General features: G+C 50.6%; 3 protein-coding genes across 10 annotated transcripts; 2 read left to right on the forward strand and 1 right to left on the reverse strand.

The window, feature by feature from the left end:
• Positions 1-5694: 5694 nt before the first annotated feature.
• Positions 5695-22748, forward strand: FAM89A (family with sequence similarity 89 member A). Its single transcript, XM_028531332.2, has 2 exons — positions 5695-6011; positions 21640-22748. The coding sequence occupies exons 1-2, from the start codon at positions 5724-5726 to the stop codon at positions 21901-21903; spliced, it is 552 nt and encodes a 183-aa protein (XP_028387133.1). The 5' UTR covers positions 5695-5723; the 3' UTR covers positions 21904-22748.
• A 4152-nt stretch (positions 22749-26900) lies between these two features.
• On the reverse strand, positions 26901-39799 carry ARV1 (ARV1 homolog, fatty acid homeostasis modulator). 3 transcript variants are annotated; one of them, XM_036016044.1, is made up of 6 exons: positions 39533-39799; positions 37945-38064; positions 35814-35967; positions 34215-34439; positions 33259-33441; positions 26901-27248 (listed from the first exon to the last, which is right to left on the reverse strand). In XM_036016044.1, exons 1-5 carry the CDS (start codon positions 39737-39739, stop codon positions 33299-33301), a joined length of 849 nt encoding a protein of 282 aa, XP_035871937.1. In that variant the 5' UTR covers positions 39740-39799; the 3' UTR covers positions 26901-27248; positions 33259-33298. The 3 variants fall into 3 exon arrangements, with proteins under 3 accessions (XP_035871937.1, XP_035871938.1, XP_035871936.1); XM_036016045.1 differs by lacking the exon at positions 26901-27248 and adding an exon at positions 30997-31563; XM_036016043.1 differs by lacking the exon at positions 26901-27248 and adding an exon at positions 32607-32883.
• A 165-nt stretch (positions 39800-39964) lies between these two features.
• On the forward strand, positions 39965-104010 carry TTC13 (tetratricopeptide repeat domain 13). 6 transcript variants are annotated; one of them, XM_028531443.2, is made up of 23 exons: positions 39966-40293; positions 53809-53903; positions 57125-57200; positions 60298-60368; positions 68985-69050; positions 70603-70695; positions 73269-73385; positions 74329-74439; positions 80020-80102; positions 81729-81870; positions 82121-82295; positions 83750-83906; positions 87864-87994; positions 89142-89274; positions 89880-89972; positions 92377-92460; positions 93224-93308; positions 95539-95648; positions 97945-98080; positions 98985-99064; positions 101309-101387; positions 101534-101613; positions 103104-104010. In XM_028531443.2, the coding sequence occupies exons 1-23, from the start codon at positions 40014-40016 to the stop codon at positions 103216-103218; spliced, it is 2592 nt and encodes an 863-aa protein (XP_028387244.1). In that variant the 5' UTR covers positions 39966-40013; the 3' UTR covers positions 103219-104010. The 6 variants fall into 6 exon arrangements, with proteins under 6 accessions (XP_035872086.1, XP_028387244.1, XP_035872083.1 ...); XM_036016190.1 differs by having other exon boundaries at positions 95542-95648; XM_036016193.1 differs by lacking the exon at positions 70603-70695 and having other exon boundaries at positions 39965-40293; positions 95542-95648.
• The last annotated feature ends 463 nt before the right edge of the window (positions 104011-104473 follow it).

The following is a 104473-nucleotide window of genomic DNA, read 5'->3' on the forward strand; positions in this document are numbered from 1 at the left end:
GGTCCACCCCACCCGGACTCTGTGGCTCCCTCAGCTTCCACCACCTGCCCTACTCCGGTCATCATCCTCATTCTTCCTCATTCATTCTTCACCTCCAAGGTGTCACTCACTTTGGCCCATGTCCTAGAAGGCCTGTCTCTTTAACTCCTTAAAGACCCAGAGAAGTCCAACCCCCCTCTCCAAGGCCTTTCTCTTTTGATGGTTCCCATTGGAGTCTATTCAGGTACTTCTATTATTCAATGATGCTTTTCATTGTTTTTAACTCTTTTGCACATGTATATCTGAGCTGTAAGTCCCCGAGGGTTCAGTGCTGTCTAATACAAGTATAATGGGAGCCACAAATGCAAGCCTCATGTGATTATACATTTCTTAGTACTCTTATGAAGAATAAAGAGGTAAAATTAATTTTAATAATATATTTTATTTAACAAAATGCATCCAAAATATTATTATTTTAACATGCAATCAACATAAACAATTGCTTACGAGATATCTCAATTCTTTATTTCATGCTGTTTGGCATCCGATGTGTATTTTATACCTACAGTGCATCTCAGTTTGCACTGGCCACATGTCAAGCGCTTAGTAGGCCTGTGGGGCTAGTGGCTATCACACTGGACAGCTGACTTTTAAGCACTCTTAGCCCTTGAAATCCCACGCAGTTGAGTGACGGTATAAATGTACACAAGGAATGTGAGTCGACAAACTGTTGCCACACTGGAGGGGGGTCTCTGGCACAAGTTCCTGCCCTTGACCCTGTGCTGTTCATCATCATTTACCCATGGCGTGGGTCCCGCCGTGGTTAGGAGGACCACTCTGCAAGGTACGTACTGTTGGTCATACTGTGATGTGCACTTAAACGTTTGTGAAGAGGTGGATATTGCATGTTATGCTTTTTATCATAGTTAAAGAAATATTCGCTCTGAGTCAGAGACACCTTAATTTCAGATCTCAGCTCTACAGCTGTGACGTGTGAATGTGAGCAAGTTAACTTTCTTCTCTTAACTCTGGTTTCATCATCCATAAATGGGGATAATTGCACCAACCTTAAAGAATGTTATGAAGAGTAAGTGAGATACTGCTTGTAAAATGCCCCCATACACAGGTATATTAGACCCTTAAAAATATTAGGTTTAATAACAATTATTATCACCATAAATGGTATACTTATTAATTTAGCAGATGAGATAATTCTGAGAAAGATAGCTATTAAGTTAAAGAATCAAGCTTAAAACCTTTTTCCCAGATAGGATCCAACAGGTTGGATAAAGCAAGATGAAACTTAATAGATATAAGTCAAAGTAAAGTATCCCATTTAGGTTTAAAAAATCCAGCTACACAAAAATAAGCTTTCAGCTTAACTGTAGCACATACCAAAAAAGGCATTTAATTATTCACTAAATGTAGTTAGGAATAAAATTGCAATTGTACATTTCATTTCATATTTAATGCAAAATGCAAATAGTACAATAGGGTACAAGGTTAACATTCTCCCTCTCCCTTCTCCACTCCCTAGAAGTAAAGAGCCACTACCTCACACATCTTTCCAGAAATGTCTGGGGCCGAAACAAATGTGTATTTGTTCATCTCGACACTTACAGGGATCGCCTGTCATTCTCTCATGCAACTTCCCTGAAGAGGGTTAAAACTAAACTTGGACTATCGAAGTTCAATATCATTCAGAAGTGTGCTGTGTGAGCTCCCAACTTCAACTTGATTTTAAGCTTCAGAAACAAGGAGGAAAGCAGTAAGGTGGAGGGAACAGGCCAAGGCCACGGAGAACCTGCCAACGACATCTGGAATCTTTCGCTTCCTTGTGAGCACTCCCTTTAAAGAAAAGGACTGATGAGCTGCGTGGAGGAGAGAGATGAGGCGCAGAGAGATTCAAAACTGCAGCCTCACCCTGGCTGGCGTAGCTCAGTGGATTGAGCACGGGCTGCAAACCAAAGTGTCGCAGGTTCGATTCCCAGTCAGGGCACATGCCTGCGTTGCAGGCCATGACCCCCAGCAACCACACATTGATGTCTCTCTCTCTCTCTCTCTCTTTTTCCCTCCCTTCCCTCTCTAAAAATAATAAATAAATAAAAATCTAAACAAAACATAAAAACCCCCGCAGCCTCACAGATTGGCTGTTGGACCTGCAGATGTGGAACCGGAAGAGGGGCGGTATCAGAGCAATAGCTGTTTCTTGGGGAGGAAGAACAGCCAGTCGCAGGACTTAGGAGAACAGTGTTTAACCAGGGTCCTGACAGTTAAAAATGCTATCTAAAAGAGGCATTTTTTAAAAACCGAAAAGGCCTTTTAACTAAATAAGGACTGCTGTGGAGATAAGTGAGAGAACACATGGAAAAGGGATTTTTTTAAATGAGAAGCCACCCTGGCGGACAATGCTTCCAAAAAATTAGAAAGTTCTGAAATTTGCATGGCAGGCTGTACCAAGTGTGACCCTCCAATTACTTCAGATGTTTCAGGAGAAGCTGGTACCTCATTAACAAAAATAATTACCATGTTCTTAAAAGTATTTCCTTCATTATCTCAAAGTAACTTATTTATATCCTTGAACCTGGCTCATTGCCTGGCATAAAATAGATTAAATGGGTAGGAAAAAAAGGAGGGAGGGAGGAAGATATGAATGAGCGATAATAATCCAAGCATTTTTTCCCTCCTCGTAAAACTATTTTCCCTCCTACCAGCTTGCCCATTAATTTCCGTCTCTTCTCGCCTTTTTTCCCACACAGATACTTCTCAAATTCTCTACCCCACTTCCCCGTCTCCTTTTCCACCTGATTTATTGCTGAAATCCTTGTGTTCTTTCTTTCTCCTCTCCCAAAGGGCACTGTCTGGTCTCGTCAAGCCTCCTCAGCTAGGTGCCTCCTCTTGCTCTTGAGGAAATAAAGCTTGCGGCAGATTCTTCTCAAATGTTTTAATTTATTTACTGCGTTTCCTAGGTCTTCGCGTTGTTCCAGAAAGCACATACCAAGTGGGCAGGGATGAGAGGTGGGATGCAGATGTAGCTGGACCAGTGGAAGGATGAAGATGAGAACGCCTCTCCGTGAGTCCTTGAAAGGTCATAAGTTCACAGCCATGAAAACATTGCTTTAGCCCTGAATGGTGTGGCTCAGTGGGTTGAGAGCCGGCCTGCGAACCAAAGGGTTGTAAGTTTGATTCCCAGTCAGGGCACATGCCTGGGTAGCAACCCAGGTCCCCCATAGGGGGTGTGCGAGAGGCAACCACACATTGATGTTTCTTTCCCTCTCTTTCTCCCTCACTTCCCCTCTTTCTAAAAATAAATAAGTAAAAAAAAATTTTTTTTAAAAAGCATTGCTTTAGATCCACCAAGTGTCATCAGATGTCTGAGACTTTGAGGTCTGGGCTCCAAGGTTCAGGTTCCCGACCTTGACCTACAAAGTCTAAGAAGAGGTGTGAGTTAATGAATAGAGCACTGAATTAGAAGTCTGTATTTTCTGACTTCCAAGAGCCTGTGAACAACAAAACAAAACTGAAGAGATAAGGAAAAATTAAACAACAAAAAAAGACTGACTTAGCTACATAGGGAATAGTTGGGCCTCCTTCTGGTTTGAGGTCATAATATTATTGTTTCAAAATTGAATGAAAGCCAAACACATATTTTCACAAGTTACTTATTGCTTCATGCCTGTTGCCAGCAGGAGCCTTCAGAGACACCTTGGACTGGCCTTTCAGAAAGCAGGCGCTGCCACTCCCTGTGGGTTACAGCATCTGTGAGGCTTTTGCATAATGATGTTTTGGGTTTACATAATTAGAGTCTTAGCCAGTACTACAGAAATTCTGTAGAAATTTCCATGCACACCGGCTTGTGATTTGTTGATGTAAAGGGGACTGTTTAGGTACGTTCCCCTCATGGATTATCTCCCAGAATGCAGAGCCTGCCTTTACAATTGTGTGGTTGGTGTCATTTAAACTGTCCCTCACTGTCTTTCCTTTACATCATTCATGATCCTCTCTAGTGTGTGCTTTAAAATGATTTCAGTGTCTTGATCCTTTCAAATGATTTTTTCCTCATTGCATCAGGGATAATAGGGCCTGCAATTGCCTAATATCTCGTAACCTCTGCAGGACAGTCAGCGACAATTACATTAATTCACGCCAGGGTGTGAACGGGAGAGCAGAATGCTTCCGTCCCCTCCTCTGCCTTACTCCCACACCAGCAAATTTGTCACTCTCCCGAGACGCCCACTGTTTGAATAGGCGAAAGAATGAATACCTGAAATCCGGAAATGTGACTAGGTGATTAGTGGAAGGCCAGGCACCGTGATGATGTGGAGAACCCTGGGCAGTGGGTGGGGTGCGAAACCTCCCTGATGCCCTCAACTCACACTCCCTGAGCTGGGGCCTTTCGTTGTCAGTCCCACCCAGTTGCAAGGGGCCAGCGGGGGCATCTGCCAATGTTAAAAACGTGGGCTCTGAGGGGCTGCAGATGAGAGGGGGCAAGCCCCCCAAAATGCAGGGCTTTTTACATCGGTTGTCTGAAGCGCTCAGAACACTTTGTAATTTATGATCCTGTTGCATAAACTTAGAATGACTGAATCCGTTTAATAATGAAAACTCACAACCAGTGGGCACTGCGTTATCCACTCTGTGTATTGGTGTCTCATCGGCAGTGGGGCTGTGCCTGCAAATCGGTGCTTGCTTCCTCGACCCCTTCCTTGACCTTTATCTGGTCTGGTCGTCACTGTCGATTTTATTGTTCCGAGAAGGGGGAAAGCCGTTTCCCTTTCTGTTCGCTGCCTCTGAGGTGTGAGTCATGAATGTTATTTTTGCCTGAGCGGATGGATACTTTCGGAGATTTAATCCTTTCCTCTGCTTTCCTAACATTTCCATTTAGAAGTACTCATGCGTTCGCGGCCAGGTTGAAAGATGTGTTTGTTTTGAAGTCCCAAAGTGGACCTGGCGCTGATCTTGGCTTCTGGCCCTGGACGTGCCGCTGGTGGAGAAGGACCACACGCCTAAGCGAATGAGCCACTTGCTGGGGTCTGGCTGCTCTGGTCCTGGCGGGGGCGTGTCTGGATGCTGCCCAGGCGGGGAGGCGGGGGTCCTGCGGCCAAGACTTCGATCCCCCGGGCCCCACCGGGTGGGTCCTGGCCTCGGGGACGGTGACCGCGGGCGGGATCGCCAGCAGTGGCCCGACTATCTCCCCGACGTCCTGCCGGCCACGAGCGGGAGCCTCTGTACCCCCACCCCCAGCACCAGCCAGCCTCATCCAGCGCATTTGAAATAGGGTCCCCGTCGGTCACTGTGAGCAGCTTTGGGGGCTGTTTGGGGAACCCGCCTGGCCAGGAGTGGGGCAGCCGGGGCAGGGACCGGTCCCGGAGGTGCGTGGGCAGGTGTGGGGGGCGTCCCCTGAGAGGCTAAAGGTGAGCGAGGGCGGACACAGCGCGGAGGCGCACAGGCGACCCGGGCAGGCGCCGGGGCGGGGGTGTGGCGGAGGGTAAGGGGCGGAGTAGGAGACAGCCAGGCTCGCGGCGGAAAACAGGTGGGGGCGGGGCTGGGGCACGTGGGCGGGGCTGGAAGTAAGCCGGACGCCTGGGCTCCAGGGGGCTAGCGCGCGGGCGGGCACGCCGGCCGGGGCGGGGCGGGGCGGGGCGGGGCGGGAAGTGGGTGGGGCGCCGGCGGGAAGGGGGCGTGGCCGCGGGGGAGCCAGGGCTGGGGCGGCTGCGGCGCGGGCGCGTGGCCGGGCCAGCGCGATGAGCGGGGCCGGAGCTGCGCCCGAGGCTGCGGGCGCGGCGCGGGGGCTGCGGGTGGACGGGCTGCCCCCGCTGCCCAAGAGCCTGAGCGGGCTGCTGCACTCGGCGTCCGGCGGCGGCGCGGCGGGGGGCTGGCGGCACCTGGAGCGGCTGTACGCCCAGAAGTCGCGCATCCAGGACGAGCTGAGCCGTGGCGGCGCGGGGGGCGGCGGCGGCGCCCGGAGCTCGGCGCTGCCCACCAAGCCGCCCAACCTGGACGCCGCGCTGGCCCTGCTCCGCAAGGAGATGGTAAGAGGGCTCCGCGGGCCGCGTGGGGGGCGAGTTCGCGGGACCGGAGCCTGCTCCGGAAGTCCCCGCGCCCACCCGCCCCTCAATGTTTATTTTGCCCCGGGAGTCGGCGCGGAAGACGGGCACTGCCCTCTGAGCTTCCCCTTTTACTTGCTCTCTCTGTGCCCGCGATGGGACCATCGCCCGGGGAGGGTCCCCACTCTCACAGGGCAGCTTTCAGAGACCCGCCGCCGCTGTCCCGCGGGCTCGGAAACTGCGGTGGCGGGAGGCGCCTTTGTCACCCCTCGCAGAGGGCAGCCGACTTCCCGCGTCGGGGAAGGGCTGCGGCTGCGACTGCGCCCGCGGGGTTGAGAGCGGTGTGCGATCGTGCTTTCCTGCCCTGGGGAGGACAGCTTTGTCCGAGCGAGTGTAGACGACAGCTTGCAACAGCCCTCTCCCCTCCCCCGCACCCCAGGCGGCGCCAGCAGAATCCGATTACCGCGAGGGGGGCGGCCGCAGATGGTGCTGAAGGCGAAGGCGCCCCTAACCGCTCTCGGCGCCGGGCAGCTGTGCCCTCCCGTCTGGGGGAGGCCCCTGCGGGTCGTCGGGTTGTGTCTGGGCTGCAGACGCAGTTTCCCTCAGCCCTTGAGAAGTCCGGGACGTGTTTGTGGATCAGGACACGCGACTTAGGGTGACGCCAAAAGCGGGGCAAGGGCTTGGATGTAGGTGTCACTGAGCCTTTCCCCAGTTTTCTCCTCCTGGCTGCCCCCCCCGTTTCAGAGTCTGCCCAATTCTCCCATCTAGTGCGGGTCCTTTCCCTGTCCTAGTACAGGTAAATAAAGGCATTCTTTAGTTAGGAAGTCTAATATATGAAAGCTGCTCCCCCCCATGAATTAGTTTGCAAACATTTATCATATGACTCCTTTAAATATGCATCTAGATATTGCTTAGAGAAATTCAATGTATGCATCCTTTTTTTTTTTTAAGAGGAGCATATCTGTTCTGGAAACTGAGACTTGAATCTAGAAAAGCAGGCTTCACACTTTTAAATCAATCAGATACTGTCTTCTCACTCTGCATCTGGCAGTGAAGTGATTCCAGCCTTCTCTGAGAAGATGCTTTAAGCTTCTTATAAAACCACTTCAATGCCAAACAACTGTTTTTTATTTATTAAGAGACATGCATAGAAACCAGGGCTGCATTTGAATTAGATAAACCCATGCCTGGTATGGTGACGGTCTGAACTTGGATGTAGGATAAATGTGAGGCTGACATGGGAAGGGGACCCCTCCCCGCCCCTGAAGTTTCATACTGGGACTGAGAGAGGAAAGCGTCGGGGCCACTCCTGCAGTCAGTCACACTTTCCGGTTTATAAACATGCTCTGGAGCCTCGCTGGGGTGGCCTGGGAGTCAGCCTGCCATGCCCCAGAGTACTTTTCCAGGTCCCTCTGGGGCGACTCAAGTACAGCCCGACCTGATCAGTGTGCCCTGGGCCGGAGCTCTCCCTAGCCTAGCAGCCTGTTCACAGCCCAAGGAAAATAAACAGCCAGGATGTGTCTGTTTTGTATTCAGCTAAGATAAAGAGAAGACAGGGCTACAGGCCTTGACAGGTCCCTTCAGAGAAGTGTCACAAGGTCACTGAAAGTACTGAGGTCTTTGGAGAGATTTACTAACTTAGGGCTGTGAGGGCTGAGGTCTGAGCGGTCACCTTCAGCTGAGGCTCCCATTGGGGGGGATTTGTGAGATAAGAGCTGGGAGTTCATTCCTGAATTATTTGCAGAATGGTGTGTGTTGATCTATGTAATTTGAATGCCTGAGCTCAAGTCTGTGTCAAGGGATGCAACTAGCATTCATAGCAGAATGTGGTTAATCCCTGTTTTCTGCAGCACAGAGAGGGGCCTGGCTTGCAGCCGAGGGCACATGGAGGCCTCAGAAGGCCACGGAGTTTTAACAAGGGAAAAGGCCATAGGGTAGCAACCAGGAACTGAGTGCTGCCCTGGGAACCGCGTGGGGAGGCACGGTAACACTGTGCTCTCCAGGGGCTGGGACCACGGGCCAAGGGTGACAGAAAGCCTCAGGTAGCCAGGCAAGGGTTGGAGCAGGAGACTGGTGCGGAGTTGGAGTTTGGGGAATGAGTTGGATGGGAGGGTGCAGAAGGGAGTATGAGATGCTACAGGTGTGCGGGGAGGAAGTGAGAGCCTCCAGCAGGGTGGGGACCTGCAAATGTGGAACAAGAACCTTATATAAGGAGACACGTCTCTGAAGCAGAACCTGTCGGAATTGCTGGTTAAGTACTAGGGTGCGGGAAGGTGATGCAAAGGAATCAGAAGTGACTCCAGCCTTTTGTGGAAAGTTCAGCAAAGCAAAACAATTCAAAATTACAGTCCTCGCCCCTAGAGATAATCACTGTTCATATTTTGGGGATACTTCCTGTGGGAGCACAAGGTCAATGCCATCTGTACCCATACATCATCTCGTAACTTCTCCATCAGATAGACCCTCAGAGTCTATTTTATAGTGTTTTAAAAAGTTACTCAAAATTTAGGTGCCGCCCCTGTGGTCATAAATTCAGCCAGCTGTGTCCCGCTCCTGGGCCTGTGTAATGTTGCATTATGCTGCCTGCATGCGTGTATCTGCATACATCCACACGCACAGATCACGCCATGCATTCTGGTTTGCTTTTTGGGAGCACAGGCTACAAACATTTTCCAGGTCAAGATATATAATGTCTTCGGTCACTTCATAGGATCCCATTAGATAGCAGTGATAACCTTGATGATCTGTCACAGGGAAGGTGGGGTTTGTCACAGCATCAGGGGAGTTGGGAGGAGTGGCTGCTTTGGGGGGAAGGTAGTTTGCCGTGACATCAGTGGGTGAGTGTTTGAAACGCTTGAGAATGCGGAGCTGGAGGCAGGAGCAGGTATTTAGGTTTGGAGAGAATCGATCACGGGATGGTGAGCGGGATCTGGGGGAAGCTGGTGTCCAGGGCTGCGAGGGCAGGGGGGCCTGTGTGGGCAGAGGTCTGTCCCATGATCGGTGACGCCCTGCCCTGCTCTGAAAGTCGTGGTTTCCACTCCAACTTTCAGCACTTCCTGTCCCGGGGACCCCTCCTCTGAAATCATGTATGGCCCTGAGGCCCTCTCCCCTCCCCCGTTGGGCCCATGTAGAAAGCTGTGATGGTCACTCAGGTGGTTATTATGCCAGAGACCAGAAACGGTCTATTCAAATAAGCAGCTGAGTTGGTTGGATTTTTTAAACATCAGAGACTATTCTTAGATCACATTCAGCAGATGCTTACTGAGTGTATGGCAGGTGTAAAGGGCTGTGGAGGACTCGAAGAGGACCAGGAGCCATCTGGACGCTAAGGAGTGTAGCCCATCTGGCCGACAGACGGGGCCACCTTTGCACTGATATGGTTGCTGTAGCTTAGAGCATGTCTCAGTTTCTGACCACAGACTCCGGGTGGGTTGTGGAAACTCAGTAGCTCTTGCAAAAGGAGAGTCTTGGTGCAGGGCTGGACGGATACAGAGACGGACTAGGATGGGGCTGCTGGGGAACCCAGGAGGTCTGGTGCTGTTGTCTCCCTGCCCCCATTCCTCCCTTCTTCCCCCCATTCCTTCCTTCCTTCCTTCCTTCCTTCCTTCCTTCCTTCCTTCCTTCCTGTCCTCACCTGGGAACACACTTAGAAAGAGAGGAAGGGAGGGAGAGCGAGCGAAGGAGGGAAACCTCCTAGTGAGAGACAAACACCAATTGGTTTTCTCTCCCAGCTGCCATAACCGGGACCAAACCTGTGATCTTTTTTTCATTTACTGGAGTACACTCTGACCAACTGAACTACACCGGTGAGGGGCCTGCCATTTCATTTTTGCTACGTTTTGGAACGTGGCTTTTAACGGTGTCACCACTGTCAGTTTCGGTCACACATCTTAGTTCCAGTTTGTACATACTGTGACGAAGGATGCCAGTGTGCCCAGCTCCAGTGGCCTGGCCAGTCTGGGCCAGCTTATCATGCCTGCCTGAGGTCAGGATCACGTGGGAGGCTGGGGATTCTCCAAAGAAAGGACAGTTTGCAGATATGGAGGAGGGGCGTGCTGGGCAGCCAAATACTAGGTATTCACTACATATCTCTTTGTATATAAGAATCCTTTGTCCACAAGACCACAGTGTTTGAAAGATTTTGACCTGCTAAGCTGCTAGGCTCTTGGTTGGTAGTTCAAATCCCTGCACGGGGCTGAAGGGGACCCTTGACTCTGTCAGTCAGGTGCCTGGCCCACACCTTTCGTCACACAGATGTCTGCTGGGCCGCCCACCGCTCTGTGAGGTTAGTGCATATAGAGCTTATGCACCCAGAAGAGTCCCACAGAAGTGCAGAGGCCAAAAGAGAGCCTCAGACTTAGGGGCAGGACACCTTCATGGGGCAGCATCCCTGGGGACCCTTGGGTTCCCCTCCCCAGATCAGCAGCACCAGGTTCTAACAGCTCTGACGTGGAACCTCTTTGCCTCCGTTTGTTTATTCTTCAAACCATCGAACAGTTGACTTGGTCACCTACCTGCGCACAAGTGGGAAGTCATTCACAGGGACCTTTTGAGTTCCTGAACTGCAGTGGTTTGGGCGAAGAATTCAGTGTCAGGGAAAATGTGTGATGCCTGAGACCAGCTACACTGACCTTCCCCGCATTTGAGTGGGTAACGGAAGGCCTGGCGGGCTTGCGCAGTGAACTCTCTTCCCAGGGCCGAGCATTAGCTTGGGCAGCGCACATCCCAGCGGAGCTCAGCTCTTGTCCTACATGTGAAACCAGGGTCTTAGCGAGGAGGCTGCAGTCTTCCAAAGGGTCAAGGTAAAGGTCTGGCCTCAAGTCGCCTGTGGAATGCCATCTGGCAGGAGGGCCTTATCTCCCATTCTTGGTGGGTGTGGAGCAGAGGAGCCTCGGGCTGTCCGATGGATGGCCTTTAGTGCTGCCTTCCACCCGCATTGTTCATGCATTCTTCATCCTGGCGTTACCCAGAGGATGGCCCTCCAGCCTGGGCGTGCCCCAGGCTGCTTGCTTAAATGCAGATTCCTGAGCTCCTTCTCATCCCTACAGGGTCAGAATCTGGGAGGGTCTGTGTTTCTTGTGGGCCCTTTAAGAGTCACAACGCTTATGAACCAGGTATCAAGGGCTTGAATTTTGTTATATAACTATGTGATATAATTTTGGCAACTCACTTCACTACTTTAGGCTCCAGATCCCCTACTGGAAAATAAGAATTAACTGCCATGAAGTATCCTTTTGGGTAGCAATAGGATTCTTTTGCCCTCATGCCTTTCTGGATCTTTGTGGCACCTGCAGAAGTGCGCTCTGTCATAAAATCACGTGGGCACAGGAGCAGTACCTACCTACCGCGCCATGCATGGTGTCCCCGAGGTCATGTGCACAGCCATACTTGGTTGTAAACCCACTTCATGCAAAGAACTGGGAGCAGACTAGGAAGAGGGGTGCAAGTTTGCTGCTGGACCCCGTTCACCAACAATTACGCTGTCTGCAACAGTTGTTAAAATTTTTAGGCCATGGTCCTGTCTGGTGTCGCTCAGTGGATTGAGCATGGGCTGCGAACCAAAGGGTTGCCAGTTCGATTCCCGGTCAGGGCACATGTCTGAGTTACAAGCCATGTCCCCCGTGGGGGCCACGTTAGAGGCAACCACACACTGATGTTTCTCTCCCTCTCTTTCTCCCTCTCTTCCCCTCTTTCTAAAAATAAATAAAGTTAAATTAAAAACCTTTAAAAAAAGTTGCACCCATTTAAAAGAAATTTTTTTAGGCCATAATTATCCTGTACAACACTTGTCCCCATCCAAGTATCCTCACCAAAAAGAAAAAAACTAACTAAGTCTCTTTGATAGCTTGTGCCCGTGAGAACCATGTGTGTCTGTGGGGCGGGGTGGGCAGGAAGGGCCAGCGGTGGGGTCACTGGTCCTTTGATGTTCTCTCTCAGTGAGGTTCTGCTTATACTACCAAGATTTCAGGGTATAAAGGACTGAAAGGTGTTTTTTTCCTACCACTTAATATTTACCTAACTATTCTTGTACCTTTTTGCAGAAACCATAAACTAATATTGCTCCTAATTCAGAAGCACCTTCCAAACGGCACAGCCCCCACCCCGCTTTGGTTGGAGATGTGTGTCTATAAATGTGAGCATCAAATGCCCGGTCCTTGGCACGTCGGACACCTCTTCACTCACAGGGGGTCTCGAACAAGCCGGTGCCCAGACATGTTTGCATGTGGACGGCATCAGTGCCCCACCCCCCTGGCTCCGCATTGCTGTAGATCTTCGAGGCTAGGTGGGCAAGGCTGCCCCCCCGGGTGGGCTGGAGAAGAGGGCTGTGGCCCTGGCGCACTCCCCTCCCACCAAGCAGCAGCTGGAAGCTTCGTGGTTTAGCTTCTGGAAGGCCCACCTAACTACACACACACACACACACACACACACACACACACACACACTCACTTCAGGCCCCGGCTGGAACAGCGCGAGCTTTCACGGCGCTGTGCAGGAAGGCCTGCAGACGGACCGCGGGCTCCGTGAACAGGAAGCCAGCCTGGGGACTGGCTGGGTCAGATACTCGCCCCTCTCGCCCAGGTTCCTTCTCCGGAGCCTTGGCCTCCTAGTCACCCCCTTCCTTGCCCACATGTTCCAGATGTTTCCAAGTGATAAGTCGGCAGAGCTCGCTGGGTTGCTCCTTCTCTCCTGTGGCTCGGTCCTTCGCAGACACTTAACACAGATGTTTATTTTTCGCCAAGAACTCGGGAGGCAGGAAAACTCTTGGCCTTCCGTAGGGTCCTACAGACATTTTTAAAGACGTTGGGGGCCTTTTCAGTTTTTATGAGCACTTTCTGTGCGCTTCCTTGACTGGCCCTCAGAGCCCTGGGCTGGCCTAGTTTCGCAGGCGTGAGAATCCTGTCTTTAAGGAGTGGGGAGGGAGGCGCTGTCCTTGACGGGGGTTGGGGGCTGGGGAAGGGAGGCCTCTGTCCTCTGGCCAGTGCTGTCCACGGGAGGGGCGGCCCCAGCCCGGAGAGGCCTGGCTGCGGAAGGTCACCCAAATGCGCCTGGAGACTAAGAACGTGAAGAGAGGCTGTTTTATTAGGTTGTTGACTGTACTTAGAATTGGAGATAAAATAGCCAAGTTCAACACAGTTAAGAGAGAAATGAGCAGCTGTTTAACATCCGTTAATACCACAGATATGCAAGTCGAAACAATAAGGTGTCATGTTTGACCTCAAGGAGCAGCAGAGATTTAAATGAATGATCACAATGGAGGTGAGGCTTTGGGGAGATAAACAGGGTGGACACCAGCCACTTTCTGTAGCTTTTTTTGTCGGTTCTCTGAAAAGCATTAGGTGTTGACCTGAAGTTTTCTATGTGTTGTCCACGAAGCTGGTTTTCTGATTTTAGCTTCAGACTTTCTTAACTGCACCTCCTCTTGTAGCAAGGGAATTTCGGTTAATTGGATGTCATTCAAGAAAATGACAGAATACAAGCTGACCTTCCAACGGCTCCCTTCGGGGTCTGTAATTACGTGGTGGTCATACTGACAAATGTAACTTATAAAATATTAAGTAGGAAATGTATCACTCTTTGGAAGAGCTGCATAATTCAGTGAATCAATTTTCCACACTTCTCTTATCACTAATGCTTGATAGTGCAGTCCTGCTTGATGAACAGGTCCATCCAAAGTGCAAGACTGGTGGATTTTAGTGCAAGAGAGTGTGACAAGTTGGTGGTTCCACACTGCAGCCAACTGAAGGGGAGCGTCGAAGAAGAATCACCGCAATTATCCAAAGGCTGTTAAAGCGCTCCGTTCTTTCCCAGTGACACCTCGGTGTGAGGCCAGATTTTCTTCATTTTCTTCAACCAAAGCAACACGCCACAAAGGATCAAATGCAGAAGCAGATAAGCCAGACATGAAAATGATTTACAAAATGTTATTGTTCATAAAAAAACGTTATTACATGAACATGTAATGGGTATATTATTGTTTTTAAACGGATTAATAATCAAATCTCTCAGTTTAAATTCCTCACAAGGTGGATATTAATAGTTATAAACAGGAGCTCTGGGATCCTCAGTATTTTAAGAGTAAAAAGAGGTCCCAAGGCAAAACATTCGAAGACTGCTGCTGTAGAACATGGAATTAGGGAGCACCGGCTCATAGAATTACAAACCACTGAATTTTTAATGTATTTGAATGTGACGTTTATATAATCAGGAAAAAAGTAAAAGGATGTGCAAAGACATTTCTCGAAGAAAATGGTCGACTGCTTTTCTTCCTGTGTGCCTGGGCCAGCACAAGAGGAAATGGGCTGACTTGGTGCAAACACTAGTTTGGGTTGGGAATAAACAAGGATGTCCGCACGGGAACTGCTCAGTCGCGGAACGGGCTCTCTGCAAGGACGCCGGCTGGCTTACGGGAACACCCAGCTCAGACCGCCTTACCTGGGGGAGGGATTTCTGGGAGGAGTAGGGGTAGTGGGCTGAGCTACGGCTCTGGATTCAGTGGTCTGTGTTGTGCTTCTGAGTCCCCGCGGCTCTTCCGAGTCTAGTCCTCAGCCTGGTGAGTCTGAAGCATCTGCAGGAGCCCTGACTGGTGTGGCTCATTTGGCTGGAGCGTCATCTCCTACACCAAAAGGCTGTGGGGCTTGATCCCCGACTGGGGAGCCTGTGAGAGGCAAGCACTTGATATTTCTCTCTTACCTCTCTCTCAAAGCAATGAAAAAATGTCTTCTGGCAAGGAAATCAATCAGTCAATCATTTACAGGAGATGCAGCTGGTCAAATAGCAAAATGCACTTCTGCCCAGGGGAGGAGAAGGTTCACAGCAGACAGAGCCACATCCCATGGGGGAGCTGGGAGGCCCTACAGGGGTCTGTCTGTCAAGCTTGGGAGCCGAGTTAGGAGAGCTCATAGCCCTTTCCCTACGAGAAGTCTTTCTCTTTGCTTTTCCTTTTCTAAACAGTATGCAGGTCAGCAGCCTGCTGTCAACACATCCTTTATTCAGAAATCAGGTTACGATTCATTAGGCCGCTGCTTGCTTTATTACATTCCAGTCCTGCGGATATGCAGTAGACACCCTGATTAGATTTGGGGCGTTCGCCCAGTCTCGTCTGAGATACATTTACAAGTGTCCGTATGTGATTGTTCAGTCATCACATTTAAAAAAAAAAAAGGTAACTTTAAAAGTTCTCTCATCATTAAGTGGACGCATATCCATAGCAGAAAATGTAGACGATTCAGAAAAGCCCAAAATAAAAATCACCCGTGAACTCAGCAGCTTGCTCTGCCGGGGCTGGCAGTGTGGCACCCTCCTTCCCATGCGGGCTGCAGGCAGTGCTGCCCAGTGGTCAGAGCCGTGCTGCCGGCACCACGGCGGTGTCCTGCAGACCCAGCCCGGCGCCCTGCTCTGCTGCCTTTCAGTGCTTAATTTCTTCACCTTGACAGAATCAACGCCTACCGCCCAGAACCGGGCTGGGGATCTGTTGCACACTTGTGTACAGTTCCGATTGTCCACTCTACAGTCAGTCCCTAGGGTGAGCTAGGTACTGATTAAAAGCTATGCAGCATTTGAAGGCTTTTGACAGATTTTGCCAATCCGTTCTCCACAAAGGTTTTCCAAGCATGCAGTTTAACTAGTAGTGTCCACCCATTTTATTATACCTTTTTATTATAACTAATTTTTATTTTTATTTTTTAAGTTGTTATCAGTTATTTATTTATTTTTTAAAAAGGGTAAGGGAAGGAGAAAGAAAGGGAGAGAGACATCAATGTGTGGTTGCCTCATGTGTGCCCCCTACTGGGGACCTGGCCTGCAACCCAGGCATGTGCCCTGACTAGGAATCGAACCAGCGACCCTTTGGTTCACAGGCTGGCTCTCAGTCCTCTGAGCCGCAGCAGCCAGAGCTATTATAATTTCTAAATGTAAGAGTATCGTGCTTGTTGGGAAAAAACAATCAGGCAGTGCAAAAGGCTGTAAGTACCCAACTGCGCTTTCCAGAAGTAAGTTCTGCAAACCAGCACGTCCCCTCCCAGTCGAAAGCTTGCAGACGTGTGTGCATAAACGCACGAAGTGGGGCCCTGCTGCACAGCACATACTGTTCTGCGACTCGACCAGTAGACCTGGGCTTCTGCTCTACTCGGGCACCTACGGAACTCCTCGCGCTTACAAATGACTGCCTGGTTTATCGTGCGCCGCTACCGTAATTTTCCACACTCCCGTCACCCGTTATGTGTGTACCTAAACTTTCAGATAAGAAACTTTCTCTGCGTCTGTCCCTCTATTTCAGGACCCCGTACTATAGTTTCTGATTCTACGGCTTAACGTCCCCCGTCCCGTGTGAGCTGGGCTGCTTCTCATCTCAGGTCGAGGAATTGTAGCGACAGGAGGTGGTGGGCTGGTGGTGGGCCGGGGTTTCACTTCCCAGCTGGCCCCAGTGTGACTTCCTGAGGCTCCCCCATCCCAGTGCCCGGACCTGCCTCCCGGCCAGCTGCCCCCTGGAGCCTGCTCAGCGCGGAGCCAGGCTCAAGGAGCCGCTTCCTTCAGGTTTTGTTTCCTGCTCATTGCTGTGTTTGGGAGGAAGCTGCTTTTGTTTATGTCTCTTAAACGTACTAGTGATTTACCCTGACTTTTACTTTTCGTTTCTTAAACAAAACAGACGTTTTCTTTAATACAATTGTTTTTATTTCTAAAAAACTAGCCAAAAGTTTTTCATGATACTGTTTGGAGTCAACAAAAAATTTTCCCTTTAAAGGTTCCTTTCATCTCCTAAGGCTTTTTTCCTCATGGTAACATTTCTTCTATTACAATATTTTAAAAGTTAGGAAGAAATCCTCCCTGCCCTCACCCCCACCTCTGCCAAAGGCGTGCAGGGACTGAGTGACCCGAAACCCCATGGGGAGCCACCGCCCCCGCCCAAGGTGTGTTTCTGCAGCTGCCAGCCCACTGTGAACTTCGGAAACCCTTTCCGAGGGTGGTTTGGGACTGTTCGGCCCCATTGTTGATGTGGTGGGCTCTCGTGCACCTGAGTGCCGTAGGCGGGTGCAGCGGGGCCTGCAGGAAAGAGGAGAAGGAGCTCAGGAAGGAAGCAGGAAGCCTGGACGGAGGGAGGCTGGAATCCCGCTGGCAGCTTAGAGCCACAGAAATGAGAGGAGATGAACGTGCTGTTCTCGCCTGAAGGTCTGGAGTGAAGGGCTGCACATCTTCGCATTCTGGATTTTTCTTAAATGAGCCCACCTGGATTTTTCTTTTAGGGTGTGCCTTCAAAAAAGAGCTGTGTTTTCTGCATCCAGCTGTGGATTAGGAGATGGGCCGCCCCTTGGGGACATGTGGGGACCCATCACTGAGACCATAGGCTCCCTGGGCTGGTGGTGGGCTGGGGGAGGTGGGAAGGTAGTGGGTTGACTCCCAACTTTGTTTTTCAAAGGATGAGAAGTTTTTTCGTGGGGGATCTAATCACGTCCTGAGATGTAATTGCAGCTCAGTTCTCTTGGACGACCCTTCTGTCCCCTCCCACATCCCCAGACCCTCGCGCCTCGGTGTCCAGACGCTGACTTGGGGGCTGGCCGTCTCGGGTCTCTCCTGGCACACACAGCTCGCCTCTTGCCAGCACCCGGGGAGGAAACTCGGGTTTGTGTCTTCTGCTCCCGCCAGGCAAGAGGTGTGTTGTCAATGATGTGGTTAAAACTGTGTGGTCTGAGGCTTACCTTGGGCACTTGGGGGTGCTTCGGGCACAGAGGGCTGCCTGCTCAGCCCGCTGCCTCTGAGCCTGCCCGTGGGATGTAGCTCAGGGCCTGCCGATCCAGCCTGACCCCACTGCCAGCTGCTTCTGCAGCCGGAGGTTCCCCGGGAGGGTGGCTTGGGTGCTTCCCCTGCCCGTCTGCCCTGCCGGGCTCTTGCTGGGTGCCAGGGGGCCCCAAGCGGAGTCGTGTCTCCGCACTACAGGTGTGTCCCTGATTAGGGGAGAGAAGACTCACTCACGAGTGAGCTGTGGTATGAGGCAGAGAACGGTGAGTGCTCCGGGACAGGCAGAGACGGCGAGGGAAAAGTGAGGGGCGTCTGCGGCTGAGCCCCTCAAAGCCTCAGAACGGAGGGGTGGCTGGCGTTGGGCTGGGGGAGCAAGGAGGCTCTAACAGGTGCGGTGGGGACAGGTGGGGGACAGACTGGGCGAGGGCGCCTCAACCAGACCCACTACGTGAGGTGCAGGGAGGCGAGCACAGATTATGGAATGCCACCTACGGATTTCCAGCGTCCCTGTAGAAAGCTCAAGGGCGAGTGTTTGAACACCCACAGCTGAGGCAGAGGTGGCCTGCGTGGAAGCTGGGTTTGTTCATGTAGTTACTTGCCTCGCGTCCTTGTAGCTCATTCGGAGGGTTTCTGGTAAACTCGAGAAAGCGTGGCGCCTGAAGAAAGCAGAGGAGCTGGGTCGTGTGTGGGCATGCACGCGTGTGTGAGTGTGTTTGGAACCCTGTTCAGTCGGTCTGAGTGCTCGGCGCCTGCTGGGTTGGGTGAGAGGTGTGTGTTCCAGACCGACCTTGTTCCCGGGCGGGCGGGCGGGTCAGACCTCTGTTTCTAGGCCAGCGTTCCGCCCGATGACACGGCAGCTTTGTGAGTCATCGGCCGCCGCAGTGGGGAGGGTTCAGCACCGCTCCCCACTCTGGCCCGGTGGGTGTCCTGCCAGGCCTGGGGCCCCTCGGAAACGGCACCTGCTTAAGGGAAGAGCCTTGGGACTGTGGGTCTTGGGGCGGTCCTGTGTTGTGGGCAGCCAGAGCCTCCGAAACCCAGCGAGGGTGCCGAGCCCAGGCCCCAGGGAGGTGAAGGTCACATCGGGTCCAAAGGTGTGTTGCTTGCTGCCGCTTCTCTCTTGTTCCGTCGCGCAGCCCCAGCGTGGGGGACTGTCATGGGTCGCCCAGGCAACCCCCGGGGGCCAGAGTGGCTCAGGAGGAGGGTCTCGAGGGTTCCAGATGAGTCTTTTATTACTTTTGGAGCAGATGTTGGTGAGACTCCGGGAGGGTGTGACTTATGTTATTCAAGTTTCTGTTCCTTGTATTGAGTCCTAGAAAAGACGGGCTGAGTCAGAATCTCGTGGCTTGGTTTTTGTTTTCAAATCCGGATACTGTGGAGGACTCTTGGAAAGTTGGAGGGAGTCCAGAAGAAAAGTCTAGATGGCTGATGGACCAGAACGTCCTCGCAAGCAGCAGAAGGACCCGAGGACGTTAGCTGGAGAAGCCAGGTAGTTTTCTCAGGGGGCAGAGGGAGAAGAGGGACGTTACCTTCAAGAAAGGAAAGAGAGAAATTACGTTTGTGTGTGAGGCGGTCACACCTGGTGTCAGGCCTCCATAGAGCCTACGGGTGGCCGATTGTGACTTTGTGTGAAGAGTAATTACGTCTGTTTGAAGATGAATGAGCTGGTTGGAAGGTCTCCTTTTGGGTCCGCTGGATGTCAGAGTGGAAGAGAGTAACAAAAAGAACAGCAGCAGCCAGGGCGGCAGCAGCTGTTGCACTGACTCTTAGGGGTTGATCGGTCCGGCCGGGGGTGGGGGGTGGGGGCGGCAGAGCCAGCCTCTGAGCTCAGGCAGGCAGACCCCGGAGCCTGCCTTCTTGGTGCTCCTCCCGCCTCGTCGGCCTGAAACCCAGTGCTTCTGGGGGAGAAAATGTGAGTGGCCCAGGAAGGGTGTCCGTGTCCACACTGGTTCTTCGTTGGAACTGGGCATCAGAATCGTCTGGGTAATTTTTAATCACAAATGTTGGGGACCCACTTTCCCAACGCTCACACTCTGATCAGGAACGGGAGCGATGGTGTCCGACCTGGGATGTGGCATGTGGCAGCCTGGGCCGATACCACTTTGGAGGCCTGTGGCTGTGGGTTCAGGGTGTGCCTTCGATAGCAGGGGGCCATGGGGCCAGGTGTGTCCTCTGAGACCAGCTCGGGAAACCCCCAGATGCCTGCTGTTCATTTAGAGCGAAGACTTGTTGGTTTGCTACACTTAGTCACGCAGTGTTTGAGCTCGCTGTAGGCTAGCTGAATCCCTCTTGTTGTGAGCAGGTTGAGGGCAGGGGCCTGTGCAAAGCCATTGAAGGTGGCAGAGCTGGGCCTGGAGGCCACATCCTTGACTCGTGGGGCGGTCTTCTCCTAAGAACAGCTCCTCGTAGGAGTTCTAGGGTAGGAAGAATTCTAGAATAATGGGGAATCTCTATGGAAACAACAGAACTTGTCCCTCTTTCTGGAAGTCTTCTACTGAGCACCTTAGCAAAATAGGCTACGTTCACGTGATCTGGTTCCTTCTCTATGGCCCATTCAGAGGATCCACATGGAGGGGTAGGCAGTGTGTGCTCGGGGACTCACAGTGAGGGAATGGGGTGAAGAAGAGCCTGGAGCTTAACACCCTCTCTTGTCACAGGGTGAAGGTTTCTTTCCAGGCCCCGGCTTCCCTCTGTGGAAGTCGGACGGGCTTGCCTGGAAGAGCCCTTTGCTGGGGAACTGTAAGGACTGGTCCTCCACCACCGCTCTCTTTTCCGGTGTCTGCGTGCCCCCCCCCTTTAGTGCTTCCTTGGGGCACAGAGACGGGTCATGACTGATCGGTACAGTGAATGGCTGTTCTGTTTAATCCTCCCGGTAGGCCTGTAAGAGGAGTTACTTTCCTGTTTCGTCATCACCAAGGCCCAGAGGGGGTCCCCGGCTTGCCCAAGGGCCACGGCGAGAAGGCGGCCTCCCGGCCTGTTGTTGAGAGTTTCTCCCTGGCAGCGTTGCTCAGGGGTCCCAGACTTACTGAACCCGCCTTTCGCACAGGGGAGTGTCAGCTGGGCCGGTCGGAGCTGGGCTTCCCTGGGGATTTTAACCCTTCCCTTGGGGGTGGATAGAAACGATGCATTTTCTGTCCTGACTGTGCTCTTCTGCGGGGTGGGCTGTGGGGAGGGAGGAGCTTGCAGGTCATCACTATGTGACTGTCAGATATTCCTTGTTCTGTCACCGCTTGTTGTGAAAAGAGTTCCCAGGAGACTTGTGGAGGCCCCGTCCTGCTGGGCTTGGTCAGTCGCTTGCCCTGGGGTCGGTCCCACCACCCTCTTGGGGGAGGGCGGTCCCTGTCGGGAGGTCAGGAGGAGAGGCAGTCAGACCCCTTCCCCTGAGGGCCTGGAGGCCAAGCTGGTCAGAGCGCGGGGGCTCCTGGGGGTAGTGCGTGGCACTGACCGCTGAGCCGCTGTCACTGGCCAGGGGGCTGTGTGGCCCCAGGGGGCTGACAGCGACTGTCACAGCAGAGTCTTTGCTGAACCCCGTATCATGAGGACAGGACACCTGTGTCTCAGCCTCCGAAGCGAAACCAGCCGGGGCCCCGACTGTGCAATGCCGTCGCCTCGCAGGGTGTGCTGGGGAGACCCCGCCGCAGGCTGTGGCCCGTGCCCATGGGAGTGACCCTTTGCCAACACGCGAGTCGTGTCTGAGGCGTGGGCATCGCACAGAGGAGGCTGCCTCAGCGCCGGCACCACAGAGCACCTGCCCGCAGGACGCTCTGTCGGAGCCACCGGCCGTGCGGGAGGGGTGTGCTGGCTCCAGCAGGCTGGGGCGAGCGTCCCACTGAACCAGAACTCCCTGCTGACCTCTTCTTTTTCCTCCCGCCCCTCCCTCAAGGTCGGCCTCCGGCAGCTGGACATGTCCCTGCTCTGCCAGCTGTACAGCCTCCACGAGTCCATCCAGGAGTACAAGGGGGCGTGCCAGGCGGCTGCCAGCGCCGACGGCAGCTACGCCCTGGAGAACGGCTTCTTCGACGAGGAGGAAGAGGATTTCCAGGAGCAGAACTCGCCCGGCGATGGGCGGGAACGAGGCCCCCCAAGGGACCTGTCGCTGCCCACCTCCACCCTCTCCAGCGGGGACTGGATTCTGGAGTCCATCTAGACTCTAGATTCTGGGAGGCTTCCGGAGGGAGGTGACTTCCAGACACACTGTCGGCATTTGCTTCTCTTGCGGGAGGCGCCCTGCCCCCCTAGAGGCCGGTCCCCGGGCCTGTGGGACCAGTGTGGCTGGTGTGCTGGCAGGGAGCTCCGCGCGCGCTGGTGGCAGTGCGATTGGATGGCCGAGGTTCTGCAGTGCCGTGGGCACCCTGGCACCCAGGCTGTGCTGCCGAGACTCAGGACGAGACCAGGGGGTCCCAGAGAAGGTCCTCGCGGTGTCTCCTGCCAGACGACTTCCAGCTGGACCCTTCCCGACAGGCGGCGGACGGTCTGTGCCCTCCGCCGCGGGTTCGCCTCCAGCTCGCCGTGCATCGACACTAACGTCTCACTCGTTCCGCCTCAGCACCGCGGGCAGCCCTTTCTGCTGTTTCGTGAGGTTTTCGAGCCTCTTGGTTGAGCTTTTATTTATTTCTAAGCTGCACTACTAACTGTCCGGGTGACTCAGTGGAAGCTTTTTACTGAAAAAGCAAACATATCAGGTCACGCCAATCCGCTGCATTCTCTGGTCAACGCTTGTCTCGCTCTTGCCCATCAGCTTCAGGGGGAAGGAGGAGAGTGCGGAGCTGTGTCGAGCGGGGCGGCGGGCAAGCTCCTGCTTCGTGTCCCGTGTCGGGTGGCAAACGCTTTTCATTTAAAACGTTCTGAATGGTAACTAGTACGGCAGAGAGGGAACCCCTTCCTCACTCAGAGCAGCGGTCACTCACCTTAAGCCTTAATGTATTTATTAAAACCCTTTATGAACACTTTCTACTTTGTAGGCCAAACACCAGGATAAAATGTTGAACTCTCTTGTCTGTGGTCGTGTTTCTTTTGGTCTGAACTCGGAGTCATCCACTTTCAGAGCTTGAATGCATTGAATCGAATCAGATACAGAAAGTTACATACGGCGTGTGAAGAATTTGAAAGAAGAATTTGTATTTATTCCCCTGCTGGCTTCTTGGAAGGGCTGGGTCTGCAGTGCACCGGTTACAGGGGGGTCTCGGGGCTGTTCGGTTTTTTGGATACTCTAGACCCCTCACTCCTTTGTCTTGGTGCAATCATTGCTTACTAGCGCCTCTGTGGGGTGAAGGAGGGGGAGTAAAACTCATCCTCACGAAAGGGCTTGTTGACAGGCTGTTGTGGACACGACCCCGTGCCAGGAACAGGGGTGAGGTGCAGAGAAGGAAGCTCCTTCCTGCTTGCTTCCTGTGTTGAAAGGGGCAGCTAAGGGAGGGATGGCTTCAGCTGGTGACCTACTGTTCAGAGGGGAAGAGAAGCTGAAACTGCCAGACGCGAGGGGAAGTCTGTTCCTCCGAGGCTGGGCCCCTGCGTAACCTGAGCTGAACTTGAGGTCAGCTGTCCTCAACCCTGACCACGGTGGAATCACTTCAGGGTCCTTTAGGGGAATACTGAGCCCCGTTCCGATTTCCGTGGGAAGGAATGGGGCCTGGGCATGTGTGTGGGTTTCAGGTCTGGTCGAGATCTGGGGTTCCAGGCGTGGTCCGTGGAGTGTGCAGCCCTGGGAATGTGGTGGAGAGGCGCCGTCTTCCGCCCACCCGGCTGCCAGGTCGGGCCTCATGTCAACAAGATGCGCCGGTGAGAGCTGTGCACCAAGTTCAGGAAGCGCGGCTGTGTGTCAGCCCAGCGCCAGCTCTGCTACTGCAGTGCCCCCCAGCACGACAGAACTGCCTGGCCGGCTCCTGGTGGCCCCCGGTCCCCATTCCCCCGGCACGGCCACAAGTCCCAGGCCTCAGAGACCAGGCTCACCATCGCCAGGTACGAGCTCACCGCTGGCTCGGGCTGGGGGTCCCTCTGGTTCAGAGTGTGTGCTCCCCCACCCTGTCTGCTGCCTCTGGCTCTTCTGGAACGGCCGTGGTTCACAGAGAGCGCCTCCTCCCGCTGCTGTGGGATATTCTGTCGGAGTCGGAAGCAGAGGGGGCAAAGGCGTGAGGGGCCTGGCCCTTACTGCCAGGAAGGTGAACACAGGCCTTCTCCCAGGGAGAACCACCACAGCTGTCAGTGCTCCATCAGAGGGGGTACACAGGACCCGGCACAAGCAATGCCCCCCACCCTTTTCATCACAAGATCATATGCGTGTCATTCTGTAACATGACGACATCCCGCTCAAGTACGCCATGTGACATTTTAGGTGAGATGTTCAAATTGCTGTCCACCTCGTGCGAGACATTCACATGCCCTACCAACCACAGGCAAGCAGGCCTTTACTTCTGCTGGACCCACTATAAAAATCACCCCAAACTTTCTCTTACTCCAGACGTGTTGTAAATACCACTTGGCAAGGAATATTAAAGCTCACCAGATCATACAGTGTTTTCGGATCCACACTCCGTGCAAAGGCCCCACGGAGGACTGGAGAACAAATTCAGCGGGTGCCCCTCACTGCTGCCTGGCAGAAACCGTCACCTGTCAGTTCGGAGTGGGGCTGTCCTGCTCCTCAGTGGCCAGCAGGGTGCGGTAGACAGTAAGGTGTCCAGCGTTGGCTGGTGCAGGGTAGAGAAACTGCTCTACTCTGTCCGGCAACAGACAAGGTAGTTTTGGAAAAGCTCCGTTAGCCTTCCAGCAATCACTTAACCCACCCAGCTCCTTGCTTTCATTCCTAATCCAGAGCGATGTCATTCACTCAAACCACATTTATTTCGCTCTTTCCTGGGTCCCTTTGAGCCAGGCACGGAGAACACAGGACGAGTCACATGAAGAACACAGGCAGGTGGGACAGTTCCCCGAGCACCTAACAGGTGAGGTCACTGTCACCACCCGGGAGGAAACGTGGGCCGCGGCGGCCTCGAAGGGGGCTCAGCAGGTCCTTGGGGGCGCTGGCGGAGACAGCCTCTGAGCTGGCCCGAAGGGGAAGTTCTCCGTGGGGCAGAAAATGCCAGAGACGAAACCTCCACAGGCTGCTGTGTGTAGTGCCATGTGCGTTCCAAAACCGTTTTCATTTCTGCAATAAAACGCAGGTTAAGCGGTCTGCCCAAGGTCGTGGCCGAGGGAGAGCAGAGCTAGATGGAGGCTCCGTGCGGTTGGTGCTCTGTCTGCGTGGAAGGCACAGCGGTGCCGGGGAGATGTCAGGTCCACCGCACGGGGCTCCACTATTAAATCGCTTGTTGTGTGGTGATTTTCAGCGGGGTCTCGGTCTGACTCCTACGTGCGCCGGCCCGGCTTCGCTCAGAGCCTGTGCTCACACACATCCGCCCAGCGTAAGGGAGACGGGAGGCTCTATGGCCACCAATGCCGCTTCGGGCGAGCTGGCTGTTCGGTTTCATCTGTTCGCTCAAAGACAAGTCACTGGTCGTAATGCCCAAGCACACCCCGTCTTCTCGTCCCCCTGAGAGGCTGCACTCTCAGTTCAGAGATTCGTGTCTGAGCCCGTCCATTATGTCGGAAGGTGACATTGGAGTTGCACCTGAAGGACAGCTGACACCTGCCTGCTAGATCACAGTTTCCTGGGTGAAAACGCTAGGTGGTGTGGGGTCCTCGGGACCACCTGGGGTGGGCTGTGGAGAAAGTGTCTTCGGCCTGCCTTTTGCCCCTGTTCCAGCCAGATGTGGTGAGAGCACATGACCTTTCTCCTCGCTTCACTGGCCACCGGTCAGCTGAGGACAGGCCCCCAGACACCCAGTTTCCCGTCTGGTTCTCCCGACCCGCGGAGGGACTAGCACAAGCAAGGCGAGTGCCTCCGGAAAGCTGAGTGAAACCTCTGCTAAATACAGCAACAAAGCCGTCTTAGGGAAACTAAAGCACGAGGCGATCGTGAGGCAGAATTATAGCCCTGGAGGGGCAGATGCCTGGGGCAGGAGAGGACGGGGCAGCACCAACAGGGTAATTACTTCGGCCAACCGCAGGCAGAAGGACCCCTCTCCCTGCTTCCCACTTCATCTCCGAGACAAGAAGCTTTAGTGGAAGTAAGGGATGGGTGGGAACGGGGCCCAGGGACTCGGAAACCACTGTTACCGGGATGACCGATGCTGGTGGGAGGAGCACTTGCATTAGACACAGACTGGGCGGCCCTGGCCGGGTGGCTCAGCTGGTTGGAGTGCTGTCCTGTGCACCAAAAGGTTGCTGGTTCGATTCCCAGTTGGGCGGCTGGGTATGGGAGGCAACTGATCAATGTTTCTCTCTTCCTCTCTCTCTTTAAAATCAAAACATACCCTCCGGTGAGGATGAAAGAAATAGACGTGGTGAAAGCCGCAGTCACCACAGAGCCTGAGAAAATGCCCCAATTCCCTCGAGAGGGAGCAGCTCTGTTCTGGGATGTTGGGGGAGAACGAGCACCTTACCCTTCAGCCCCTTTCTTTCTCCTCCTGCCGGGATGACAAGATGTCAGAGTGGGGCTCGGGAAGGAGGAGTGAAAGAGACCATTTAAGACGGTTTCTAGGACACCATCGGGGATGGAGACGGGGAAGCTCCTGTGAGATTCCCGAGTGCAGCACCGAGGTAGGAAAGGCGCGGGGATCTGAGGTCGGAGGGCACGCTGCTGATGGAGCCCACGGTAAGAGGTGCCTGGGGAATCAGACGACCTGGTTGGGGGTGAGGAGGCTGCTTCCCACCTGGCTCAGCTTGCAGTTATTGTTTCTCGCCAGCATGGGGCAGCCAGCAGCACCCCCGTGGGGCACTGGACCGCCGTGGGCTGGTCCGCATTGGCCTTCCTGGCAGAAATACCAGGGAAGACAGGTTCCTCTCAGCGCACCTGCGATCATCATGCCCCCCACGGCTTCTCTCAAGGAGTTCCTATCAGACATACCCTAATGACTGTCGTTGACCGTGAACCTGCACAAGCTCGGCGCGCAGACCACAGCATTTCCACTGTGCGGAGAGCTCTGTTGGAGGAGGCCCGGCAGGAGACCTGGAAGCTGACCCAACGGCCCCTGCTGCCGACGCAGACCGGAAGCACACCCCACAGGGCGGGAGGCACACCAGGTGCCTGCTTGCGCAGTGACCGCCCTGAAATGGGTCGATGGGACTTACATATCACCTTTGTTCCGAAAACTATTTCAGGCCGCTTTGTAAAAATGCACACAATGCAGCAAGTCGCAGTCTTTTCTAAAAGTGGGTTTAGAAATCAGCACGAAGGGAATACAAGGGCAGGACAGGAGGGAAGGTAAAACTGGGTGCAAAACCAGCCCAAGGAGCCCCTGCTGGGAGACAGGCAAGGGCTGTTGGCTGGCAGAATATAAATGAGGCTTTCTGACCTTGAAGTCCAGTGAAGGGCAGGGACAGGTGATGAATGCCCAGTTCTAAGGCAGCTGTTGGCCTTGGCATTTCCCTGCCCACGGTGTCCCAGCAAGGCGATTCCTGGAAAACACGGGAAGAGTTAGAACAGCATTCTTTGCAGGTCGCAAGGAAGTGTGAAGGGTTTCACGGAATCCGCGCCCAGCTGATGCGGGACCTCCGTCACTCACAGCCGGTCACGGCGTGTGCTCCAACAGCCCCGAGGGCAGGTGACTGTGTCGCAAGGGACTTTTCAGAGAGCTCTTTGTACTGCCCTGGAGTCTGCCTCCCCGGGACTTTTCACGGCGTGTCCTGCTCAAGTTTGGGAGGCTGTGTGTCTGTGTGTGTGTTGAGGGGCTGCTATCAGCCAGGTGACTTTGGGGGTAGGTGGAAAAATGCACCCCCCCTGCCCTGTCCTGGCCGCCAAGATATCTTGGACAAAGATATAATCTCTGGAGTTTGTAAATGTTACCTTATTTTGAAAGCAAGACTGTCACAGATGTGATTATAGTAGGAATCTCAAGATCACCAGCTTATCCTGGGTCGTCCAGCTGGGACCTAACTGCCAGCCCGGATGTCCATGAGGTGGCACTGTGAAGGTGGGCGAGAGACTGATGTGGCCCCGGCCAAGGAATGGCGGCCACCACCGGAAGCCGGAAGAGGCCTGGGGCGGATTCCACTCGCGCCTCTGAAGGGTGCGTGGCCCTGCCGACACCTTGACTTTGGCCCAGGGAAAGGGATGGGACTTCTGCCCTCCAGAACTGGGAGAGACTAAATTTGTTGTTGTTTTAATTTATTTATTTTCAGAGAGGGAAGGGAGGGAGATAGAGAGAGAGAGAAACATCAATGTGCGGTTGCTGGGGGTTATAGCCTGCAACCCAAGCATGTGCCCTGGCTGGGAATCGAACCTGCAATGCTTTGGTTCGCAGCCCAAGCTCAATCCACTGAGCTACGCCAGCCAGGGCTCTAAATTTGTTGTTTCAAACCAAGCTTGTGACCATGTGTTACAGCATCCATGGGAAACTAACACAGATTCCTAGGTGCCTTTATGTTCTCCCCCCTTAGCTCTGTGTCTGTGCCGTGACAGGACGTCATCGATCGATCTGCTGGCCGAACACGCTGACCCTCTCGGCATCCAGGCCTCGGGATACCCGTCCCGTTGGCTCTCAGAGTCGATGTTAGTCCACAGGGATCTTCTAGGACTTAGTGAGTTAACGATGACAAAGCCCTTCAACCCGGGACTGGCACAAAGTTACAGTATGCATAGATCTTTGTTAAATAGGAATAAATAAACTGAATCCTGTTTTGGGTACTGAGCTTCTTGCTTGTGTGATGCTTTTCCTCGGGGGGCTCATCAGGATCCAGAGACCATGTTAAATTCAGTCTTGGGTTAAGAACATGTCCCTTTAGACTGTGTCCCTGGTTTTGTAACGGAAGGACGCGGTCAGACCTCGTGGTGAATACCGGAAAGACGCAACACAACTCCAACACAACTCCGAAGGGTCGCAGCTTCCCCCAGAGGGGAGAATGGAACCCACTGTGCATGTTCCTCCTCCGCTGGGTCCCTCGGAGACAAAGGACTGATATTTGAACCTGGTTTTAGTCCGTTAAGTTCCCTATTTACTTACAGTTCTCCTGTCCTTTACACCTAACTGTACTTGAAGAACAGGAAATTACTCCCTTTCTTTACACGGGAAAATAGACCCAAGGACCCCACCGCCACTAGACCAGGAGTAGAGGCCAGGGTTTTAGTCCCGATTCTGTCCCTCTATGGTCCTGTGACCTTGAGCAAATCCCTTGATTCTAAGCTTCCGTTTCTCCATTTAAGACAGATTTAAAAATAGTTTAAAATTTTTTAGTCATTTTTGGTCTCATTTTAAAAATCTAAAAATATTCTTTTTTTGGCTCATGTGTACACCATGATGTTTTCCTCCAAATTTAGCTCAAAGGGCCTCAAAGGCTCTGACGGAGAGGCTTCCGACAAAAGGCCACTTGTCCGCCTCCTGGGCCCCGCTCACGTCCCTGCAGTGCACTCGGAAGCCGAGTCCTTCTGGTTCCGGGCTCTGCTGCCAGCGCGGGCTGTCAGGGTGGCCCCTGTGTGACCTGGCCGATGGCTGAGTGCACGTGCCTCTCAGGAGAAGTGGGGACGTCAGAAAGGGATTTAATTGCTATGCCTTCGAGTGGATTTTCATATAAACACCTTTTCCCCTTGTCATTGTTAGACAACATCTTGGTTTGGGGGCAGAGGGGTGGCTTGGAAAACAGATATTGTTCAAAGCATTACCATCGCCACCACCTACCTTACAATGTCCCCCCCGTGTAATGGAGCAGTTCTGCGGTCTCAGAAACATAAACTTGTTTGAAAAGGGCAACGCTTAAGAACTATAAAATGTAGGTGGTGGCCATGTGTGTTTTCCCTGTACGACCCTTTCGACGTTTATACCTGAAGTGTTTCGTCTGTGTTGAGAATGCAGGGCCTCAGCCAGCAGAGAGGAGGAGCTGCAGGGATGGGCGGGCAGTGGGAGAAGGGGCCACTTTTCCCACAGACTGCCTGGCCACCGGACGGCATCTCCCTGCTCTCGCCCTTCCTGTTCTCGCTCCCAGGAGGGAGGAGAGAACATGCTGAACGGAGTCGAGGATCAGAGCTGGGCCAGACGAGCTCACCACTGCTCACCAACACCTCGCTGCCACCGAGGAAAGAGGTATCTAACACTCGACTTAAAAAAGCGAACAGACAGCTCTGTGGTGATCGGGAAAGGCTGGGGATGCACGGAGCGTGCACTTATACGTGGGCGATGTGTTTCTCTTCACTAGTCTGAGTTGAGGACCAGAGATTTGAGAGCTATGACTCATGCAGGACATTTTATGTCATTTTGTCGACTCCTTGCTTTTCCTTTCGGTTGAATGCCTGTGAACCAGCGTCCCCGCTTGCACCTTTTCAGGCACAGGCTGCGTCTGGTGGTCAGCACCCCGTGGCCGTTCTGGGGTGTCAGCCCAACTGGACGTGCTCTGTTTTCGCTTTGTCCTCGGGGTAAATGACCGCTCATGAGGCCCTTCATAATCTGACCTTTACATGAATTCCCAGTACCTTTCCATGGATGCCTACTGCCCACATTTCCCGCTCGTGCTATCAACGCTCAGTTCCCTGCATATGCGCGATGCTCCGCCCGCTAGGACTCTGTGCACACTGCCAGGGACGCTGGGGAAGTCCCTTTCCTGTCCCCCACTTCTTGGGACCCCTTCTCAGCTCCTAAGACTGGAGCAGGTGTCCCTGCTGTGTATTTCCCCAGGACCCCGCACTTGCCTTTCACAGCCCTTATCACGCTGGACTGCCGTTAGCTACTCGAGTTTCTAAACATGTGTCTTACTCACCACCGTATTCACAGTGTCTGACGCCCATACGGTAGGTGCTCGGTGGTTTCTGTCTAATGCGTAAGTAAATGATGAGGAAAGGAACTAGTGAGTGAAACAGGGCGAGAGAAAAGGGGGAAGGTCATGTTGATTTATGTAAAAATAGCTTCATTGAGATATAATTCACCCTTGTACACTATACAACTGAGTTATTTTTAGTTATTTATTTCTGGACCAGCCAAATTGAAAGGTAACATAGTTACAGGGAAAGATACTGAATTGAAAACATTTTTTAAGTTTTGGTCAGTTTATTCTGACTTTATTAAAAGTTCTATTGTTATAAGAATACAAAATATTATTGTAAATATATTATTTAAAGGCAGTAACTTAACATTTAAATTAAAAGATATAAAGATGCCATAGGCATGAAACACACATTTTTAAAAAAAATGTTTAGAGACAGTGAGGATGGGGGAGGAAAAGAGAAAGGGAGAGAAATATTGATCTGAATTGTTTCACTTCTTCATGCCTTCTTTGGTTGATTCTCACATGTGCTCTGAATGGAGGTCGAACCCGTGACCTTGGTGTATCGGGACGATGCTCTAACCAGCTGAGAGCTACCTGGCCAGGGCTGAAGCACAGATTTTTACTGTGAATCATGAATGCATGTTCCTCTCTTCATTTCAACGCTTACCTGGAGTGATCTGTAATGTACAAATCCTCGCTTGTTGCACACAACATCCCTTGTGTCTGTGTGAGAGTTTCTGTGTGGGCCTGGGAGTATCTGTATGTGGTTAGGCTGTTTCCTGTACGCAGGGGTGAGGGGTAGGTCGGGGTTTCGGATGCTATTAGCATCGCCTTCTTTTTCAGGAAGTACATCAAAATTTTACTCAACAGGAATTAGGAGCTTGGTTGTATCTGACTTCTCTTCTTCAGACGCAGCTGGTCATGCCACAGACAGTAAAGAACAAGCTGTGGGTGATGACAGGGGTCTGCGGAACGGCCCCGTCTGCTGGAACCACCCACCACGTACTCACTGGGCCGGGCCCTGCACGATGGGGGACACAGGGGGGCCTCAGCCATGGTTTCTCTTGGCACCAAGAGACCTGGGGGAGTCCGGGGGCATCAGGCATGAACATGTGGACGCGAACAGCGTCTGGCACAACAGGGCTGACGTGGCGGAGGACAACGGCTTCCGAGTGGCTGTTACAGATGGTGACCCTGTGTTCCTGACCAGAAATCATGACGGGGGCACAGCATCTGCCCCGGGACAGTCTCGGGAGATCCAGGACCCGCAATTGCTGAGGACGCTGGCCCTGGGTGTCGGCCAACGAAGGGGCTTGGGGAAGGTCTTCCTTCCGCAGAGGAGCCAAGACGACAGACTGCGCCTGGGTAGGCGGAGAAGAGGCCACGCCGGCCCGGGGAATGTGTAGCTTGTCCCTGAGAGGAGGGGACTGCAGTGGAGGACAAGGGCAGGGACGGGTCTGCGGAGAAGAGCCACATTAATCAGGACCAGATTAAGGAGTGCCGCACGGAAGCTTGGACGGAACTATAGTTCCTCGGGAAGAGACAAGGATTTCCTGTATCAGCCCCAGAAATGGCAGGAAGTGTCGGGGGGGGGGGGGGCGGTGGGCAGCAGAGAGGAGCTCTGCGGAGACGTGCGTGTTACCAGGAAGGGCCGAGGCCCAGAGGTCGTGGTGAGTGATGACGAGGGATGAGCTGGCGTCTGAGTGATGGGGGACCAGGGACACTGTCAGAGGAAAGCTAAGGGGAAAGGGCTCTGCATAGAGGCAGAGTGGACAGGGGTGAGGACGGCCTGGAGCCGTCCACGAGGACCACGTGGCAGGCGAGGAAGGGGCGGTGGAGCACTGCCTCAGCCTGCCCTCACAGGGCTCCGTGTCCTTCTGCCTCTGGGCGCCAGGACCCAGGGGTCTGCCCAGGCCGCAGGGAGGGGGATGTGAGCAGGATGGAGAGAGCCGGGGAGGACGAGGATGCTGAGTGCAGCTCCGAGACCACCGCAGGGAGGGCCGGGGCAGGCAGGATGCCCCGTCAGAGAAGTTCTGGGCTGAAGAAGGAAGCTCGAAGAATTCGTAACAGTCTCCTTTCTCAGCAAAGTGGCGGCAGACCCAGGAATAAGGCGTGTGGGGGAGACTTCAGGCCGCTTGCTGGGAGGTTCACTAGAGGTGACCATGAGACAGAGTCCAGCAGAGGGAGGGTCTCTGCCTACGCAGGCAGGGCCTGAGCAAGCGACAGCCACCATGATTTATGGAGAAAACAGATGGCGAGACTCACCAAACGGCTCTACCAAGTCATGAGTCTGATAGAAGGGCAAGAAGCCGGCGGACTTCAAGGGGCTCAGCAACTGCCTCTAGGTTGCAGTGTGGATAAGAGGGAGGTGAACTAAGTCAGAAGCAGAAATCAGGGTTGCAGGACTAGACGTCTAATGGACACACAGAGCAGGGATGCTGGCAGGGAGGGAGCGGATGGCTGGGAAGGGCAGAAGAAGCTGTCAGCGGGGCAGACTCCGGAGTCTGGGACCCCTGGGGAGTGAGTCGGGGCGGAGGAGTCAGAGGAGTCGTGAGAATGGGCTCCAGGTGCGGGGAAGACATAGATGTGGGTGTCACTGAGCATGACAAAAGGGAAGGACCCTGTGAGACATGCACTAATGTCCTGGAGGCCAGGGGATGCTTGTGGAAGGGCCCTGGTTGTCCACAATGACATCTGTCTCACTTGAGAAGGGTACCTATCTGAACGCACGCACGCTCGGGCGCTTCGGTCCCTCTTCAGAAGTCTTGCGCCTTATAGATGGCGCAGTCACTCCCGAGGTCCCACTCCATCCTCCTGAAGAAGTAGACCATGGTGCTCTCCATCAGTAAGCCGCACAGGATGGCGCAGAGGGACAGCTTGCGGGTGCTGTTTAGTGTCACTGGAGGAGAAGAGGCAGCTGGTAAGGTCTTCGGAGCTTAAGTCTGTGACATTGACATTGTTAAGTGATATGTAAATTAAGTGGTAGGAATGGGGTTGCTTTGTAAAGCTGTTTTTAGAAAATCTCTATTTGTCCTTACTGAACTGTGCGGCAACCTCCTCCCACCTTCCCCACTGCACACCTTTGGAGAGAACCAAAGTGTCTGCACGTAACACAGACACTCCCGGAGTCGAGGCGGATTCCCATTACCATGAAGAGAAAAGACGAAATATAGATTCTAAGGTCATAAAGAGAATAGCGGAAAAACCCAGTACTCCTAGTTTTACAGCTGACTGGACAACAGCATTATGATAGAAAGTATCAGCTAACAGCCCATTTACAGTGGCGCTTCTCCCAAGGTGTGGGAAAACGCAGGCACACGGGGGCCCCTCTCTCCCCTGGTGCAGTGGCACCCACCCTGGCTTGGCGACGCCGACCACGTGAATTTGGACGAGCCGTTGATAAAGCCGAGGTGACAATGGCTGTCCTGCTAACTCCACAGGACAGAGATGATGCATATGAAAACATTTGAAAACGACATAGTAGCATGTGGTTAAACTGAGCAAATACGAAACATGCCATGTATAAAGCACTGCAGAAATGTCAGGCATTGTCGCTGTTCTGCGGAGACTGACAGTGGTTAACTGATTACATAAAACCTGTGATCTGGAACGAAGGCTACAAGCGTTCACGTGTGTGGAGAGCCGAGAGGACAGAGTAAAGCAGGAACGCACCTCTGATCGCCTGGAAGTTCGAGGTGAGGACGAAGACTTTAATGAACCTCAGGCACAGCAGTGTGTACTCATGCTCCCAGATGACCGCGGGGATCAGCAAGAGCTTTCCGTAGCTCGACAACAGTAAGGCTTTCAGCAGCAAGACAAAGTTGGGTTTCTTTTTGGTTGTGACGGATCGTTCTATCCACAGGAAGGTAAAAATGCCAATTAAAAAGGCAGCTTGTTCTAAGAAGGAAATGGGAAATAAAAATAAGAATGTCCCTATCCAAAAATACCACAGCCCCATCAAAACGAAGAGACCACAACCCAAGATGCAATGTGTCAGCTGGCTTCATTCAACGCTTCATCTAGATCCAATTTTTTCTCTTCCTCCTCCTTTTTTTTTTTTTTCCTTTTGTGTCAAATCCTTCTAGTATAATTTCAGAAATACATTTCAACTACTCCTTCATGAAGTATTTCACCATCCACTGAAGAAAAGGTAACTCCGCCCGGACTGCAATCATCAATTTTCTGAAGTTCCTTCTGGAAGTGGGATTCTGCTGGACCATCCTGAGTGCCTGACCCCTACTTCCCCACAGGGGAGAATGAACAGAGGAGGGAGGGTTTTCAATCTAAAAGATGGGCCCATCCTCGGAGTTACAAAGGAAGACATTTCCCTTGTTCATTCTTCCACTATGTATCGAATGCTCTGTCACCTGCACTGAAAGCTTCCCTTCGTGATTTTAGCCAACTTTGAGTGCAATTCCTTATCCTTCCAGGAAGTATTCACACACAGAGGTCATAAAGCAGTGTACTTTTAGAAATTTTATGAAGCTTTGCTTTAAAGCTTAACATTATATTAGGTTCTAGTTCCTGGCTAATGTGATATGTTTAAGGATATGTTTAGTATTACTGTGTACGTTTGGGAATTCTGAGCATACAGATGAATCTTAAAACCTCGGAGCTGGACGAGAGGACCAAGGGAGTGACAGCAGATAGAGAAAAAAAAGGAGGACAAAAGGGGACACGTGGTCCAGAAAGATGACACTGGAGTGGATGACAATGGTTCCTAATCACAGAATGTTAGAAGCAGAGAGGCATGGAAACCAGTAAGTAATAAAATAGTCACAGAAATGAATGCAACGCCATTCTGACCTGAGTCACAAGTTCAAGTTCTGAAGCACAGCAATTCCTGAACGTACGACTTCTCCTTACATTGCATTAGTACATGACACTGGGTAATACCTGGCAATTACCAATCTGTCTTAGTAACAATGGGGCCCAGGTCATTTTCAAACTGGGAAATTATATTTAAATTTAAGGATTTTATCAACAGTATTATGTCTCAGAGTATTTTATGAAACTCTTTAAACTGATAATATCCATCTGATGGATAAAGACCATTTACTCTGATGGTATTTCCATACCACAGGTGTGGTAACAAATAAAAAGTAAGAAAGCAGAAATTTGAACAAACTCACTTAGTAGGTTAGTGGTAGAACTGAAAATTAAGTCTCAAGCCCTATACTAAATAGCTCCTCTTACCATGCATCTTACTTTGAATCACAGGAACAAGTGCCAGTTAACTAAGAACAGAGAAAGCAGGGCTGATGGTCCTACCTAGAGAAGCAATTGCAAACATTCTGTAGAAATCCCACTCCTTAGCATATCTGATGAAGTCATCGGGATCAGTGTTCTGGCTTGAATCTTGAAGCTGCCACCACCTCAGATAGGCTTCACAAAGCAAACAAAATATGCAGAGTTTTCCGTGCATCTGGTAGTCAAAAAGACAGTGCCATTCAATTAGGTAAACAAGAATTAATTGTACTGAATACCAATAGGTACAGACACAGTATGTACAGTATTTGTGGTTTTGAAAAATGTCATATGTAGCTAGCCCTGGCTGGTGTGGCTCAGTGGTTGAGTGCCGGCCTGCAAATCAAAGGGTCGCCGGTTCGATTCCCAGTCAGGGCACATGCCTGGGTTGCAGGCCAGATACCCAGTAGGGGGCACGCAAGAGGCAACCACACATTGATGTTTCTCTCCCTGTTTCTCCCTCCCTTCCCCTCTCTAAAAAATAAACCAAATCTTAAAAAGAAAAGAAAAATGTCCTACCTAGTAGTTTTTCAAATTCTGAAATTCCCATTGAGGTGCGTATTTGTATTCAGTCTGTAAGCTAGTGGTTCTTAATTAACAATGTCTTCACCAGAATCACATGCAGAGATTTTTTCAAATACTAATAATGTCTCGGCCCCAGTCCCGACTCAGAGTCTTTGGGAGTACATTCTAGACATGCATACTTTGAAACAGTTCTGGAGGGAGGGGGGGATTTCAATGTGCACCCCTAGTTAAGAATCATGGCTTTAAATAGAAGTGCACCCCTCATTAAATTTTCAGCATTTGTCTTATAGACACAAACAAGCATGGGATTTATGTTACTTGTGGGTAGGAGGAAGTAGTGAAAAGAAGATTTAATCTGAAGATTCAATGATACTGCATAAGAAACTGTTAGTCTGACTGTGGATTTTTAAAAAAAATGCTCCTACGCTGGACGAGTCTAAAATAATATATTGGAAGACAGCAAGTGAAAGGTGCAAATCAGCTGGAAATTCTAAAGGGTGTAAAATTTTAGCATAACACAAATGACTAGGCAACAAGAATTTTTTTTTTCTGTTTCTCTCTGGGCTGAACTTTATTATGACAGACTGGAACCGGTGCGTGCAAGCCCACGCAGCTGGGACTGGGGCTCCAGCTGATGCCCTGGCTCTCCTGGCTCTCCTGGCTGCGCTGTGGAACCGCCTAGGGGCTGGGCAGGATATGGACACCTGGACCCCATCCCCAGAGACCCTGATTTCCTTGGTTTGGGGTGGGGCTCTGACTTGGGAGGATTAACCATGGCCCCCTCCCTCCCTCCCAGTCATTCCGATATGTAGCGAAGTTCGAGAATCAGTGCTCTAGTAGTTTAAAAACTGCCCTGGTTTCTTAACTTGGGGAGGGCCACAGGAATGAATAAGTTTCACTGTTACTGTCCACGTTGGGGTTGCCCAAACTTAGGGTGGCCAGATTTAGCAAGTGAAAATACAGAACACCCAATTGTGAGTTTCAGATAAACAACAAATTTTTTTATATGTATGTTCCATGCAATATTTGGGACATATACTAAAAATTACTTATCTGATTTGCAAATTTAATTGGGTGTCCTGTATTTTATCTGTGAGTCCAACCAAACTTTTAAAGATTTCACAATTCAATACATTAAATAATACTTTGATAAATCCAACTTTATAAATTAGGACTTCTCTGATTAAGTTCAGTGTTGTTATTCACCTCATGCATTCCTTCAAGAGTAGAGTATAAAATGCAGTAAGTTATATTTTAAAATATCTTTCTTTGAACGCTTGATTATTTCTTACAGGTGTAATTCTCTCCATACCTGGACATATTTAGCTTTATTGTTAAAAATAATTGGTGTCTGTTTCAAAAGGTATCCTATGAGAAGGCAATTCAGATTACGGTTTGTCAGTTTATCAAAGACCACATTCTTAAACAGTCACTAAACACAGCGTACTTTAAAAAAAATCAGTGCTTAGTTTTAGAAATTTCTACACATTGTCAAATAAAAACCCACCCTCATTAGGATTTCTTTTTTAGTGAGCTGTTTTTTAATTCTGTTCAAGATGAGTATTATGCTTCTAAAATGCAAAAGCATCATCAAGTAAAATTAGGAAAGAACAAAATGATCACAACTCACGTTGATTTTCGTGTTGAAAAGAATATGCCTGTAGGCCTGTGCTTTGCACAAAACAGCATTAATCAGAATGATAACAGGATCATACTCGATGTATTTGTCTACGGGTTTCTGGCAGGATTTCTGAAACAATGCAAAATAACATTAGAACAAGCAAATTCACACATTCTGAAATCTTAAAGGACTTCAAAACAGCAGTGTCTTTTGGACTCGTATGGTATTTTACTTAACCTTCTATTCAGATACAAACTGTTCATCTGTTCAAGACTTGGTTTCAGAATATAATCTTCTAGACTAGAAATAGTAATCTTTTAATCTCATATTAAGCTAAAAAGATATTGGATTTAAGATGGATTTTAGCAGAAAAGTATCCCAGAAAAATTGTACTCTCAACTTGTAGGAACTGTTTAAAGTACAATGTAGTTTCCTTGATAAATTGTTGCCTGTTGGCCAGAAGGCCCCCAGCTTTGTGGTTCTTGAAACATGGTTTGGAGAAAAGGGTTCAGAAAAGTAACCCTGCACCCAGAGCTTCCGAGAGCTACAAGTGGGTAAAGAATGTGGCACAGGGCCAGCAACGCTGGGATGGCAGACAGCAAGAGAAGCCCGTTTTTCCTCCGATAACACTGAGAATACGTCTCTACTACAGGAGACACACTGGAGAGGGCTGGGCTCCGTGGACAGAGCTGGGTTGTACAGCCGGGTTCTAGGTTATCCAAACGAAGGCTTCCTGGGCTCAGCAAATCCTATCAAACGTGTGTGTTGTGGATACATTTAACCAGGGCTGACATTTTTCCAAGCCAGGGGAAACCACTTATGAGAGGAACAAATTGAGGGTGCGTGCACCTGAGTGATTATACCAACTGACAATAAATAGGTACACATTCACACTTTGTCTACTCCCTTGTATATAGCTACAGGGCTATTTTCACACTGATCACCAGGAGACCGGAAACAGGACAAGAACTTACTGACCACCTCTTATGGGACAGGTTCTTTGCTAATGCCTCCAATTTTGTGACTTTTTAAACATAAGGTTACTCTCTATAAATAGACTATGAACACCTTGAGAGCAGAATTTTACTTATTTTTGTTTTTTGTATTCCATCATCTACATAGTGCTTTGGACACAATACTGTACATTCAATAATCACAATGGACAAAACCTGAAAAAAAGGTATTTCATGAGAATTTAATATGGATTATGGCGTGTAAGAATGGTAACATTTGTCCACCAAGGGGAGAATATCTAAAAATAAAATAGCTTTGGTGTGAACCCAAATGTCAACCTAATCCGATGTTTCGATTTCTCTGCACAACACCCACATCCATCTCCGCCCGCGGATCCGTTCACCGGGTTAGGTCTCACCAGCAAACAGGACCGACAGGAGAAAGGTAGTGAATTCTGTATCACTACAGGTGTTCATGTGAAGGTTTGACAGGCCTAGGACGGGTCTGCCACGCATCCATTTGAAGACTGGATTAGAAGACCCTGAAACTCGATTTTTATCATCCTAAAAAGCTGGGATAGATTGGTCCCCAAATCTCGCCACGCCAGGTTCTTTCCAAGGACACCCCACATCTGGCAACTCACGCAGATGGTTATCTTCAGCACGCCGTGGTTATAGTCTCGGTACAACTCCTTGGCCTCTTGGTTGCATTCAATACACCTGTACTGACAGGTGGACGAGGTTGCGGCAGCAGGAGTCGCTGACACCTCTTTGGTGTTCCCCTTTCTCGCTGTCACCCCCTCCCGATTCCCCTTGCGGGGCCGTAGCCCACCCCGCCCACCAGTGTCCATTTCCACGCCACTGAGGCCCAGAACTTCCGATTCAGTGTTGGAGAGGACGTCAGACGCCAGACCGGAAAGTCTGCGCCGCCCGGTGCTTGCTGGAATTCGTAGTCCCAATACCGAAAAGGGCCCCGAGGCTGGGCCAGCAAGGACTACAACTCCCAAGAGGCAATGCCGTTTTTCTGTCTCCGCCCCTTTTCCACGGCCCACCTGTCAGCCGCGGGTTAAGTCTGAGAGGCCGCTGCGCGCGGCGAGGGCCGTGGCACATGCGCTTTAAGGAAAGATGGCACCTGCCGGCTGCTGTTGCTGCTGCTACTGCTGCTGCTGCTGTTGGGGCGGCGCTGTGGCCGCCGCGGGCGCAGCTCGGCGCGTCCTGGTGCTGCTGCTGCTGGGGGTCCTGCCCTCGGGGCCGCAGCTGGGCGCCCTGGCCACTGAGCACTACACGCCGCTGTCCTTGCTCAAGCAGGAGCTGCAGCACCGGCAGCAGCAGGAGGCCCCGACGGGCGGCGGCTGCAGCCCGCATACTGGGGACTGGGGGGACCAGTACTCGGCCGAGTGCGGCGGTGAGTGGGCAGTGGCGGCGGCGGGCGGGAGTCCCGGTCGCTGCGGGGCCGGCGGGGCCGCTGGGGCTGCGGGCCCTGGGGCCGACGTGCGGGCCGCCCGGACTTCTCCAACCCCGGCCGCTGCGTGTGCTCCTGCGCGAGCCGGCTCCGCGAGGTGCCCCGCCGCTCGCACGCTCGCCGCTGCGCGCCCCCCTCCCATAGCCGCCCTGGGGAAGGCGGTGAGTAAAGAGCTGGCAGCGTGCTCTCGGGGCCAGGGTGGCCTTCCCAGAGTTCTAGCAGTTGTTGAAAGGGTGGTGGAGGAGTTGGCAGCAGCAGGGGCAGACCCCGTTCCAACCCGGCCCCCGCGGCTGCCGTGGGAACGATGGAGGCGCTGAGGGACAGCAGAGGATGCGCCCGGAGCAGGGATACTTGGCCTCTGCTAAGCCTGGAAATCCGGTTTCCTGGCTTCCCGGGCTGATTGATGGCTTGTATTAAATACAGCCTCTGAAAATTGCATCCCTGGAAGAAAGAAGGGAACGAAAGAGCAAGCCCGTTTTATCTGCTCGCTGATACCTTGTTTCTGGTTAAGATTGACCTGCGACCTGCCAGGTGTTTCCCAGAAGGTAAAAAAGGGCCCCGCAGGCCTTGAGTCTCGAATAAGTGCCAGAGCTGTGTGCGTGGTGGAACTGGCCAGCTCATTCACTGGGCGCTGCTGGCCTCAGTTTAGTAAGTCACGACAGACGCATCGGGGGCAAAATACGTGTGTATGTTTCTGTTTTGAAGTTCTGTAGTGGGAGTTTTCACCCACTCGCTTTGCTTTTAAAAGGTCTGAGTCCACCTAACTCACTTTTATGAAGTTCCTTTTATGGCCCTGCAGCAGTGTTCTGGAGCATTGTGCACCTGGACGAGAAGAAGAGTACTTTTTAGTTGAGATGAGATGTCAGGATTAGCACACTCTGTCTGATTTCCTTTTAGCACAGCCTGACTTCCTTGAGGAAGTCTCACTCACGGAGAGTTATGTGACTTATTGTGTAGCAGGGCCAGCATTGTATAGTGGAAAAAGAATGGCTTTCACTTGGGTCACTTTCAGTGTCTTTCAACAAGTTAATTGCCTGTCTTTGCCAAAGTGCCTCCTCTGTAGATTGAAGACACTATTACCTAATTACTGGCTTCTCTTTTCTTCCCAAGAGTTCTGTGAGGAAAATGAGGAGTAGCAAACACAGATTGAGTGCTTGCTGTGTGCCCCATTCTGTCGTTTAGAGCTTGAGGTCGATTAGCCTCTGCTCTTAGCCTATCAGAACACCCGTAACTACCTCACTGAATGGTAGCTCCTTGTCTCAGATCAAATCCGGGTCCAGTGAAGTCATCACTTTGCTGAGGTCCCACGGCCATGACAGGAGAAGCCCAGGTGGTCAGGCTCCAGATAAAACTCTGTCTGAACGCTAAGTGGCTGTAGCCAGGAAAGCACATCTGTAGTCTTTACTGGCACATGGTATGTATTCTATACGTCTTCGTTTGCCCTTCCCTCCTATAGTCATGTGATGCTCACTGGCTGCAGGAGACCCAGATGCTAGGCCATGGAAGACACAAATCACTTTACATTGTGAAAGCAATTGATATTATTGGCCCAAGGTGGGTCATTTCGCTCTGTGGCATCAGGCTTATGCCAGTGGTGTGCCAACTCTGACCTGTGTTGTGGTCTCCCCGCAAATGAAGACAGATGTCAGTTATCACAGACCGGGCACTGGGAAAAAGCATCCTGCCCATTCTCCAGTCCCCTCGCATGTGGAGACCATGCCCTAATGTTCTCTGCGTCAGAGGAAGAACACTGCACCATGAGGCTCTAAGCATAATTTATTTTAGTGCTTCCACTTTCTTTTTATCTCTCCCATGTAGTAACTCCTTCTCTTAGCTTGGACTTTAAAATGTGCCTTTGCAGTGAGTGGCCCGAGTCTTTCAGACAGCTTACCTGGCTGACAGGAATGGCCCGTGACCACTGGCAGGTGCGGAAGTGGCTTTGCCACTGTTGTCGTCAGCCTCCATGAATAGTTTCTAGAGTCACCTGCTTGTGCTGCTTGGACCTCCAACTGTTTTCCTTGGCTTTACTGGCTGTAGTGTGTGAGCATGTGCTGGAGACTCCTGGAACATCTCGTTTCTCCCTCCTTATCCTGGACAAACAGGGAGAAGCTGGACCCCTGATGCCTGCTGTAGCCCCTCTCTGTTCTAAGAACAGAAATAGGAACAAAGTCAGGATTTACAACTACCCGCCCACCTGGGATCAACACAAGGGTCCAGGTTAGTGCCAGGGTCCAGAACTACTCGGTTCTTCAGCATCAGACAGACCTGACCTCACAACCACTGTCATGCCATTGGCACTTGCTGGCCCATGTGCCCACAGGCCTGCCTTTGTCCACCGGTCCCTGTCCAGAGGGCAGACACGGTAGCACAGCCACTTTCAGAAGCCTTCGCATGGCTTCGGATTCAGTGGGGAGAGTCGATGCCTGCTTGGGTCTAAACCTGAGCACTGCCGCTGGGCTGTGTACGTCTTGTCTGAAGATAGAGCCCCGGTGATTGTGGGGCCAGAAACAACAGCTGGTGGGAGCCCATCTGAGTAGTGCACTGGCCGTGGCCGCGTTGTGCGGACCGCCAGCAAGTGGGGCCCAGGCCCAGGGGGCAGCTGGACGTCATTGGGCCGAGCCCCACAGAGGTCCAGCTGCAGAGACAGCGAGTGTGGATGGTGGCCGTGCCGTGGTCTGGCTGCTCCCCAGGCCCCCTGCTTGGTGTCCTCCGGCACATTTTAACACTGCCTTTCATTTACAAAGCACATATAACCACGAACTTCTGTCTCTCTGTCTTCCTATGGTTCAAAATAACTTTACTCTTAAAAGAAATAAAAGAACACTGTCATGTACATATTTTCCAAATAAAAATAAATTTTCCTTGTTACTTTTGCCCTGTTATTAGTTTGGAATTGAGGGAAGAAATAATGAACAGATGTTTTCGACTTGTAAACACTATGTACATTCTTATTTAATCCACACAACTCTGAAGTAGGTATGTTTTTATCCCCGTTTTATCTGAGAGGAATCTGAGGCAAAGAGAAGTTAGGAGAGGTTGTGCGGTGGAGTAGGGCCAGGATTTGAACCTGGCCTCCCAACTGTGACTTATCTCTGTAGTATTTGCATATTAGTAACGTTTCTTACTGACTTTAGTATAAAGTCCTACACCCTGATGCCTTGTTTGTTGAAGGTCATATTCTTAAATAACATCTAGAACTTCATATTTACATATATGAAAGACTGCTTCACTGACCCTGATATTTTGACTTCTGGAGGTAGACTGGACCCGTTCTGTCACTGAAAGGCTGCTGTGTGCATGAGATGCCACCCAGTGTTCCAAGGCCTTGGGGACACAGCACAGCTGGCTGAGGTCCTGCAGTGCAGCCTGTGCTCTGGTCCGGGGAGAAGGTGCTTCCAGGCCTGGTGATTAGTGACCCTGAAGAATAGAGAGCATTGTGGGGTGTTGCTTTGAGAGGTGGTCAGGGAAGGCCGGCGGTGAGGTGACACGGGCAGGGACTTGGGGACAGTGAGATTCAGAGAGATCTTAGCAGAATCTGAATTTACACGCTGATGTTACAGAGCTGATATATGAATGTCGAATTGTTTCTACAACAACAGCAAAAACTTCTGCTTTTCTTTGAAAAGTATTCATAAGAACAGTGAATTTTTGTGATTATTTTTTCTTTTCACTGCCTCCTTGAGACTTTTTTGGTCTGTTCCTGTGAGGTAGTCTTGTACTTTGCTGTAGTTTTCAAATAACCACCTTGTAACTGGTTATTCATGCCTAAAACCTCAATCAAGTCCAGTAATTTACAACCTGAAGTCATTTTCTTTAGTTCGTTGAAATTAATGACCCCAGATTTGAGTTCATTTCCCCATAGTTCTTCATGGGGGAAAGAGCGTTAATGTCTCTCTGCCTAATTGGGGAGTTATCTCTAGGAAAATAAGGAAGTAACTAGCAATCTAGCTCTGTGTTTGTGACAGTCATTAAGACTTTAAAGATTGTCAATATTTGGTATCTTAATTGAGGAGTCAGGCATTTAAATACCATATTTTGCCATGTATAATGTGCACTTTTTGGCCCAAATTTTTGAGGGAAAAAGAAGGATGCATATCATACATAGGTAGTATTAAATTAATAAAAGTTCAAAGAAAAGATTTTTTTTTCCTGAAAGTTTGGGCCAAAAACGTGGGTGCACGTTATACACGGCAAAATCTGGTAAAGGAAATCGGTCTGATTGCTCACAGCATTTAAATCACTGCCATGCCTTAGAGGTGAGAAGGAACCCATAAAGGGGAACTTTTACAATAAGATCTGTTTCCGTTTTTGTCCCGGCGACAGGAAGTTAACCAAATTTTACGCTCAGTCGTGGCAACTGTGGTAACCCTTCCTGGTAGTATTATTTTCTCAATCTTTTTTTGCCTTGGCCCTGATTTTCTGTTTGTTATCACACATGGTTTTGTGACAGATCTCTTCTAATCTCTTTAAAGGCACACACGAGCAGGTTTGCCTGTGTACGGCTGAGACGCGGGCCGATGCAGAGGTTCAGATGGTGTTCTCTTGCCCAGCTCTGGCCTGAGGGTGTCTGCCTTTCTTTGCTAACCGAGCATTTCAGCAAGTCCTACGGTTGGGGAGTTGCTTTCTGTCGCATGAGCCTGAGAAGATGCTAGTCCGTGGTATTTGCACACTCATTAGCTTTTTTTAAAAAAGATTTTATTTATTTTTAGAGACCGAAGGGAGGGGGAGAGAGAGAGAGAGAAACATCAATGTGCAGTTGCTGGGGGCCGTGGCCTGCAACCCAGGCATGTGCCCTGACTGGGAATTGAACCTGCGACGCTTTGGTTCGCAGCCCACGCTCAATCCACTGAGCTATGCCGGCCAGGGCTGAAGTAGTAGAATTTTAATACTCTTCATTTTGGATTAATCCCTTCCGCCATTTTTCTTGTTATTTTTTTTATTTTTACTGTTTATTGAAATATGACATATGCAGGAAAAATGCATGTATTACAAGTACATAGCTGCATGAATTTTCACAAACTGAACAACTTGTGTAACTGGGAAAAAAAACCCAAATCAGTAAGTGACACCTGCTCTTAAGCCCGCTAATACAGTCCCATTCCATGGTACTCTTAAGTTTGTTGAAAGACTCGCTGTGGCTTCATTTCTGGTTCAGGAACCAGCACGGTGCAGCGGACTTAATGCCACCCAGGGCTGGCGTGCTTTACTGAGACTCAGGGCTCCTGGGTCGATGGTCCCTCCTCTGCTCAGTGCCTCCTCTGCACGAAGGGTGTCTCTCGTGACTTTCCTCCCATGTTGGGATGTTCCGAGTGCCTGTGTTCCCTTGTCACTAATGCCTTCACATCACTGCCTGACTCTGCATCAGCTTTCCTGGTAGTCACTTGACAGTATGGGTTTGTGAGAAAGTCTTCAGCTCTTAAAGGTACATGCCCCTTCGAGCACCTGATACGTCATGCATGTGGTGTAGAACCCCAGGCTCAGTGACAGCCTCGTGGGTTCACCGACCAGATGCCCAGTTTGTGGCCCACGGCAGCCTCCATCCTGTTCTATTCTCGCGCTAGTGCCCCTTGATTTGCTCCCATCCCTCTTTTCCCTTCCGTGCGGCTGACCAGCTCCTTTTCTTTCGTTTTATATGTTCTTTACCTGTGTTAATACTTTTTTGAGGGTTAATGCAGCTTTGATCAGGTTACTTCATGCTTTGTAGAAATGCCATCCTGTCTCTTTAAGGTGGCTTTGCAGATGTTGTTCTAGTGGATGGTGTGTTGACTTTATGATCTGATTCTCAGTCGCCAGCCTCTATCTTCGGGTTGGTTTTTGATAACTTACACATCTCAGGTGCCAAATAATATTTTATTAGGATAAAAGGAGCATATACAGTCTTCGGAGGAGACTTTTTCCTGTTGTTACATTCTAAAGGAAATTTACCACTGGGACCATGGGGCCATGTAATGTTCAATGGCTGTCTTACAAATGTAGAAACTGATAAAAAGCAAAAGGCACTCCCGGTCGATGCTACATAGTAGCTGGTTGGCCTACAGGGAGCTCCTCCAGCCAGAATAACGCTGTCTGCTCCTCCCAGGTTATTCTACAACTGAGACTAGAATTGGCAAGAAATATCTGGCACCTGGCTTCCAAGTCCTGGTCTGTCCCTAGGAAAAGTTCAGTCACCCTTGTTTCCAGGTGAGCTCGGCACACTGTCTATTGCAGTGAGAATGAGGTAGCCGAGTGATGAGCACAGCCCAGCAGCTGTTGGATTCTTGTAAAACGTTTTCCTTCAGGGATTGGCCATGGATTTGCTGTTTGCAAGCTTTCAGTCAGTTTCATTTGCGGACTCGAACGTGTGACAAATACATGCAGCTTCCAGTGCCACCTTCTCGTCTCACTAGAAGGTAATGCCCTCCTCTGGTTTGAGAAAGAGCTGTAAGAAAGAACTTCCACTTACCCCCCTCCCCCCCTGCCCTGGCATCAGCCGGCCTGTAGCTCTTGCCTGCAGTGCACTCTCCTTGTGCGTGGGGTATCACTCCCTCTCGTCTCCCGTCCGCATCCATGTGGTTGCCATGGCCCCCATCTCAAAGAAACAAGCAATGAAGACAGGACCAGTGTCTTTCCAGCCACTGCCTCGTCTCTCTGCTTCCTGTTGCAGCCGAGACGTGTATACGCTCCGCCTCCATGTCTCCAGGGCTCTCTGGAACCTTCCACCCTCAGCCCTGCTGGGGAGGAAACATTTCTCCTCTACCCTTCCAGGGTCTTCTGGCCCGTCTAAGAATTACATTGACACGGGGCAGATGAACAGGAGAAAAACACAATTTAATTTTGTCCATATGGGAGCCCCCTACAGATAGAAGCCCACCGGTGGGGGCTTTTATATGCCATCCTCAGCTAAGGAGAATGGGGGCGGGGCCTGGGGCTCGAGAGGGAAGGAAGACAGTCCACAGGGAGATGGGAGGAGCAAATATTTGGTAAACCAGTGTTTGCCGTGCCTTGCAGAGACAGAGGGACATGAGGGACTCACAGGTCTTGCTAAGTTTCTCCTCAGGTCACAGCTCTTGGCTCATACTCTCCGTCCCCGTCTCTGATAATGGCTCTCCCCCTGCTGCCACAGGCCCTCTGTCAAAATTCTGGGCAGCTCGGGGAGCGGTAAAGGGAAACTTCCTCAGTCTTCTGTTCGCTGTGTCTGCACCCACACTGCCCTTCTCCAAGTCAGCTGTGTGTGAGGTGTGGCGGGAAGGGGCTGGGTGGCACTGCTCCGCGTAAACAGTTTGTTACCAGCGCCCGGCATGGGCAGAGGGTGCGGTGGCAAGTGCACCCTGGACCTTGACTGATGTGGCGTCCCCAGGTGCAGATGTGGCAAGTCTCAGCTTCAGTGTTGATTCATTTGTGCCCTTGAACATGTCTGTTAATATTGAACTTGCGTCCCCACGTGTCCGTGGAGCCTAAGGTTCTGATGATGATTGAATTCATATCGACAGCTCTTATCTCGGTCTGCAATTTCCTAACAGCGTGCGAGGCAGCTTCCAGTCCAGCTCACGAGTGCTGGACTTGAACTCACAGGCGGCTCTTCCCTCAGAAGCCATTCCGCCTCTCGAGCTTGCAGTTCCAGGTCCTGGCACCAGTCCCCTCCCGGCTGCACACCCCAGAAGCCGGTGCCTTTTCCCACTCGCCAAGCCGGACTTCTCTTAAAGCCCTGTCGTTCTTACTTCACGTGTCTCTTCAGACTGTGACCTCCCATTTCAACCGAGTGGCCTCTGCCTTCGTTTGGACTCTGCCCATTTTTTAACTGGCCACAGCTGCCCACCGGCCTCTCTGCTCCGGTCCCCAGTCCCCTCCTCACACACCTGCCAGCGATCCTGCTGAAGCCCGCTATGGCTTCTCCATAGTCAAGAAGAAAGGGGAAAAATAAACTGGATACTCAGCTTGAGAAACAAGTGGAGGAATCAGGGAAACGGGAAGGATTAAATAGAACTTACACAGAAAAAAATGAGTGAGAAGCAGGTCAACAACAGAACTGGTAAATAGATCCGAGAGTTGGTTCTTTAAGAAGAACACACTAGATAAACCTGCGAAGGCTAACGCCCATGAGAGAGCAGGTGCGAATGCGCCCGGCGAATGACGGGACATGTGCACGGCCGAGGCCCCTGGGATGGGAGAGGGCTGTGCAGACAGCCCTGCTGATGCGGTTAAGACGGGGCGATGCGGAAGCGTCCAGGAAGACGCTGCAGGTGGAAAGGACCGGGTTCTGCCGTGTGTCCTGAGACCGGCCCGCAGCAGTCACCACTGCATTTTACTTGTGTGACCTGAGCGAGGAGGGGGGCCGAGGCTTTTGATAACTTCAGGGAAGATCTGTTCCGTTTGCACACAGCTCTTTGGGTGGTTATTGCAGCACAGCTCGAGCCGTAGTGAGTTAAATATTTTTATATTGAAGAACAAATTTAATCTCCTGTTCCAGGCAACTTTAACTACAATTCTTACAAAGTTTTTTTTTTAATAATGGAAAAACACTGATGCCAGAACTTAATACACTTGGAGCGGTGGGGGCGGGGGGAGAAGAAAGCTATAACATGGCTATAAAAACCCTAAATAAAGTGTTTGTAAACTGAAGCCAGCAATCAATGGAAAGAATAATTTGCCTTGATCAATTAGTTTATTCCGGAAGTGCAGAGATGGTTCAACTTTTTTTTTAAAGATTTTATTTATTTACTTTTAGAAAGGGAAGGGAGGGAGAGAGAGAGAGAGAGAAACATCAATGTGCGGTTGCTGGGGGTCATGGCCTGCAACCCATGCATGTACCCTGACTGGGAATCGAACCTGCGACACTTTGGTTCACAGCCCACGCTCAGTCCACTGAGCTACACCAGCCAGGGCCTGGTTCAACTTTTTAAAAAGTCAAATCAATCCCTTTAATCGGTCTGAGGAAAAAAATCATATGATTATCTTAAAGAAATACCCGAAAGCACTTGATAAAGTCAGCCAGCTTCCCCGATTTGAAATTTTCAGTAAAACAAAGAATAGGAGAATCTTTCCTTTGCATGGTAAAACACACCAAACTTAACCCATAGCCACATACAGAAGCTTCCCACTGGGTGTTTATACAGATGTTCAGTGAAGAAGTTTTGTCATCAAAAGCTGAGGAAATTATGGGTCATTAAATAAAATATTAATGTCAGGGATACTCAGGAGTGCCTTTTGTCACTAGTATTACTGAGCCCTTTTTTGGAGGTCTTATCCAGTACAATAAGATGCCAAATGAGTATAAATATTTAAAATACTTTGATATAATTGCATGTAGATGGTATAATTATTCACTGAGTAAATGGAGCCATTAATAGAGCTGTTGAGTCCAATAATGTGGGCAGATGAAATATTCAGCTCTAGTCGGTTAAGAAGACACAAGATGTGCAGGGTTCTCATCCCCACCGGGACCACTCTCCCAAGCCCTGCCAGCCTCCCACCCCCCACCCCTCCCCCGACCTTCACCGATACATCATCCTCAACTGTGCCGGGGGCTGCCGTCGCCAGTTCACGGCACAGACCCCAGAACCAGGCTGCCTGGGCTCAAGTCCCACCTCCACTGCTCTGCCCGCGCAGAATCTCGGCAAGTGACTTCGTCTCTCCACCTCCTTTTCCTTGACTTTAAAGTGGGAATTGGAAGGGTGCCCGTCTGATACGAGGTGCACCCATATCAGTGTTGGCTGATGTTGTTGTCCTCAGGACTCCCCCTCCCCCTTCCCCTGCACCACGCAGGCCACTTTGGAGTATGCTCTGACTCATAGCTCTTACGCCTCTGTGATCTTACATCCTTTGTGTGACTCTGATTATTGTCCTCTCCGCCACACCGAGCTGTAATCCCTGGGTACAAGGACAGGGGGTGCTTCTGGGTTCGACAGTCACTGGGGCTCGAGCAGTGACAGGAACAGAAGACGTGCCCAACAAATACGTATCAGTTCAGTGATGATCGAGCAGTTTCTAAAATCACAACAAACTCGAATCTTTACATCCTGTATAAAAGTGACAAAGTTTCAAATGGGTTCATAAAAGACTGGACTAGATAGATTAAATTTTGTAAAGAAGTCAAGGATTCCTCTCCATCTACAATTTTAATATATTTTCCAGTAAAAGTCAGAGGGATATGATTTTTGTTTTGGAACCTTAACAAAATGGCTAAAGTTTACCTGAAGGAAGAATGTTTATCCAAGTAGAGAAGAAATTTTTGAAAAAAAATTGAGGCTTTGCTTTACGTTTGATATACGAGTGTGTGTGTACTGTAAGGTCACAGAAATTGAAACAGTCTGACACTGAAGTCAGAATAAAAGCCAGAATAAACGCCGTGGTAAGGGGCCAGAAGGTCTAGAGACAGCAATAAAACCCATGTTTTTCTTTGTAGAGAATTGAAATTTTATTTAAAAATATTAAAAGTGATATATAATCTCCCCACTGTAAATACTGTAGAAGAAAATGTAATCATCCGTCAAAACGTTTACATTATATTGTTAAATCGAAAGGGCAGGTTACAAAACAATGTGTCTCAGCTCTTACAACCTGCTGATGATAAGAGTAATAGACGTATGTTTCCTTATTTAAATCTCACACCCCATCGGTGAGCTGGATAGTGCTATTGGTTCTGTTCTGCAAATAAACTGAAGATTCGAGAGGCTGAGTCAGTGGCCACGAGCTAATAAGAAGTGCAGAGAGAAGGAACTCAGACCCAGGCCGCCTGATTTCAGAATTATCACCATAATTTGGTCTCTTAATTAGACACCAAAACTCTCCCCATGGGTCTCAAAGCATGTAGGCATTCTGAACGACTGTTATTTATGTTTTGGGTTTTTCTATATTTTCTACAGTGAACAAGAATTACTGTAACATTTAAATGTTCATGCAGAGACGGACAGTTGCCTCTCAGCTGTTGCAGAAGTTGGATATAATCTCAGAGATTCCTTTAAAAAAAGTCTGGGAACGCACCCCAGTGACTCTATTGCAAAGCTGGCATTCAAAATGGTAATTTGATAAGTTGGTGCTGGGATAACTGGCTACTTGGGAAACAATTAAGGAATTCTCTGTATCTTACGCCGGAGTAGATTCAGAGGACTTAAAGACGAGCAAAGGATTTAAGCGATTTACAAAAGAGGAGATACAAAGGGCCTACACACCAACAGTTTGCTCTTACTAGTACTATTTTAAGGCTGGGAAGACGAAGAAGAGCCAGCACTCTGCTAGAGGGAAATAGACCCTCTCAGACACTGCCGGTGGGGCTGGAATTACCACCGCATCCTGGGAGGGAAAGGGAGCAACACCTATGAGAGGTTTTAACATTGTTCAGACCCTTTGTCTCAGAAACGGTATTTGTTACAATTTAATCCCATTGCCTGATTGGATACATTTGCAACAGCGTAGGTCAAGGATGCTCATTGAAACCCTTATATTAAGGAAAAAGGAAAGGGCATCTTAATTTCCCAGTGATAGGAATGAGGTTAAGTTCCATGCAGCGAAATGCTATGCATCCCCTTAAAATTCTATAGATCATTTATTTATTGAAACCAAAGTGAATTCCACAAAGCAGAGGGATTATTGGAATAGAATAAGGCACTGTCAATTCAATGCTTAGCACTGTGCTTAGCATATGGCGGGGGGGGGGGGGGTCTCAAATGTCAGCTTTTTTACAGGAGAAACAGGTCGTAAGTGAACGGACTTCCAGAATGTCTCGCTCAAGTCACTACCCTTCAGTGCCTACCAACAGCCATGACGTTTTCACTGCTGCCAGACTGAAGCCTCTCTCTTGTGTCCGGGACTTTCTCAGTCTGGCCGCTCGCCTGCCAGCCTCACTTTCTGTTTTTCGGCACCAGCTGCCGCCTGCAGCCAGGGTGGTCTGCTCACTGCCCCTCCACGGTTTTCTCGCTGTTGCACTTGCGTGCACTTCCCTCGTCCCACCTGGCACGTCCACTCCCTCTCGGTGGCCCAGTCTGACCTCCTGCCCCCCTCAGCCCTGCTTGTCCTGGTGAACCGAACATTCCGGCTGCAGCGACAGCTCACCCGTCAGGGCTCCTCCGGCACGTCCTGCCCTCATTCCTGTTGCTAAGACGTGCACACGTGAGAATTGGGCTAACCTGGCTCACATGGTTCCTCGGGCGTATCTGATGCTCATTTATGACTACTGAGTTAGAGCCTATCTTTTCAAACAGTCTTATGGAGGCAAACTTCACATAACATAAAGTTAATTGTTTTTAAGCGGGCAACTTAGTGGCATTTAGTACCTTCACAGCGGTGTGCAGTCACCCCCAAACGTTCTTATCACTCCAGAGTAAACCACCTATCCATCAACAGGTGTCCCCTCATTTCCTCCTTCAGCCACCGGTGTGCCTCCTGTCTGGACCTGCTCGTCCTGTGTATTGCATATTTGTGGAATCGTGCGGTGTTGGACCCCTTGTGTCTGGCTTCTTTCACTTGATTTTTGTCTGGAGGTTCTCCCCTGCTGTAATATGCATCAGCACTTCATTCTTTTTTTAAGGCTGAATAGCATTCCAGCGCGTGTGCATATTCCACTCTACAGTTCATCCGTGCGTTGCCTGTGGGCGGACGTTTGGGCTGCCGTGAGCAGTGCTGCCGTGAACGTGCATGAACATATTCTTGTTTGGATTCTGCTGCCGTTCTTTTGGGTATTTACCTGGGACCAGAGTGACGGGCTCGTGTCTCCTTCTGCGTTGCACTTTTTGAGAAACTATCAGACTGGTCTGAGGTGGCCGTACCGTTGCTCATCCCCATCGGCAATGCACAAGGGCTCTGATTTCTCTTATCCTCGCCAACAATGTAGATTTTTCATTCAAAAAAAAATTGTAGCCATCCTAGTGGGTGTGAAATGGTCCCTCCGTGTCTGATTTGCATTCCCTGATTGACGATGATGTACAGCATCTTCTTGTGAAGGTAGTAGCCATTTGTATGGATTTGGAAAACTGCCTATTCAAGTCCTTTGACCATTTTCTGGTTGGGTTGTCTTTTTTATTGTTGAATTTTAGGAGTATTTTGTATGTTGTGATACTAGACCCTTAGTGCCTATCTTTTAACATTAGATTCCCCAGGCTGGCTACATTCTCCCGTTCGTGATTTTTTTTTTAGCCCTTGATAAACGCCGCAGCTAGAGACGGCTGATGAAGGGGTCTCCGCAGCTGTACTGGTGGCACGTGTGCAGTGAGACTGGCGTTGGACTGGTGCTGTTTTTGCCCTGCGGCCCTTAGATAAGCTCCGGCCTGTCTAACCTCGTTTCAGCCTCCAGTAGGTCTCAGGGGCTTCAAGCATTTCCAGAACAGCTGGGAGGGCCATCGTGAATGATGTGCATAGTTGTTATCGAGGCGGAATATACACACTTGTCCTGATTCTGGTTTTGAGGATCCTTAGTATTCCAGTTCCTAGTTGATCACCTACGAGCCACAAATCTGACACAAGTAACAAGGAACGTTTGCTTTTCAGAGCCATCCTTCCTGAGCTTCCACGACTCGGACTGCGAGGCCCGAGGATCGCCGCCCTGCGACTCGCTGCTGTCCCTCAACACCGAGAAGATCCTGGTACGCAGCTCCTGTCCACGCCCTGTGGTTCACGGTGCTGGTCCCGAGGGGTGGAGGCCGCCCTGCTTCTCCGCTAGCAGTCAGCCCAGTGGTTCTACGTGCGTAAGATAGAGACCGGCCATCTGGCATTTGATCGCACTGACTCATCTCGACTCTGAACCGTGTGGTCGGTCACGCTGGACCTGGAACATTTCACTGTTGAGTTCTAGGAATAGAAGGGGGTCATGAGCCTTATTTCCAGGAGCCTTAGGTACTTGTAAGTGCAGTTTAATCTTATTAAACAGCCCTCGGCTGTGTGGATGTCTTACATGTCTATAGTTTTATCAGTACCAGCCAAACGGTGCAGGAGACCTCTCCACTCGGGGCGAGTGCCTGGTACCGGCACCGGCACCAGCTCCGTCTGCGTGTGTCTGTCCACGCTGGCACGCGTGCTCCTCTGGCCTCGCTGCCTGCAGGGGCAGGTTCTGCTCATTGTTCACACTCAGAGCTACGAGGCCAAGTCACTCTTTCAGTGCCCAGGTCGACGGATTTTTCTCCGGGCCTTTCCCTTCAACATCCATGTTGATCATTGTTGTCTTCTTTCATTTATAAAGTTCCACTTCAAGATACCCTTTCTTTTCCAAGCAAAGCTTTGCCTTTTCCTGTAAGAACTACTGAAAACAGGTAGGAGTTGCAGACTAGAGAATGATCAACTCATTCTGCCTAACTCATTGGGTAGCCATCAGATCGACATACGGAACAACTGCGGAATTAGACTTGTCCAAGACTAGACTGGGCTGTCTTGTAAAGTAGTGAGTTGGCCGTCACGGCAAATGATTATTGGGGATTAGCTAATCCCCACCTTGGACCGACGATCAGGTTCTTAGAATTGAGGGAGCTTCTGACTGACAGCAGTTCGAGCATTTTCTACCAGGTGCATTTCCAGTTTAAGACAGCACTCGCTAGTAACCCAGGGAGAAAGGCCATTGATCTTGGCCTTTCGTTTTCCTTCCCTAAGTTAAAAATACAGATGTTACATGACTCATTCCTTCCTTCATTCTCCGGATATTTATTTTGCACCTGTTCTGTGGCAGGCGTCATGCTAAGCAAATCAGGAAATACAGCAGCGAGCCAGACAGCCTTGGTGCCTGTACTTGGGACTCTTGCAGTCGCTCACCAAGTAATTGTACAAATTAACACGAGAGCACAACTGTGTGAATCACACGAAGGAAAAGCACAGGATCGACATACTCTCCTTAGAACAGGGATCAGGCGAGCCAGCTTCGAGGGGCTGAAGTGTTGGCTGGGGCCTGCAGGCTGATTGGAGTTAGCCCACCGGTGACGTGGGTCCTCATCATGGCCCCACACCTCTCTGTCCACAGGGGCCCCTGCAGGTGCGGTGCTGGACAGGGGAAAGGCTAAGGCTCCTTCTGATCAGGAAACGAGTTTGTCCATACTGCACACGCCCTGCCCGCTTCTGCTACAGATTTTACTTCTAATGTAATAAAAAGTTTTCAATCAGAATTGCTCCTCAGTGTACTCTTGGTGGTGCCTGGTAAGTGATTTCCTCCCTTAATGGGGTTTCATTTCTGTTCTCTTCCCATCTCTTTATGCAGAAAACCTTGACAAATGGTAGATTCTCACAGAACGCTGCGTGAAATTAATAAGACTTGTTAAATATTAAAATAATTATTTATAGCCTCCTTTTCTTGGCTCTCGGCAATTTATTAAGCAGAAAGATCTCTTGCATGTGTGTGCTCAGCCTTCATCTGACGAAGAGGAAGGACTCACGTCTGGTCACGTGTGGACATAGACACAGCACCGTGATATTGTCTCGTCGTGTCAGACGTGCCGCTTCCTGAGGCCTTACGTGGTTCCCACGTGCAGACGCTCCCAGCTAAAGAGCAAACCAAGGGAGAACTCGTTGAGCTTCCCTCTGGTTGTCAAGGCTTTGCTGCAGGAAGTAAAGCGTGAAACCTCCCGCAGTGGTAGATTTCTCAGGTGTTTCATTCTGTCTGGGGTCCTGAGGCAAAGTGAGAGATGTAACTCGGGCAGCGATGTTCTGACCTTTTTGCTGGTGTTGTCACCAGAGGTAGCTCGTTGTTGATCTGTTCCACGGGCAGACCGGACACTGCTGTGTGTCCGAACGTCCAGAGTGTCAGGGAATGCGGGTGGACGTACCTTGTTGCTTTGTGGTCTGAGTCAGCGAAGCCCGAGAGCACGGCTCATCGTGGCTAATGAATCCCAGTCGTACAATAGGCCTGGGTCAGAAGAGGATCCAGGTGCAATTATTTGGTTGTCATATGTGGAATGTGGGTTCAAAAGAAGAAGAAGTCAAATGATTGTGATGTCACTGGGTTCCAGTTACAGGGTTCTGCACAAGTGCCCGATTGTCTTAGCTTTCCCTGCCTGTGTGTGTGTGCACAACTTTTAATCTCGCCTTAGAAGTTGTGTTACTGTGAGCCCTGCAGGCTAAGCGTACCCCAGCTTAGCGTCAACAGCCAAGTCTTCTGGGGAGCCAGCGGCTGTTTGTTGGACACGATTTGTCTCTGAAACAGGGTAGCGCCCTTGCTTTGACTGGTGGATGAATCCTCTAGGTGAAATTCATTTCCTGAGCTGACTTCTACATGAGACAGTGTGTTTCCCCCGGGCCCCACTGTTGCTTTAGCTGTCCTGGCACGCACGCGTGTGTCTGCGTGGGCTCTTCAGGGGCGAATCTCCTGAGTGTGGGGAGGGCTGGGTTCATCACATGCTGGGTGTCATTCAACAGAATGTCTTGTTTCTTGGACTCACACTTTGTGGGTCCTTTTATGGTGTCATCTCTGTACAGCTTGTAGCTCTTGCTTCTAAAGTGTGGCCAGGGCTTAAAAAGCAGTCTTCTGTTATCAAGGCGCATTGAAGAACTGATCGCTAGGATGTGATGTTCTGCAGCGCAGCTGAAGTCATTAAATAGTCCGTGAACATGTGGAGGGGGCTTTGAGGCGGCCAGCAAGGTGAACCCCTGTGGAGGAGAAGGGTGCTGGTTCCCAGAAACGGAACCACTGATAATCGGGGAGGAAGTGTGTGAGTTATACACAGACAGTGGTACGCAACTGATATATTTAAAGTGGAATTTTATTGCTTCCATGTAAATTAAATGGGGCTTTAATTTTTCAAAAGAGAGGTTTGTGTTGTATTTTTTTTCTTCATTTGTGATAAGCTAAAATGTCTTGTGTCTTTTTTTTTTTTTTTTTTAATTCCAGAGCCAGGCCAAGACTATTGCGGAACAGAAGAGATTCCCATTTGCCACTGATAACGACAGCACCAATGAGGAGCTAGGTGAGGCTCGAGTGGGGGGAGTTCCTGCCTCGCACTTGCCATCAGATGCGGAGCAGGCAGGTGGGATGGTGAGGCGGAGGGAGCCCAGAGACCGGCCCAGATGGGCTGAGCTCGTGTGAGTGGTTGGATCCTGTGTGGGCTCGTGGATCACATCATGAAATAAAAGGTCTGGATGGAACGATCGGGAAGGACTGTTCCAGCTCTGTGTTTCCAGGGAAATTAATAAGCATGGTAATGAGTTCTTGGGAGCTCCCATTCACTAAGAGGTTAACTGTGTGCTGTCATCAAATACGAACAACGGAGTGAAAGCAGGAGAGAACTGTGCCGACTTTCATCCTCCGTGTCATAGAATAGCTGGGTCTAGGTTGATCTTACTCAGGAGGACAGTCACTGGGGGAAGAACCTGGGGGTGGAAAAGTGGAGTTTGCCCAGACCTGCAGGCGGGCCATGCGGTTGGCTTGCCCGTGCTTTAAGACAGGCTGGTTTCTCCTGTGTCTGATACGCCTTTGGGTGTGTCTCCACCTTGCCCGGTCAGCTCACACGCGGAGTGGGAACCAAATGGTGTAGGGGACCGCTCACACGCGGAGGAGTAGGAACAAAATCGCGTACGGACCGAACAGTGCAGCTGGTCAGACTTCACAGGAGCACGTGCTCACTCCAGGCGCCTACAGAAAAGTTTTCCTAATCATCACACCTAATCATGTATCCTTTCCTCGGCCATACACATTTGATATGAGGACTGAGCGCTTCTTGTCTTAGCCCCTTCCCTCTGTCGGTGCAGATGATGGAGAGTTCGCTGCTCTGAAAGTAGTCATCACTTTTGGGGATATTCTTTGAGCAGGCTTTGATAACTAAGTCCCTTAAGGCATCAGATGTGGCCTCATCTGAAGTCCTCGGATTCTGTTCAGCCTCATATTTATTTATTCCGTAATAAATGATGGCCTCGTCTGTGTTAGGCCTGTTCTGTGCTCTAAGAACAGCCCTAGTGGACCCTGGCACCATACAAACCCTGAGCTGGCCTAGGAGCTTTGTATGTACCACAGTATTTTTTTTCCTTGGAGAAATGACTTCTGTCAACATGCTTGTTGCCAGGACACGTAGAATTGTCAGTTAGTAACAATTTCTGTGAGAATTCCAGCCATCCCAGGTTTTTTTCTTTACGTCTCCTTTGGACTCCATAAGAAAACTTAGATTCTAATAGTTGTGTGCTTACATTTGTATAAGATTTGCATTTTTTTAATGGATACTTTTGAGATTTTTTTTTCCAAACATGTTCACTTTTAGATGGAAACATTTGAGAGCTTCATTTGGGTTTATTCGAGTGGAATTCGACACTCAGACATGGACAACTTAAACATGTCGCTAAGTACAGTGTTCATTCCATAAAACCATTCGCTTTTATGGGTGGCTTCCTCATTGTTCATTCAGCAGCTATTTACTGATTATGGAAAGATAGGTAGGAGATTCCCAAAATTCAGATGTGAAAGGAATCTTAAGGAATTTTGTACACTCTTGTTAAGCAAGGCCCAGCTGGTAATGAAAAGTAACTGAGGTCCCCCCACCCCCAGCCCCCACTCACTTGGCCAGTGAGTGGTGGGGCCAGAGTCTGAGCCCACATCTTTGCTTTCCAATGTACCGTCACCTCCCTGCATTCCAGAAGGTCAAGCTCATGCTTCAGTCCCTGTTCATGCAAGATAGTTTAGCTGCCTTGTCTGCACGTGGGGGCGGTAACCACGCCCATCTCGTCGCGTGAAAGGCGTAAATGCGTTAATACGTGCAGTGCTCAGCACTGCGCCTCGTGAGCAGGAAGAGGGCCCTACGTGTAACGTTATTACTGATTCTCTTTGCTGCTAGTATGATGGGCCCCTGCCAAAGGAGTTTTTGGTTATCTTGTAATCTGATAAAACTATCTGAATAGCATTCATTATTATTCTAAAACTAAGTATGACCTTAATAGATCTTTTCAAAGAAATTAGGATCAAAACAGTCTTTTTTTTTTTTTTTTTTATTCTGAAGAATGCCCTCAAAAGCTTTTGTGTTGTTATCATGCTGAAGGTCTTGGGACTTTACTTTGTTTTAATTTAGCTATAAAGCTAATCTAAATCTCTTTCTGCATTTACTGTTTCTACGGCATTTATTTATTTATTTATTTAGTCCTACTTTTAACTGTTGGAAAGTTTAAGCTTAATATTACTTGACCATCTTCTTCAACACCTGTTAGGTCCCAGAATTGGTCACAATACAGCTTTTTCTGCAAAGAAATATGATCAACATAGTATTATATTGAATGAGGAATATATTTTTTCCAGGTATATTTGAGTGTGTACAGAGTTAGGACAAATATTATGTGGAAATGTAATCTATAACAATACAATTTAATGTTTTCATGACAGGCAGAAAAGTTTATTCAAAATTTTGTTGTGTTTTAAAAGATTGTCGTGTATCTAATTTCAAAATACCACTTGCCTAAACAATTTGATCAAAACTATTCATCATTACTGTATATTTTGAGTAGTGTTTTGACTATATTTTGAGTTGGAGAGGTATAAAAAAGACTACCATTTTGCTGCAGTGGTGTGAAGTATTTACGATTAAGTATTATATTAATATGTATTAATTTGAGCCTCTGTTTTTGTTCTCATTAGGTAATTGGTATAAATTTAGCACCCCCAGGAATTGAGATTTGTGGTGCTACTTGGGCATTTCTCACAGCGTTCACAGTAAATCACATTGCCATTTTATCTGGTTACTATCCAGCTTATTACCAGCTCTTTTGATAGATAGATAAGATAGGGAACATCGGAGAGGTTATTTGGTATTTGAAAGTGAGCGATGGCCTTGGAAAATGATTATTACTTCTTGTAAGCAGATGTTTTATAGATGGCTTTAATAATTGAAATCTGGATAGAACTAGAAGACTGATTAGCAAGTGCTGAGTGGTAGAGGAATTCAATTACATCTTATTAACGTCTAGGTTTTCTTTAACTGCTTCTAGTCCTTGGAGCTGCCTGTTAAGATTCAGTAGAGAGTGTGGTTACCGATCCTAGTCTGTGATGCTTTCTTCCGTCCTTTGATATTTTTGTGTTTTCTTCCACAGCTATCGCTTATGTGTTGATTGGCAGTGGTCTCTATGACGAAGCAATAAGACACTTCTCCACAATGCTTCAGGTAATTGTTCTTCTTTATTATGTGACTTCAGGTTTACAGTCGTGGTAAAGATAGGGACTTAGGTGTAGTGTAAGTGCTGCGATAAGCCGTCTGGTCAAAGGTCATACATGCAAGCAGAGGAAGTCAGCCCCGAGCAAGCACTTCCTTGGTGCGGGCCTGGGACCGTACCCTCCGCCAGCCTTCGCAGCCTTCCTCTGAAATGAGGAGGAGCAGGTCTGAGGCCAGGCCCTTCGCTGACAGCCTCCCCGCCATCAGGGGGCAGCGTGGGAGGGTTCAGGTGCAAGTTTAAAAAGATGGTCATTATTTTCTCTCGACCGTAATATCTCCCAAGAGTTGTAGACACTGGTAATTCTTGGAATTCCAGATGTCGCCTTTCTGTGCAGGAATTGCTCTCTGTGGTTAACTTAAGTTCCACTCATGGATTTGTTTCCTGCTTAAAAGTATAATTATGAGACTCTTCAGCGGAAGGACTGGGCCTTTGGCGATTGATTGATAGCTGCATTAAAATCTGATTAAGGAAAAGCACTTAAATATCCATGGATAACACGGAGATGCAGAGGGGACACTTCATGGAGCCTAACATCGTTGGCCTCGCATGTCCTGCCTTTACTTAGCTGTGCTTTTGTCGCTGCTCAACCGTTTCATTGTCGGCTGTCAATGTGTCTGTCCCTAGAGAAGAGTGAAGAAAGTGTGGGTTGGAGAGGTGGGATGGCCCAGGTTCCAATCCACTCAGCTGCTTGCCAGCAAGCTATATAACCTCCTGGATTATGGGGATAAGAGTAACCACCTCCAGAAACATTCTCGTTAGGTTTAAACTAACTATCCTGTAAGATACGCCGTATCCAGTCCGGCACATAGTAAGTGCTCAGTAAATTTCAGCTTCTCGAAGCAAAAGCCCCCAGATAGTTTACGGTCCAGCAGGTAGACAATTTGAAGATACTACTTTTGAAGGTTTTGCAGTGCTTTTGCTTTCTCTTTTTTGAATGTAAGTTTAGTTATATTGATAATTCTACCTTTGCCCTAAAAAGGAATCGATGCGATTTCTTTTAGTTATTACTTTGAAGTCCTCAAGGAGCCGTGTGTTTGGGCGGTTGTATGGAATACTATTCTTCAGTGGAGTTTCAAGTACAAAGGAGAGACTATGAATAGTTTTTAAAATCGCCTTTCTGTTTAACAATGCAAAAGAACCTATGCACCCCAATGTTCATAGCAGCACAGTTTACAATAGCCAAGTGCTGGAAGCAACCTAGGTGCCCATCAGTAAATGAATGGAAAAAAATAATAAAATAAAATAAAATAAAATAAAAAGGTAAACAAGCAGTTTTACAGTTAATACTTGACCCTGATTTGAACGGGGAGGTTTTGATACATTTATAGGAGCAAATGTCAATTAATTATGGTGACCAAACAGCAGAAAACAGTACAAGCTTGCAGATATATTATCAATTCATTCAACTTTTTAAAAATATTACTACCATTGTAGTTGAAGGCAGTATAACAGCGTTAAAGAAAAAAACTTCAGTAAAATTTTGTCACTTTCCCATTAAAGTTTTTTTATTTATGATCTTTTCAAAGTACGCATCTATATTTTATAATCCAGTTACGTGTACTGTTTTGTATTGTTTTCGCTTAGTTTTATTATAAGTGAAAGTTTTTCAGTATTTCACTACAATCTCATGATTTTAGTGGCTCTATAACATGCTTTCATATATGTCCATCTATTGTTGCAAAACATGTTTCTCTTCCTCTTGTGTTCAGAAAGTAAATCTTTGTGCTGAGAAAAGATTCTGATATTCTAAAATTTAATACAGCATTTTCGTCAATCCATGGGACAGTGGGCTGCTCTCACCTGGGGAGTTGTTCTCTGTGAATGCGTGGACTGGTTTTCTGGTGATTCAGGCCGTCGGAGGGCAGGAGTGGGGACCGAGGGAGCAGCGATTAAGCTCAGACACTGCCGGCCGAGAGAAGACAGACCTGGGCAGTGGGCCGCAGCGTTTGCAGGTGCAGTGACGGTGCCCCGGGGTCTCCTGCTGGGGCTCCTCTCGGTGGCGGGTCTCTGCCCACCCTCCCTTCTGGCGCCTCCCAGCGCTCCCCCGTGAGGACGTGTGTGGGAGATCCCGCCTGCACGTCACACCGGAACAAACAGGAGCAAAGCTGGATGCCACATAGAGTTGGTGACATTTGTCATGTTACTTTTATATGACTGTGATAGCATCAAAGTACAAAGATTTGATGTTCGATGCTAAAATTCTTTTTGCTATTTTAATAAGGAACTTGTTCCTGCTTTTCTGGACAACACTTTTCCATATTAGGCTGATGTTTGAAAGTAAGAGTTTTGGTTTTTTTTTTGATTTCTTCAAATTCTCGATAGCCAGTCTCATCAGGAAACTGTACATGGAGGTGGCAGCCAGTGTGAGAAGAATAGTTGTTGCTTCACTTCCAATCGACTTAAAATCCTTTTCTCATGGCGAAAGTTGGCGTGAAGCAGTCTTTTTAAGTGACATTGTACAAGTATGGCCGTCCTTGAAATCTAAGTGCTCTTCCTCTTCTCTCATTGGCAAATGCACTGGTACTATGCCTGGCAGAAACGAAACTGGTGTTTACCCCCACACCACCTTCTCGTGCTCAGTGCTGGGAGCAGTGGGGAGCCCGTCTCCCCGGGTGCGGATGCCCCCGAGCCAGGGCCGACCTAACTGGCCCCGAGAACTGTCGTTCCCGTGTGCCGTCCGTGTCTGCCTGGTCCTCTCGGGACCTTCCGTGTTGGCAAGTGCTCCGCTTTTCAAGGCAGTAAATAAACGTCCTTCCACAAATCTGCAGACATAACTGTTCACACCCCGACTTTTGGGGGTTCATGCCATTCATTGACTCTTGACAAGCTGTTTTTTGGGGAACCCGTGAAGCTTCTATCTCTGGAAGGCCGAGAACAGTTGAGGCCCCAGGGGCTGGGATCTTCTGAGAGTCACCGTGTCATAGGTCGTGTAGTGTGAATTCGGACCCGTGCAGGCGGGCTGCTTCCATGCCACAATGGCCTTCTGATGTAAAACTTTCCCATCTTGTTGTTGTCTTAGTTGCGCCCTCAGGGACAAACTTACGAGATATTTTTATAATCTGCGTTGTTTCAAAGTGTTCTTTTGAGTACTTATCTAAATGTGGTCTGTGTGGCACATCTGTAAGGGAATCAATGTTCCTGAGCATGAGGGCTTGTGACCAAGCACAGTCTCGGGGCTCGGTGGTCCTGCCCGTCTCCACAGGAAACCCCACTTTTACGCGCCCGTGAGCCGTGCCCTCTCTCCACCAACACCCCGTGTCCCTGCCACGGGTGCCAGCGCCTCCGCGATTCCGTTCTTCAGAAGCGGGACCCTTTCCCATGCCTCTGTGGTCCCCGTGCAGGGCTGGGGACATCAGGGCTGCGGCAGCCTTGTGCGGCGAGTGGCCTTCACTGTTAGTTGTGCGACCTTGAGCTCTGCCGGCCCTGATCTGACTCTGCTGGGCCTGGACTCCCAAAACAACTTCGTTTCTTCCATTACATTAGCAGACACTTGAAACTCTCCTCTGATGTGATCTCATAGACGCCGTGTGTGTGTAAACATGTCCATGTGTCTGCCACTCGCCGGACCTTAGTTCTCACCGCAGCGCTGGGTCGTGAGCGACTTGTCTGACTTGTTTGTCTTTGACCCAGCGACTTTCGAGTGTTAATAAGGAAGCCAGACTTGTGGTGGAAAAGTACATAGTTGTAAAATTTAAAGGCACTGTATAAGTAATATGATAAGGATAGTAAATCAGATCTTTGTGCATATAAAAAAATAATTTTTTGAGAATTGACACATCTAAGTGGACCTCACACTAATAAAGTAACTACCTTATTATACCATGATTTTGCATTTGCATAAATTAAGTAATATTATAAGATGGGAATATTAGTTTTTATTTAAAATTCTGAAAACTATAAAATGTAAATGTCATTAGACTTGTATACTCAAAAAAACTTTGAAAAATTGATATTCTGAGCTGAATAAACCTTGGTTTTATTTGAAAATTGTAATTCATTATGACATTTCATAAAGAGTTTTGACTTATTGTTAACACCCAAAGTCATTGGTAGATAAAATTAAAAAGTTGTATCAATCAAAAAAGCTAATAAAAGCTACTATTTAATTTGGGGACCCTTAATACTAGACTATAACTATGACTAACAATCACAATAATCACACATCCTTCCGTGCTGTTGGAAAAAAATTCTAGGAAGAAAATGTAAATTGAATAAAGCCATTCAGTTTGTCCTTCCCTTTAGGGTATTTCTGTAGTCTAACACTAGACTATCTGTGCCATTGGGAAAAAATTCCAGACAGAACCCTAATTGAATGGAACCATTCAGTTGACTCTTTTTTTCTTAGTATTTTTCTCCAAATGGAAAATAGTGATGTAATAAGGGAATTATTTTAAAGGAACTGTATCCACTTGGATGTCTGAAACGCATCTAACTCAAAGGTTCCACCTCAACTGGCCCCTGGCTCCTCCCTGGTCCCTCCCCCGCGCCCCCCTCTGCACTGGGAAGGGGCCCCTGGTCGTGGCCCCGCGGTGCCCACTCCGGAGCGGCCTCTTCATTGGGTTACGTGGGTGCACACGCCCCACACCCCAGCCCCACCCCTGTGCCTCCTGACTGCAGCCTCCCCTCTGTCCCTCCGCTCCTCCCGGCCCTCCTCAAGCCACGTCCAGGCCACTGTCACCCACCAGATGACTGATGTGGCCGTCACCTCCTGGCTTCTCTCAGACCCTCCACACACACCCCCACATGCACGCCGTATGCACACATGTACTGTAAACACACACGTTTTTGTTGGTGCTTTTAAGTTAAAGGTACAAGTCCTCAGTAAGGTCTCCTACCTGGCACTCCATCCTCATCTTGGACCACGTTTCCTGTTTCCTGTTTCCGTTTCCCTCGGGCCGTGGTGGCGGCCCCTCTGCCTGGTGCAGCAGCCACTCTGGGATCCCCCACCCTGTGCATCTCAGCCCCAGTGCCTCCTCCAGAGAGAGGCTTTGCTAACCTTGTCTAGGTCTTTACGCACTTCCTAAGAGCACCCTTCACTCCCTGGCACACATGTATTGAAGCTTTAACTACACTTGCATTTGGGGTTCTTTGGCTCTGCTCTGAGGAGGCAAGAATCCGTTGCCTTCGTGTTGGTTTTTGCTTCCCACGGCATTTCTAGCATGGGAATCAGACCTGGCTGAGAGCCCACCCTGTCGAATGGACGAATGGCTGACGTCCCTTCCTTGTATAACAGGAACCAAGGAGGAGGAGGACTTCTGTGGTCCGGGGGGCTGGGAGGAGTCAGAGCAGAGGGAGTGTTTGAGCGCAGCCGGAGAGGTGGAAGGACTTACACAGGCACGGAGGTGGCGGTGTGCGAGCCTTTCAGCCCGGTGGGGCAGCGCTTGCTCCTGCACTGAGCTGGGGGAGCGGTGCATGCGCACTGAGCTGGGGGAGCGGTGCATGCGCACTGAGCTGGGGGAGCGGTGCATGCGCACTGAGCTGGGGGAGTGGTGCACGTGCAGGGACCTGATGACAGCCCTGACTTCCAGAGCGCACAGTGGGGGAGTGGGAGGAGAGGAGGCTGGACAGGAGGGCAGAACGTCATCAGCATTCTCTGCAAAGGCATTGAGATGTCACCTTTGTCTTCAAGTCGCCAGGCGCCCTTTATTTTAGGAGGACCTGAAATTAACTGGCACACCAAGACTAGCCCTTTTTGAAAAATGAAATATATTAGACTAGAAAATGATCATACTGTGTATGGCAGGCTGGGTGTGACTTACTGAAATTTTTGTGTTTCTGATACGTGTGTGTATGTATGTATGTGTGTAATGTACATGTGTGTGCTGGGTCACATCGTAAAATGCACTTGCTCCTGTGGACTGGAGTAAAAAGGAGAATGTCACTCACTGTTGTAGGTGTTGGGAGTCAATGAGTAGTCTCAGTGGGGGGGGTGGCATGGCAGCTGTTAGTGATCAACAGGGACCTACCTCTCAGTGTGAGGGGGAGGGGGAGGAGATGGGGGAGGGCCAGGTGGTCGCAGCAGCCTGGGCCAGCGCGGGGGTTGGGGGGGGGGGTTGCCCAGGGCAGTGGGTGCCAGTTGGGTTGGGAGGGAGACAGCAGAGACACTCAGCAGCTACGTCTTCCAGGATTTCATGAGTAGGCGCGTCGGGCAGGGAGACGAGGATGCCTTCCAGGGCGGCTGGTCCAGCCACAGGATGCACGGTGATGACAGTCACACCAGTAGAACAACTGTTTATTTAAATGCTCCTTTTTCTGATGCACGGAATGAGCATCTGGCATGAAAATATTCTCAGTTTTAGGAGAAAAACTCCTCGCATAGTATCATTTGGAGGCACCACAAACCTGAGTAGGGTTTCCTCTCCCCTCCCTGGACAGTCACGTGGGAGGGACAGCTGTGCAGGCTCCCTGCTACCCGTCCCAGCCCGGCCGAGGCGCTGTTCTTGGGCAGTGTTACCCTCTGGGGGGGGGGGTTATTGCCGTGGAAAAACGTGAAGACAGGGCGACCCGGATTCCTCAGTGGGTGGCTTTCTCCTGCTGCCCCTCTCCCTCTGCGTCTGTGACCCTCCCCGGCCAAGCCACTGCTCTGCCAGGAGGCTCCTTAAGTGTTGCCAGGGTTACCTCTGGGTGGCAGGGTGATAGGGTGCCCCTTCCTTTCTTTCTTTTCTAAATATTCTATAATTTACATGGCATTTACTATTTATTTAAATTGACTTTTTATTTATAGCACTATTCTTCTCTGGTAATATAGTACGTAAAACATTTTTTGTTTACATGTATACATGTTTGTTTTAGACAATGAAAAAGAGTACGGCAGTGTGTTAAGTAGAATGAAAACATATCTAGTAATGCCACCCTCCCCCCGCCCTGCGAGAATGGCTGTGAATACTTGGAGAGTTTTCTTCAGTGCCCATACTGACTCATACGTCACGTATCAGCGTTAGTTACAAGCTGTAATGGCCAGCCCTGGCTGGTGTGGCTCAGTGGACTGAGTGCCAGCCTGCAAACCAAAGGGTCATCAGTTCGATTCCCAGTCAGGGTACACGCCTGGGTCGTGGGCCAGGTCCCCAGTAGGGGGCGCATGAGAGGCAACCACACACTGATGTTTCTCTCCCTCTCTTTCTCCCTCCCTTCCCCTCTCTCTAAACATAAAGAAATAAAATGTATTAAAAGAAGAAGAAGAAGAAGTGGTAGTAACGGCCATTCCTTTGTGGTTATGTGGAACTTGTTTATCTATCAAATAGCACAGGTAGCCTTTCATACCAGTTACCTCTAAGCTACAATTCACAAGCCCAAAGCTCTGTGGCAGGCGGGAGGTGACCTGAGTGAGCGAGCGTACCGCAGGTGGGCGTGTGCGGAACTGATGAGTCCACACCCCCATCTCAAGAGACAGCCAGTACTTCACGCTAGTTTTTCTTTTTCTTGTCCTGTGGGCTATCTCTGTTGAATCTTTTCATTTCCCAAGAGGAGCTGGAAACCTGTAACTGTTCCCCTGAGGTCTCCCGTGCAGCGCGAGGCTCGTCTGCTGGCCTGGGGGAGCCAGAGGTGCGCCGGCATGCCCTTGATGCGGAGGGGCCGCCTTCTGTGGAAAGGAGCCTTGTTTTCCTTTCATTGCACTGCATCTTCTCCTTCGGGGTTTTATGTGCTCACCATCGAAGCCGAGGTCTTCTTCTGCAGTCCTGGCCGGCCCCCTTTCTCAGGTTTGACCTGAGCAGTGGGTCGGCCAGTCACGTGCCTCGTCTGGCACCGTCCTGTTACATTCCTTAGCAGGGTCCAGGATTTCCCCCAGGATCGTGGAGGCATGGGCTGATTACTCTTTCCTAAATATACAGGGCAGGGTTCAGGGGTGGGGTCAAAAGTGTGGAGGCCGCAGGTCCCCAGGGGCACCTCACGCAGCACGTGGGGCCGTCACACCGCTGCCCATGTGTAGGGGCTCGGGGGCCAGGCCAGCAGACGCTCTGCCCTTGGGCCTGCGAGGTTTTCCCGTCGGTCCATGTGAGAGCAGGTTGCAGAAAGGAACTGACTGACCATCGGTGTCAAGGACCGTGTTCATCCCCCTCCCCCAGGCTGTGGAGCCGACTCGTGTCGTATCCCTCGCCGTGTCAGCACTGAGGGCCCTTCCCTTCCAGATTATTCCATGATCTCACCAGAGGAGACACACAAGGAGGGGGCATCCCCAGCCCTTCACTCGTATCTGCTCGCCTCTCTGAGCCTCTGTTTGCTCCGTGACACACGCTTGCTGGCGCTGCCGGTCGCGGAGTTGTGGAGGGGATCACATTTTAATGCGATGACAGCGAAAGACACTAGCACAGAGCTCAGCATTGTTGGCTCTCTTTAGTTTAGTATTTTTTTTAATGCAGAACTCTTACTGCGTGTGTCATGCACACGAGCTTCAAGCCTGCAGACGTCCCTGGTTGGGGACTGTGTGTGGACTTCCGAGTGTGGCCTCGTGGAGTAGGGCCGTCACTTGTGGCATTAACGTGCTTTAGGCAGAAACTGACTTATGTTTTGTTTTGTTTTGTTTTGTTTTGTTTATAGTTTTTCACGTGTTTCTGTTTTGGTCTGACTAGGAGGAGCCTGATCTGGTTAGTGCCATTTATGGCCGAGGGATAGCCTATGGAAAGAAGGGCCTGCATGTGAGTATGGAATAGCTACCGCTTGCGTGGTGCCTGCGTGACCTGCTTCGGGCCGGGGGTGGAGAGAGCCGCCCCCTGCTCGCTGAGACCCGGGGGGACACGCAGTTGCTGCCCCAGGTCCCAGATGAGAGCGCGGCCGTGGAGGATTCACTTGCGAGCAAACGGCCGGGAAGCGGTGACCTGGGAGTTTCTACCCGGGACTTCTGAGGTCCATTTCGCCTTATTTTCTACCCCAAAAGAAACGGGGTGGAAAAAGTTTAGGTGGTCTTTGCCAGCCTAAACTTTGTTTTTTGTGATGAACTGGACATAGACCCAGAAAAGCTTGAGATCTTAGCCGAATTCCCAAGAAGTGCTCATTGGGAACAGCAGAGACGGGGCATCAGGAGGGCAGCAGGGCACGGAATTGGAGCTCCTTTCACCGTTTGTAAAGTTAGACTGAAAGAACGAAAGTTTTGCTGTAAAATTTGTTTGTTATCACATATTATACTTCCCCAGACAGGTGTCTCTCTGTGTACCCTGACCCCCCTCATGTCTCTGAGGAATGGAGGAAGGAGGTCAGGATAAATATATTTTGCTTAACATAAGCATCACGGTGTGAAAATGAAGCCTTCCTGAGATTATTATATTAAATAATGAAATAGTCTAAGATTCAGATCTACATTTTCAGTGTAGAGCAGTATATGTAAACTTTTGTCTTATCGTATATGAAACATATTGAAATGAAATTATGCTTTCAGGGAGAAACGTCACTTTTGTATCTTTGCCAGTTAAAAAAAATTGTACAAATTGGGTGTCAGCTTATTGGATACATTGTATATGATATTTGCATACTTTTGAGATACAGAGGACTGAGAATGAAAGCGGATTTTGTAATGACAGGTGTTTGGGAGGGTAACAATGTTACATTCAGAGCATCAGTAAATGACCAGAAATGTCTAGTCATTTCTCCAGTAAATGACTAGAGAAACTAGAGTTTCTCTAGTGGAGGTCAGATAAGCTCCTTCTCCCTAATTCTCACCTCTGAATGTTATATCTTGACGTGAAGTTTGCTCGTATCTTCAACACACTTTTAATATAAAAGTAATATGCTCATGCATTTTCATTGTAAAAGTAACATGCACATTCTGGAGAACTTCTCTTGATTTTTTGTGGTGCAGGTGTATAGCCTTAGAGGTTCGATGGATGCCAGCTGGGTCCCCTCTGTTCCTGCCTCGCTGCTGGTCAGAGGTCTCATTTTGCTTGGCATCCACGTTCTCATCCCTTGAAATTCTCGGAGTCAGTGTTTAAATGGGTTCGATGTAGAAACTGTTCTGGCACCTGTGGAACTTGTGATAGGCGGTCAGGCCCAGGGTGCTGGTGACGAGTAGGTGGAGTGAGGGAGTTAAATAATGGTAATGTAACTTACTTAACTTGGCAGATATGTCCTAGGAAGATAATTGATACTCACTTGTAAATAAGTAGTTACATTGTTACGAAAGTACTATTTCAGAAGATCTGTTCCCCCTGGTTTTGAGTAACCGTGTATCTCATACTAAGCTAATGCCTTTTCAAGGACATTAAGAATGCTGAGCTTGCTCTGTTCGAACTGAGCCGAGTAATTTCCTTGGAACCAGACCGCCCAGAGGTATTTGAGCAGCGAGCAGAAGTGAGTGTGGTTTTCTTTTTCCCTCTGCCCTTATTGGGTTAGTTGAACCTCAGACTTTTTTCTTCTATCATTTTCTTACTGTTATATTTTAAAGTTCCCTCACACCTGTTGTGTTTTCCTCCTACATACTTAATGCCTTTGAACATGGTTGAAATGCTAGAAGACTATGGGCTGAGTGACACTCCTGCTTTAACATGTAATAGTAATATTTAGTATTAAAGTATGTATGCCCTTATGTGCAGCTGTCAGTGTTCATGGAGAAGTATATATTACACTGGATATGTATTGTGTATATGACATACTTTAGCAAAACTTAATGTGACAGCGTGGTAGAAATGAAACAGCCTTTAGAAGTATGTGTGTGTGTGTGTGTGTGTGTGTGTGTGTGAGTGTGTGTGTGAAGGCGAGTGCTGACCTGTAATGCTTACGGGCTAGACCTGTGCCCAGGGAGGCTGACCCCGACCAGACTCTGAAGGGGAACTTGGGGCGGGGACAGAGAGGGAACGTGGTGGAAACTCCAGGCAGCACCTGTGAGAGCAGACGCTAAGTGGAGGTGCTTCGGGAGCAGAAGGGTGTGGCCTGTGGCCCACCAGATTTTTCAGTGAGGCTGGTAAGGGGCGGGGGTGTCACTGAGGAGGTGGTTTGAGACCCATCAGAGCCCGGGTCCTGGGGGTCCTGGGGGTCCTGGGGGGTCCAAGGGGAGAGGGCGTTCTGAACTGGCCGGGTTTCGTGCTGTATTTGCTTGTCTGCGCATGTAGCCAGGCCAAGTGCTTCTGAGTGCATGGTAGTGTGTTCAACCTGAATGGAACCTAACTTTCAGTCATCCGACCAGGTGGCGTTTTGTAGTTGGACTAAAGAAAAAAAATTACTTTTTTTCCTCTCCGGGGAGAGAACACTTAGGAAGGAAACACTGTTTGCTTTCGTAATTTACAACTGTTTGTGATGTTGTCCTTAGAATTATAGTGTCATAAATAATAGTTCAGTTTCGTAAAAAGAATTTTATGTTGCATTGGGGATTTGGCTTTCTGAATAACATTCTTCATCAATTAATGATACTGGATTCATTATCTCTAGTGTGTATCGGATGGTAACCCCGAGGTTCCCTGCTGCCCCGGAGCCCGGCTGGCGTTCAGGGTCAGGGTTTGGCGATGACCCTGTGACCTCTGCCCCAGGGCGGGGTCCTGGCGTCTCCCTCCCTGACTGACATTATGTTAAAACATTGTGAACACAGCAGGAATTTAGTTTCTAGGCTTCCTTAGAAACAGGACTTAATTAGCAGATTTAAAATTTTTATATGTCTAATAAAAAGCTAATTGCATATCCAAAAACGATAATAGGAATTAGAAAAGTAACTTTCAATCATCTTAAGAATACGTAGTCCTAGCCCCTTTTCCAAACATTGTCGGGCACTAACGTCACTGCGTAGTGATCTTTCCAGCTACGTTACAGCACATCATTTATCGATATCAGAAACCACTGTGTGAGAAATCTTCTACTCTCTGAAACAGTCTGCATTCAGTGAACGTAACTAAACAGTTTCACTTGCTCAGGCGACTGTTCTGCCTGTTGATGGCTGTGCCGGCCTGTGGTGGTTCCCTTAGGTTCCTGGGGTTAGTACACTGGGCAGGGGTGTTTTCCCTTCCAGACTGTACCCTGGACGGTGTGCTCCTGGCGCTCTCAGGCACACATTTCCCTTCCTTCCTCTTCCGGAGCAAGTGGTCCTTCTCCCCCTAGTGACGTGCCTGCCTGGATGCTCCCACTTTTGCTGGTTTGAGGTTCCTGCAGAATAGGACACTAGTTAGTACAACGTAACTGAAATGACCCATGAGAAGAAAAGCAACCCTAATTTAGGAACTTTGTTCAGGAGCACGTGCTCGAGCTTGATGCATGCGCACGTACAGACTCCCCACGCTGGGTTTTCGTGCATCTCTTCGGGGTGCTTCCCCCTTCGGAACTGCCGTCCATGTGGTCCTGGTGCCCGAGCCCAGCTGGTTGCTGGACCACAGCGGTTTCCCAGGCAGCCTGGCGGGCGTTCCCCTCCCCCCACTTTGCACACCGTGACTGACGCGTTAAGAATGAACACAGCAGGGCTTAGAAAACACCCGGACTCTTAGAAGTTGGCACGGAGCGTCCAGCGCCTCAGAGGGCGTCGCTAAGGGCAGTGGAGGCCTCTCTCTGTGTCCAGCACTGTCTGTCTCTCGGTGGTTCCAAGTTTTCCTTCAGATCGAGTTCGATCTGCCCAATTTTGACCTGAAAGAGAAATGATAGGTTGAGGGGAAAGTGGTCCCGTTTCAGGAAGAGCAGCATCAGTGGTAACCCAGAATGTGGAACAGGGGCAAGGCAGTTGCTGCGGAGTTCCCCAGCCCCCCGCCTGGACGGGACAGAGGGGTGGCTTCTCCGCTTGTTGGCCTTGAGCCTCCCTGCTTTGCACCTGGGGGCGGGGATTCTAGTCCGTGGAGGGACTGATGCTGAGCGTGGAGTAGGCCCCGAGTCACGGAGAAGTCTAGAACACTGGCAGCGTGAGGGACGGTTGTTGGACTTCTCCTTTCCTGACCGCACGTTTGGGTTTGTAGATCCTGTCCCCTCTGGGACGAATTAACGAGGCAGTGAGCGACCTCACCAAGGCCATCCAGCTGCAGCCCTCCGCACGCTTGTACCGACATCGGGGGACCCTGCACTTCATATCTGAGGTGAGGGGCGCGTGCCTGGAGACGTTCCCTTTTGTGACGATGAGGATTTCCCTCCCCCTTCTACTTCAGACAGCTGCTGCGGGTTTGGGCTGTGGGCTGCACAGCAGTATGTTGGTGACATAAGACAGTTACAAGACCCCCTTCTGTAGCTGGGGCTGGACCCACAGAGAAACACTAAGTACCGAGAACACGTTTTCTTGCTTGAGCCATCAGCAGTAACTCACTCTGGACTAGAGCGAAAAGAAAGAAAAACAGAAGAGAAATTCTGTTCATAGACATACTTCAGCCTTTCTTGCAAATGCCAGTGTAAGGAAGCAGGTACACCTGTCATCAACGTGAGCATTAGATTTATAGGTATGATTGCATCATACCTATAAACCACGAGCTGAGCTAATGCGGCTTCTCAGGTGGCATCTACTCTGTGCAGGTGACGCAGACTCGACGGGGTTATCCTTTCTCGTCACAGGTACATTTGCAGTTGTCACACTTACCTTTCTGGGTTTACGTAATTGTTATACTACTTTTCTAATGCAAAAGAAATCTATTTTAAACATCTCAGCAGAACACACTTGAAGGTTGATTTATAGCGTAATTATTTCAGAAGTATTCAATATAAAAAATGTTAGTATCAGGAAATAACTTTTCAAGTTTCTCTAACAGGTTATGACTTTAATACTATTTAAAATAATATTCTTTTTATAGTCAAAACAGTATGCTTAAGTCAAACCTTTGTGAGTGTCTCCTATGAGTTCCCTAAGAAGTTCAACTATTCCAACAAACAGTGTAAGAATTCAGCTTACAGTATTTGTGGTCATGACATATTTTCTTTAAAACGTTTAAAAAGGGCACAGGATAAACTGGGACATTTCTCCTCTACCAGTGAAAAGCAGGAAAAGTCCAAACACCCAGCGAGCACGGCCTCACTTGTCCCCGCCCCCTGCAGGACTACGCCACGGCCCACGAGGACTTCCAGCAGTCCCTGGAGCTGAACCGGAACCAGCCCGTGGCCATGCTCTACAAAGGGCTGACCTTCTTCCACCGAGGACTCCTGAAGGTGAACGTGTGTGCGCCGTGCGCACAGTCCGACGAGTCTGCCTCCATTCTGCGGGCGGGGAGAAGTTAGCAGAGTGTGGCGTGGCGTGTTTTCAAAGGATGTGCCAACAAGTGTCTGGCCGGTTTATTTCAGAAGGTAGCTTGCGTAAATGTATTTATGGATCTCCTACTATCTGGTAGGTACTCGGAGGAGGATACAGAAGGAGAAAGAGCAGCAAAGGTTAGCAAGAGGGAGAGAGAATGCCTTACGCTCGTAAAGGAGACAGCTCCCAGAGTTCCCACACATACTTTATCGTATGGCAAATACACCCAAGAAAGGAATACAAACAAAGCGCTCTGGACACAGAGATAAGAACGATTCATTTGAACGACAGAGTTCGAGGTACAGGAAGTTCCCGAGAACAAGTGGACCTTGTCCTGGACTTTGAAGGCAGAGTGGGAGCAGGTGGAGGAAGACGGGCTCTTCCGGCAGAGAGGACAGCTGAGGGGACAGGGGAGCGTGGGGACGCAGCCAGGCTGTGCAGCGGCCGGCAGTCGGACAGTCAGTGTGTGCGAGGGGGATGGGGCGGGACAGTTGGAGGGAGGGAGGACCAGAAGCGTCGAAGCACTATGCTAAACACTTTGGCTTTAACCTATAGGCTCAGAGGAGCTGTGCAACTGGATCTGAGGGGAATGTTCAGTTGAGACCAAATCTGACACCTAGGAAGTGGATGCTGACACGGTTGTGGCCGAGCAGGGTAGGGGCAGAGGGACTCCCAAGGAGACATGGCCGGCATTCCGGGTCGGAGGGGCTGAGATGTCACTGGGCTCCTCCAGGAGCAGGCAGGGGGCACCTCTGCGATTCACGGGCCCCCCCACCGTCCCTTGAGGACTGCACCCGGGAGGCGGCATTGAGGGAGACTGCCAAGGTGCTGGCCCAGCCGACTGGAACTGTGGGGTAGGAAGGCCACCTCTAGCCCATTCCTTCTCCCTGCCCTTGAGCCCGCACTCTCAGAGCTCGAACTGGGAACCCGTGTGCAGCAGGCCCCACGCCAGGAGTGAGCAGACCAGAGACACGGCTGGGAGCTGAGAGCAGAGCTCCCAGGGCCTGGCACACAGTAGGCACTGTGGCACAGGACACAGCACATCTGCCCGATTGAGCACAGGCAGGCTGGACAGGTGAAAAACACTTCATTCTGACCAGGAGGTCAAGAGAGAGACTTCCCAAAGAAGGGCGAAAGCTGTGAACAATTTCAGTAGCCTGTGGCCGGGCAGGGCACTCAGGCAGAAAGAACATGGTTCTGTTATTGGACAGAGTCCTCAGGATCACACACATGTGCACACACACACACACACACACACACACACTTGCAGGGCGGGGAGAGGTTTGCCTTTAAGAAGGCCGTGTGCTGTAAACCCTCAGTGGTACAGACAGCGCCTGTCACATAGTAGGTGCTCAATAAGTATTAGTGGAATACATGAAGTTCAGGGGCAGAGCATTGAAGTTGGAGTTGGAAGGCCTTGGTTGGAATTCTTGCTCTGAATCTTTTTCAGCTGCACCACAGGACAAGACCCTTACACTCCTCCAGCCTCTCCTCCCACCCCTGTCAGGTAGAGATGATTCTAGTCTCTGCCCCTTGAAGTGACTGGGAGAATTAAATAAAATAATGTGTGAGAAGCACTTTATAAGCTGTAAACATGAATCAGGTGTTAATTATAGTGGATTATTTTACATGTGAAAATTTAATTTGATCCATGTTTCATAGACTAAAAAAAAAAGTAACAAGTCCTGTCCACTAAAAACCAAACCAAAAAGAATCTTGCCAATTCTGTTTCCTGTACCCCAGACCCCTTCTGCAGGTACGTGGAGGGGAGTCTCAGCAAGGCCCCCCCCCCACGCCCCTCAGGAGCCAGGCCAGCAGCTGCAGTCTCAAGAGCAGCTATTTAACCTGCGCTTTCAGCGGCTGCCGGGTGGACTTTTCCCGTTATTTTGTATCTGCCCTCTATTCTTCTCCTCCTCTCTCAGTCACCGTAAATAAAAAATCCAGAATTACAATACTATAGTCAAAGTCTGTCCCTCGAAGAGCTCATGGAGGAGAAAAAGATTTGAGTATAAGAAGATACCAATGACTAACGTAAGAAGTGAAAGTTATTTTTTAAAGCAAACAAATGCAAACAAAGGATTTCACTCTTCACTCGAAAGCCAGGTGGGCAGGGGGCCCTGCGTGGGATCTTGAAATGAGACTTTTCCCAGAAACGAGCTGTAATAGAGACACTGAATCACAGACTGGATGAGGACTGGAACTCAGATGGCCTTATTCTAAATCTCCACGACGAGAGCCTAGAAAGAGTGCGTTTGCTGAGTGGCGGAAGCCCCCCCGTAAACCAGCCTCACCAGAGCCGTCCGGTCCTCCTTTGCCTTGTCACCACCATGCTTGCAAATACAGTGTCGGCGCGTGTAATAGACGGGAACTTTTGCTTTGCATTTTTATAGATATGCCGTCCGAGGAGGTCAGAGCATTTACGTATTGTCTCGTGTACCCCAGCGGCATCCCCACAAAGTAGAGAAGGAGCGGAGGGCGCCCCAATCTCGCAGATTGGAACACACTGAGCCAGTGGTGAAACGCCCTCCTTACATTAATGAACTTAGTGTAGATGTTTCTCCCAGTACCGGTAGGGACGACGTGCCGAATGGGCCAGTGAGTTGGCGCTCCCTTTATCTCCTGACGGGCTCTCTCCAGGTCAGCAGCAATCCAGAACTTAATTAAGTGGGCGATTCCATATGTACCTTATCATACAACATACATTAGAAACAGGTTAGGCAATATTACATGACAGACTTCACAGCTGTCCAATTCAGTAGATGCATCAGGCATTTTGGGTTTTCCTAGGGAAAAAACAGCAAACACTTTTCTGTTGAGTTTTACCTGTTTTATCTGTGTTCCAAGGGTATTTCAAAAAGTACATGTTCTGGCACATATTTGCATCATCCGCCTTTACTCCGAGAGTGGCCCGAGGTGGTCCTCTCAGTGACAGAGAACGGCCTCGGGGTGCCGGCCGCCCGCCCCTAGCGAGGAGGACAGCCTGCACAGCGGCCGTGGTTGCGTTCGCCACACGGGCGGGTTCAGAGCCAGTCCGTGTGCTTAGAGACTGATTCATTCGAACGAAGTTGCTTTGTTCGCAATGGCTGAAGATCTTGATTCTGCTATGTCCCCTCTTTGGCAGAATGAGGTAGAGAGCTGTGCAGTGATTAGACAGGATCCCCGAAACCAAAGCCTCTTAAAAGCTGAAGAGAAATCAGACTTTGAAGAACTGTGGCGTCCGAGCATGCTGTAAGTGCAGTGGGCAGCCGATGTCCCGGGCATCTCCACCAGACGTCCACACACACGCAGACCTAACGCGCCCCAGCTGCACTCACCACCCGCCCCTCCCCGCCGCCGTCCTCCCTCCCTCCGTCCCTCCTCTCGGCGTTAACACCCTCCACCCCACCCGGGCTCGCCCACTAAAACGCTCCCTGGCCTCCCTCCCCCTTCTCCCCCACTCCGCCACAGCCACCCAGTTCTCTCTTAGTTTGCCTTCGCAGGTGTCTCCCAAGTCGGACCCTTCTTCTTTTCTCTCCCAGACGCTCTCCCCCTTCGAGCTTTCGTTATCTCTTGCCCGGACACCAAAGCCGCCTCCTCCTGGGGCTCCATTCTCCCCGCTCCGGTCTGTCTCGTCGGTTGCCGCAGAGCGGTGGTCCTCTCTGGAGTCCGTTTTCTGCAGCCGCACGCTTGCCTGCATCCCTTCCCGCCCCGGCCTCGTTGGTGGGGACCGGCCAGACCACAGAGCGTGGTGGAGGCCCTTCCCTCCCTGGCCCCAGCTGACCACACCGGCCGGTCCCATCTCTGTCCCCACCACTCCCCCCTGTGCACCCTGCAGTCCTGCCCACCCACAGCCCCGATTCGGAGCACCCTGTGCCTGCCCTGCCCACGGGGCTTCTTTCTTTACCGAGTTCCTTCTCCTTCCTCGAGACCCAGCTCAGCCATCCCTTCCTCCGCGGAGCCAGCTCTGTGTTCCCAGGCTCAGTGCATCATTTCTGTCTCTGCTTCGAGAGCCTTTCTCACTGGTGCCTCTCTCGTAGTTCTCGGCTCGTATCCTAGTCACCTGGCTCGGTGTCAGCTTTCCAGCCCCGCTGTGAGTCCCAGAGGACAGCGGTAACGCTCCCTCCTCTTGGTCTCCCCTGTGCCTCACGCCGCCCCGGCACATAGTAGGCGCTCAATACGTGTTTGCAGAACTAAAAACATAGCTGAAAAAAACTTGAAATCAAGATGCCAGAACAGGAAGCCTGATTAACAGTGGTCTTTAACGTTTCTCAACTGTTAAAATGTATCTGTTCTCCTCTCTCTGCCAAGCAATGTTCGGTTGGATTCCTGAAAGAGCAGGTGGTTGTCCCAGCATTGCCTTTGGAGAGTTTGAAAAAGCCGGCCTCTCCTGCCCTGCCACCCCTCCCCACCCCGGAGAAAGTCAGGACGCAGGGAATGAACAACTTTCTGAAAAGAACAAGGATTGCGCTGGTTTTGCACGATGATTCTGTGTGCCTAGCAAATCGTTAAATATTTACTGAGTGCCTACCATGTGCAAGGCGCGTGACATCTTTAGTGGTTCTCTGCTCTGAACTGCCTGATCAGGTGTGAAGTGAGTATCGCAGGAGCTAGTTGTGAAGCCTTTCTCAGTGAGGGCATCAGAGACCCTGAAACTTTGTAGCCATCAACATAAGGGAGATACTTCTTTTCCTGGGGACATGCGTGAGCTGTCTTCATCATTTTTTGTTGCAGTAAATAATCAAGTCATCATGGAAGGCACATTTGATGCTGGTTTAAGGCTAGGACGTTGGTTCTGCACCAGAACGGCACCACTGTAGTGACGGTTTTCGTAGCGAGAGTCCCACCGCAGCCCCGTGCGCTGTGTCTCTTAGGGCCCCTCCCCGCAGCACGGTGCCCACGGGGCCTCCGCGGCCTTCCCCACAAACGTGCAGCGGTGCTGGCAGGGGCCAGGCCTCACACGCCCCAACTTGAAGGTTTCTGTTTTATTTTGCTTTGCTGTTTCTTTCCCTCTCAGATCCTGTGACTCTCTCAGATAGCCAGTCTAGGAGCCTTTTTGCTCGTTTTATAAACAGCTGCACCCTGCTCTTGCTTTTCCTCCCTCTTCTGTTGGCTCAGTCTTACTGCTGCTAGGTAGGGTCGTTGTGAGTCTTTCACACAGTTCGTAAGCTTCTGTTGGTTCCCCGGGCTTTGATTACTTGAGGAAATGACCTCGATAAGAAGGTGGTGTTGCTGGACTGAAAATGCTGATGGAAAAGAGAGAGGAGTTGTTTCCCCGTTTCGAAAGAGAGGGACTTCAGGCTCTGCTGTTGTTCATGGTGGATCGTTTGTTTACGGCTGCAATTAAACCCCCCAGATTCACAGTTTACTCTGCTTTCTCCCTCTCCCTTTTTAAAGTCCTCCTGTCTGAGCAAAGTCACTCAGAGGCCATGTCTAATGTGTAAGTCCCTTAGTGATGTCAGTGAAACTCAACTTGAGTGGTCAGTCAGGCAAATGAAGTAATTTCCTATATACTTTCACAGGAGGCTATCGAATCCTTCAAAGACGCTTTGAAGCAGAAGGTCGATTTCATCGACGCGTACAAAAGTCTGGGGCAGGCCTACAGGTAAGTGCGGCCCTTACACTCGGGGTGGAGGGAGGGCACAGAGCTGGAGGCAGGAGAGCCTCGCCCCGCGGTGACGTCAAAGCGGAGTCGAGTTTCCTAACCCAAAGAGACGGTCGTTCTAAGCTGCACAGGCATTTATGTGCTGGTTGAGATCATCTCTGGACTATAGGAACACCCATGTGTCAGAGGGTATCATGACGCATCCCATTAATCTCTTAAAACAACTTCAGTTTGTACGTACGTTGGTCCAGAGAGTGCAGGTCTCCCCAGGGATCTTGTTCTGAACAGTGGCACCGTGAGCTGTTGAGTCACAGGTGCTGCTGCTTCTCCGGCCACAACAGAGGCCAGTACCCACATCCCTGTGACGTGTCTGAGGGCTGCCGGGACAGCGGGAGGGGAGGCCGCAACCCTGACGCGTCTCTGTCGGGACCCCGGCTTCCTGGCTCCACGGGCGGCCCTGGGAGGTGGAGCGATTCCACTGTGGCTTTGAGAAGATGTGCACTCTGACTTGTTTTTAAAGATTTTTTTTATCTATTTCTAGAGAGGGAAGGGAAGGAGATAGAGAGAGAGAGAGAAACATCAATGTGCGGTTGCTGGGGGTCATGGCCTGCAACCCATACATGTACCCTGATTGGAATCGAACCCGCGACACTTTGGTTCGCAAGCCCACGCTCAATCCACTGAGCTACGCCAGCCAGGGCCCACTCTGACTTTTTAGATGTACTATGAAAGGTAGAAAAGGAGGGCAGTTACAGAAAGCCCCTTCAACACTTTGCTAGGTCCCTTATTCAGGAAAGATTAAATTCAGGAGCTGATTTATCTGCTGCGATAGTTGGAGAAACGGTCTCATCCTGAGTTGAAGAAAGTGATTTGTTTGGGTTTAAGGAACGACTCTTGTTCTTCTGTCCCTGGAGTTTTTGGGAACGTGGATCAAAAATAGATCGAAAGCACCTTAAAAATAGTAAAGTACTGTGAAAAAAAGAATGTGAGCCGTTACGTTCTTAACATGTTCACTGTTTATAGAAAATGGACACATGGGATATTTTGAAAATATTATTTATAAACATTTTAATATATAAAAGGTTTGTCAGTAATAAACATCCCCACTCTGGAATGATCACAATGCTAAACTAGACTTCTTTTTTCAGAATTGTAGATTACATAGCAATATACTAGATTTTAAGTAAAGTAACTTTAGTGACAGAAAAATACACAATTTTTAAACCTATGAGTTTGATTCAGATTGCTAAACCTCTGTGTGACTATAACCTACACACCTGTTTTTGTGTTTGAAGGAGAAACCTGTGTTTCTACCCGGACACTAAAATGTATACCCAGCTCCGTAAGGGTGGGAGCTCATCATGAGTTAGGGAAAGGGATTTGAATAAGCTCTACAGTAACTTTCCCCAGAGAGTTTCAAGGGCTCTGTGGTTTTTCTACAGTCTGGTAAGACATAGGAAAGGTAGAGGAGATGGAGGTGTGGCAGAAAGGCTGTGTGGCTGTGAAGCGGTGATACTGGGGCGGGAGCACCCCCACCGCTGGGGTGTCGGATTCCCAGACCCGACTGTGAGCGGTGTGTGCTGAACGCGGTCTGCACCGCGTTCCTAACCGCCGCGCCATCCCTAGAGAACTGGGCAACTTTGAGGCGGCCACCGAGAGCTTTCAGAAGGCCCTGCTGCTCAACCAGAACCACGTGCAGACCCTGCAGCTCCGGGGCATGATGCTGTACCACCACGGCAGCCTGCAGGAGGCCCTGAAGAACTTCAAGGTGAGCCCCGCTTGGTGAGGCTGCGAAGGACGGGCGGGGTGGCAAGAACAGTGTTTGCTGACACCTCAGCGAAAAGGAAGAAGGAGCCTCCACCGCCTTGCCTCGTAGACTAACTGACGAGCATGTGCTTGGTCTGACTCAGCCCTGGGGAAACACTCTTCTGAGTTCTGATTAAAGAATAAAGCCCTCGAACGTTTCCCTAAGCTGCACTGATGCAAACGGGCGTCTCCTCCCCCCCTCACCCCCACAGCGGTGCCTGCAGCTGGAGCCGTACAACGAGGTGTGCCAGTACATGAAGGGGCTCAGCCACGTCGCCATGGGGCAGTTCTACGAGGGGATAAAGGCGCAGACCAAAGTCATGCTGAACGACCCTCTGCCGGGCCAGAAGGCCAGCCCGGAGTACCTCAAAGTGAAGTATCTCCGAGGTAAGTCAGCACATGGCAGCGTCATCGATGGTCAATGCAAAAGCTGCGGAAACCGTGCCGCCTGTCTCTCTCACGCCCCAGGAGGCACTGAGTGTTGCCAAAGGCGGGAGGTCATGTGCCCACGGCTGGCCGCCCACGGGTGGTGGTGGGAGCTGGGCTGGATGGAGGCCATGCCTTCTGGGGACCAGTCCAGAGCTGTTTCTGCCACCCCCTATGCATTTCCTGTCTAAAGTCAAAAAGGTTTTACTTAAGTCAGGAAAGCATAGTTTGAACTCACCGTAACGATCATCTGCATGTTCCCGTCTCATTGCGCCTTCTCCAAAGATGCAGGGGTGACAGGAAGGGGACCTTCCGTGAGGTTTTACTGTTCAGTGCGAAGGTCTGTCTCTGATCAGAATGCGTTCGCATCAGAATGCTCACAGAGTCTGGAGGAGTTTAATGGGGATGAGGAGGAAAGCAGATCTTCCAGTTACCATTCTGTCTGTCGGTCATGGTCTCACTCACCTTCTCACTGCCATGCTCCATGCTCAAAGGTTGTTCTGTTTTCCGTGGGAACCCCAGGTCTCTGGGCCATCTCTTCTCTTCCTTTCGTTACCGCCAGCCTTCCACACCAGTGCTGACCCCCGAGAAACACTGCAGACTACACGTGTGATTGCAGATTCCTAGTGGGATGTCCCCCCGAGAAACACTGCAGACTACACGTGTAATTGCAGATTCCTAGTGGCCACATTAAAAAAGTGGAAACAAAGAGGTGGAACGGATTTTAATGATACATTTTGTCTAATTCAGCATATCTACAATATTAGTGAAAACACTAGTCCTTTGATATTTTACCTGTTTTGTACTAAGTCTTCAAAATCTGCTGTACATTTTCCGAGTATAATGCATCTCAATTTGGACACTCAATTTTCATTGGAAACATTTGATCTAAACTTAGATTTCCTAAAACGTAAAGTTGAGAGAGTAGATTTGTACATGCAACTTGTTCCAAACACACTGAAGTTTTCTAATCATTGAATTAAGTGTGTTTTTAAGTTTAAATTAGTCCAAATTAAATAAAACTCTGAAGCCTGGTTTCTCGGTCACTGGAACCGTACTTTTTCAGGACTCAGCAGCTCGGAGGCTGGAGGCTGCCCCCTGGGCAGCACAGCTCTGGACTCTGAGTCGCAGTCCCCTCTGTTTCCTGGTGTGACTCTGGAATCGAAAAGTGAGACCTTTGGTGTGTGTCATGGAGAGGTTCCCCGAGTGGCTGGCGTGGCACCCTGGGGACTCAGTCAGTGGCGGGTCACTCTGCTTGTCCTATAAGAGTTGTGGCTTAGTAAAACCTGGACTCTCCATTTAGAGTTCTCTTAACTACGTAGCAGTGTCTGAGAAAGCGTTTGCACGGCAGCGAGCCACCGAGAGCGCTCCTTCAGCAGTGTTTGGGTGTGTCAGATCTGCTTTCCTGTGCGCAGAGTATTCTCGGTACCTGCACGCACACCTGGACACCCCCCTCACGGAGTACAATGTCGACGCGGACCTGCCGGGCAGCTTCAAGGACCACTGGGCCAAGAGCCTGCCCTTCCTCATCGAGGACTACGAGGAGCAGCCGGGGCTGCAGCCCCACATCAGGTGAGTGCGTCCCGGGTCCCGTTCCCTTTCCCACACCGCAGCCCCGCGGGCCCGTCACGCTGTCCTTCCATCCACAAGTGACCTTCTGTTCATGTCTCTCTGATCAATTTGTGTTTTGATCCGACATGTCTGCAAGTACTTCTTTTAGTTTATAAAGTACCGCAAAACTCACCTCTGGATAGCATCCTTTCTTCCAGCCCCTTTTTCCCTGTTCATTTTGGGCAACGTCAAACTGCAGGTGGGCCGGTACGCGCTGGCAGTCTGTGACGTGTGTTGTTCTGTGCCGTGTTACTTTTAGAACAGGCTACCACATGCACTGGAAATTGCCCTGCTGGCCAGCTGCGGCGGCTGCGTAGGGCAAAGCAGAGACGCTGAGGGGCTGTCCCATCACAGAACAGACCTAGGACAGATATGGGTCCCTGGGAGTCTGCACTGCCTTAAAAATTAAGAGGCTGATCTGACTCCTTCCAGAGGAACCCTCTCACTCTCCAAAAAGAAAGAAGGAGGTATTCAGACTCAGGTGGTGCTCGGTGAGCACATTTAAAAGGAAGGCGGTGTCCTGGGAGGGGGCAGTGAGTGCACCTGACAGCCCGGAGGCACAGGCAGGGGCTGCCGAACTTGAAAGGGCTAAAGTGGTGCCGTGTTGGAGGCCCTCCCTGGGTCCAACAGAAGCAAATGCAGATTTGTCCGAGGAAGGATCGGTGTGAATGCGGGCCCCAGGTTTGCCCACAGAGTAAGACTTAACGTGAGAATCAGCAGAGACTGCAAACAGCAGACTGACCCTCAAGGACTTCGGCTCTCGGAATTATTCAATGCAGCCTCTAAAAGAACTCCCAATTAAGTACTTAAAGAAATTATGAAGAAATCAGAAAGATAAACAAGGAGATTAGGAAAGATGACTGGGCAGATTAAAAAAAATAATTGGGAGCTTTGGAAGTAGAAAGTATAATAAGAACTCATTACGTAGGCCAGACAGCAGGTTAGCCATAGCTGAGAGGAGAGGGCAGAGTTGGAGGGGAGAGCACTGGGAGTGTTTGGAGTGTGTGCGGCGTGGAGAGCCAAGGGGACGGAAAGCAGGGAAGAGGCAGAAGATGTGGACGGCGTGAGTAGGGCTAGCACATGCTGTTGAAACCTCAGGAGAGAACAGGAGAGAGGTGATTTAAAAAACATGATGACTAAGAATTTCCCAGAACTGAGGAAACATATAAATCCACAGATTTTTTAAAAAGGGTAAATGAAAAGAAACTGAAGAAAACCTAAGATAAGGAGGAAAGTCTTAAAAATAGAAAGTCACGTCACTCCAGTCAGGGTGTGTGTGAGAGGCAGCCCATCGGTGCTTCTCCCTCACATCAGTGTATCTCTCCCTCTCTCCCTGTCTCCCCCTCCCTCTGAAAATAAATAAAAGATATTTTTTAAAAAACCCAGAAAACTTACAAATTATAAGAACTGCTAAGAGTTTATTTAGCAAGGTGGTCAATTATAATTGATGTACAAGAATCATTTGCATTTCTATATACCAGCAAGAAACAAAAATACCATTTATAACAGCAATAAGTACTTAAGAATATATCTTAGAAAAGACAAACAGAATCACTATGGAATTCATTGTAAAACTTTGTTGAAAGTTACTAAGAAAAGAAATGCAGGGAGAGAAATACTGTGTCCATGAATAGGAAGTTCAATGAGATCAGTAAGTCATTTCTCTGCAAATTAATTATAAATGCAATAAAATGCCATTCAAAACTTGAAACAGAGTTTTTTGAGAAACTTGATGGGCTAATCCTGGAAATTGTGTGGAAAAACAAGGAACCGAGAGTCACCCAGAAGATGACTCCTAAGGAGGATGGTGCCCGGCCTCCAAGGGGAAGGCTCCCATCCTGCCAGAGAGCAGATGCGAGACGGGAGCGGAGACCGAGGTGCTGGGGTGGGAGGGGTGGGTGGGCCAGAGGAGCGCAGCAAGGGGCTTAGAAGCCTCTGTCCAAGAGCCTCGAGGAGTGGCAGCGGCGTGTTGTGGGTGAGGGCGGGACTTGCCTGTGAGAGGCAGGGGGACAACTAGGTTGTTACGCGAATAACATAAAAAACTGACTTTCGTGATGGTGTAGGTAGAGATCCAGATTTAGACAAATAAAATCTTAAGTGTGAGTGGCAACATTTTTTAAACTTTTAGAGAAAATGTAAGGGAAGGTTTTTATGATTTTCTTGTTGTCTACCTAGACAAGAAGTTTTAAAACAATGACACACCATATGGACCTTAGACAAAGGGACTGAGTGAAAAAATAAGCCTAAGCTAGATGAGCAAACACTACAACGCCTGATAATAGTGGTGGCGACCAGAGGTGGGGGTCAGAGAGTTTAAACTGCTGTAGCCACACTGGCCGGCAGTTTGTCCGTGTCTCGTGAAGCTGAGCCCTCGCGTGTCCTACCGCCCGGTGACTCCGCTGCACACACTCAGTGAGAACCTCGCATGGGCAGAGCATTGTCACAGGACAACCTGTGCAGGACCGTTGCGAGCAGCATTTGTCCACACCGAACACTGGGAACCGTCCCAGGCGTCCGTGAACGGAGGAGTGGGTGAACGCAGCCCCTCACACCAGGGGGTGGTGTTCAGCAGTGCAAACAAGCGGCCTGTGCGACAGTGTGGGTTCGTCTCCAAATGCCACGCTGAGTGAACACAGCAGGGCAGCAGCCTGCTGGGGCGCCTCGTCTTCCCATGAAGCTCACAAGGAGAACTGTAGACTGTGTTGTTGAGGGGTACACGTAATGTACCTGTTTCTTAAAAGGAAAAGGTAAGGGAGTCACGAACACAAAATTCCAGACAAGTTGCCTCTTGCTGGGGCCAGGAGGATGGGCTAAGACAGAAGCAGACGAGTAGAGAGAGCTACGGAGTTGTCCCAGTTCTTAGGTTGGTACTGAGGCGGTATGTTTTCGTATGTGTCAATTATTACATAACCAAAAATAAAGAAAGGAAATAGCTTAAAGAGGTCATCCGTGTTTTCCACCATCCGTTTTTGGGGAAATACCTCTGTGCAGGAAAGGGTTAACCTGGCAGGCCTGAGCCGCTGTCCTGGGGAAAGGCCTGTGTTTACAAGGTTGGCCCTTGGCTGGTGTCTGGGAACTTGGACTTCAGGAGTGTCCGCCATGGCCAGAACAGAGGAGAGCGGCTCCCTGGGCCCAGGCTGCCTGCACAGGCACTACGTGACCACCTGCTCTCCTTCCCGATCAACCTGGGTGGCTTACGTGACTGCCCCCCAGTAAACACTCGGGGCCCTGAGTGTCTAGCGAGCTCCCCTGGTGGGCAGCCCTTCCCTCGGGGAAGTCATCCCGTGTGTCCCCCAGGAGAGGACCCTTGGGAGCTTGGCCCCGTCACCTCCAGACTTGGCCCCAGGAGCGTTTTCCCTTTGATGTCTGTGCCTGTGCCCTTTGCTGTAATGAATGACAGCACCGAGTCCTGCCAGTCCTCCCAGTGGACAGCTGGACCTCGGGGTGGCCTTGAGGACCTCAGCACAACCTATGCTTGGAACTGCAGTGTTTGTTATGAAAACTTCTAGCAGGCTGCCAGCTACACGGTCGTGGTCACATATGCCATTCTGAGTGTACCTGCTGCAGTCCCAAGGAGGGCGGTGGATCTCGCGTGGGGGCTGGGTGGGGGCTGTTGCAGAGGGCCCTCCATGCAGGCTATGTCTCTGGAGAGGTTTACAAAGCGAGCAATGGTCCGAATGCAAACTAGTCACCAGTGTTGCTGACAAGCATGTCAGCCTCGTTCTGCACGTGCTCTGGGAGATTCCTTCCGCCGCTTTGTGTGTGGTCGCATGCAAAGCGCTGGATGGAGTAAAAACTACGTGGTCCTAGGTTTCTTCATTCGTTTTCCAGGGGCGGAAGTGACTGCTCTTCAGGTGAAGTCTGATTGCCCGATGTCTGCTGTAAGAGTCCTCATCGTGTCTGTAATGTTTCCTCCAGAGACGTGTTGCATCAGAACTTTGAGAGCTACAAGCCCGAGGTCCAAGAGCTGATTTGCGTGGCCGACCGGTTGGGGTCGCTGATGCAGTACGAAACGCCGGGCTTTCTGCCAAACAAGCGGATACACAGAGGTATTTTGCAGCTAACTATCGGAAAGTGGAAATATATTTCGGATAAAAGAGCAAGGGTTGCACCACCACGTCGTGCTTTTAAAAAAATCATGTGTTGTGCCTACGCGGAATCAGCACGTGATCGTGACAGAAACGTGCAGCTCCGCAGAACCCTTCATCAGAGCTCCGGGAGAAGGCCGAGTCCCGCCTTGGCTGGGGGCTGTGCCGCGTGTAGACACGAGCGCCGCCTGCCGGCCTGGAGGCTTCGCTGCGGGTCGGAAACCACCCGCAGTCGCGGCCTGGGGGAGACCACGGGCCTCTGGGAGCTTCAGGAGGGAGCAGAGCCGGGAGGGGACAGCTTTGGGAGCATCTGTAGTTTTCTCTGACAGCTTTAGCAGGGCTGTTATGACTGTAATGTGTACCAGACCTGCTAAGTTACCAGTACTTGTGACTCTTCATGCAATGACTCTCGAACAACACGGGTTTGAAGCGCACGGGCCCCTCGTGCGTGGGTGTTTTCCAGTAAACGTACCGAAAAATTCTGTAGAGATTTCCCGTCTACTGTGCAGCAGTCACGTGGGTTACGCTAGGCTGCCGTAACGCAATCCCATCGCTGACTCTTCCTTATCAGCACCTGAATCGTTACACCTGCAAACAAATAGTTTTTTTTCACACAAGCTTTTCATTTTTGGTGTCTAGTGTTAGTAACACATGTACCATCTGCAGTAAACCATGTAAGACGATATTATTGTAGGTGCTGACAGACAATGTGTCTTACCAACTGTTGATGTAAACTTAGGGCACTGAAAAGTACAGCACAGAACTGTGAAGGCATTTTCCTTACGGTTTTAGCTTCTCAAGCTCACTCCACTGTGAGAATACAGGACATAGTGCACACTACATACAGAATCCCGTGTAATAGAGTATTCATGCAATCGGTGAGGCCTTGGGTCGACAGCAGGCTGTCGGTAGGTCACTTGGGGGGACCAGAGCTGCTCGTGGATTCCCGCCTGCGCGGGCGGCCAGGGCCCCTGAGCCCCGTGGTGCTCGAGGCCCCTGTGTGACGACGCGGGAGCTGTCCCCCAGGCTCGGTGGAGATCGGGCCTGGGCCGTGTGCCGACAGGCCCCGCACACCCCGCGTTTCTCTCTCTCTCTCTCTCTCTCGCAGCCATGGGCTTGGCGGCGCTGGAAGTCATGCAGGCCGTGCAGCGCACGTGGATGAACTCGAAGGTCCGGGTGAACGGGAAGACGCGGCTGATGCAGTGGAGGGACATGTTTGACATCGCGGTCAAGTGGAGACGGTACGTGCGTGCGGCTGGCGTGGGAGGACCGGCTGCAGTGGCCGTGACACGACAGGTCCCTCCCCAGGCCTCGAGGGCTGTTCCATGGACTGACAGTAAGCCTCGCACAGCTAGGGGACACACTGTGCGTTCGTTCCCCTCTGACGCTTGCCAGAAGTCGCCGGCATCGCCATTCTTTGAAACACGCTCGAGTAATATGCCCAGAATAGGGGTTATCACGTTTCCAAGCACATGTTTAGAAGAAGTATTTTGGAAAAAGCCTCTCTGAAAGCGCGTTTCATTACCTGTGGCACCTTTGAGTGGGCTGCGGTGCGCTTCCCTGTGTCTACATTGACAATCTGTCTGACGACCGGCGGCTGGGGGGTCGGTAACTGACGGTCTCATCTGCATGAGAAAAATGCAGCTCTGCTAGGAGCCGGCCCTGACCTCTCACTGGCCCAGTCGGGCAGCCTTTTGGAACTCGCGTGTTTGTGTTCCGTGGTCGTAGACATCTGAGCAATCGCTTCCTCCACACTTCTGCAAAGACACTGATGTTCTATTTTTAATGCCTTTGACCCTCTCTAGGGCGTGAAAGGCCTTCCTCTCTAACAAGCTCTGTTTCGCAGGATTGCCGACCCAGACCAGCCAGTGCTATGGCTAGATCAGATGCCAGCCCGGAGTCTCAGCAGAGGTTTCAACAACCACATCAATTTAATCAGGTGCGACCCTTCTGTGCCTCTCTCGCTTTCACGAGAGTTCATTCTTAGCAGACGGGTCTGGAGGCCGTGAGGTGCCCACTGCTCCTTTCCCGGTGACCTTGCCAGGGGCCCGCACAGACTTGCTCTGCCCCCACAGAGTCCCACCTGCTTGCATCTGCTCAGCTGGCGCGGCTGCAGAAGGAAACACAGCACCTGCCCTGGGCCTGCTGCAGCCGCTGCGTCTGAGGCAGGACCCGAGGCAGGGTGGGCTGCCAGGTTCTCGCCTGGGGTGTCCATCTTTAACAGTTGTCTGTCTTTCTGTCCTGAACCATGACAGAAAGCATTTAGGCAGAGGACATCATGTCTATCATAACACCCTGGTAATGTGGTGTGGCTGTCGTGGGGAAAGGCTCCCCTCCCGCCGCCTACACACAAAGGGTTTGGAGCAGCAACGCTGTCTGGTCGCTGAGCCACCTGCCTGGGAGGGCTGTTCTGGGCCCAGAGGCTCGGCAAGTCAGGGACGCGGGTGAAGTGCCGGCCTCCGAGCCTCTCCCTGTGTGTGCTCTGCCTCTTCCCAGTAAACGATGAGCACATTGTGAAGACCGCGGCTTCAGAGGGGCCACTGCATTTGACTGTAGCTAGAACTTGCAAGTACATATGGTGGTTGTGCCCCCTCGAAAATGCTTGTCGTTCCAGAAGTTTGAGTCAAGGAAATGATACTCTGTACACCTTTGGCATTTAAGTTTAGTGGAAATGTCATTTAGACATTTATTTGTTCCTAATTTCTAAAACCTAATTCTTCCCTCGTGACCTCTGTATTTCTGTTTCTCACGGACTGGTCTGTGGCATTTGTAGACTAAACTCAGGGAACGTTGTCAGCAGTCCGCCGCCAGGGCGGTGCTGCGTGGCGGCGGCGAGGCAGTGCAGCGGGTCCCGACTTCAGAAAGCCCAGAGCTGAACCCAGACGGCGGGCCGTGAACAGCTGCACGCACTGTGTTAGGCTGTGGTGGTCCCGTGTCCAGGACGCCAGGGGACACAGAGCAGGGCGCAGGGAGTAGCCCCCGGGGGAGGCCCAGGTGTCTGGAAGGAGGGAAGGCAGCGAGGGGGGCAGGCCTGGGCCCGGAGGGCGTTGGCATGGCCAGGGAGGGACGGCTGACTCGTGGTGGCTGGGGGGCCGGTTCGCCACGAGGGGAGGATGGGCCATCCCAGGCCTGAAAGACAGGCAGAGACCAAAATGTAAAAAACTTTTCCCCCAACATAGAAACAACTTTCTGCTCCATGAGAAGGTGTTTTCTCCCCAAAAATGACACTGAGCTGTTCAGACGCTGTAAGCACATTTCAGAGTTCAGAGGTGGCGTGAGCACATTTCCCCAATCGGGTGATCAGTTCGGCTGCAGGTGGCAGAATAGGTTAGAGACATAGTGACCTGGGAGGCGCAGGAGGTGGGCAGAGAGTCGTGTCATGTGGCAGGACGAGTGACAGGTGCCGAGGCCTGGAGGGCCGCGTGGACGAGAGCTGGAGGGAGGACAGGGCATTGAGGCAGAGGCAGGAGGAGCACTGGTGGTGGGTCAGACCCAGGATGGTGTGGGACCACAGGGGGTCTCCCCTCTGTGGCTCAGGTTCGTGGGTGTCCTGGTCGGCCAGGCAGCAGCAGGCGGAAAGCGGGCGGACAAGTCTGGGCGGGTAAGTCTGGGCGGGTAGAGCTGGGAGAGTGTGGGAGAGGGGACTCCTGCTTGACTCCAGTGAACTCGAGGTTTGGGGGCGTCTGGGGAGCAGTCGGACGTTTACGTGTTGTACACAAATAGGCTGTGCATTATCCTGTACGTGTGTACGTCAGTAGGGTGTGTACATTTTCTTGTATGTGTGTGCCTCAGTCGGGTGTATATGTGTTGTACATGTGTACATCAGTCAGCTGTGTGCATCAGCATGTTGACTGTATAAGAAGTTCCGAAAGAGAGTTTTAAAAAGGGGGTGGGCACAGAAACCTGAGGAAAACCTTATCTCAGGTGGGTTGTGGAGAAACTGCCAGTGCCCATCTAGATAAAAGGTAGGAGTAGCTGCAGATACTGCGACCGGGAGAGCCCAGGGCGAGAAGGCGTGCTGCCGAAAGCTGAAGGGATCCACGGGAGGAAACTGGTGTGAAAGTCCGAGCCTCATTTGAATACATGAGGGTTTCTCTCCCCATCGTGGCCTCTCCGGGGCTGAGTTTGGCACCTTCCTCACCATAATAAACCCCACGAGCTGACGACCAGGCTTGCTGAGACAGCTCTTTGCTTTTCCATTCGTTGGTTGTGAATAAGTGAATTCCCCATCTTTTTTGCTGCATTATTCTCATAACTCTCTGTTGTTCTTTGGAGTTAACTTGGAAATTAGACGGTGTTTGGAATATATTCCTTTGTAAAAATTCTTAATTTTTTTCTTACAGGGGTCAGGTGATTAACATGAGATACCTGGAATATTTTGAGAAAATTCTTCATTTTATTAAAGATAGAATTCTTATTTATCACGGGTAATCCTTTAAATTTTTTTCATAATAGTGGATTTTGTATATTTTTTATAGTTATGAAACTTGAAAACTAAGCCTACTGACAGACTAAATAAACTGTTTCAAATTTTTACATTGTGTTTAGAATCAAAACCTTTTAGAGTGATTAGTGACCTTCTTTTTAATAACTTAACAAAATGCACGGACTCAACTGGATATGTTTAATCTTACGTGCAATGTTGTGACTTCTCTAGTCTCTTCCTTTTGAAAGGCAGGATGTTTCTCTGGCATGTTTCATAAGGGATTTCAGCCTTCACACTCACTTCCTCACCTGAAAGGCGGGGAGATGTAAAGGTACAGATGTAGCATTGAACAGAACACTGGAGAACAGAAGAATTCTGAGTGGTTCATTACCACCAGGTTACTGTAACATTGATAGGAAAACCTAGCAGGGCACGTCCCTGTGAGCAGCTTTAGAAAGAAGAAACATTCACGTCTGATTTCAGAGTCGGCATGGGCGAACCAGGTTTCGTGACCAGACAGCATGCCTATTGCTTCAGCTTTTCCCTGTTTCACCTTCTCGGGGGGCTGCTGCCTGTTTCCCGAGTTCTCACTTGTAGCCCCAAATTCACTAGCTCAAACCACCCCAGTATTTACAAACTTCCGTTGCGGCCCACCATTTTGGATATTGAGTTATCATAATTGAGGATGATGTATGTAAATGAGAGGTAATGGCATAATGATTACATTTCTGTATTAATTGTAGTCCCAACTCTCTCTCTCGAAGCGCTAATAATCCTAAAGGCTTGTTGGAAGTTCGAGAGGCTCTGGAAAAGGTGCACAGAGTGGAAGACCTTCTTCCCATCATGAAGGTAAGTCTGCTGTCAAAACCGCAGTGCACTGTAGGAAAAAGTAAAATTGTAGCACTTTTTTGACTTGTTCAGTGCCATGTTTGTGAGTCTTACACCATAAATGTTTTAAAGTTTATGAAGCACGTGCTACCTGAAAACACTGACATAATCGCACTGAATAATAACCAAAGTACAATAAAACACAGACGTTGGACTCAAGGATAAAAGCAAGTTTGTGAAGAAGTAGCAGATGCAGGAAACAGAGGAAGTAAGGATACAGACAGATGAATTCCGTTTCTGGTCCCAATGGAGTGACCAGCATGTGACCTGCCCTTCCACACCGTGACAATTGTGCAACTGGACAAAATGCAGGGCAGCCGCTTTCAGGGCTCAGACAGCCACAAGGCGGTGACTCTTGAGAGAAGGGGAACGTGTGCGGTGAGCCCAGGCTCCCCCCCAGTTCCCTGCCCAGGTTATTCGCCAGGCCACTGGGCAGGTACGTGCAGCCCAAGCAGCGTCTCACGGAGCTGAGGGGGCGGAGGCCGGAGCTGCGTCTGCGGAAGTGTGTGAAATTTGCAGGGCGGGATAAGCCTTCTCCTTGCAGCTGTAGTATAGGTAAGGTTGATTTATAGCAAATAGAATTTAAGAAATTTCTGTGAATGACCAAAGCTTACCCACCTCTAAGGAATAACCAGGAAGCCTCAGGCCGTGTACGGGTCCACGCTGTCTCGCCAGGCGTGGGTGAGCCTGTGTCTGGGCTGGGTTCCAGGCTCCTGGCTGCTGAGGAGCAGTGACTCTGAGGGCCACCTTGGGGGTTCTCACAAGGGTCTGATGGACTGAGTGGTCCTCCGTCTTCTCAGCCCCCCGTGTTCACTCAGCAAACAGGGTCAGGTGCGATAAGATGAACTCCACCGTATGTCCACTTACTCAGAAACTCTCTGAGGTGAGCGGGGAGCCGTAAGGGAGTTCTGAAATGTGAGGAGCTAGTAATAGAGGGGTGTGCACTGCGGTGTGTCGGGGTTCGGGCACGTCTTCCTGAGAGGCAGCCGGTCGCCCGCACCTGTATGTAGCACTGTGGTGACCGTCAGCTGCAAGTGCAGCCCCATACCTGCGTGTTGTTTGGTGACTCGGGTGTCAGGAGCCACGATGTCACTGGTGAGAGGGCATTCTGAAATGGTAAAGCACGCCCAGTGAGGTTCCCAGCAGGACATCACACGCTCTTTCCTCAACTTACACGCTGTGTGCATTCCCGGGAAATTCCATGTGCCTTAAACCTGTGACACGTATTTAGTGTCCGCGTGTAACAGGAGTTGCGGGCCCAGGTAATTAAGTTACAGACAGGTTCTCCGCCTGCGTGAAAGTCCGAGGGGCGTGGGGATCCCGCACGGAGGGACGTCCAGTGGCCTTGGCTCCCGCCCTCCAGACTCGCCCGGGAGTTCCCCAGACGCCCCCCAGAGGGCAGAAGGGCCTCAAGGAGGGCTGCTGCTGGGGCGCACCAGGCAGCAAGAGCCCTGGCACGCCTCTCAGTTTTTCATCTTCAGCCTTCCTGTGGGCATTTGAGGCATTTAAGTTTACTATATTGGGCACAATACACAGTCACTTAGGGAGATTTTAGTGTTTTTTATGTGGGTCTGTTACCAAGGAACCTGCGAGGGACCGCAGTCACACCCACCCAGGGCAGCGGAGGGGTCGAGCGCCCGGAGCCGCCTTCGCGCTGCCACCCCGAGGGCCGCCCGTAGCTCAGCGGGATTCCCGTAGCTTGCCGGCCTGTGCTCTGCAGAGTCGGACAGAGTGTGCCCGACATTCCCAGTCCGCATGCACGTCAAAATAGTTCTGAGCGCTCGTCAGAGGACCCAGACTCTGCTCGGAAGGAGCCTGGCCCAGTCAGTTCCCTTGAGTTGCAGGACGCTGGTGCAGCCCCTGCTGAGAGTCAGGGTTGCCACTGATTGAGACTGAGCATGGGAAGAACCCCAGAGGGGGCCCCAGAAAGGGCCGTGAGCCCACTGTGCCGAGGTCCTCTGCACCTCCAGAGGGTGCCCCTCGGGGTGCAAGCTGGGCAGGGAGTCGGCGCTGGGGCCTGGGGCCGGGCAGAGGTGCCGTCCTCTGTCACTGCTCGCTGGGCCTCCTGCATTGGGGACGCCGTGACCCTCCCCGAAGACGCGGAAATCCGAGTCAGCACTGCACGGGGGGGCAGCTGGGGGTGTACAGTGAATCTCACACTAGTAACGTGACTTTTCCTTTTCCCTGAAAGCAGTTTAACACTAAAACGAAGGATGGGTTCACGGTGAACACGAAGGTCCCCAGCCTCAAAGAGCAAGGGAAGGAGTACGACGGATTCACAGTCACGATTACGGGAGACAAGTACGTAGGCTGCCCGAGCGTGGGGGGCGGGCAGGCGGGTGCTGGGAAGTGGGCCTGCGCTCGCTGGCACGGACGGACCACCCCCGGGGGCGTCCGCTTTCTGCTGTAGTGCAGGCAAGGCAGCCAGTGTGGCTGTCACCAGTTCTTCTTCCCGTCTCATCTACGGCATCACACCGGCGGTCAGCCCCTGCCGACTGTGCCGAATCTGTCCTCTGCTCCCCAGACTCCCGGTGTGATGTCTGGTGGGACCGGTGGGAGACACCCTTCTGGGTTCTTGAGGTTCATTGGGGGAAGGCTTTTACTGATAAAGCCAAAAAACATGAGAAATTGGCAGATGCAAGGCCAATTGCTTCTTTGTTTTTAAATGCAGGTTCTAATTATTACAAGAATAACATAGTCTTCTTAGTGTACAACATTTAGAATATACAGATAAGCAAAGATTAAAAAATGAAAACATTTCAGTTATTTTTTTTGGAAACAGATTATATTCTGTGTATTGTTTTGTAATGTATTTCTTTACTAGCCTCACCATTACTTTGTAACATTTCTCCATATCCTGTTCTTATACACATTTTCAATAATTTCATAGTGTTCCGTTGTAGGGGTATTGTAGTTTCTCCTACTAATTTTTTGTTATTGACCATTTGGGGTGGTTCCCTTTTCTCACTCTGTAAATAGTACCACAGGGAACATTTTTATTAACCATTTCTAAAATCCAAGCTTCCTCCAGAAGCCTCCAAATCCCTTGAATTTTGGGTGGGCTTACTTTGAGACCCCGCCCACCCTCCTCAGCCCTTGGGGCCGTGACCCCTGCTGCTCGGTGGTGGGGCTGTGATGCAGTCCCCCGACCCTCTGCCTCACGTGCTTTTGCTCCCCGGCTGCAGGGCCCTCGGACAGGCTCCACGGTGGGACGCACGAGTAACCACCAGTGTAGCCGACTCCAGGTTTCTGTGATTTTCCGTGTCTTCGAGGTCTGGATCTGTACCCCCAGCCACCTACTCGTCAAAGTCCTTCCACAATAAGGGTCATGCTTTCCCCAAAAGGAATTTCAGGGTTCACTATGCACGTGAAATTATTTCCTACCGTTTCACCCACCAGTGGTGTGGATACAGATACAGGTGTGCTCAGGGTGAATTCCCAGGTGGAAATGGAGTCACCGAGTAAGAGCACGTAAAACCCCTTCCCCCTGAAACGTAGCATCTTTCCTCACTGTCCGTGTCACCCCACCCCCCATCCACCCCCACCTGGCTTGCCTGGGCTCCCAGCCCCTCACGGAGACTCCTGCTGCTGTGCTGGTCGCCCGTCACCTGGCAGCTTCCCAGGGCTTCAACGGCGTTCCCAGGGCTGCACTCCACTGGGTGCTCCCCTGACCCCAGAAATGACTCCCCAGCCCCTCCCTACCTTGCCCTCGTCTGTTGATGCCAAAACCTGCTCCCCAGCCTGGCGTTGGAAGCCTTCCGTAACTCAGCCTGGACGGTTTTTCCTGCTTGACCTGAACCGCGTTCCTGCCGGGACCTGGCCTGCTGATCCAGCAGGACTGCTTGCTCCCTGAGGTCACCTGGCCCCTCCTTCTGAGTCTCTTGTCACCTTGATCTTCAAGACCCAAGCTCAGGCCTCTTCTCCCAGGAAGCATGTCCTGTTCTCTTCCTTGTCTTCTAAGTCAGCTCTGGCCTCCCTCTCTGGAACCCCGATGAACTATGTGAAGGCCTGAGCACAGTCTCAGAATAATTCGTGGCCTCATTTCCCCCTCCCTTCCTCAAGAGCAGCAGCTGTTCCGTGTTCTTTCTGGGGTCTGAGGACCACAGCCACTGTTGTGTTGCTGGCGTCGTGCAACAAATACTCGTGGCATCAGGTTTACATTCCCCCCCCCCCCCAGAGCCCCGAGTGGATCTGCGCGTGCAGCAGGGGCTTAGACAAGAGAAAGGACGCCGGGAGGTCCCCGCACTTTCTGCCCTGTGCACTCTTGCCCCGGCCCCCAGTAATAACAGGGTGGCTGTCCGATCAGATGTTTTCTAGGTGTTTAAACGCATTCTTTACTAAGTGTAGTTGTGTCCTCCTGGATTAGCCTAAGCCCATATAATTATGTGGTTAGACTGAGCAGGATCCCGTGTTTTGTGAAAAAGCTGCGTGCTGGCGACCAGCACCTCCTCCAGCGGTGAGAAGGCGGGGCCGCTCTCCGTGTGTCCTGCTCCGCGTCAGCCTGCCGTGTGCGTCCTTGTCCCACCTTCTTCTGTGTTCGGCTCCCTGAACCACACGTCATCACACATGCCTTTGACACGCGCTCTTGTGCTTGTAGGATTGGCAACATCCTCTTTTCAGTGGAAACTCAGACCACGGAAGAAAGGACGCAGTTGTACCACGCCGAAATAGATGCACTTTATAAAGACCTCACGGCGAAAGGAAAAGTCCTCGTTCTTTCGTCAGAATTTGGGGTAGGCGTGTGTTTCCCTGTCACCCTCGCGTCCCGCGAGTCCTGGTGAACTTCGGAACGCCTCTGCCCTTTCGCCGGGATTACACATTTTATGCCTGAAATCAGCTTTCAGGGACCTGTGAATATTTCTTGTTATTCTTACTGGAATAGTTCCCATGTTTAGTAACGACAGCAACTGGGGAGGGAGAAATACATTTATTATTTACTGTATTATCATAAATGTGGGCTTCGGCACGACTTAAATGAAAAAATTTGATCCATAATGAAAATGACCTTTCCCGGCCTCCATTGCCCACCCCACCTCAAGGGGGGCCCCCTTGGTGGCAGAATCTGACCTGTCACCTTTGTGGCTGCAGCCGTCACCGTGCCGGGAGTCCGTGACACCATCCGAGTTCTGGAATGGGTGCCCATGGCCCCAGGAAGTCACCTTAGGTCTCTTGCATTTAACCAGTTAATTGATATAATTAAGCATCTGAGTTTTTATACAGAATTAAGCATATTTACCACCTAAATCTGTGTGCAGAGGGGCGCTTACCGGAATCTTTCCAAGTAGGGCGGCTTGTAGAAAGCACAGTCGGTACCATTCAGTGCTTTGTTTTATTTTAATCTCCACATATGCTTTGGCATCGCAAGTGACGTTAAAGGAGACTGGGATGTCTGCGTTTGTCAGAAAAGTTTGCAGTTTTCAGAACGGCTGGGAGGATACTGCTCCCAACTGGACTGTGTGTCCCCTCTTACCAGCAAAACTGCGGGAAGGAGCGTCAGGCGCTCAGCAGTGGGAGAGGAGTGGAAGAACCCTCCTCCTCCTGGTGCAACGGCGCTCCGTGTCCTGTCCCCACCCCCATAGAAACCTGTTGTGTCTGTCATCTGGTTTACGTTCACGAGCCTGTGTCTTCTTTTCCCAGGAGGCTGACGCTGTTTGCAACTTAATCTTGTCCTTAGTTTACTACTTTTATAATCTAATGCCGCTCTCACGAGGATCCAGGTGAGTGGTGTCCTGTAATTCTAAAGGTTTCACGTTGAGAAACGTGTTCCTTGTTGCTCACGCCTCCTGCTGTGGGTGTGTGTGCAGACGTGCCCCGAGCGGCAACATGAGGCCCCCTTTGGTTTGTTTCGACCTCCACCCCCATGTGTTTCCCTGGTCCAGGGGTGGACCAGCAACGGGAGTGCGAGAGGGTCCCTACGCTGTGTGCCTGAGTTCTGCACGGCGATCCCTGAAGGCTGCTGTGCGTGGGCGCCCGCTCCCTGCGCCTCCGTTGTGGTGCCCCCTCCCCCCCAACTGTCACCCTGCCCTCTTCTCCCCTCCCCCAGGGTCTGGCCGTTCATTGGCCTTTAGCCCTAACGTTTTACACTTTTGCATCACCAACCCCCCCGCCGTGGTGTTTTTATTGCTGCGAATAAATTCCGGCTTCTTAGGAGCCCCCAGAGTGGGTCGGATGTCGTCGGCATGGGGAGGCGTCCACAGGGCTGTCTCTCTGTTCTTCACCCGACGCCGTGCGCAGTGGATCCCTTCGGCGGCTGTGGCTAGCACATACTTAAATTTGCGATGTTTTCGCTGAAATAATCACTTGCCCGTCTTTATTAATACTTTAAAACTCTTCTAAATGCGGTAGTAAGTTTCGTTATAATATTAAAAAGGCATCTAAACAAAGTAGGAGCCTGAATATTGCAGTATCAGCCAACTGTGTGACTGGGTGGCGGGTGGGGGGGGGGGGGTGGTCCTCTGGGCAGAGCTGTGCGTCAGATCTGTCTGCAGCGCCACCTGCAGGCCGGCCCTGTGCACACGCCCCGCGGTGGTCACAGTCCTCGGCCGCTCCGGGCTCCTGTGTGATGTGTGAAGGAAACTGAGCTCCAGCCACCCTCCGTCCCCACTTCTGTTCAGTCCCCAAACCCTGCTGGTTCCGCGTCCTGACCCCCAGTTCTCTCTCCCCTGTGCCCACCGCCACAGCCAGGACGCAGACCCTTGTCCTCCCCCCCGCCATGGTCTTGTTCGCTGGTCTCGCTGCTTCCTTGCTCTGTGCCCCCCGGCTCTGAACGCCTGTTGCCCCCCCTGCAGACTCGGTGGCGTCATGCCCGGCCCATCCCTGTCCTGCCCCGGTTTACGCTGGCCCCATCACCTCCCCCCTTTACCCGCCCTGTGGAACTCCTGAGGGTCCTCTCCCCGCTGCCACCCCACCCCCCGCCTCTCTTCACACCTTCATGTCCCCACGTGTGCTGCTCCCTCGGTGCCAGCCTGTGGCCTGCCTGCCCCTCTGCCTCCTTCACCCTGCTGCAGGCCCTGGAGGGGCAGCGCCCCTGCCCCGGCCTCTGTGGGCCTTCCCCGTGGGCCTCACTGCACATGGTCTGCCCTTCCCTGTCAGAGGCGGGGCCCCATCCTGGTTATCTGCGTCCTGGGGCACCTTGCCCAGGGGCGCTGGCAGTGTGCTGTGCAGCTGTCAGAATCTGAGCGGGCCTGTCCGTGCCGGGAGGGGGCTGACACCACGGGTCGGCTTTCAGGCCGCCTGTCGGTGCCTGCAGGAACGCGTGCACTCTGCTGCTCTGAGGGCCAGAGAGTTCTCACGCTCAAACGACCAGGCTAATCTGTGTTTGCAAAGCATGTTGCAGGTACACGTTTTAACACCAAGCTTCGTGAAGTTGTTAAAAATATAAACACATTTTCTAATTCGCTGTTTCAGAAGAATGTAAACACTAAATGGGAAGAAATGCTCTAATTAAAATAAGCACTTTTTTCCCTTAGAAAAAGAATACATTTGGTGACATTTATTCTCTTTTTTTTAAGATTTTATTTATTTATTTTTTAGAGAGGGAAGGGAGGGAGAGAGAGAGAGAGAGAGAGAGAGAGAGAGAGAGAAGCATCAATGTGCAGTTGCTGGGGGCCGTGGCCTGCAACCCAGGCATGTGTCCTGACTGGGAATCAAACCTGCGATGCTTTGGTTCGCAGCCCGAGCTCAATCCACTGAGCTACACCAGCCAGGGCACGTTTATTCTTAAATAAGTATATATATATATATATATTTACTTATAAGTATACTTATTTATAGGTGTATACTTATATATATATATTTAGTAGTAAATTAGTAAATACTTTTTAAACCAAATGAAAGTAGTTCTTATGTCTAATGTCCAAAGACTCGTAAAAGAAAATTTCCTCTGTTATGAGGGGAAAGTCCCTGGCGCGCTCGGCAGCTGTTTGTGGTCGGACTGATGGGTGATGCTTCTCTGTTGACAGTGTGATCGCTTACTCAGTGATCGTGGGAGCACTGATGGCAAGCGGAAAAGAAGTGGCAGGGAAAATCCCCAAAGGGAAGGTAGGTTGGCCCTGGGTGGGGTATGCCTGGCTGTGTTTACACCCCAGTGTGCAGGTTTCCTGCAAAGGTCCGAGGGTTGAACGGATGCCAGGGGGAGCCTTTCTCCTCCCCATTTGCTCACAGTCCTCAATGTCTCTCTTTTTCAGCTAGTTGACTTTGAAGCTATGACAGCCCCTGGTTCAGAGGCCTTCAGCAAAATAGCCAAAAGCTGGATGAACTTGAAAAGGTCAGCACTTGATGAGGGTCAACAAAAGGGTGTTGCAACGGAGAGGGAGGAAAGGGACCGCCTGTTACTTTGGGGGCTGCTGCAGAAACCGGGGTAGTGCTCTTTTCCATGAGTTCCTAGAGTACAGTGAATTTAAAGGTGAAAAGGTTTGGCTGTTGTGTATGATCCCCTAAAGGGTGAGTACGTGGATGGAAATGGATAATGAATAATGAATAAAAAATAAAGACACTCTTTAGTTGATGACAGAAAGTCACAGGTGTCTTAGAGATGTGATCAGACACACGTCTCTCCTGGCTGGCTCACCGTGCATCCCGAAGGCGGGGGGTCAGCTCCGACGATTGGATCTGAAAACCGGGCTGAGCCCTCCCAGGCTCCCCACTCCCGGGGGCTGTGCTCTGCCTTTCCAGCTGCACCTTCACTGCTCTCTCGATTCAGAGAAGGTGGTGCTTTGTTCTGATTCAGGCAATGGGCACGTGTGAGTCAGGGAACCCGAATCAGAAATCACCCTGGTGTGGCCAGGCCAGCCATGCGGCGACACTGGCCTCCCTGGCTCAGGTGTCTGGGAGCACCTGGGAGGAGGGTCCACGTGGACGGGAAGGAGCGCACAGACGCTTCAGTGGCTAACAAAGGAGAAGCACGTCTCACTGCTTGGTCTTATTGGGCCCTGCTCCTTCCCCGTGGTTTCTCCTTTGTAACCACCTTCCCCATCGGTCTGACTGACGCAGCAGCCACTGTGAGAATTGCTGGGCAGTGTGTGCTCTGTTTAAAACGGAGAAGTTCATGTCTGTAGCACACTCCTCTTCGATCTGTAGCGTTCCATTAGCATTGTAATAAAAATTCCTAATAGTTAGGCCTTTTCCCAGCACATTCTTGTTTCAGGTTTTCTATTCTACACGTGGTTTAGTAGAATGACCCTATGGTCTGAGCTCTCCCTCCTGTTTCTTACACAACGTTACAGTGTTAATCTTCCAACCGTTTTTAAAGGAAAGAGTAACACTAGCAACTGACCTTGTGCAGTTACCGCTTTCCCGCACCCTTTGTGTCATCGCAGCCCAAGCCCACAGCAGCTCCGCGAGTTAGCGCCGTCCCTGTGGCTCCAAGTCGGGGAGGGAGCGACCGCAGAGAAATGACTACAGCTAGTAAGGGATGCAAAGTGCCCCAAAACCTGTGTCCCCTGATTCTGGTGCAGCGTGCACACCACCACGATATGTGAACATAACAGTCTCGTGGAATCAGAGCCTCCTGTTTCCCCAGAGACTCCGGTTGAAGCTCCGAGCGGCTCATGCACGAGCCTTCCGATGCCCCAGTCCACTGCTCAGAAGGGTCTGTTCCGTTCACAGCTCCTCCTCCTTTTCATAACAATTATCTGGCATTATTTACGGGGTGTTGGAAAGGGAATATCATAATAGGAATAAACATAGCATAAGCTTTGCCTTTTTTGTAAAGCCTCGTTACTGTTCTCACGCCGTCTTTGTATTTTCCTCTTTCAGCATCTCACCTTCTTACAAGACCCTCCCGGCCGTCTCAGAGACGTTCCCGACGCTACGGTCCGTGATCGAGGTGCTGAACGCCGACTCCTCGCCACGCTGTCTTAAGAAACTCTAGTCACGCCGCAGTATTTATACAAGGGGAGGGCCAGACCTCTTGCTTCTTAAGTTATTTTTAAAATGTGGAATTACAGAGAAATTAGGTCCTTTATTACTTTTGATACCAACTTTTGATAGGAATTGAATACTTGAAATCATTGTCTTTCCTTTCTGAACCACCACAAAGATCAAGGAAGAGGGTTTTCGGGGGAAGGCTGTAATGTCTGGGAGCAAAGGCGTGTTCGTTAGCCCATGGCCTGTCGCTTTCCGTACAAAGTCGTGCAGCTCCTTCCTTATAGCAAAACAGTGGACTTCAGACACCAAACATCACTCATTAAAAGGGAAAAAACCAACAACAGCAGTATTTCCACTCCTTTCAAGATCTACATTTTTTCCCCAAGATTTTTGTTTCACGCACATGGTGCTGGGCGTCTCGTTTCCAACCCGCACGACCTTGGTGTGCGGGTTCTCCGCTGTCTTCGACCCGTGGGAGGCCCATGGGCCGTCCACGCAGGCCACGGAGCTCACCGCCCGGAGCGCCGCAGCCAGTGGTGCCGACGGTGTTTGCCCGTGACCCAGACACTGAATTACTGAACCATGTTTTTTTTTCTTTCCGTTGGAAAAAATAAACAGGGGTGATTTCTCTAAATCACCGGATTTTGACACTGGATTATGTATGTTTTCATTCTGTGAACTAGTTTCACTTTCAGGTATGAGAACATTCAGAAAACGACTGACCGTTCCTTTGAGACAGGGTAAATGACCATGAGTCAAATGGGATATCATTAAACTATTGCCATTTTCAAATCGGTTTCGTTTTTCTTTGATTTTTTTTTTAAGAGTCGAACTATTCACTGCTCCCTGATACTCAGTTTGTGGGGCGGATTCTTGCACAGCGTTGCAGGACCACACTGCGAGGTGTTGGTTAGCTCCGGGAGTTAGCACCGCTGGGCGTTAGGGGGTTATCTGCGCAGCTCACGCGTTTGATGGTGTGTGGGGAGGGGGGAGGACTCGCCCTTTGGGCAGACGCTGCTCTGGGCACTGGTGTGGGCTTCCTGACAGCCGCCGAGATGTGGTTCGTGCCCTGCTGTCTGCTGGCAGCCCGTGGAGGCGGGGGGGAGAGTGATTACATGGTCGGGCGCGCCTCATTTCACAGACAGATTTTCCCCCGCAGTCCGTGTTCTCCCGAGACGAGGGCCGCAGGCGAGGGAGACGAGGCTCTGGGAAGTTAGTGACCCTCCAGGGTCACCCAGCTGTTGAAGCCAGGCGCCAGG

This window comes from Phyllostomus discolor, chromosome 15, assembly GCF_004126475.2.
Source record: "Phyllostomus discolor isolate MPI-MPIP mPhyDis1 chromosome 15, mPhyDis1.pri.v3, whole genome shotgun sequence".
Classification (NCBI taxonomy): domain Eukaryota; kingdom Metazoa; phylum Chordata; class Mammalia; order Chiroptera; family Phyllostomidae; genus Phyllostomus; species Phyllostomus discolor.

What these genes read in the sequence shown, in the direction of transcription:
- FAM89A (XM_028531332.2), top strand. Translation starts at nt 5,724, where the DNA reads ATGAGCGGGGCCGGAGCTGCGCCCGAGGCTGCGGGCGCGGCGCGGGGG. An exon ending in CCCTGCTCCGCAAGGAGATG is followed by an intron (nt 6,012 to 21,639) that starts GTAAGAGGGCTC and finishes CCCTCCCTCAAG; the next exon opens with GTCGGCCTCCGGCAGCTGGA.
- ARV1 (XM_036016044.1), bottom strand. Translation starts at nt 39,739, where the DNA reads ATGGACACTGGTGGGCGGGGTGGGCTACGGCCCCGCAAGGGGAATCGG. An exon ending in TGCTGAAGATAACCATCTGC is followed by an intron (nt 38,065 to 39,532) that starts GTGAGTTGCCAG and finishes GCATTGTTTCAG; the next exon opens with AAATCCTGCCAGAAACCCGT. An exon ending in GAACTTCCAGGCGATCAGAG is followed by an intron (nt 33,442 to 34,214) that starts GTGCGTTCCTGC and finishes CTTCTCCTCCAG; the next exon opens with TGACACTAAACAGCACCCGC.
- TTC13 (XM_028531443.2), top strand. Translation starts at nt 40,014, where the DNA reads ATGGCACCTGCCGGCTGCTGTTGCTGCTGCTACTGCTGCTGCTGCTGT. An exon ending in ATGGAAAGAAGGGCCTGCAT is followed by an intron (nt 69,051 to 70,602) that starts GTGAGTATGGAA and finishes TGCCTTTTCAAG; the next exon opens with GACATTAAGAATGCTGAGCT. An exon ending in AGCTGGATGAACTTGAAAAG is followed by an intron (nt 101,614 to 103,103) that starts GTCAGCACTTGA and finishes TTCCTCTTTCAG; the next exon opens with CATCTCACCTTCTTACAAGA.